This window comes from Sciurus vulgaris (genome assembly GCF_902686455.1).
Source record: "Sciurus vulgaris genome assembly, chromosome: 6".
Classification (NCBI taxonomy): domain Eukaryota; kingdom Metazoa; phylum Chordata; class Mammalia; order Rodentia; family Sciuridae; genus Sciurus; species Sciurus vulgaris.
Genome location: NC_136466.1, coordinates 172,318,803 through 172,449,806, shown reverse-complemented (window position 1 = coordinate 172,449,806; position 131,004 = coordinate 172,318,803). Strand labels below are relative to the sequence as shown.

Here is a 131,004-nt window from a genome sequence, read left to right as displayed (position 1 = left end):
GTCTCAGAACTGACTACTTCCCAGTTCACATTCATGCACCTGCTGTAAGAATAGATTGCTTCCAGGTCTCAAGTCACTCATGAGGTGTCAGAACAAGATTCTTCCACGTCTCACAGTCACACACGAGCTCTCAGAGGAGGCTAGTCCTGCTCTCACAGTCACACACCAAGGGTCAGAACTGGCTCCTACCATGTATCACAGTCACACACCAGCTGTCAGAACAGGCTGCTTTCAGGTCTAACAGTCACAAACCAGCTGTCAGAACAGGCTGCTTCCAGTCCACACAGTCACACATGAGGTGTCAGAACAGGCTGCTTCCAAGTCTCACAGTTACAAACATGGTGTCAAACATGCTGCTTCCAGGTCTCACTGTTATATAGGAGCTCAAGAACAGACTGCTTCCAGGTCTCACAGTCACAAACCTGCTGTAAAAATAGGCTGCTTCCAGGTCTCAAGTCACACACGAGGTGTCAGAACAGGATTCTTCCATGTCTCACAGTCACACAGGAGCTCTCAGAAGAGGCTAATTCTAGGTCTCACAGTCACACACGATCTGTCAGCACAACCTGCCTCCAGGTCTCACAGTCACACACCAGGTGTCAGAACAGGCTGCTTCAAGAACTCACAGTCACAGGAGCTCTCAGAACCGGTTGCTTCCAGTTCTCACAGTCACACAGGAACTATCAGAAAAGGCTGCTTCCAGGCCTCAGAGTCACACATGAGCTGTCAGAACAGGCTGCTTCCAGGTCTCACAGTCACACATGAGCTGTCAGAATAGGATACTTCCAGGTATCAAGTCACACAGAGGCTGTGAGAACAGGCTGTTTCCAGGTCTCACAGTCACACACGAGCTTTCAGAAAAGGCTTCTTCTAGGTCTCACACACACACACAAGCTGTCAGAACACGCTACTTCCATGTCTAACAGTCACACATGATCTGTCAGAACAGGCTTCAATTAGGTGTCACAGTCACACTCAAGGTGTCAGAACAGGCTGCTTCCAGGTGTCACAGTCACAAATGTGCTGTCAGATCATGCTGCTTTCAAGTCTCAAAGTCATACATGAGCTGTAAGGTCAGGCTGCTTCCAGGCCTCACAGTCAGAAACCAGCCGTCAAAACAAGGCTACTTCCATGTCTCAGAGTCACACACGAGCTCTCAGAAGAGGCTTCTTACAGGTCTCACAGTCAAACATGAGGTGTCAGAACAGGCTGCTTCCAGGACTCACAGTCACACACGAGCTGTCACATAGGCTGCTTCCTGGTCTCACAGTCACACAGAGCTGTCAGGACAGGCTGCTTCCAGGTATCAGTCACACACGAGGTGTCAGAACAGCCTATTTCCAGGTCTCATAGTCACCCAAGCTGTCACAACAGGCTTCTCCAGGTCTCACAGTCACAAGAGCTCTCAGAATAGGCTGGTTCCAGGTTCACAGTCACACACGATGTGTCAGAGCAGGCTACTTCCAGACCTCACAGTCACACATGAGCTGTCAGAATAGGCTGCTTCCAGGCCTCAGAGTCACACAGCACCTCTCAGACCAGGCGCTTTCCAGGTCTCACAGTCACACATGAGCTCTCAGACCAGGCGCTTTCCAGGTCTCACAGTCACACAGGAGCTGCCAAAAGGGGATGCTTCCACATCTCACAGTCACACAGGGTTTCTCAGAAGATGCTGCTTCCAGGTCTCACAGTCACACACGAGGTGTCAGAACAGCCTATTTCCAGGTCTCATAGTCACCCAAGCTGTCACAACAGGCTTCTCCAGGTCTCACAGTCACAAGAGCTCTCAGAATAGGCTGGTTCCAAGTCTCACAGTCACACACGAGCTGTCAGAATAGACTGCTTCAAGGTCTCACAGTCACACTCGAGGTGTCAGAACAGGCTACTTCCAGGGGTCACAGTCACACTCGTGCTGTCACAACATGCTGCTTTCAGGTCTCACAGTCATTCACGAGCTGTAAGATCAGGCTGCTTCCAGGTCTCACAGTCACACACCAGGTGTCAGAGCACGCTGCCTCCAGACCTCACAGTCACACAAGAGCTGTCAGAACATGCTGCTTTCATGTCTCACAGTCACACATATTCTGTCACAACAGGCTGCTTCCAGGACTCACCATCAAAGGAGGTATCAGATCTGGCTGCCTCCAGGTCTCACAGTTACACATGAGCTGTCAAAACAGGCTGCTTCCAGGTCTGAGAGTCACACATGAGCTGTCAGAACACATTGCTATGAGGCCTCACAGTCATACACAACCTTTCCGAGCATGCTTCTTCCAGGTCTCACACTCACACACGACCTCTCAGACCAGGTTGTTTCCAGGTCTCACAGTCACACACAAGCTCTCAGAACAGGCTGCTTTTAGGTCTTACAGTCATACATGAGCTGTCAGAATAGGCTGCTTCCACGTCTCACAGTCACACAGAGGCTCTCAGGACAGGGTGTTTCCAGGTCTCACAGTCACATACGTGCTGTCAGAACAGGTTGCTTCCAGGCCTCAGAGTCACACACGAGCTGTCAGAAAAGGATGCTTCCAGGTATCACTGTCACACCCATGTTGTCAGAACAGGCTTTTTCCAGGTCTCACAGTCACAAACGAGGTGTCAGTGCAGGCTGCATTCATAGCTCCCAGTCACACATGAGCATTCAGAACAGGCTGCTTCCAGGTCTCACAGTCACAAAAGGTGTCAGATCATGCTGCTACCAGGTCTCACAGTCACACAGAGGCTGTCAGAACAAGCTGCTTCCAGGTCTCACAGTCACACAACTGGTGACAGGGCAGGCTGCTTCCAGGCATCACAGTCACACACATGTTGTCAGAACAGGCTGCATCCAGGTCTCACAGTCATACACGAGCTGTCAGAATAGGCTGCTTCCAGGTCTCAAGTCACACAGAGGCTGTGAGAACAGGCTGCTTCCACATCTCACATTCACACATGAGCTCTCAGAAGAGGCTTCTTCCAGGTCTCAGAGTCACACATGAGCTATCAGGACATGCTGCTTCCAGGTCTCACACTCACACACGAGCTGTCAGAACACGCAGCTTCCTGGTCTAACAGTCACACATGATCTGTCAGAACAGGCCTCGTTTAGGTCTCACAGTCACACTCGATGTGTCAGAACAGGCTACTTCCAGGTGTCACCATCACACACGTGCTGTCAGAACATACTGCTTCCAGGTCTCACAGTCATACACCAGGTGTTAGAAGAGGCTGCTTCCAGGTCTCAGAGTCACACAGCAGCCACCAAAACAGGCTGCTTCCATGTCTCACAGTCACATATGACCTGTCAGTACAGACTGCTTCCAGGCCTCAGAGTCACAAATGAGCTGTCAATACAGGCTGCTTCCAGGTCTCACAGTCACAAATGAGGTGTCAGAACAGGCTGCTTCCAGGCCTCACAGTCACACAAGTTGTCAGAACAGCCTGATTCCAGGTCTCACAGTCACAAAAGCTGCCAGAACAGGCTGCATCCAGGTCTCACAGTCACAAAGGAGCTCACACAACAGGCTTCTTCTAGGCCTCACAGTCCCACACCAGCCGTCAGAACAGCCTGCTTCCAGATTTCACAGTCACAAACGAGTTGTAAGGACAGGCTGATTCCACGAATCACAGTCCCATGAGCTGTCAGAACAGGCTGCATCCAGGTCTCACAGTCACACAGGAGCTCACAGAACAGGCTTCTTCCAGGCCTCACAGTCCCACACCAGCCGTCAGAACAGCCTGTTTCCAGATTTCAAAGTCACACGCGAGCTCTCAGAAGATGCTGCTTACAGGCCTCAGTGTCACATATGAGGTGTCAGAACAGGCTGCTTCCAGGTCTCACAGTCACACAGGACCTCTCAGTAAACCTGCTTCCAGGTCTCACTGTCACAAAACCAGGTGTCGTAACACACTGCCTCAATGGCTCACAGTCCCATGAGCTGTCAGAATCGCTTTTTTTAGGTCTCACAGTCACACTCGAGGTGTCAGAACAGGCTGCTTCCAGGTGTCACAGTGACACACGTGCTGTGAAAACAGGCTCCTTCCAGGCCCACAGTCACACACAAGATGTAAGAACAGGTTGCCTCCAGACTTCACAGTCACACACGAGCTCTCAGAACATGTTGCTTTCATATCTCACAGTCACGCACGAGCTGTCACAACAGGCTGCTTCCAGGACTCACAGTCAAAGCAGGTGTCAGTTCTGGCTGCCTCCATGTCTCACAGTCACACGTGAGCTGTCAGAACAGGCTGCTTCCAGGTCTCAGGGCCACACATGAGCTGTCAGAACACGTTGCTATGAGGCCTCACAGTCACACATGACCTTTCCGAGCACGCTTCTTCCAGGTCTCACAGTCACACATGAGCTCTCAGAGGAGACCGCTTCCAGGTCTCGCAGTCACACACGAGGTGTCAGAAAAGACTGCTCCAGTTCTCTCAGTCACATACGAGCTGTGAGAACAGGAAGCCTCCACATCTCACAGTCACACAGGAGTTCTCAGAGCAGTCTGCTTCCAGGTCTCACAGTCACTCACATGCTCTCAGGAGATGCTGTTTTTAGGTCTCACAGTCACACACGAGCTGTCAGCACAGGATGCTTCCACATCTCACAGTGACACACAACCTCTCAGAAAGCGCTGCTTACAGGCCTCACACTCACACAGGAGTTGTCAGAACAGGCTGCTTCCAGGTCTCACAGTCACACACGAGGTGTCAGAACAGCCTATTTCCAGGTCTCATAGTCACGTGAGCTGTCAGAACAGGCTTCTCCAGGTCTCATAGTCACAAGAGCTCTCAGAATAGACTGCTTCCAGGTCTCACAGTCACACACAATGTGTCAGAACAGGATGCTTCCAGGTCTCACAGTCACACAAGTGGTGAGAGGGAAGGCTGCTTCCAGGTCTCACACTCACAACGAGGTGTCAGAACCGGCTGTTTCCAGGTCTCACAGTCACACACGAGCTGTCAGAACAGGCTGCTTCCAGGAATCACAGTCACACATGAGCTGTCAGGACAGGCTACTTCTGGGTCTCACAGTCACACACGAGTTGTCAGATCAGGCTGCTTCCAGGTCTCACAGACACACACAAGTTGTCAGATCAGGCTTCTCCAGGTCTCACAGTCACAAGAGCCCTCAGAATAGGCTGGTTCCAGGTCTCACAGTCACACATGAGGTTTCAGAACAGGCTGCTTCCAGGACTCACCGTCTCCCAGGAGCTGTCAGAACAGGCTGCTACCAGGTCTCACAGTCACACAAGGTGTCAGGACATGCTGTTTCCAGATCTCACAGTCACACACCAGCTGTCACAACAGGCTGCTTCCAGGGCTCACATTCTAAGGAGGTGTCTGATCTGCTGCCTCCAGGTCTCACAGTCACATATGAGCTGTCAGAACAGGCTGCTTCCAGGTCTCATAGTCACACATAAGCTGTCAGAACACGTTGCTATGAGGCCTCACAGTCACACACGACCTTTCTGAGCACGCTTCTTCCAGGTCTCACAGTCACACATGAGCTCTCAGAGCAGTCTGCATCCAGGTCTCACAGTCACACACATGCTCTCAGAACATGCTGCTTTTAGGTCTCATAGTCACACACGTGATGTCAGAACATGCTGCTTCCAGATCTCACACAAGCTGTTAGAACAGGATTCTTCCACGTCTCACAGTCACACATGAGCTCTCAGTGGAGGCTGCTTCCAGGTCTCATAGTCACACACGAGGTGTCAGAACAGGCTGCTTCCAGGACACACAGTCATACATGAGGTGTCAGAACAGGCTGCTTCCAGGTGTCACAGTCACACACGTTCTGTCAGATCATGCTGCTTTCAGGACTCACAGTCATACACTAAGTCAGAACAGGCTGCTTCCAGGTCTCATAGTCACATACCAGCCATCAAATCAGGCTGCTTCCATGTCTCACAGTCACACATGAGCTGTCAGAACAGGCTGCTTCCAGGCCTCAGAGTCACATGAGCTGTCAGAACAGGCTGCTTCCATGTTTCACCATCAGAAAAGCTGACAGAACAGGCTGCTCCCAGGTCTCACAGTCACACACCAGCCTTCAGAACAGGCTGCATTCAGGTCTCAAGTCACACATGAGCTGTCAGTACAGGCTGCTTCCAGGTATCACAGTCACCCAGGAGCTGTTAGAACAGGCTGCTACCAGGTCTCACAGTCACACAAGGTGTCAGGACATGCTGTTTCCAGATCTCACAGTCACACACCAGCTGTCACAACAGGCTGCTTCCAGGGCTCACATTCTAAGGAGGTGTCTGATCTGCTGCCTCCAGGTCTCACAGTCACATATGAGCTGTCAGAACAGGCTGCTTCCAGGTCTCATAGTCACACATAAGCTGTCAGAACACGTTGCTATGAGGCCTCACAGTCACACACGACCTTTCTGAGCACGCTTCTTCCAGGTCTCACAGTCACACATGAGCTCTCAGAGCAGTCTGCATCCAGGTCTCACAGTCACACACATGCTCTCAGAACATGCTGCTTTTAGGTCTCATAGTCACACACGTGATGTCAGAACATGCTGCTTCCAGATCTCACACAAGCTGTTAGAACAGGATTCTTCCACGTCTCACAGTCACACATGAGCTCTCAGTGGAGGCTGCTTCCAGGTCTCATAGTCACACACGAGGTGTCAGAACAGGCTGCTTCCAGGACACACAGTCATACATGAGGTGTCAGAACAGGCTGCTTCCAGGTGTCACAGTCACACACGTTCTGTCAGATCATGCTGCTTTCAGGACTCACAGTCATACACTAAGTCAGAACAGGCTGCTTCCAGGTCTCATAGTCACATACCAGCCATCAAATCAGGCTGCTTCCATGTCTCACAGTCACACATGAGCTGTCAGAACAGGCTGCTTCCAGGCCTCAGAGTCACATGAGCTGTCAGAACAGGCTGCTTCCATGTTTCACCATCAGAAAAGCTGACAGAACAGGCTGCTCCCAGGTCTCACAGTCACACACCAGCCTTCAGAACAGGCTGCATTCAGGTCTCAAGTCACACATGAGCTGTCAGTACAGGCTGCTTCCAGGTATCACAGTCACCCAGGAGCTGTTAGAACAGGCTGCTACCAGGTCTCACAGTAATACAAGGTGTCAGGTCACACTGCCTCCAGGTCTCACAGTCACACAGAGGCTGTCAGGACAGGCTGCTTCCAGATCTCACAGTCAGACACATGCTGTCAGAACAAGCTGCTTTCTGGCCTCACAGTCACACACGAGCTGTCAAAATATGCTACTTCCAGGTCTCAATTCACACAAAGGCTGTGAGAACAGGCTGCTACCAGGTCTCACAGTAATACAAGGTGTCAGGTCACACTGCCTCCAGGTCTCACAGTCACACATGAGCTGTCAGAATAGGCTTCTTCCAGGTATCACAGTCACACACGAGCTGTCAGAAAAGGCTTCTTCCAGCTCTCACACTCACACACAAGCTGTCAGAACATGCTGCTTCCAGGTCTAACAGTCACACATGATCTGTTAGAACAGGCTTCTTTTAGGTCTCACAGTCACACAAGAGCTGTCAGAACATGCTGCTTTCATGTCTCACAGTCACATGAGCTGTCACAACAGGCTGCTTCCAGGACTCACCATCAAAGGAGGTGTCAGATCTGGCTGCCTCCAGGTCTCACACTCACACATGAGCTGTAAGAACAGGCTTCTTCCAGGTCTCAGAGTCACACATGAGCTGTCAGAAAAGGCTGCTTCCAGGACTCACAGTCACACACGAGCTGTCAGATAGGCTGCTTCCAGGTCTCACAGTAACACACGATCTCTCAGAACAGGCTGTTTCTAGGTCTCAGAGTCACACACCAGCTGTCACAACAGGCTTCTTCCAGGTCTCACAGTCACACAGGTGGTGTCAGAATATGCTGCTTCCAGGTCTCTCAGTCACACACCATCTGTCAGAACAGGCTGGTTCCAGGTCTCACAGTCACACAAGCTGTCAGAACACACTGCCTCTAGGCCTCACAGTCACACATGGGCTTTCAGTACAGGCTGCTCTCATGCCTCACAGTCACACAGGAGCTATCAGAACAGCCTGCTTACAGGTCTCACAGTCTCACACAAGCTGTCAAAACAGGCAGTTTCCAGGTCTCACAGTCACACAGGAGGTGTCAGAATAGGCTGCTTCCAAATCTCACAGTCACACGGGAGCTGTCATTACAACCTGCTTCCAGGTCTTACAGTCATACCCAGGTGTCAGCACAGGCTGCATCCAGGTCTCAGTCACACACGAGATCGCAGTACAAGCTCCTTCCAGGTCTCACAGTCACACAAGAGGTGACAGACAGGCTGCTTCCAGGTCTCACAGTCACACAGGATTTCTCGGAACGGGTTGCTTCTAGGTCTCAGAGTCACACACGTGCTCACAGAACAGGCTGCTTCCAAGTTTCACAGTCAAACACGAGCTATCAGATCAGGCTGCTTCCAGGTCTCACAGTCCCACACACTCTCAAAACAGGCTGCTTCCAGTTGAGACAGGGCAGCCAGTGAACCAGACAAGAGAAGACGTGATCCTGATAGGTAGTTAGTATGTGGTGTGGGCCCAAAGCCCCCCCTCTCTGCTGTGTATTACCAGGTTCCAGTGTAGGGTGTGGAGCCTTGGCAGGTCCTCTAATTTTCTGGAGTCGAGGGCACACCTCAGGGAGCAGGGAACCGGGAAGACAGTACTCAAAGAGTGCCACCGAGCACCTGCTTGGCCTTTTTTTGAGCATCCAGGGAGCACGGTCTGCTCAGGCATGTTGGCTGGAAAGGCCCCCTCGACACATGGGAGGAAGCAGGCCCGGCAGCACGCGTGCCAACGCCAGGCCTCAGGCACAGTCAGCAGGCTGCTCCAAGGGCTGTTGCTCCACCCTCACGGGAGATCTACTCCATTTGGCCCATGAACTCAGCACCAAGGCACAAAATGACCAAGCTTTTTGTTTTTAAGTAGAATATTTTTATTTTTACCGACACATTTTTATGCACTTACACAAATGTGGTAAAACTTCTTATTTCTATGATTGTACACAATGTATATTCACGCCATTCATCTAATCACACGTGTACATAGTGTAATGCTGTCTGTTTCACTCTACTGTCTTTCTATCCCCACCCCCTCCCTCCCCATTTTCCTCTACACCATCCAAAGTTCCCTCATTCTTCTCTTCCCCCGCCACCCCCCATGGGTGTATATCGTCATGCACTTATCAGAGAAAACATTTGGCCTTTGGTTTTTGGTCTTGGCCTATTTCACTTAGCATGATATTTTCCAACTTCATCCATTTACCAGCAAATGCCATAATTTATTCTTCTTTATGGCTGAGTAATATTCCATTGTGTATATATACCACAGTTTCTTTATCCATTCATCAATTGAAGGGCATCTAGGTTGGTTCCACAGTCTGGCTATTGTGAATTGAGCAGCTATGAACACTGATGTGGCTGCATCACTGTAGTATGCTGATTTTAAGTCCTTTGGGTATAGGCCGAGGAGTGGGATAGCTGGGTCAAATGGTGGGTACTTTCCAAGTTTTCTGAGGAATCTCCATACTGCTTTCTAGAGTGACTGTACCAATTTGCAACTTCACCAGCAATGCACGAGTGTGCCTTTTTCCCATATCCATGTCAACACTTATTATTGCTTGTGTTCTTGATAATAGCCATTCTAATTGGAGTTAGATGAAATCTTAGGGTGGTTTCAATTTGCATTTCTCTAATTACTAGGGATGATAAGCACTTTTTCATATATTTGTTGATCACCTGTATATCTTCTTCTGTGAAGGGTCTGCCCAGTTCCTTAGCCCATTTATTGATTGGGTTCTTTGTAATTTGCGTGTAAAATTTTTTAACTTCTTTATAAGCTTTGGAGATGAGTGCTCTGTCTGAAATGATTGTGGAAAAGATTTTCTTGACTATGTAGGCTCTCTTTACACATTATTGATTGTTTCCTGTGCCAAGAAAAAACTTTTTAGTTTGAATCTATCCCATTTATTGATTCTTGCTTTTATTTCTTGTGCTATGGGGGTCTTGTTAAGGAAGTCTGGTCCTAAGCCAATGTGATGGAGATTCAGGCGTACTTCTTCTGTTTGGTGAAGGATCTCAGATCTAATTCCTAGATCCTGCATTCATTTTGAGTTGAGTTTTGTGCAGGGTGAGAGATAGGGATTTAGTTTCATTTTACTACATATGGATTTCCAGTTTTGCCAGCACCATTTGTTGAAGAGGCTATCTTTTCTCCATTATAAGTTTTTGGCACATTTGTCTAGTATGAGGTTACTATATTTATGTGGGTATGTCTCCGTGTCTTCTATTCTGTACCATTGATCTACCTGCCTATTTTGATGCCAATACCATGTTGTTTTTGTTACTATTGCTCCATAGTAGTGTTTAAGGTCTGGTATTGTGATACCTCCTGCATCGCTCTTCCTGCCCAGATTTGCTTTGGCTGTTCTGGGTCTTTTGTTCTTCCAGATGAATTTCATGATTGCTTTCTCTATTTCTATGAGAAATATTACAGGGATTTTAACTGGAATTGCATTGAATCTGTATAGCACCTTTGGAAGTGTGGCCATTTTGATAATATTAATTCTGCCTATCCAAGAACATGGGAGATCTTTCCATCTTCTAAGGTCTTCCTCAATTTCTTTCTTCAATGTTTTATAGTTTTCATTGTAGAGATCTTTTACCTCTTTGGTTAGATTGATGCCCAAATATTTTATTTTATTTTATTTTGAGGCTATTGAGAATGGAGTTGTTTTTCTCATTTCCCTTTCAGATGTTTCATTGCTCATGTATAAAAATGCTTAAATATATGTGTGTTGATTTTATAACCTGCTATTTTGCTGAATTCATTGATGAGGTCTAGAAGTTTTCTGGTGGAGTTTTTTGGATCCTCTAAATAGAGAATCATGTCATGAGTAAATAGTGACAGCTTGAGTTTCTCTTTTCCTATTTGTATCCCTTTAATTTCTTTACTCTGTCTAATTGCTCTGGCTAGTATTTCGAGTATGATATTGAATAGAAGTGGTGAAAGACGACATCCCTGTATTGTTCCTGTTTTTAAAGGGAATGCTTTCAGTTTTTCTCCATTAAGAATGATGTTGGCCATAGGCTTAGCATGAATAGCTTTTACAATTTTCAGGTATGTTCCTACTATCCCTGTTTTTTCTAGCGTTTTGAGCATGAAGGGGTGTTTTATTTTGTTGAACACTTTTTCTGCGTCAGTTGAAATAACCATATGATTCTTATCCTTAAGTCTATTGACATATGGATTATGTTTATTGATTTACAGATGTTAAACCATCCTTGCATTCCATGGTTGAACCCCACTTGATCATGGTGCACAATTTCCTTAATATGTTTTTGGATACAGTTTGACAGTATTTTGTTAAGGATCTTTGCATCTATATTCATCAAGGTTATTGGTCTAAAATTTTCTTTCCTTGATGTGTCTTTTCCTAGTTTGGGTATGTGGGTCATATTAGCTTCATAGAATGAGTTTCATAGGGTACCCTCCTTTTCTATTTCCTGGAATACTTTCAGAAGTATTAGAATGAGTTCTTCTTTGAAGGTCTTGTAGAACTCAGCTGAGAATCTGTCTGGTCCTGGGCTTTTCTTGGTTGGTAGACTTTTGATGGCTTCTTCTATTTCATTGCTTGATATTGATCTGTTTAAATTGTGTATGTCCTCTGGTTCAGTTTGGGAGGAGCATATGTCTCTAGAAATTTGTTGATGTCTTTGGTATTTTCTATTTTGTTGGAATATAGATTTTCAAAGTAGCTTCTCATTATGTTCTGTATCTCAGTGGTGTCTGTCATGATATTTCCTCTGTCGTCACAAATTTTAGTAATCTGAGTTTTCTCTATCCTTCTCTTTGTTAGTTTTGGTAAGGGTTTATCTGTTTGTTTACTTTTTCAAAGAACCAACTTTTTGTTTTGTCAATTCTTTGAATTGTTTCTTTTGTTTCAATTTCATTGAATTCAGCTCTGATTTTAATTATTTCCTGTCTTCTACTACTGTTGGTGTTGTTTTCTTCTTTTCCTAAGGCTTTGATATGTAATGTTAGGTCATTTAGTTGTTGACTTTTCATTCTCTTCTTGAATATGCTTCATGCAATGAACTTTCCTCTTAGTACTGCTTTCATAGTGTCCCAGAGATTTTGATATGTTGTATCGTCATTCTCATTGACCTGTAAGAATTTTTTTTATCTTCTCCCTGATGTTTTCTGTTGTCCATTTTTCATTTAATAGCATATTATTTAGTCTCCAGGTGTTGGAGTAAATTCTGTTTTTTATTTTGTCATTGATTTCTACTCTCAGTCCATTATGATCTGATAGAACACAAGGCAGTATCTCTATTTTTTCACATTTCCTAAGGGCTGCTTTGTGGCATAACATATGGTCTATTTTTGAGAAGTTTCCATGTGCTGCTGAGAAGAAAGTGAATCTGCTTGTTGATGGATGGAATATTCTATATATGTCTACTAAGTCTAGGTTATTGATTGTGTTATTGAGTTCTATGGTTTCTTTGTTTGGATTTTGTTTGGAAGATCTATCTAGTGGTGACAGCGGTGCATTAAAGTCACCCAGAATTATTGTGTTGTGTTCTATTTGATTCCTGAAATTGAGAAGGATTTGTTTGATGTACAGGGATACACTGTTGTTTGGGGCATAAATATTTACTATCGTTATGTCTTCCTGATTTATGGTTTCCTTAAGCAGTATGAAATATCCTTCTTTATCCCTTCTGACTAACTTTGGCTTAAAGTCCACTTTATCTAATATAAAGATGGAAACCCCGCTTTTTTTTACTGAGTCCATGTGCATGGTAGGTATTTTCCCATCCTTTCACCTTTAGTCTGTGGATGTCTTTTTCTATGAGATGAGTCTCTTGCAGGCAGCATATTGTTGGGTCTTTCTTTTTAATCCATTCTGCCAGTCTATGTCTTTTGATTGATGAGTTTAGGCCATTAACGTTCAGGGTTATTATTGAGATATGATTTGTATTCCCAGTCATTTGGCTTAATTTTGGTTTTTAACTTAACTTGGTTTCTCTTTTGATTGGTTTCCCTTTAAGGTAGTCACTCCCTTTGCTGACTTACTTGTTGCTTTTCATTTCCTCCTCATGGAATATTCTGTTGAGAACATTCTGTAGTGCAGGCTTTCTATTTGTAAATTCTTATAACTTTTGTTTATTGTGGAAGGATTTTATTTAGTCATCAAATCTGAAGGTTAGTTTTGCTGGGTATAGGATTCTTGGTTGGTAACCAGGTTCTTTCAGAGCTTGAAATATATTGTTCCAAACCCTTCTAGCTTTTAGAGTCATACTGAGAAATGTGCTGATATCCATATTGGTTTCTACCTCAATGTAATTTGATTATTTTCTCTCACAGTCTTTAAAATCCTATCTTTATTTTGAATGTTAGGCATTTTCATTATAATGTGCCTTGGTGTGGATCTGTTGTGATTCTGTGCATTTGGTGTTCTGTAAGCCTCTTGTATTTGATTTTCCATTTCATTCTTCAGGCTTAGGAAATTTTCTGATATTACTTCGTTGAATAGGTTGTTTATTCCTTTGGTTTGTATCTCTGTGCCCTCCTCCTTCCTGATAATTCTTAAATTTGGTCTTTTCATGACATCCCTAGTTCTTGGAGATTCTGCTCATGATTTCTTACCATCTTCTCTGTTTGGAAAACCTTATTTTCAAAATTAAATATTTTATCTTCATTGTCTGAGGTTCTGTCTTCCAAGTGGTCTAGTCTGTTGGTGATGCTTTCCATTAAGTTTTTTATTTGGTTTTTTGTTCCCTTCATTTCCAGGATTTTTTGTTTGTTTGTTTTGTTTTGTTTTGTTTTTAGAATCTCTCTCTCTTTGTTGAGATGATCTTCCTGCAGTTGCTCTTTCAGCTTATTGAAGTGATCATCCCTTATCTCATCCTTTGCTTTGCGAATCATCTTAATCATGTATAATCTGAAGTCCTTTTCTGACATTTCTTCTAACATACTGTCAGTGGATTCTATTAATATAGAATCTAGATTTGTTTGGATCATTTTCTTCCTTTGTTTTTTCATGTTGTTCATGTATCTTCCCCTGTAGCAGTGCAGATCTGTGGTATTGCAGTTTCTCCCCTATAGGCTTATAGTGACCCTATAGGTTTCCAAAACCTTTTCTTTAAGGGGGAGATCAATATTAGCAGTGCCCAGTCAGACACCATGCAATCCTAGACCAAATAGCCCCTATGAGGACATTAACAATATTGTCATGATAAACAGAATGAGTTTAATTATTATCTTCAGTATAACAAACAGATTTGCAATAAGGTCTGCACTTTCTAATGAAGGACAAAGAGAATGTGAAGGGGTGTAGGATGTAGCTGTTAATGGGATAAGAACAGAATATATAGAAGTTCTAGATCATAGAAAGAGTGGGAGTGTAATCAAAAGAAGTTCGTTGTTAGCATGTGAAAAGGTAGAAAGAGACTCTGAGGGATCAGGTAAACAAAAGGAAAAGAGAGTGTGAAAAGTAAAGAAATAAAAACTTAAAATTTTTCAAGAAGGAGAAAAAAGAAAATCTACACTCTAACAGTCACACAGTATTCAAACCTCCCAGTCTTCAGTAGCCTGATGCATGAGAGGTACCTGACAATGAGCTTCCAGTCTCCAGCATGGGATGGAATTTGCCCCACCTAAAGATGGAAGATCTGGCTTCCAGGATTATCCAAGATGGCCACTCAGCTTCCAAATGTGTTGGCAAATGGGGAGCTGCAGCTAGGGGTGTGGATGTGGTCAGCTGGAGGTCCTGGAGCCAGGGTGCAGTTGGTCAGGCAAGGGTCCTAGAGGTAGGGTGTGGTCAGTCTGGTTGCAGTATCCTGGAGGCAGGGTTCAATCAGTCAGTCTAGGGTCCCAGTGATAGGATGCAGTCAGTTGGTCTGGGGGTCCTGGCAGCAGGAAGAAGCATCAGTCAATGTGAGGGCCCCAGAGGCAGGGAGTGATTGGTCAGGCTGAGGGATCTTGAAGACAGGGCTCAGTCAGTCTGGCCAAGGGTCCTACGGGGCCTGGCTGCTGTCTCAAAATGGCAGTCACATGTAACCAAACCTGCACATACTATGACAGTGAATTTCCAGGCAACAGCAGGCAGCTGGCGCTCCACTGGTGGTCTATGGTCAGTTTGCTGGCTGCTATTGGATGATTGGGAGGTGAACCTCGGGTAGTGGGTGGTGGGTAGTTGAAAGGCAAGTGATGAACAGGCAAGAGGCAAGCAAATGGCGGATAATAGGCATCTGACAGTGAGCAATCTGCACTCAAAAAGGCGTCGATATGCTGGCTGACTGCAGGTGATCACAGCAGACAAATGGGGTAAACAGCAGGGGATCAATCCCAAACTTTTTAAACAACTGCATCACAAAGAAAATCTCAGGAATATAAGGGTGCAGACAAATCCAATGCCAAAAAAGGATAAACAGTTTATGGTGTCTGATCAGAAATACTGGGTGTGCAAACAGGAAAGTGAGGCTGATATCAAAAAGATGAACCAGTGGATTGAAACTGACCCAGACCTGTCCCAAGGACATCAGGACAGCATCACATCCACATTCCTGTTCTCTGAAGCTAACAGAGACAAGGAAGACACACTGGGGTCCACATCAAAATGCAGCATCAGGATGACAGATGCTGAATCAGTGGAGTGCAGACACTGAAGAAGGGCTTGTTCAGTGTGCACTGTAGCAATCAGCTGTCTGTGATCAGTGAGAAGAGCCAACACCATCACCCATGACGGTGGAACAGCTTCACACTGCTAAGTATGTGTGAGTGGAGGCCCTGAAGGAAAGAAGAAAATAGGTAGGAAAGAGTGTTTGACAAAACAGTGGCCATAATGTGTCCAAATTAGATGTGAACTGTAAACCCACACATTCAAGAAATTAAAGGCACCTCAAGCACAAAAGCCATGATCCAATTGCTCAATGCTGGTGGTAAACAGAAATTTTAAAAGCAGCCGCAGGGAACAGACAAAGAATGCAAGGGGAAAGGGAACAAAGATTGGGTTGACAGATACCTTCAGAGGTAGTTATTTGAGGCTTGTTGAGATTAGGAAGTGTTGACATTTTCTGATAAGTGAGTTCAGGGTTCTGCAGAAGTTCCATAAGATAAGTTTGATAAATGTGTTGTCAAAATCTATATTTGTATTATCTTTAGTGTACAGTTGACCAACAGTATGAGTTGTGTTAAAAATCTTCACGAGCAAAGGTGTATTTCTTGACTGCTCACCATGGGTTCTATCAATGCTGATGTTACACATGCAGATCTTCGTGGGTTCCACTGGTGTAAGTTGGTTGTTGGGGAACTCAGCTTTTACTTATCTAAGATTGTGATTATCCTTTTGTTTCCCCTTAAAGATGATGTTGCTGGCACAAGACTCCAGGGGGAAGGCATAATACTTCCCCATTGCTTGTTACAACCAGGACATCTGTACCTGTCCAACTGATCTTCTGTGGATGCCTTGTTTCTTTTGGTTTTGTTTAAGGTCTGATCATCTTTAGTGTTCTGCTTTTTCTTTCCTTTTATTTATGCAGGTTGTTGTAAATTATGCATGCTATCTCTGTGTCTTTGGGTCTTTTGTTATTTCTGGGGATACCTCAATACAGGAGCCTACAATCCTTTCCTTATGGCATTACATTTGTGAACTCCAATTAGACATATCTTAGACTTCACTCTGTCCTCTACCTGGAAACTTTTTCCCCATCTATTCCATCCCTCAGTCCCTCCTGTTGCATTCTAATTTCTTCAGATTATTTTCCATTCTGATGATTCTCTCTTCAGCTCTATCTAGTCTAATTCTTAATCTGTTAAATTTTAACAAGTATTTTCTTTACTTCTACAAATTCTATTTGGATATTTTATTTATCCTCCTGATTATTTAAAACATTCCCCAGTTGTTTATTTTCTTGTGACTCTACTACTGAATATTCTTGTGTTTATAATTCCAAATATGAAGTTTCTGGGGATCTAAATCCATCTGTTTTTGTTTCTGACTTTCACTCATGACAGCTGTTTTCTTGAGGATCTTCATGAGCACAATTTAGTTGTCTTTAAACTCTTAAAAATCTAGGTTCTTGATTTGGGCCACTTTATTTCAGTTTATTTCTGTGGGGGCCCTGAGTTCCACTGTCCTGAGACCATTAGACTCTCCAGAGTACCGGGACCAGTCTTAGAGTCGTGCATGCAGCTCCATCCCCTGACTTGTAACTCTTGGTCCAAAAATCCCCCCCTTGTACTGGCCATGCATCCTTAAGTTCTTTTCTTTCTCCAAACTCTTGAGGGTCTCCTCACTTTCTAGGAACCCAAATTGCAATTAAAAAAACATCAGAGAGAGCTGATGGTTTTGTAGAAAAAGTGTCACCATCAAGCCAAAGGTTCACCATAACATATAGCTGTGTTATACAGTTTTTCATCCCAGTGAACAAAATACCTGACAAGGACAACTAACAGGAGGAAAAGTTTATTTTAGGCTCATGAATTCAGACATTCAGTCCATGGTCAGCTGGCTGCTCTGGGTTCCTAAGGTGAGGCAGAACATTGTAGCAGAAGGGCATGGTAGAGGAAAGCTGCTCAGTTCATGACAGCCAGAGAGAGAGAAAAATAAATTAGAGACAAAATAGAATCCTCGAGGTCACATCCACAGTGACCTAGTGTCTCCAACCACGCCCCACCTCCCTATGGCTGCCAAGCAGTAATTCATCCAAATCATTAACTCATCAAATGCATCAATCCATCAATTAGGTCACAGCTCTCTTAATCTAATCATTTCACCTTGCTTACTCCCACACTAACTAAAACATGAGTTTGGGGGGACACTTTGTATCCAAACCATGATGCTCCCTCTTTTGAATCTCAGAAACATTGTTCCATGTTCCAGACCCAGATGTCTCAGTGGGCCCGGGTCTTCAGCTGCGTGCTGTGCATGCATGATGCCTGCCATTCTTTCTGACATTTCTCTGTAGCCACCCAACTCTGGATCTCTTCTCTATTTGGGAAACACCCTCATGAGCTTGGGTGTGCTGCTGACCAAGGAGTCTAGCAGAAGTCACAGGAGCAATAACAAAACACCACAGGGTTCCTGGGAATCCGTGAAGCCGTACCGAGGGGAGCCACATGGCTGCGAGCCTGCACAGAGGGAGGTCTCAGTCGGCGCCTGACTGTGCACTTGCAGAAGCAGAAAAAGAGCAGACTAAACTCAAACCTAGAAGAAGGGGCCAAACAATAAAGAATCAGGAAAGAGAAAACAATAGACAAATCCAACAAAACCAAAATTGGTTTTCTGAAAAGAAAACACAATCAACAACCCCACAAGCTTACTGACTTCAGTACAGAGAGAAGACTCACATCACTAGAGCCAGAAAAAGATGGGACTTTGCTCCTGATGCCACAAGAGTGAAAGGACCACAAGAGGAGACCTGGACGATTGCACACCCACAATGGTTTAGTGTAGATCATCAGGGTTTAGTGTGTAGACATGAGGTGTCCCACAGAAGCTCACATGACAGAGACTGCAAGCATGTTCGGAGGTGAGATGGCCAGGTCAGGAGAGCTGTGTCCTGATCCGTGCACTGGTCCACTTGAGTGCCTTGACCAGGTGGTCGCTGAGGGCAGCTGGGTGTGGCTGCAGGAGGAGGTGCACTGGGGCATGACTCTGGGTTTTATATTTTGTCCCTAGTGAGCGGAGCTCTCGCCACTTCCCATGTTCTGAGCTGCTTTCTTCCACCACAACCTTCTGCATGATGCTCTGCCTCACCTTGAGCCCAGAGCTAGGAACCAGCCAGCCATGGACTGAACCCCTGAGACCATGAACCAAAATAAGCTTTTCCTCCTCTAAGTTGTTCTTGTGGCCCACACACCTCAGTCAGCCTCTTCCACCCCAGGGAGGCAGACAGGCTCTGCTGTCTGGACATCGGGCACTTGGGGAGTGGACAGATGGGGGAAGGCTCCAGAAAGGAAGGGGTGGGACTGATGAGGGTCATCATGAATAACCAGGACCCTTCTTAGAAGACAAAAAAGAGAACTTGCTTGTCAGAACATAGGGACTGAGGGAAGAGCCCGGGAGGGTCAGAGCAGGACAGGTAGGTGAACAGGGGCGTGGACTGGAGAGACCAGGTGGGGCTCACCAGGTGGTCAGAGGAGGACTGTTCAGATATCACAGCTGAAAACAACAGAAAGTCACTGGCAGGGGCTGGGGGAAGTCAGATCCCTACCGCACAGCCTACACTCAAAAGAACCCAGCCATTCAGCTACCTGGAAGGAATGAGGATAAACATCTGCACATGCAGGAGAGGAGACAGATAAGGCAGGGCAGCACAGAGGCCACCCCAGTGCCCGTCCACAGCAGAGGGGTGAATAAGTATGGCATGGGACAAAACAGTCACATAAGAGAGTCACAGACTGCAGGGACAGGATGTGGGCAGGTCTTGACAATTTGGTGTTAAGTGAAAAATACGGTTTTCCGAAGATTCCAAACTCTTCACACACAAGGTATTTTTTCATAAACTGCCTGTGTGCATCCTTCTCAAGAATGCAGAGTGTGTCCTTCTTGTGCAGAGACCTGGGAAGCTAAAGTAAAGGAAGAGCCAAGGAACTGACCACAAGTGGACTGCAAGGTCTCTGACCAGGCCACAGAGCAGGCACAGACCACATGTGGCCTGCTTCTGTTCTGGATGACGTCTGGTGCTTCCAGATGAAAGTGCCAGAGATACTGGGCATGTTTAAAAAACAGGCCATTCACGGATCAGCAATGGGTCTGTATCCACATGAGCATTATGGTTAATGCACATCTGTGCACTCAAGGACCACAATTGGAGGGAGGAGGGACCGCCACTCACTGGGCTTCCCTGGGAGCCAGATGCTGGCAGCAAATTTCACAATTCCCTCTGATCTTCACACACTGCCCACTTTGTGAAGCAAACAGTAACACCCCCTCATTTCCTTCTGAGGGAAGAGGGACTCAGAGAGGAGTTGGAAACTTTCTGAGGCTACAGATCAGCAATGTCTCCAAACTAGTCTGGACCCAAGGTCTGTGTGATGCCAAAGCCAGGAGAACTCTAGGAAGATCACTAATCTCTAGTCCAAGAGCTGCAGCACTGGGACCTCTAGAGATGGAGGTTCTGATCTGCCCCAGGATGTGAACTATGAAGAGTGAGGCTTCAGGGTTCTGAACAGTACCCATTTGATCACCCGGATCCCAACTATTGGGTTATGCTAGAAACATTTCTGATGACCAAAAAGGCTAATGGTTGTCACCTCTTCCATCTAGATGATGAACAAGCTCAGACTGGCACAGCACTTTTCATACATCCCTTTCACTAAGCAAGCTGAGCTAACAAGACTGAATGGTGTGGGACTTGATGGAGCACACCCATAACCCAGCGACTCAAGAGGCTGAGGCAGGAGGATCACAAGTTCAAGGCTAGCCTCACCCACTTAGAAGGACCCTAAGCAGCTTAGGGAGAACATGCCTCAAAATTTTAAAAAGAGGATGTGGCTCAGTGGTAAAGTGCTGTTGGGTTCCATCCCAAGTACAAAAATGACTGGATTGAAAATTGAGAAGTCTTCCAACAAAGAGGAAAGTGAGGCCTCTCCAAGACAGAGCAGCTCACATCCATCAATATCATGTCATAGTTTTTAATAGAACAGTCTTCGAAATGTGTATCACCTAAAAGCAGCCTTCTAAAGAGGTGTAAAATGATGATTTTATAAAAGAAAAACTATGTACACACTCTACAGAAACATATTGAAAGGGAATATTCCCAAGAGCAATCAGTGGCTATTGGTGGACGGGGGGCTCTGAGTGAATACACTCCATGTTGGGAATTCTTGTAGCTCCACATTCACTTGTTCAGTGTGCTCACACACACACACACAATCCTGGTTCCAGTTGGGTAAGAAAGAAAATGTTGATTTTTGCCCAATATTAGGACATAGTCCATGCTAAAATTTAAAGTGGTTCGGATTTACCAAATCAAAGAAAATGAATTTAGAAGAAAAACTGGTTTTCTGGACAGAGCGCTATATCTTCATATTAAACTATATTTATATTTACTATTAAACTAAGCAAGAGTCTAAAGTGGCTCTCAGATTTGAGTGTGATAAATGGTGTACCTCTCCTGCCTTTGTGCTGATGGAGGAAGGCTGTAGAGTGTGTGTCACGAGCAGTGAGTAAGAGAGGTGTCAAGTCCGGTTCCAACAAGTGGATTTCATTCATGAAATGCACACTCAACTTAACATTCCTAATAACAGCAAGTCACAAATAGCAAGTCTCTTGTTCACCTAGAGTCCAATCCCCATGGACTTACTCCATGCAACGTCTCTTAGCCAAGAAGTCAGTCAATAAGACCCAGGGGATTCTTCTCAGCCGTAGCCTCTCTCAGCTCCTCGGATGTCTGTGGATGTCCTCGGGTGTCTGACAAGCCGGAGGCTGGGTGGCAGTCGCCACAGGAGAGGTGGTAAGTCATCTGGCCTTGGTGACAATGGTCAATCAGCGATCAGTGATGGAGTGGACAGCAGCCGGGACAGTCAAGAGACAGAGCGATGTGGAGTCCTCTGGTCACAGTGCTGCTGACGGTTTGCTCCAAAAGTCCAGGGGTTTAAGTAGTGATTTTCAGCCAAGTCAGGCTCTGGTCTTCATTGATAAAGACCAGGGCACGACTAGACTAGGAGCCCCCACTCAAATCATAGGTAAAGGTTCATATCGGCATTGTTGTGTCATCCACCACACAGCAAGTTTGTCACCAGGTACCTTTATTTTAGTTTTACAAGTTCAAGCAAAGACCAAATACAGCTTATTGTTACTACATAACACAACTATAGCAATTCCTCTTATTTCCTTGTCTCATTACAGTGTGACTCTCCCAAACCCCCCCCCCCACACACACACCAGACTCTGGAACCCTGGAGCTACACACAGGGCTCTTTTGTGTATGGTGGAGCTTCAGGAGCTACTCGGAAGGGTGTGGCCTGGAACTTCCGCCTGACCCACCAGGGGCATCTGACATCCCCGGTCTCCACACAGCTGTGATGCAGGGGAAGTCCAACTGGTCACAACCAAATTGAAGTTTGTGTTTGATGCAATTCTACTGGAAATTTTATAATCCTTGGGACTGGGCAAATTTCAAAATGTACATGGAAAAATTAAAATGTAAAAAGTTTTAAGATCGTCAACATTTTAAAAATTTCTTAAAAAGGTTTCTAAAACTGATGGGGGTTGCCTGTCATATTTTCAACAAAAGAAAATGGGGAAAAAAAGGTGAAAACCAGGAAATGGAAGAACTACACTAAAGGAATACAAGTCATATCTCAATAATAACCCTGAAGGCTAATGGCCTAAACTCATCAATCACAAGACATAGGCTGGCAGATTGAATTAAAAAATAAGACCCAACAATATCCTGTCTCCACGAGACTCACCTCACAGGCAGAGACGTCCACAGACAGAAGGTGAAAGGGTGGGAAAACCTTCCACGCACAAGGACTGTGGAAACAAGCAGGGGCTTCCATCCTCATCTCAGGTAAAGTGACTTCAAACCAAAGTTAGTCAGAAATGATGAAGAGGGACATTCCATACTGCTTAAGGGAACCATACACCAACAAGACATAACAATTGTAAATATATATGCCCCAAACAGTGGAGTATCTATGTATATCAACAAAACCCTTCTCAATTTCAAGAATCAAATAGACCACAGCACAATTAATACTGGGTGACTTTAACACACCTCCGTTTGGATAGGACTTCCAAACAAAAATTAAACAAAGAAACTATGGAACTAAATAATACAATGATTCAGACTTAACGGACATATATAGAGTATTTCATTCATCAATGAGCAAATACACTTTCTTCTCAACAGCACATGGATCCTTCTCTAAAATAGACCATATCTTATGCCACAAAGCTACATTCGGCAATACAAAAAAATAGGGATACTACCCTGTAGTCTATCGGATCATAATGGAATGAAATTAGAAATCAATGACACAATAAAAAGTACAAGGTACTTGAACACCTGGAGATGAAATAATACACTGTTGAATGACAAATGAATAGCAGAAGAAATCAGGAATGAAATGAAAATATAACTGGAGGTAAGTGAGAACACCAAGATAACATGAAATCTCTGGACACCGTGAAGGCAGTGCTAGGAGGAAAGTTCACTGCACTGAGCTCATTCTTAAAACAATGAAAAGTCAACCAATAAGTGACCTGACATTACATCTCAAAGCCCTAGAAAAAGAACCAATAACACCAACAGCAGTAGAAGACAGGAAATAATAAAAATCAGAGCAGAAATCAATGAAATTGAGAAAAAGAAATGATTAAAAAATTGACAAAACAAAAAGATGATTCTTTGAAAAAATAAACTGATACTCTTAGCCACGCTAATGAAGAGAGAAAACACACTAAAACTTACTAAGATTTGTGACAAAATGTCATGACACACACTATTGAAATACAGAATATAATCACAAAAAAATTTGAAAATTTATACTCTGATAAAATAGGAAATACTGAAGACATTGACAAATTTCTAGAGACATGTTCCTCCCAAACTGAACCAGGAGGATATGCACGATTTAGACAGATCAATATCAAGCAATGAAATAGAAGATGCCCTCAAAAGCCTCCCAACCAAGAAAAGCCCAGGACCAGACGGATTCTCAGCTGATTCTACAAGACTCCAAAGGAAAGCTGACAACACCCCTCAAATTAGTCCATGGAATAGAAGAGGAGGCAACCCTTCCAAACTCATTTCATGAGATTTATATCACCCTGATACCTAAACCAAAGACACATCAAGGAAAGAAAACTTCAGACCAATATCCCTGTTGAACAAAGATGCAAAAATTCTCAATAAAATTCTGGCAGATTGCATAAAAAGACACATTAAAAAGATAGTGCACCATGATCAAGTGGGTTCATCCCAGGGCTGCAGGGTTGGTTCAACAAATGGAAATCAACAAACATGATTCATCACATCAGTAGACTTAAGGACAAGAATCATATGATTATCTCAACAGAGAGAAAAATCATTTGACAAAATATAGCACCCATTCATGTTCAAAACCCTAGAAAAACTAGGGATAGTAGGAACACACCTCAACATCGTAAAGGCTGTCTACGCTAAGCCCACGCCAACATCATTCTAAACGGAGAAAAACTGAAAGCACTCCCTCTAAAAATGGGAACAAGACAGGGATGCCCCCTTTCACCACTTCTGTTCAACATAGTCCTGGAAACTCTAGCCAGAGCAATTAGACAAAAGAAATTAAAGGGATACAAATAGGAAAAGAAGAACTCAAACCATTACTATTTGCACATGACATGATTCTATATTTAGAAGATCAAAAAAATTCCATCAGAAAACTTCTAGAATAAACAAATTCAGCAAAGTAGCAGGATACAAAATCAACACCCATAAATCAAATGTGTTCCTACACATCAGTGATTAATCCACTGAAAAAGAAATCAGGAAAACTACCCCATTCACAATAGCCTCAAAAAAAAAAATAAAATAAAATGCATGGGGATCAATCTAACAAAAATGGTGAGAGTTTCTTCAATTAAAACTATAGAACACTAAAGAAAGAAATTTAATTTTAAATTTAATTAGAAGATGGAAAGACCTCCCATGCTCTTGGATAGGCAGAATTAATCTTGTCAAATGGCCACACCACCAACAGTGTTGTACAGATCCAATGCAATTCCTATAAAACCCCAAAGCATTCCTCATGGAGACAGAAAGGGCAATTATCAGGCACTGTATAAAGCTTCGTGCTTCTCCTGGCGAGTGAGCCTCATGCTCACTACAGGGTGGGAGGCCCGCACCCGCGACCAGAGGGCGAGGGAGGAAGATGGAGGTGGAATGGCACATTACCTGGGAGGAAATTAAGAACAGGCCAGAGAAGCCAACTGACCCCAAGAAGACTTGCCCACTGCTGTGCAAAGCTTTACCACCGATAAGGCTGCCACCACCGAGTAGATAAACCCTTTCATGGAAAAGTACCCTCCAACGAGCTGCAGATTTATACTTGGATGGATGCAATGCTGAAGAACTGACTAGGTTAGTAAAAGAAGTCTACCCAGAAGCTAGACAGACGGCAACACACTTTAACTTTGCAATTGTTTTTAATGGATCTTAAAAGACCTATCAAGTTAAGGAGATTGGCAGCACCATGTCTGGCAGAAAGGGTACTGAAGATTCCATGACCTTGCAGCTCCAAAAGTTCCAAATAGGTGATTATTTGGACATAGTGATTACCCCTCCAAATCAGGCACCACCTCCTTCAGGATGTATGAGACCATAGTAAGTTTTATTTACTATTTCTCAAATTTATTTTTCTGCCAGTTATGTAAACTTACACACTCTTTTTCCTCCCAGTTTTTGCCATTAAACCTTTAAATTCTAAGCAAAATGTGATGCATCTATTTAGAAATTAGATTTGAATGCACTATGGGTATGGATATTAATAGAAAGTTTGTATGTTTCACGCCTCTGTAAAATAGGAAGAAAATGGTCTTGACATTTTGTGTAAAACTATTGTTAAATATAAGTGTACAATTTTAAAAAAGGCAATCATGAAATTCATTTGGAAAAATTAGAGACCCAAAATAGCCAAAGCCATCCTTAGTAAGAAAAATGGAGCAGGAGACATCACAATACCAGACCTTAAATTATAATACGGAGCCATAGTAACAAAAACAGCATGGTATTGGCACCAAAACAGATATGTAGACCAATGGTACAGAATAGAAGACACAGAGACAAACCCACATAAACACAGGTATCTCACACTAGACAAAGGTACCAAAAACATTCATTGGAGAAAAGATAGCCTCTTCAACAAGCGGTGCTGGGGAAACCAGAAATACATATGTAACAAAGTGAAGTTAAACCCAAATCTCTCACCCTGCACACAACTCAACTCAAAGTGGATCAAAGACTCAGGCACTAGAACAGAGACTCTGCACCTAATAGAAGAAAAAGTAGGTCCAAATCTCCACCATGTCAGCTTAGGAACTGACTTCCTTAACAAGACCTCTAAAGCACAAGAAGTTAAATCAAAACTCAATAAATGGGATGGATTCAAAGTAAAAACTTTCAAACTTTCTTCAAAAATTCAAACTTTCTTCTCAGCAAAGGAAACAATTACATGAAAAGAGAGTCTACAGAAAGGGAGAAAATCTTTACCACATGCCCCTCAGATACAGCATTAATCTCCAGGATACGTAAAGAACTCAAAAAACTCAACACCAAAAAAACAAATAACCCAATCAATAAATGGGCTAAGGGACTGAACAGACACTTCACAGAATTAGAAATACAATCAATCAGCAAATACATGAAAAGATGTTCAACATCTCTAGCAATTAGAGAAATGCAAATTAAAACTACACTGAGATCCCATCTCACTCCAGTCGGAATGGCAGTTATCAAGAATACAAGCAAGAATCAATGTTGGTGAGGATGTGGGGAGGAAGGTTCACTCGTACATTGCTGTTGGGACTGCAAATTTGGGCAGCCATTATGGAAAGCAGTGTGGAGATTCCTCAGAAAACTTGGATTGAACCATTTGATTCAATCATACCACTCCTTCGTTTATACCCAAAGGACATAAAATCAACATACTGCGGTAATACAGTCACACTGACGTTTACAGCAGCTCAACTCACAATAGCCAAACTATGGAACCAACTCCAGTGTACTTCAACAGATGAATGGATAAAGAAAATGTGGTGAATATACACAGTGGAATATTAATGAGCCTTAAGAAAGAAACATATCACGGCATTTGCAGGTAAATAGTGGAATTAGCCAGTTCCAAAAAACCAAACACTCAATATTTTCTCTGATATGCAGATGCTGATTCACAAGCGGGGAGCCCAGGGAAGAGTAGAGGTACTTTGAATGACAGGGGAGTGAGGGAGGGAGGGGGCTCGGGGGTAGGAAGGGCTGTAGAGTGAAACAGACGTCGTTACCTTGTGTACACGTATGATTACATGACCTGTGTAACTACCTCACATACAACCAGAAGAAAGAGAAGCTATGTTCCGTTCATGTACAACGTGTCAAAATGCATTGTCATGTGTAACTGATTAGAGTGATTTTATGAAGAAACACACACACACACACACAAAGAAGGGACCTCTCCATGTGTTGAGGGAAAGTGTGTGATTTAACAAATGAGGTGGTGGCCAGTCCCGCCATTCTCAAAACTGAATGTGAGGCTTGAAAACCAAAATGTAATGAAGGGAAAAGTTATTAAAACAGCAAAGAGTGTTGGGAAATATTTTATAACCCTTGAGTAAGGACTTTTTAAAGCAAGATAGAAGGAAACTTGATATATTTAACTTCAGATTAATTTAAGACATTACAGAGGACATGATAAACAGAATTTTTTAAATGATAGACTGGAAAAATATTTTGAAACACTAAAATAAAATAATCATCTTTAATATACAAAGAACTCTTAAAATCGAAAATACAAACAAACCAATTTTAAAAGAGCAAAATATTCGAAAAGCAAATTTATGTAAGCACAATTGTAAAATGGTGAGTGAAAATGACAAGATATTCAGTCTCAATAAAAAGGAAAATATACATTGAAATGAATTTTAATTTGGATAAAACTAAATATACTGTTAATATCTAGTACTGAAAAGAAGAGGAGGCAGGATGTGTTGCTCTCACCATTTGTGAGAGCACCTGAGGACAGTGTGAGGATGTAAAATGCAGAGACCCTCTGACTTCTGGATCCTGCAGAGGCGGCCCGACAAGCAGTTGAATCATGGACTTTGTGTCTGTCAATGAGCAATGGTGGACCAGACCATAGAGGATTCCTTTCATGGAAGAGTATGAAGTTCCCATTAAGAATCATGTCCACAGGAAGTGTCATGGAAGTTATCCAGGATATTTTATTGGAGAAATAAAAAAGGAAGCTAAGGGTGAATGCCCGTGTGAGATCTTGCCTCTCAGTGAGGGACTGGGGTGTGGTGATCTGCACCAGTTCCTGATTGCATCGTGGCTGTGCTTCTCTGGGAACTTCCTGTGACAAGGTACAGGTCAAGATGGCCCAGTTGCTACAGTGACACCAGCCCAAGGAAACCCTGTGCAAAGCTCAGAGTTATCAGCTGGGACCTTGAGCTCAGGCACTGGCGCCTGAGGACAGAGAATTCTGAGCACAGGACGACCCCGTGTCTCCCCAGTCCTGCGTCCTGCAGACTGCCTGCTTTGCAGGAACCTCCCACAATGGCCTTTTGATGAACCTGCATAATAAATGTGCTGAGCTAGCTCTGGGTCAGTGCGACTCCATCAGGGCCCAGCTGCCCACCTGGCCCCGGCTTCTTCTACTTGTGTCTGTCTTTTCTATGTCCCCCATTGCCCCTCGCCAGTTTCTGAATTAACAGCTGTGCTGTTTGTGGCATGACTGTTACATACGTGGGGGTACCAGCTGCTGAGAGGGTGCTCAGAGATGCCGTTCAGGGAGGAGGTGGGACATTTGCATCTTATATAGTGCTACTCTGCCTGATGGATTCACGAGTGTGTGTTGTGGAGAGTTAGGAATGAGGCCCTGAATCCCCCCTTCCCCATGTAAATGTCATCTTGTGATCCAGGACAACTGGGTGGGAAGAAGGAACCCAGCTGGGTGCTCTGACTCATGGTGGGGAGACCTGAGATTCTGGGATGTGCTTCCATCACTCTGGCCTTGGGGCCTCCAGAAGGTCCTGGAGCAGTTCACAGAACCTGGTGTGCAGGTCTCCCTCTGCCGGGCAAGAGAGGACACCCTCCCTCACGTGGCCGCCCTCTCTGTCCCTGTCTCTGGGCTGCTGCCCCTTGGTCCCCCTCCCTGGCAAGGCCATGACTCCACCCTCAGCAGAAGAACCTTCTCTGGTTGTGGCAGAATCCCACCATGAGCTATGGCCAGCACGGCAATGGCTGGAGGGGGCTGCACAGCAGAGACAGGGCTGCTCTGTGCAAGGCGCTTCCCTGCAGGGACCAGAGCCAGTGCTCCCCGCCTGCTCAGCAGCTAGGGTTCCCTGCAGTGAGCTGGGGGAGGGCCTGAGGGAGGGTCAGAGGGGACCACAGCTGAGAGATGAGAGGGCTGTGAGGGGTGTGTGTGTGTGCGTGTGTGTATTTGGCTGGGAGGTTCAAGTAAATAACTTCTAGTTTTAAATTACATTTTTATTTTAAATTGTATAAATGGCTCTAGAATAAACTTCTTGAGATCAGAGAGCAGATATTTAAAATTTATAAAAAATGTCTCACAAAAGCAACTTTTTAAAGTGAAAGACGACTTCCCCGCGTGTTGAGGAAGCACAGAGGGAGCAGAGGGCCACTCTGACCCTCGCATGGTGGGTGTGCCGTCCTGCCCTCTGCTCTGAGACACACGGACTCTCCACCACACACACTCTGCCCTGTTTTGAAAAGACACATCAGGTTGTTTAAATGTGTGCTTGTTCTGGATCACAACCTTTGCGTGGTCCACGTCCCACTGTGTGACTTGGAAGGCTTCGGTTGGACGTGCTGCCTCCTGGTGTGGACACTTCCCTCAGCATTCCCTCGACCAGGAACCAGGAGAGATGGTGAGACCTGACTCTGAACTAGACTCAAGGCATCCAAGGGCATGAGGCTAACGCATGGCTGCACGTGTTCTCAGAAGGACAAGATGTCAGTTGGGGAGAAGAGAAGAAATTTCAGGGACATTTTTAAGTGAAGTAACCACAGTAAGTTACACGACTGGCTGTAAATGTTGAATGAAACCATTTTATTTCCTATTATGTCCCAACAGGAATTCACCCTGATATGGACAAAGATGATGCTTCCTGCTGATCACAGGGCAGAGCAGCCCTCCAGAGCCAGGAGAACAGCAAGCACCCTGCACAGGACGCAGCGTATCCAACTGTGCCAGCACCTGGGGTCAGCTGCACAGCCAGGTGACCAGGCCACAGACAGCAGTGGCGAGGCCTGAGATGCCACTCACACAGCTGGAGAGCTCTCTGCTCAAGCCCTGCAGGAGAGGGCTGCCTACCCACCGCACGGGGCTTCCCTACCCTGGGCCACTGTCAGCTGCACTCTTGTTTACCATTCTTAAGGACTCTGGGAAGCTGTGTCCCCCACACAGCAGGCCCTTCAAAGGAAGGCCTTTGGTCTGGCTCATGGCTGCCGAATCCGCCAGCTGTAGCCTGCGCCTGGGGCCGAGCTGCTGGTCCTCCAAGTGCTGGTTCTGTCTGCCTCTCCAAGACTGGATGGTACAGGATCCTCCTGACAGGTGGCCCCACAGCAGCAGATGGCTGGGACTGGCCATGGGCAGTGCCACAACCTGTTGGTCACTCATGTCTCCACTGCAGACCAGCCCTGGCCTCCCAGCACTGAGCTCTCATCTGGTCCCAGTTAGAGTGGCTCTGGGTAAGCTCACAGGATGGGCTGTCTTCCTGGATGGACTTGGTCCTCCCTAATGACCAGAGAGACTCGCAGAGAGGCCATTCCCCTGAGGCAGTAGGGCTCTTGAGGCCCTGGAGGGACGCATGAGGGACATGCAGGTCCAGGGCTACAGTGCTGGCCGGAAGGCGCTGGAGCCTCATGCAGCTCCCTGTGCAGGAGCCACTCCCAGCTGCAGGCCACTTCCTGCTGATGACCGTGCCCGGGAGCCGAGCGGGGGCTCCCCATGGAGCTGCGTTCTCAGCAGAGGGCGACCACGTGGGATTCCGGGCTCGGAGGACTGTTGCTCGCTCCAAACCCCTCCTCCTCCCGTGAAGCGTCCTGGCTGGCATCCCGGGAAAGCCGTGCGTGCCCGGCACAGCCTGCATGGTGGGGCTGGTGCTGGCCTGCTGTACCCCTCTGCTGCGGGCGCGCTCCTGGCGTGTGCAAGCTGGCGGAGTGAGGACTGCCCCTCCCTGGCACCTAGAGCCCTGAGGACTATGGCTGGGGCTGCCCAGGCTGTCAGGGCTGCTACCTGCCTCAGACCAGAGTCAGGTGGGCAGGAACCAGGGTGACACGGGGACACTTCTGAGAGACAGAGCTGGGGAGTCTCACCAGCACAGCGGCGTCGACGGGGACTTCCAACCTGGAACATGGACCTGTTGGCAGGCAGGAAGGAAGGCCCTGGCCACCTGCTGTGACACGGGGTGGCCCAGGGTCACTCTTGATGGCCAAGTCCAGCATGGGCAGCAGGATACCACGGAGCTTCCACTAGAGGTTCAGGAAACAGCAGGGAGAGCAACCCAGGGACACTCTGTCCCAGGGTCACTGCCGCTGGGCCCACCTTGCCCGCCTCTGCACACCCTGTGGCCCCCTTGAGCCCACCAACACTGTGGTGAGGCCACTGGACCCTTCAGGAGCCCCGGCTCCACCCGCTCAGCCACCACAAGGGACCCCTGGCAGCTGAGCCCCATGAGGAGCAGAGGCAGGTAGAAACCAGTCGGCCCACTGGCTTGTCAGGTGAAGCAGAGACACAGGCCCTCCTCCACATGGGGCACAGCACACACCACACTGCACACCACACGCCACGCTGCACACCACCTTCCATGCTGCATACCACACGCCATGCTGCACACCACATGCCACGCTGCACAGCACATGCCACACTGCACAGCACACACCATGCTGCACACCACATGCCATGCAGCACAGCACACACCACACTGCACAACACCCACCACGCTGCACAGCACATGCCACACTGCACACCACATGCCATGCTGCACACCACACGCCATGCTGCACAGCACACACCATAGTACATGTGCACCACACACCATGTTACACACCCCACACACCACGCTGCATGCCACTCACCACACTGCACAAAACACACCATGCTGCACACCACACACCATAACACATGTTCACCACAGGCCATGTTACACACCACATACCATAACATACCACATGCATGCTGCACACCACCCACCATAAAGTGTACACCCTACACCATGTTATACACCATACACACCATGCTGCACACCACACACACTACATACTACACCCCATGTTACACACTATACACCATAATACCCCACACACACCACACACATCACACACATACCATAGTACACCCCACACAGACACACACTATACACCACACACACACACATGCACACTTGCACACACCACGCATTCCACAGTAATGCAGTTTCACACATGTAGACACTCACACAATTGTCTAACACCAGAGTGCAAATCCATCAGAATACCGTCCTTGCCTCACTCCAGGGCAGCCTTGACCCTCCATGGGTGCTGACCCCAGGTTCAAAGCTCTGTGCCAGTCAGCTCACCTTTGGTGATGAGCTCCTCTGCAGGTGGATGGCAGCTTTGCAGAACAGAGCTGGGTGCACAGGTGTTGGCAGGACCACGTGTCTCTGTGAGGAAGAGGCAGGAAGGACACACACATTAGCACTGGGGAGGCAGACCATGACTGACCCTTGGAGGCTGCAGTGACCTTAAGCTCTGGTGTGGACTCTCTCATCTCGGCACCGGAAACCAGCATCCCCTGGAGGTGATCAAGGTGTGCCTGTGCTCACTGCACAGGGGAGTCACCAGAAGTGCAGAGGCAGGAGGTGGCCAGGAGCGCTGTGGCAAGATGGCCTCAGTAGGAAAGGTGAGGTCAGCTTCGGGGTCACACAGTGAGTTTTGACCTGGAGACAGGAGGGAGACAGTCAGACGGAGGGAGCAGCATGGGCAGGACTGTCTTCGTGCAGAGACTTGGCGTGCTCTGAAGGTTCACAGCGGGTGGGCAGGGCCAAGGGCCACAGGCCATCTCTGCACAGCCAGTCCTCCTAGGTGCCCCCCAGCATCTGCCTGTTCTCCACTGGCTAGCCACTAGCCTCTCAGTGCCAGAGTATGAACCCAGTGGCGTCCCTTCCTGCTCAAGGACTTTCAGTGACATCAAAAGTCCTCACTGGGCCCTCAGAGTTTAACCTTAGCATTTCCCAATTCAGACCCTGGATCCCAACACTCACCCCTGTTCTGAGCATCTTGGTAGAATCCTGGGACGCCTCGTTGAGACCCGTGCACTGGCTGCTCTGAGTCTTACGGTGAATGCCTCTTTACTCCACAGGAACCTCTACTCTAAGATACCCGCTCAGACCACCTCCCAGCACATTTTCTCCATTACTTCTTTGTGTTCAAAACACATTTCACAAGCTGATGTAATTACTGGGTGTTTGTTTCTTGATGGGATTTGTCTATGTAATTCACATTTCCATTGCTAAGATCAGTGCCTCCTACATAGGCCATCAAAAATGTGATTAAAATTCCAGGTGTATGCTTTGTATGTTGGGAAGTAGACAAACTATGTGGCAGGCAGAATGTAGCTCCCCTCCCCGAATCCTGGCCCATGGTGTCACACCTGAGAATGTGTCACATTATGTACCAACTGGACTTAACAGATGGAATCAAGGTTATGACTGATCAGTGACCTTAATGTAGGCAGTGGGGTGGCATGAAATATGTACCTGATTTGGAAATAGAGTGCTTAGGGAGGTAGCCTGTTAAGGATGATCTTAAGATGAAATCAAACTCAGATTAAGGTGGACCCTACATCCAATGCCTGGTGTTCTTACAAGAACCAGAGAGGACACAGATGGAATGGAGGCCAGATGACAGAGATCAGACTGGCACTTCCAAAAGTCACAGAATCCCAGGAGCCACCCAGCACTCAGGGAGGGAAATGCACACCCTCTTCCAGAGGTAGCATGGATCTACTGACACCTCGTTAGACTTCTGGTCTCCAGGACTGTGAGACAAACTCCTGCTGTCTTAAGCCACCAGGGTAGTAGAAAGTGCTGTCCCTAGGACTGTAAGTGAACAGTTATACTGCACGTGAGAATTTGGATATTTACAGACTTGAGAGGTTGAGAAGATGAGTGGGCACAGTCTGCCACTGCTGACTTAAAGGTTGAGAACGCAAGGAGAAGAGCATGGTAAAAACGGACTTGTCTGCATCCTGCAAGGCATTAAGAAGTAGAAGCTCTTGCTACATTTCCAGGACTGTGTTAAATGGAAGTGGTGACAGAGGGCATCCCTGTCTTGTTCCCGTTTTTAGAGGGAATGCTTTCAGTTTTTCTCCATTTGGAATGATGTTGGCGTGGGCTTAGCATAGACGGCTGTTACAATGTTGAGGTATGTTCCTACTATCCCTAGTTTCTCTAGTGTTTTGAACATGAAGGGGTGCTGTACTTTGTCAAATGTTTTCTCTTTTGAGATAATCATATGATTCTTGTCTTTAAGTCTATTTATGTGATGGGTTACTTTTATTGATTTCTGTGTGTTGAACCAACTCTGCATCCCTGGGATAAACCCAACTTGATTGTGGTGCACTATCTTTTTAGTGTGTTTGTGTATGTGATTTGCCAGAATTTTAAAAAAAATTTATTTTTTTATTTTTTACAGACTTCATTTTGATGCATTGTACACAAATGGGATACACCATTTCATTTCTATGGTTGTACATGATATAGATTCATATCATTCATGTACATAGGGTAATGATGACTGTCTCATTCCACCATTTTTCATACCCCCCTCCCTCTCATTTCCCTCCACATAATCTAAAGTTCCTCCATTCTTCTCTCAACCCCCACCCAGCTAACCCCATTATATGTCATCATCCACTTATCAGGGAAAACATTTGACCTTTGGTTTTTTTGGATTGGATTATCTCACTTAGCATGATATTCTCCAATTCCATCCATTTATCTGCAAATTCCATAATTTTATTCTTCTGTATGTCTGAATAATATTCCATTGTTTATATATACCACAGTTTCTTTATCCATTCACCTGCTGGAGGGCATCTAGGTTGGTTCCACAATCTAGCCAGAATTTTATTGAGAATTTTTGTATCTATATTCATCAGGGATATTGGTCTGAAGTTTTCTTTCCTTGATGTATCTTTGCCTGGTTTTGGTATCAGGGTAATATGAAAGATATTAAATGAATACAAATAGGAAAAGAAAAACTCAAACTATCACTATTTCCAGATGGCATGATTCTATATTTAGAAAATTACCATACTACCAAAAGCATTATACAGATCTAATGCAATTCTTATTAAAATCCCAATGACATTCTTCATAGAAATAGAAAAGGCAATCATAAAATTCATTTGGAAAAATTAGAGACCCAAAATAGCCAAAGCCATCCTTAGTAAGAAAAATGAAGCAGGAGACATCACAATACCAGACCTTAAATTATAATACGGAGCCATAGTAACAAAAACAGCATGGTATTGGCACCAAAACAGATATGTAGACCAATGGTACAGAATAGAAGACACAGAGACAAACCCACATAAACACAGGTATCTCACACTAGACAAAGGTACCAAAAACATTCATTGGAGAAAAGATAGCCTCTTCAACAAGCGGTGCTGGGGAAACCAGAAATACATATGTAACAAAGTGAAGTTAAACCCAAATCTCTCACCCTGCACACAACTCAACTCAAAGTGGATCAAAGACTCAGGCACTAGAACAGAGACTCTGCACCTAATAGAAGAAAAAAAGTAGGTCCAAATCTCCACCATGTCAGCTTAGGAACTGACTTCCTTAACAAGACCTCTAAAGCACAAGAAGTTAAATCAAAACTCAATAAATGGGATGGATTCAAAGTAAAAACTTTCAAACTTTCTTCAAAAATTCAAACTTTCTTCTCAGCAAAGGAAACAATTACATGAAAAGAGAGTCTACAGAAAGGGAGAAAATCTTTACCACATGCCCCTCAGATACAGCATTAATCTCCAGGATACGTAAAGAACTCAAAAAACTCAACACCAAAAAAACAAATAACCCAATCAATAAATGGGCTAAGGGACTGAACAGACACTTCACAGAATTAGAAATACAATCAATCAGCAAATACATGAAAAGATGTTCAACATCACTAGCAATTAGAGAAATGCAAATTAAAACTACACTGAGATTCCATCTCACTCCAGTCGGAATGGCAGTTATCAAGAATACAAGCAAGAATCAATGTTGGCGAGGATGTGGGGAGGAAGGTTCACTCGTACATTGCTGTTGGGACTGCAAATTTGGGCAGCCATTATGGAAAGCAGTATGGAGATTCCTCAGAAAACTTGGAATATGTATTAGTCAGGGTTCTCTAGAGGAACAGAATCAGCAGAAAGTATGATTATAAAAAGGAGATTTATTTGATTGGCTTACACAACCAGAAGCTGGATAGTCTACAGTGGTTGTATGTAGGCTGGAGTGCTGGAAGAACAAGTAGCTGTGCAGTCCAAGAGGAGGAAGCCCCAGAAAAAGAGTGATCAACAGTGCTACCCTAGACCAAGACCAAGGCTTCTATAAAGTACCTAGAGAATCACTGGCTGAGTCCACTTTGGAGGAGTGAAGAAACAAGAGTCTGATATCCTCAGATGATTGGAGCAGAGATCAAGAACCTGTTCAGGAAGAGCTGAGCTTGCATCTGCATCTGCTTCCTTGTTCTTCCAGCTTCTATTCCATCCTATTGGGCAGTGCTTCCCAGGCTTAGGGAGGGTCTCCACTTCAGTTCCTATCCCACATGCCAATCATTCCTAGACTTGTCCTCAGGGATACACCCAGAAAACTCTTAATCATCGGCATCTCTTAATCCAATCAAGTTGACAATTCAAATTAACCATTACAGATGAACCACCATTTGACCCAGCTATCCCATTCTTTGGTTTATAACCAAAGGACTTAAAATCAGCATACTACAGTGATGCAGTCACATCAATGTTTATAGTAGCTTAATTCACAATAGTCAAACTATGGAACCAACCTAGGTTCCCTTCAACAGATGAATGGATAAAGAAAATGTGGTGTATATATACAATGGAATATTTCTCAGTCTTAAAAAGAAACACATTATGGCATTTGCAGGTAAATGGATGGAGCTGGAGCATATCATGCTAAGTGAAATAAGCCAATCCCAGAAAACCAAACACTGAATATTTTCTCTGATATGTAGATGCTAATTCACAATGTAGGGGCACTATGGAAGAGTAGAAGTACTTTGGATTAAGCAGAGGGGAGTAAAGGAATGGGAAGGGGTAGGAATGGGGGTAGGAAGGACTGTAGAGTGAAACAGACATTTTTACCCTATGTACATATATGATTACAAGACCTGTGTAACTATATCACATACAACCAGAAGAAAGAGAAGTTATGTTCCATTTATGTGTGATGTGTCAAAATGCGTTGTCGTGTGTAACTAACTAGAGAAAAATTTTAAAAAAGGAGAAAGAAAACAAAATTAGAACAACAACAAAAAAGAAGTAGAAGCTGCCCCACAACCACCAATGTGGAATGAAATTCTGGCAATCTATCAATGTCTTGTGAGATGTAGTGTCCGGAGCCGGCAGGTCACGCCCCCTGCCTCGCCTCATGCTGAGCTAAGATGGCGCCTGCCAGATGCTGGCGTGGCGTGCCTCTACAATAACTGGGATAGATTCAAACTAAAAAGCTTTCTCTCAGCAAAGGAAACTATCGGCAATGCGAAGAAAGAGCCTATAGAGTGGGAGAATACCTTTGCCAATCATACTTCAGATAGAGCACTAATCTCCAGAATCTATAAAGAACTCAAAAAACTCTACTCCAAGAATACAAATAATCAAATCGACAAATGGGTCAAGGAACTGAACAGACACTTCACAGAAGATCTACAAGCAATCAACAAACATATGGAAAAATGTTCAACATCCTTAGTAATAAGAGAAATGCAAATCAAAACCACCCTAAGATTCCATCTCACCCCAATTAGAATGGCGATTATCAAGAATACGAGCAACAACAGGTGTTGGCGAGGATGTGGGGAGAAAGGTACACTCATACATTGCTGGTGGGGCTGCAAACTAGTGCAGCCACTCTGGAAAGCAGTGTGGAGATTCCTTAGAAAACTTGGAATGGAACCACCATTTGACCCAGCTATCCCACTCCTTGGCCTATACCCAAAGGACTTAAAATCAGCACACTACAGAGATACAGCCACATCAATGTTCATAGCGGCTCAATTCACAATAGCCAGACTGTGGAACCAACCTAGATGCCTTTCAGTTGATGAATGGATAAAGAAACTGTGATATATATATATATATATATATATACAATGGAATATTACTCAGCCATAAAGAATGATAAAATTATGGCATTTGCAGGTAAATGGATGAAATTGGAGAATACCATGCTAAGTGAGATAAGCCAATCTCAAAAAGCCAAAGGACAAATGATATCGCTAATAAGTGGATGATGAGGGGCGTTTCAAGATGGCGGCCTAGAGGGTGGCTGCATTTCATGTTGCTCCAGGACTCAGGATTCAAAAGAGGAGATATTGAGAGAATTGGGACCAACTCAAAGCAACCGGGTGAGTCTCTCCCGTTGGGGAGGCGTCCCGGATGGGACGGTAGTCCCGGAACCCGGGAACTTTGTGAAGTAGAGCTGCTGGCGAGACGCCCCTCCCCCCGCTGGAGCAGTGAATTCGGACAACTGGGAGCGACGTAGAGGAGGCCGCTCAGCACAGCGCTGGGACTCAGAGCAACCACTGGGGCTCCGGCGGCTGCCCAGGGGAGGAGCGGCAAGGAGAGCTGTGTGGACTCAAAACACCAGGGCCTGCCCTGAGGAGGAGGAGGAGCGTGGCCACTTGGATTTGAAGTGACTGCACCAGAGCTACAGGCGGTTGCCAGAGGAGGAGCTGCGTGGCGAGCTGTTTGGACTCAGACCACTTCTGAACACTGGGGCCTGCCCGGAGGAGTAGGAGGAGGAGGAGAAAGAGCGCGGCGGGTCATTTGGACTTGCAGTGACTGCATTAGAGCTCCAGGTGGCTGCTCAGAGGAGGAGGTGATTGGTGAGTTGTTTGGATTTAAAGAGACCGCTCCTGAACACAGGGGGGCAGCCTGGAGGAGGAGCGCAGTGGGTCGCTTGGTCTCGAGTGGCCACACCAGAGCTCCGGGCAGTTGCCCAGAGGATGCATGCAGCGGGTCACGTGGATTCAGAGCCACTCAGAGCGACTGCTTCCGAACACCCAGGGGGTTACCTGGAGGAAGAGGAGGAACAGGGAGGGTCACTTCAACTCGGAGTGATTGATTGCCCCGGGCTACAGGTGGTTGGTGGGAGGAGGAGGCACGCAGTGAGTTGCTCGGACTCCTAGTGACCGCACCGGAATACTGGGCGGCTGTCTGGAGGAAGAGGCGTGTGGTGGGTCTCTGGGACTCATAGCGATTGTATGGGGCCCCAGGTGGCTGCTCAGAGGAGAGGCCGCATAGCCAGGCGATTAGGTGCAGAGCAGGGTCCCAGGATCTAGGAGGCTTCTGGGTGGAAGAGCCGCACAGAGACAAGCTTAGGGGTGGAGTGAAGGTTCCAGGGCTGCGGGCAGATTCTCTGAGGAGGGGCAGCCTAAGGAGATTCATCTGTGAAGGGTGAGGCTCCCAGGCCCAGCAGGTAGGGCCGGGCCCCTGGGAACTTTGCAGAGGAAGGCAGCCCAGCTCAGGCAGTAGCTGTAAATTGAGGGGAACCTCTAGGAGGGAACTGACCAGCAAGACCTCCCCACCGGGTGAGTCTTCCCTGCAGGGTGAGGTTTCCCCACAAGGACGGTAAAACCAGAGACACAGGCCCAAACAGGCCTTGCCTCAGCCCACAGCCTAGTTCCCCTTTGGATGACCATTGGTCAACAGTGGAGGCACCTCTGCCCACTAGCAGGGAATATACCCCACCTGAAGGCCACCACTCCTAGAGAGGAAGCTTCCTTGTGGAGCACCGCGCTATCAACTTCCTCCAAGACTTCAGCCTACTGAAGGCTAAGAGGGGATATATATAGAAATCTTCAGGGACATTGTAAGTCAATAGAGGAAATCTGCAATATCTCAGTGGTCCACTGATACCTGAACAATATGAGAAACAAGGAAAGAAAATGCTGCAAACAAATCTAGATGTTACATCAATAAAACCCAATGACAGCATGGCAGAAGAAATGACAGAAAAGGAGTTCAGAATATACATAATTAAAATGATCAGGGAAGCAAATGATGAGATGAAAGAGCAAATGCAGGCATTGAATGATTGCACCAATCGACAGTTAAAGAGCAAATACAGGAAGCAAATATCATTTCAATAAAGAGTTAGAGATATTGAAAAAAAAACCAAACAGAAATCCTTGACATGAAGGAAACAATAACCAAATTAAGAACTCCATAGAAGCATATCCAGTAGGATAGAACATCTGGAAGACAGAACCTCAGATATTGAAGACAAAATATTTAACCTTGAAAACAAAGTGGACCAAACAGAGAAGATGGTAAGAAATCATGAACAGAATCTCCAAGAACTATGGGACATCATGAAAAGGCCAAATTTAAGAATTATTGGGATTGAGGAAGGCCTAGAGAAACAAACCAAAGGAATGAACAATCTATTCAATGAAATAATATCAGAAAATTTCCCAAATCTGAAGAATGAAATGGAAAATCAAGTTCAAGAGGCTTATAGGACTCCAAATACACAAAATTACAACAGACCCACACACCAAGGCACATTGTAATGAAAATACCTAACATACAAAATAAAGACAGAATTTAAAGGCTGTGAGAGAAAAGAACCAAATTACATTCAGGGGGAAACCAATACGGATATCAGCAGATTTTTCAATCCAGACCCTAAAAGCTAGAAGGGCCTGGAACAACATTTTTCAAGCCCTGAAAGAAAATGGATGCCAACCAAGAATCTTATACCCAGCAAAACTTACCTTCAAATTTGATGATGAAATAAAACCCTTCCATGATAAACAAAAGCTAAAGAATTTACAAAAAGAAAGCCAGCACTACAGAACATTTTCAGCAAAATATTCCATGAAGAAGAGATGAAAAACAAAGAAGCAAATCAGCAAAGGGAGGAATTATCCTAAAGGAATTGTCAAATAAAGGAGGAAACAAGTTGTGTCAAACAAATAAATAAATAATTTTTAAAAATGAACCAAATGACCGGGAAACCAAATCATATCTCAATAATAACCCTGAATGTTAATGGCCTGAATTCATCAATCAAAAGACATAGATGGCAGATTGGATTAAAAAGAAAGATCCAACAATATGTTGCCTACAAGAGACTCACCTCATAGAAAAAGATACCCATGGACTAAAGGTGAAAGGATGGGGAAAAACATACCATGCACATGGATTCAGCAAAAAAGCTGGAGTATCCATCCTCATTTCAGATAATGTGGACTTCAAGCCAAAGTTAGTCAGAAGGGATAAAGAAGGACATTTCATACTGCTTAAGGGAAGCATAAATCAGCAAGACATAACAATCATAAACATCTATGCCCCAAACAGTGGCTCATCCATGTATGTCAAACAAATCCTTCTCAATTTCAGAAACCAAATAGACCATAACACAATAATACTAGGTGATTTTAACATGCCTCTCTCACCACTGGACAGATCTTCCAGACAAAAATTGAACAAAGAAACCATAGATCTCAATAACACAATCAATAATTTAGACTTAACGGACATTTATAGAATATACCATCCAACCAAGAGTGAATACACTTTCTTCTCAGCAGCACATGGATCCTTCTCTAAAATAGACCATATATTATGCCACAAAGCTAATGTTAGCAAATACAAGAAGATAGAGACACTACCATGTATTCTATCAGATCATAATGGATTGAAGTTAGAAATAAATGAAAGAGTAAAACACAGAAACTATCCCAACATCTGGAGATTAAACAATATGCTATTATATGATGAATGGATAACAGAAGATATTAGGAAGAAAATTAAAAAATTCTTAGAGGTAAATGAGAACAAAGAAACATCATATCAAACTCTCTGGGACACTATGAAAGCAGTACTTAGAGGGAAATTTATTTCATGGAGCGCATTTAATAAAAGAAGTAAAACTCAACAAATAAATGACCTAACGCTACAGCTCAAAGCCCTAGAAAAAGATGAACAGACCAGGACCAAAAGTAGTAGAAGACAGGAAATAGTTAAACTCAGAGCTGAAATCAATGAAATTGAAACAAAAGAAACAATACAAAAAATTGACAAAATAAATAGTTGGTTCTTCGAAAAAATAAACAAAATTGATAAACCTTTAGCCACACTAACAAAGAGAAGACGAGAGAAAACCCAAATCACTAAAATTCGGAATGAACAAGGAAATATCACAGCAGACAGGATTGAAATACAAAACATAATTAGAAGCTATTTTGAAAATCTATACTCCAACAAAATAGAAAATTTCAAAGACATCAACAGGTTTCTAGAGACATATGAATTGCCTAAACTGAACCAGGAGGACATACACAATTTAAATAGACCAATTTCAAGTACTGAAATAGAAGAAGTCATCAAAAGCCTACCAACAAAGAAAAGTCCGGGACCAGATGGGTTCTCAGCCGAGTTCTACAAAACCTTTAAAGAAGAGCTCATTCCAATACTTCTCAAAGTATTCCGTGAAATAGAAGAGGAGGGAACCCTCCCAAACTCATTCTATGAAGCCAATATCACACTGATACCTAAACCAGACAGAGACTCATCAAGGAAAGAAAATTTCAGACCATATCCTTAATGAACATCGACACAAAAATTCTCAACAAAATTTTAGCAAATCACATACAAAAACATATTAAAAAGATAGTGTACCCTGATCAAGTGGGTTTCATCCCAGGGATGCAAGGTTGGTTCAACATCAGGAAATCAATAAATGTAATTCACCATATCAATAGACTTAAAGTCAAGGATCACATGATTATTTCAATAGATGCAGAAAAAGCATTTGATAAAATACAGCACCCCTTCATGCTCAAAACAGTAGAAAAAATAGGGATAGTGGGAACATTCCTTAACATTGTAAAGGCCATTTATGCTAAGCCCATGGCTAATATCATTCTAAATGGTGAAAAACTGAAAGCATTCCCCCTAAAACTGGAACAAGGCAGGGGATGCCCTCTTTCACCACTTCTATTCAACATCATTCTTGAGACTCTGGCCAGAGCAATTAGACAAACCAAAGAAATTAAAGGGATACGAATTGGAAAAGAAGAACTCAAACTATCCCTGTTCGCTGATGACATGATTATATATTTAGAGGAACCTGGAACTTCCACCAGAAAACTCTTAGAACTCATAAGTGAATTCAGTAAAGTAGCAGGTTACAAGATCAATGCTCATAAATCCAATGCATTTTTATACATAAGTGATGAATCTTCAGAAAGAGAAATTAGGAAAACTACCCCATTCACAATAGCCTCGAAAAAAATAAAATACTTGGGAATCAATCTCCCAAAAGAAGTGAAAGACCTCTACAATGAGAACTATACAACACTAAAGAAAGAAATTAAAGAACACCTTAGAAGATGGAAAGATCTTCCATGTTCTTGGATAGGAAGAATTAATATTGTCAAAATGGCCATACTAACTAAAGTGCTATACAAATTCAATGCAATTCCAATTAAAATCCCAATGACGTACCTTACAGAAATAGAGCAGGCAATTATGAAATTCATCTGGAAGAATAAGAAACCCAGAATAGCTAAAGCAATCCTTAGCAGGAAGAGTGAAACAGGGGGGTATTGCAATACCAGAACCTCATTATACTACAAAGCAATAGTAACAAAAACGGCATGGTATTGGTACCAAAATAGAAAGGTAGATCAATGGTACAGAATAGAGGACAACGGACACAAATCCAAATAAATACAATTTTCTCATATTAGACAAAGGGGCCAAAAATATGCAATGGAGAAAAGACAGCCTCTTCAACAAATGGTGCTGGGAGAATTGGAAATCCATATGCAACAGAATGAAACTAAACCCATATCTCTCACCATGCATGAAACTAAACTCAAAATGGATTAAAGACCTCAGAATCAGGCCAGAGACCCTGCAGATTATAGAAGAAAAAGTAGGTCCAGATCTTCAACATGTCAGCTTAGGACCAGACTACCTTAACAGGACTCCCATAGCACAAGAAATAAAAGCAAGAACCAATAACTGGGATAGATTCAAACTAAAAAGCTTTCTCTCAGCAAAGGAAACTATCAGCAATGCGAAGAAAGAGCCTACAGAGTGGGAGAATATCTTTGCCACTCATACTTCAGATAGAGCACTAATCTCCAGAATCTCTAAAGAACTCAAAAAACTATACACCAAGAATACAAATAACCCAATCAACAAATGGGCTAAGGATATGAACAGACACTTCACAGAAGAAGATCTACAAGCAATCAACAAACATATGGAAAAATGTTCAACATCCTTAGTAATAAGAGAAATGCAAATCAAAACCACCCTGATTCCATCTCACCCCAATTAGAATGGCGATTATCAAGAATACGAGCAACAACAGGTGTTGGCGAAGATGTGGGGAGAAAGGTACACTCATACATTGCTGGTGGGGCTGCAAACTAGTGCAGCCACTCTGGAAAGCAGTGTGCAGATTCCTTAGAAAACTTGGAATGGACCCTCCATTTGACCCAGCTATCCCACTCCTTGGCCTATACCCAAAGGACTTAAATCAGCACACTACAGAGATACAGCCACATCAATGTTCATAGCGGCTCAATTCACAATAGCCAGACTGTGGAACCAACCTAGATGCCCTTCAATTGATGAGTGGATAAAGAAACTGTGGTATATATATACAATGGAATATTACTCAGCCATAAAGAATGATAAAATTATGGCATTTGCAGGCAAATGGATGAAATTGGAGAATATCATGCTAAGTGAGATAAGCCAATCTCAAAAAGCCAAAGGACGAATGATATCGCTAATAAGTGGATGATGACACATAATGGGGGGGAGGGAAGGGTTAGTGTTAGGGTTAGAGTTAGGGTTAGGGAGGGGGGCAAGTATGAAGGAAGGAAGAACTGTATAGAGGGAAAAGAGAGGTGGGAGGGGTGGGGGGAAGGGAATGAATCAAACATCATTGCTGTATGTAAATTTATGATTACACAAATTGCATGCCTTTACGCCATGTACAAACAGAGAAACAACATGTATCCCATTTGTTTACAATAAAAAATATTTAAGAAAAAATAAGTGGATGATGACACATAATGGGGGGGGAGGGAAGGGTTAGTGTTAGGGTTAGAGTTAGGGTTAGGGAGGGGGCAAGAATGGTGGAAGGAAGTACTGTATAGAGGGAAAAGAGGGGTGGGAGGGGTGGGGGGAAGGGAAAAAATAACAGAATGAATGGAACAACATTACTCTCTGTAAATTATGATTACACAAATGGTACGCCTTTATGCCATTAAAAAAAAAGAAATAAACACGTGAAAATAAAATTCACTAAAGAACAAATCGTTTAGTACAGATGATAAGGAAAGGGCGTGTCTAAAAAACCAACCGCTTATTCATAATCCCTGATTTCAAAGGAGAAAGTTAAACTACTGTTACTTTTGAGATAAATCAGATGCTTATTAATTAAAGTGGTTTTTGTGATCACTAAAAAAATAAAAATAAAAGAAAAATAAAAGAAGCTTTAAAGACACGGGGAGTAAAGGTTAAGAGTAATGATCTTTTTAAGTTTTTGACCTTATTAAGGGACACCTGTCCATGGTTCTCACAAGAAGGAAGCATTAATATAAGAAGTTGGAATAGGGTGGGGAGATGCTTTGGGAGATTTTCACAGAACGTTTGGCCGCAGATAAAGTTCCTATTACAGCTTTTGCTTACTGGAATCTCATAAAGGAACTTTAGAACATACAACAAATGATTCTGATATAGCACAGCAGTTACTCAGACAGAGGAACATTTTAAAAGCAGCATCAAAACAGGATCTTCAGGGAGAGCCCTCCGAGGAAAAGGGGAGGTAGATCTTATTTCCTTGAGAGTGAAGATGAGGAAGGTACAAGCACTTTTCCAGATGCAGGCGGCACAGATGTTAAAAAGAAAACTCAACATCAGAAAGAAGCTCCACCTAAAATTTATCCTTCATTGACTCATTTTAAAGACCCTTCAAACGAGAATAAAATAGATGATGAGGAAGTTGATTTGGACCTCATAAATGAGGAAGCCTCAAAATATCATAATCCCGAGTGGCCCGCGTAAACAAGGACAGTCCGTTTTCTCATATCCATATCCCTATTGGCACACCCTCTGCTCCTATGGCAATGGTGGTGATAGATCCAAAGGAAGACCTTAAAGAAAAAATCAAACATTTGGAGGAACAAATAAATCTAGAGGAACAATACCAAGCTCTGATTACCAGGTTACAAAAATTAAAGACAGGCAATGATTCAGTGCCCAGTCCTGATGGATTTAAAAGGGATATTCGCCCTCAAATTCTATCTGGACAACAGTGTCCAAGAGGAGGAGTTCCCTTAATCAACAGGGATTTAAAACCCCCTTCTCTAAGTGCTTCCCCTGTTACTGAGACAAGGGATAACCAGGGACAACCCTGGAGGCACCACACTGGCTTTGATTTTACTATCATAAAAGAATTAAAAACTGCTGTTTCTCAGTACAGGGCTACAGCACCATACACCCTTGCTATTTTAGACTCCATAGCAGAAAATTGGTTAACACCACAGGATTGGAATACTTTAGTTAGAGCCACCCTGACTGGAGGTGACTTCTTGCTTTGGAAGTCTGAATATTTTGAAAATTGCAAAGAGACCGCTAAAAGAAATCAACAAGCAGGAAATGGGTGGACTTTGATATGCTCACTGGAACAGGTGATTATGAAACCACAGACAATCAGATGCAGAATGACCCTGGAGCATATGCTCAGATACAGGCGGCAGCCACTAAGGCCTGGAGAAAATTTCCTGTTAAGGGAGACATCAGCATGTCTCTTACAGGAGTCAAACAAGGCCCCGATGAGCCCTTTGCTGACTTTGTTCACAGACTTATAACAACGGCTGGTCATATTTTTGGCAGTTTCTGATGGCAGGTCTTGACTATGTCAAGCAACTTGCTTATGAAAATGCCAATCTGCATGCCCAGCCGCTATAAGACCATACAGAAAGAAGACAGATTTAACAGGATATATTTGTCTGTGCTCAGATATAGGACCTTCTTATCAGCAGGGCTTAGCAATGGCAGCTGCTTTTAGTGGACAGACAGTGAGGGAATTTCTTAATAATAAAGACAAAAACAAAAGGGCCTGTTTTAAATGTGGCAAGGGTGGGCACTTTGCCAAAGACTGCAGATCAGATTTACAAAAAACTCTTGAGGCCAAAATACCTGGTCTCTGCCCTAGGTGAAAGAGAGGAAAAACATTGGGCTAATGAATGCAAGTCTAAAAGAGACAATCAGGGAAATCCCCTTCCGCCACATCAGGGAAATGGGAGGAGGGACCAGCCTCAGGCCCCGAAACAAGCATATAGGGCAGTCAGTTTCATTCCAGCCAACAGCAGCAACAACAATCCATTTCAGACCTCAGTAGAGCAACCCCAGGGAGCACAGGATTTGACCTCAGTTCCACCTCCCATGTCGTATTAACACCTGACATGGCCCTCAAGCCTTGAATACTGGAATTTTTGGCCCACTGCCCTCAGGTTATTTTGGCTTAATTTTAGGAAGTAGTTCTACCATGAAAGGTTTACAAGTACTCCCAGGAGTTGTAGATCAAGATTTCTTGGGAGAAATTAAGATCATGGCTAAAACAGATAACAACATTATTATTGTTTCTCAGGGAGAAAGAATAGCACAGCTGATACTGTTACCATTAGTTCCAACCAAACACCCAGTTCAAAATCCTAGGAGAGGATATGGAAGTTTTGGATCCTCTAATGCATATTGGGTACAACACATAACTGATCAAAAACCTTCTTTGACCTTATGGCTAGATGGCAAGTCCTTTACAGGTCTAATAGATACAGGAGCAGATGTGACCATAATTAAACAAGAGGATTGACCTTCTTCTTGGCCTACCACAGAAACTATGACTAATCTTAGGGGTATTGGTCAAAGTACAAATCCAAGCAGGGTTCTAAATACCTCACTTGGAGAAACAAAGAAAACAACACAGGTCTCATTAAGCCTTATATCATACCTCATTTGCCTGTTAATTTGTGGGGAACAGACCTATTATCTCAGATGAAAGTAATCATGTGCAGCCCCAATGAAATGGTTGCTGCCCAAATGCTATCTCAGGGATATACACCAGGAAAGGGCTAGTAAAGGCCAAAAATGGTATTTTACATCCCATTCCAATGTAGGACAGATTGACAGAAAAGGCTTGGGAAATTTTTGATTTTGGCCATTGACATGCCTGCACCCCAACTGTGTGCAGATCCAATAACTTGGAAATCAGATGAACCAGTTTGGGTTGATCAATGGCCTCTAACTTCTGAAAAACTTGAAGCTGCTCGAATGTTAGTGCAGGAACAGCTAACAGCCGGACATATCATAGAGAGTAATTCTCCTTGGAATACTCCTATATTTATAATTAAGAAAAAATCTGGTAATGGAGAATTATTACAGGACTTAAGGGCGTCAATGTCACTATGGTGCTCATGGGAGCCCTGCAACCAGGGCTGCCATCTCCTGTAGCCATCCCTCAAGGATATTTTACCTCAAGGTAATTATTGACCTCAAAGACTGTTTTTTTACTATCCCTCTACATGCAGATGATCAAAAAAGATTTGCTTTTAGTCTACCATCAATAAATTTTAGAGAACCTATGAAAAGATATCAGTGGAAGGTATTGCCACAAGGAATGGCTAATAGTCCAACTTTATGCCAAAAGTTGTCACTCGTGCCTTACAGCCTATTAGAGATTCTTGGAAACAAATGTATATTATTCATTATATGGATGATATACTCATAGCAGGACAGTCAGGATAACAGGTATTACTATGTCTCACACAGCTTAAATAGCAGCTGACTGCAGTAGGATTACAAATTGCTCCAGAAAAAGTTCAGCTACAAGACCCTTACACTTACCTAGGTTTCCTGCTCAATGGGCCTAGGATTATTATCAAAAGGCAACAATCAGGAGAGATCATTTAAATACACTTAATGACTTCCAGAAGCTTCTAGGTGATATAAATTGGCTTCGACCATACCTTAAATTAACCACAGGGGAGTTAAAACCATTGTTTGAGATATTAAAGGAGACCCTAATCCACAATCATCCAGGACTGTATCTCCTGATGCATTAGCTGCTCTTAAAAAGGTGGAGGATGCTATTGCATGTCAATTTGTTACCAATATTGATTATTCTCGCCCCTTAACACTCATTATATTTAATACTTCCATCAGTCCAACGGGTCTTTTCTGGCAAGATAATCCTATTATGTGGATTCATCTTCCTTTCTCACCCAAAAAAGTACTATTGCCTTATTGTGATGCAGTAGCTGATCTGATTATCATGGGGAGAGAAGATTCTAGAAAATATTTTGGAATAGAACCATATAAGATTATTCAACCTTACGCCCGATCTCAGGTCAATTGGCTGTTACAAAATACTGACACCTGGCCTATAGCTTGTGCCTCATTCACAGGTGATATAGATAATCATTATCCACCAAATAAATTGGTTCAGTTTTGCAAACTACATCCTTTTGTGTTCCCTCGTATTATTAGAAGGGAGCCCTTACACAACGCTCTTGTTGTCTTTACCAATGGGTCATCCACAGGAACAGCTGCTTACACCTTCCTTGATAGAACTGTCACTTTCCAGATGAAATGTACATCTGCCCAACTTGTTGAATTACAGGCTCTTATTGCAGTTTTATCTACCTTTCCCAATCAACCCCTTAATATCTACACAGACAGTGCATACTTAGCGCCACTCCTTGAAACTGTCTCTCAGATCAGACATGTTTCTAAAACAGCATCACTGTTCCTTCAATGTCAGACATTCATCCATAATAGAGGGGAGCCTTTGTTTATTGGACACATCAGAGCTCACTCTGGCCTTCCAGGGCCATTGGTAAAGGGCAATAGAATTGCTGACACAGCTACCAAAATGGTTGCAGTTCTAGGGAACAAGCAAGGCAAATAGTAAAAGGCTGTACCACATGTGCTACTCATCTACCTATTCCACATCTAGGAGTTAATCCTAAAGGCCTTGTTCCTAACATGGTTTGGCAAATTGATGTTACCCATTTTTTAGAGTTTGGTAATCTAAAATATATTCATGTTTGCATAGATACATTTAGTGGATTTATATTGGCTACACTTCAGGCTGGAGAAGCAACGAAACACATAATTGCCCCATCTATTACATTGCTTCTTAGTCTTGGGCATACCTAAACAAATTAAAACAGATAACAGACCTGATATACAGCAAAAACCCTCCAAAATTTTTTGAAAATTACAAATTCACATGTCACCGGAATTCCTTATAATCCTCAAGGCCAGGGAATGGTCGAGAGAGCACATCTCTCTCTTAAAACTACTATTGATAAATAAAACAGGGGGAATGGTACCCAATCATGGGTTCTCCCTATAATGTACTCAACCATGCTTTACTCATTCTCAATTTTTTAAAAATGGATGATCATGGGAAATCTGCCGCTGATCATTTCTGGCACCCAGAATCTCAAAAGCATTTTGCCATGGTAAAATGGAAAGATCCACTGGATGGTTCATGGCATGGTCCAGACCCAGTCTTGATCTGGGGTCCAGATTCAGTCTGCATCTTCTCTCAAAAAGCTGATGCAGCCAGATGGCTGCCAGAGCGCCTTGTACGCCAAGTTAATGAAGTTACCTCCTCCAGGGATAAAAATCATCCCCAAGAGTCCTTTCTTTTCCTTCCACAGGAATGAACAAAACATTGCTTCTCTGGATGATGGCTGCCTGTTCACTGCTCTCCTACAGCCATGCAGGGTTTGAGGACCCTGCTAAGGCTTGAGAAGTGCTGTTTCTATGCCAACAAGTCAGGAATCATTAAGGACAAGATCAAACAGCTGCAAGAAGACCTAGAAAAATGCCAACAAGCACTGGCTGATAATCCACTATGGACTGGATTCAGTGGACTCCTTCCCTATCTCCTTCCCTTCTTAGGTCCCCTCCTTTGCTTGCTGCTAGTCGTATCTATAGGTCCTTTGATATTCAACAAGATTATGGCTTTCATCAAAGCTCAAATTTGAGGCTCTACAGGCAAAACCTATTCAGGTTCATTACCATCGGCTGGAGATGATGGATTGTGATGGTGCAACATTTGATCAATATTAGATCGTAATAGACTATCACCCCTGTGCGCTGAACTGGTCAGCCAATGATGGGTAAGATTCGTGGGAGTGCATACCAACCTAAGACAGGAATGAGGGCTAGAGTCTCATTATCCAATGACGGGTAAAGATGCTACTCTAGCACAGACAACCTAAGACAGGCGCAGTTCCCGAGGGATTGTCACTTCAGCTCTATAAAATACAAAAGGGGGACCTGTGCGGAGCCGGCAGGTCATGCCCCCTGCCTCGCCTCATGCTGAGCTAAGATGGCGCCTGCCGGATGCTGGCGGGGCGTGCCTCTATCTGCACACACAACTGTCAGACTATACCAGGTGCATCAGACTAGATTGCGTGGTGCTTCACGACTGGCCAGCTACATTTCCTTATTCGAGTTCTGGTGCGAGGACTAGTCTTGCCTTCGCGCACTTTCCCCTGATTGGTTTTTGTACTTTATATTAACTGTGTTTATTCCCCTAATAAGCGAGACTTGATCAGGCTTTTGTCTTGTCTCCATTTCCCATGTCTCTTGTCTCTCCCAATCCCCACTACCCCCTCCAGGTTCCCGTTGAAGTCCTGTGGGTCGGGACAATGTAGACTAAGTGTCCCAGCTGCACTCATTGTGATTTTGACCCATGCACACTTTGAGATAATGAATGTCACCTTATGCCATCAAGTTTTTGGTTATTCATTTTGCAGCAATGGAAAACCAATTCAAACCACATAATGGACAGCAGCTGACTGGGAAGTGTTCAAAATTAGACAAGAAGCCTCTAAATAAATATCATCTCCTTGTTTACATTTCCCTCTGATCTGGTCAAATTCTATACATCCATTCCATGTAATATTTCATAACAGACAAAGCGGTGGGAAGGAATACTCCCACCGAATAATCCAACTACCACTAGAAAGCCACACTTAAAAAGCCTGACCTGAGGTTTTCCATGTGCACTGCTTGTGGCCAACAGCCTCATAGTCCACAGGCACTCACAGTTGTCACTGCATAATGTCATGTCTAGGACTTGAGGCTGTGATATGTTCCTGCAGGTGTGGCTGTCCACCACATCAAGCCATGACATTTATGTCACAGGTTATGCATCATTAATGCTTTTATAAATTTTAGATGATTTCCTGTTGGAGACACAAAGACCATATTGAACATGAAAAAAATTTCAACAATGATGAAATATTTTAAACCCATTAACATCTTGCTTTTTTAACAGAATAAATTACAGAATACATGAGGTATAAATAGTAAACAACCGAGGCACTGTACATTTATGATTGTCACTGTATAAAAGAATTCATTATTGCACAGAAAAATTATGAGAATGGAAGACTTGAAAATACCAATCAAAATTGCAGCAAGGCAGACTGCCAGTGGAGAACCAGTTGCTTGCTGCTGCCTGTAAGTTCACTGTCACAGTACCTGCAGGTTTGATTACACGTAGCTGCCACCATTTTGAGACAACAGCCAGGCCCTGTAGGACCCCTGGCTGGACTGACTGAGTCCCGTCTCCAGGATCCCTCAGCCCAACCAATCACTCCCTGCCTCTGGGGCCCTCACATCAACTGACTGCTCCCTGCTGCCAGGACCCCCAGACTAACTGACTGTGCCCTATCACCAGGAACCCAGACCAACTGATTGCACCCGGCCTCCTGGATCCCACAACCACACCAAACACACCCGACCTCCAGGACCACTGCTGGACCAACTGCATCCTGTCTTCAGGACCTCCAGCTGACCACGTCCACCCCTGAGCTGCAGCTCCTCATTTGCCAACACATTTGCAAGCTAGAGCAGCCATCTTGGATAATCCTGGAAGCCGTAGCTCCGATCTCTGGGTGGGGCAAATCCCATCCTGAGACGCCTGCTGGAGGCTTGAAGCTCCTTGTCAGGTACCTCTCATACATCAGGCTACCGAACACTGGAGGTTTCATTAGTATATGACTATTATACAGTAGATTTTCTTTTTTCTCCTTTTAAAAAAAAATATTTGTTTTTATTTCTTTACGTTTCTTGCTTTCTTTTCCTTCTGTATACCTGTTCCCTCAGAGTCGCTTTCTCCCTTATTTACATGATGTTATTGTCCCCATAGGGGCCTATTCGGTCTAGGATTGCATAGTGTTTGATTTGGGCACTGCTAATATTGATCTCCCCTTAAAAAAGGGTTTGGAAACCTATAGGCCACTATAAGCCTAGAGGGGGAAATCTGCAATACCTTAGATCTGCAGCGCTAGAGGTGAAGATACATGAACAACATGAAAAACAAGGGAAGAACATGATCCAAACAAATCTAGATTCTATAGTAATAGAATCCAATGACAGTATGTTAGAAGAAATGTCAGAAAAAGGACTTCAGATTATACATGATTAAGATGATTCGCGAAGAGCAAAGGATGAGATAAGAGAGCAAATGCAGGCAATGAATGATATACCAATAAGCTGAAAGAGCACCTGCAGGAAGCAAAAGATCATTTCAAACAAAGAGATAGAGATTCTCAAAAAAAAAAACGGAAAGACTTGAAATGAAGGAGACCAATAAACCAAATAAAAAACTCAATGGAAAGCATCACCAACAGACTAGACCACTTGGAAGACAGAACCTCAGACAATGAAGACAAATATTTAATCATGAAAATAAAGTCGCCCAAACAGAGAAGATGGTAAGAAATCATGAACAGAATCTCCAAGAACTATGGGACATCATGAAAAGACCAAATTTAAGAATTACTGGGATTGAGGAAGGCACAGAGATACAAACCAAAGGAATGAACAACCTATTAAATGAAATAATATCAGAAAATTTCCCAAACCTGAAGAATGAAATGGAAAATCAAATACAAGAGGCTTACAGAACACCAAATGCACAAAATCACAACAGATCCACACCAAGGCACATTATAATGAAAATGCCTAACATTCAAAATAAAGATAGGATTTTGAAAGCCGCGAGAGAAAAGCATCAGATTACATATAGGGGGATTCCAATACGGATAGCAGCCGACTTCTCAACCCAGACTCTAAAAGCTAGAAGGGCCTGGACCAACATATTTCAAGCTCTGAAAGAACATGGTTGCCAACCAAGAATCCTATACCCAGCAAAACTAACCTTCAGATTTGATGACTAAATAAAATCCTTCCACAATAAACAAAAGTTATAAGAATTTACAAATAGAAAGCCTGCACTACAGAATGTTCTCAACAAAATATTCCATGAGGAGGAAATGAAAAACAACAATGGAGGTCAGCAAAGGGAGGAACTGCCTGAGAGAAAAAACACTCAAAGGAGAAACCAAGCCAACTTAAAAACCAAAAATAAGCCAAATGACTGGGAATACAAATCATTTTTCAATAATAACCCTGAATGTTAATGGCCTAAACTCATCAATGAAAAGACATAGACTGGCAGAATGGATTAAAAAGAAAGACCCAACAATATGCTGCCTGCAAGAGACTCATCTCATAGAAAAAAGACATCCACAGACTAAAGGTGAAAGGATGGGGAAAAAACCTACCACGCACATGGACCCAGTAAGAGCGGAGGTTCCATCCTTATATCAGATAAAGTGGACTTCAAGCCAAAGTTAGTCAGAAGGGATAAAGAAGGACATTTCATACTGCTTAAGGTAACCATAAATCAGGAAGACATAAATTTACTAAATATTTATGCCCCAAACAATGGTGCATCCCTGTACAGCAAACAAATCCTTCTCAATTTCAAGAATCACATAGACCACAACACAATAATTCTGGGTGACTTTAACGCACCACTGTCACCACTAGATAGATCTTCCAAACAAAATCCAACCAAAGAAACCATAGAACTCAGTAACACAATCAATAACCTAGACTTAATAGACATATATAGAATATTCCATCCATCAATGAGCGGATACACTTTCTTCTCAGCAGCACATGGAAACTTCTCAAAAATAGACCATATGTTTATGCCACAAAGCAGCCCTTAGGAAATGCAAAAAAATAGAGATACTGCCTTGTGTTTCTATCAGATCATATGGACTGAGAGTAGAAATCAATGACCAAGTAAAAAAAAAGGAAATTACTCCAACACTGGAGACTAAATAATATGCTATTGAATGAAACATGGATAACAAAAAACATCAGGGAGGAGATTAAAAAATTCTTAGCGGTCAATGAGAATGATGATACTACATATCAAAATCTCTGGGACACTATGAAAGCGGTACTAAGAGGAAAATGCATTGCATGGAGCACATTCCAGAAAAGAATGAAAAGTCAACAATTAAATGACCTAACATTACATCTCAAAGCCCTAGAAAAAGAAGAACAGAATAACAGCAAAAGTAGAAGACAGTAAATAATTAAAATCAGAGCTGAAATCAATGAAATTGAAACAAAAGAAACTATTCAAAAAATTGACATAACAAAAAGTTGGCTCTTTGAGAAAGTAAACAAAATAGATAAACCCTTAGCCACACTAACAAAGAGGAGAGAGAAAACTCACTAAAATACATAATGCAAAAGGAAATATCACGACAGACACAACTGAGATACAGAACATGAGAAACTACTTTGAAAATCTGTATTCCAACAAAATAGAAACTACCGAAGACATTGACAAATTTCTAGAGACATATGCTCCTCCCAAACTGAACCAGGAGGACATACACGATTTAAACAGATCAATATCAAGCAATGAAATACAAGAAGCCATTAAAAATCTACCATCCAAGAAAAGCCCAGGACCAGACGGATTCTCAGCCGAGTTCTACAAGACCTTCAAAGAAGAACTCATTCCAATACTTCTCAAAGTATTCCAGGAAATAGAAAAGGAGGGTACCCTACCGAACTCATTCTATGAAGCTAATATCACCCTCATACCCAAACCAGGAAAAGACACATCAAGGAAAGAAAATTTTAGTCCAATATCCTTGATGAATATAGATGCTAAGATCCTTAACAAAATATTGGCAAACCGTATCCAAAAACATATTAAGAAAATTGTGCACCATGATCAAGTGGGGTTCATTCCTGGAATGCAAGGATGGTTTAACATCTGTAAATCAATAAATGTATCCATCATGTCAATAGACTTAAGGATAAGAATCATATGGTTATTTCAATTGACGCAGAAAAAGCATTTGACAATATACAACACCCCTTCACGCTGAAAACACTAGAAAAAATAGGGATAGTAGGAAGATACCTGAACATTGTAAAGGCTATTCATGCTAAGCCCATGGCCAACATCATTCTTAATGGAGAAAAACTGAAACCATTCCCTTTAAAAATGGGAACAAGACAGGGATGTCCTCTTTCACCACTTCTATTCAACATTGTCCTCGAAACTCTAGCCAGAGCAATTAGGCAGACTAAAGTAATTAAAGGGATATGAATAGGAAAAGAGGAACTTAAGCTGTCACTATTTGCAGATGACATGATTCTATATTTAGAGGATCCAAAAAACCTCCTCCAGAAAATTTCTAGACCTCATCAATGAATTCAGCAAAATAGAGGCTATAAAATCAACACGCATAAATCTACAGCATTTTTATATGTAAGCGATGTAACAGCTGAAAGGGAAATGAGGAAAACAACTCCATTTGCAATAGCCTCAAAAAAAAAATACTTGGGTATCAATCTAATCAAAGAGGTAAAAGATGTCTACAATGAAAACTACAAAACACTGAAGAAAGAAATTAAGGAAGACCTTAGAAGATGGAAAGATCTCCCATGTTCTTGGATAGGCAGAATTAATATTGTCAAAATGGCCATACTAACTAAAGTGCTATACAGATTCAATGCAATTCCAATTAAAATCCCAATGACGTACCTCACAGAAATAGAGCAAGCAATCATGAAATTCGTCTGGAAGAATAAGAACCCAGAACAGCTAAAAAAATCCTTAGCGGGAAGAATGAAGCAGGGGGTATCACAATACCAGAACTTCAACTATACTACAAAGCAATAGTAACAAAAACAGCATGGTATTGGCACCAAAATATATAGGTAGATCAATGGTACAGAATAGAGGACACGGACACAAACCCAAATAGATACAATTTTCTAATACTAGACAAAGGTGCCAAAAATATGCAATGGAGAAAAGATAGCCTCTTCAACAAATGGTGCTGGAAAAACTGGAAATCCATATGCAACAGAATGAAACTAAACCCCTATCTCTCACCCTGCACAAAACTCAACTCACAATGGATCAAGGACCTTGAAATTCAGACCAGAGACCCTACATCTTATAGAAGAAAAAGTAGGTACAAATCTTCATCTTGTTGGCTTAGGATCAGACTTCCTTAACAGGACTCCCATAGCACAAGAAATAAAAGCAAGAATCAATAACTGGGATAGATTTAAACTAAATAGCTTTCTCTCAGCAAAGGAAACTATCAGGAATGCAAAGAGAGAGCCTACAGAATGGGAGAATATCTTTGCCACACATGTTTCAGATAGAGCACTAATTTCCAGAATATATAAAGAACTCAAAAAACTCTACACCAAGAATACAAATAACCCAGTCAACAAATGGGCTAAGGAAATGAACAGACACTTCACAGAAGATCTACAAGCAATCAACAAACATATGAAAAAATGTTCAACATCCTTAGTAACAAGAGAAATGCAAATCAAAACCACCCTAGGATTCCATCTCACGCCAATTAGAATGGGGATTATCAAGAACACAAGCAACAATAGGTGTTGGAGAGGATGTGGGGGAAAAGGTAGACTCATACATTGTGGGTGGGGATGCAAATTAGTGCAGCCACTCTGGAAAGCAGTGTGGAGATTCCTTAGAAAACTTGGAATGGACCTACCATTTGATCCAGCTATCCCACTCCTTGGTTTATACCCAAAGGACTTAAAATCAGCACACTACAGAGATACAGCCACATCAATGTTCATAGTGGCTCAATTCACAATAGCCAGACTATGGAACCAACCTAGATGCCCTTCAATTGATGAATGGATAAAGAAACTGTGGTATATATATATACAATGGAATATTACTCAGCTATAAAGAATAAAATTATGGCATTTGCAGGCAAATGGATGAAATTGGAGAATATCATGTTAAGTGAGATAAGCCAATCTCAAAAATCCCAAAGGTGAATGATCTCACTGATAAGCGGATGATGACACTTAATGGGGGGTGGGAGTGGGACAAGAATGGAGGAAGGAGGAACTGTATAGAGGGAAAAGAGAGGTGGGGGGGTGGAGGGGAAGGAAAAAATAATGGAATGATTCAAACATCATTACTCTATGTAAATTTATGAATATGCAAATGGTATGCTGTTACTCCATGTACAAGCTGAAACAACATGTATCCCATTTGTTTACAATAAAAATAAATTTTAAAAAAAAATTGCAGCAATAGCTTCTTGTGGCAGTGGGCTCCAAGTTATTTTCTTTTCATTTGGGAATTTTCTATTTTCAACATTTCTGTAATAAATATTTATTGATTTAGCAGTCATGAAGAAAATTAAGTTGGAAGTTTGCAATGGTTATAACAACAGTCTTCTGTCATTTCTGCCAAACATGGAAGCAAAAATGCTCCTAGATTCTACTTAAAGTGCTACAGATGCATTTGGAACCCAGGATCAAGATGATTAGAATCCACCCAACAGTACTTCTGTCATGGAGCGCAACTTAAGAACAGACTGATTACCACTGAGAATTCCATATTTGAGACTTTATTAGCCAGTCAACTGACTGTCTCACACACAGCCGCAAAAATGGCTTTTGGGAGAACAGCCGCAACCATAGGTTGTAGGGCTTTTTAGAGCATAAGTCAGTACATCAATCATAAATGTCTGTTGCTAAGATTTACAACTACAAACTAACAACATGAGATCTAAAATCATTAGCAGAAGGGGGAAGTGGGTCAAAATGACCTTACTTATGTACAAATTGAAGAATGGCTACTAACATCTAAACAATCACTGTTGACATCACTGTTAACATGGTACAGCTTGTTTAGGAAAAATAGGAATCAAAAAGATTATATAAGAATTGTCATTTTGTGTTGCCAAGCATGTCATGCTAAGCAACTGGTGATGGGTACAGAGGCAGGGTGTTCCCATGGGAGAAGTATTTCCTACATGACATGGAGTCTGTTTAGTCACTGACCATATAGCCTGGCCTATAACATTTCCATAGCATCAAATATGTCAACCTGTCACACTGCCCATCTGCTAAGGAAACCAGACAGTTAGGGCCCACTGGACTTCACTGCCCTCTGCTGAGGAAACCAGACGGTAGGGGCCCACTGGACCGCACTGCCCTCTGCTGAGGAAACCAGACGGTTGGGGCCCACTGGATCGCACTGCCCTCTGCTAAGGAAACCAGACGGTTGGGGCCCCACTGGACCGCACTGCCCTCTGCTAAGGAAACCAGACGGTTGGGGCCCCACTGGACCGCACTGCCCTCTGCTAAGGAAACCAGACGATTAGGGCCCACTGGAGGGCACTGCCCTCTGCTAAGGAAACCAGACGATTAGGGCCCACTGAACGGCACTGCCCTCTGCTAAGGAAACCAGACACTGCGGGTCAGCTAAGGAAACCAGCCAAAGGGACGTGGCTGGGCTCTGGGGAGGCCGCCTCTTCACACTGCGCTGCTGAACGAAGCCAAGGACCTACAGGCGCCTCAGCCCACGAGAAAATCCCAAGGTGACCCCAGGCTGCGCCGGGATGAGCGCCTCCGCACGAACCCGACGGTCTCCGCGGCCCCTTACTTGCGCGCGCGACCTGGAGTTCCGGAAAAGAGTGGGACTTCCGGTGCGTGCCGGGAGGATGTGAGTGGTACTTCCGGTGGTTCTCAGCAGAGGGATACTCACTTCCGGGGACTCTGCCGAGTACGGAAACGCGAGGCAGGGAGTCACCTGGTCTGTGCAACGCGAGGGCGATTATCGCCACTCTCCGTGCGTGGCTCTGGGAAAGTGCCTCAAGCTTCTCACGGAAAGGAAAGGCGTGTTGAGACATCTTTAAAAGTGGGGAAACCTCGGAGTGAGGTCTGTGCAGCAGGCGGTGAAAAGTGACTGATGGAAAAGAGTGGTGACTGCAGCGTCGGCTGCTGAGGTCAGCAGGTGGGAGGCCGAGCTAAGTTTAATTTGGTGGTGAACATGTATTAGTTAACAAATTAGGTAGTGCCAAGAGTTATTCGGCAGGGATAGAATAACTTTGCTCCTATGACATTGCATACTAAAGCAAATTTAAAATGGGTTTAAAGTGAAAATACAAAGAAATAATACGTTTCATAAACAATATTAGCAGAGTATGGGGGACATTTTATGTAACCTTAAAGTAAGAAAGGCTTTAAAGAAGACCAAAGGAAATTTTAACAGATGTAGCTCCAGAAAAGGTTGTTATTCCTATGTTGCAAAAGACACCAGGAACACATTTTTTAAATGAAAGACTGGCCAGGGACGGTGGCATGTTCCTGTAGTTCCTGCACTTAGAAAGGCTGAGGTAGAAGGATCGATTCAGCCAAAGAGTCTGAGGCCACCCGAGGCAACATAGGGAGACCCTGTCTCAAAAAAAAATTTTAATATATATATTAAAAGTTTATTCTGGAAGAAACCTATTTTAAACTACAAAATTAGAATTCATATGCTTCACATGCCTTGACGTCTAAGAATTGATGAGAAATACACACATCTCCCACTAAAATAGGCAAAATATTTTAAAACCTAATGCACATTTTAAAATATTGCACAATGATCAAAACAGGTAAAAAGATATACATTACACAGTAAGAGAAATACACACAATACAGTTCTTTTTTATGTGGATAAAACAATGTTTTTGGTATTTGTGCTGAGAAGTGTGAAGCAGCGGCTGGACTTATGAAATGCTTTGGCCATTTTGGAAAGTAATCAGAAGGACCCTGCGGAGATTGAGAATGCACAGGCCTGGACTGGATCGATGCTTGGCAGAGTGCTTGGGCGCAAGGCTCTGGGTCTTGTTCACAACACCACAAAAATCAAAATGCACTTGACTTTTAGATATCCTACTGAAATCAAGCCACCAGTCCTGGCAACCTAGACTCAAAGATGTCTCTGCAAACTCTCTTCTCAAACGCCAAGCATGGCCATCATCTCAGTGTGCATCAGAAGAGAATGGGTGATTGAATAATACCATATCCATTCCATGGAAGTTTATGATGTTCCCAATGACAAGGAATTTTGTCCATAGGTAACTTGTGAAAGTTGTCTGTGTTATATTTTGCAGGAAACAAAAAAGAAAGATACAGATGAATGTATTTGTATAATTTAATCTCTCAGTGTGAGTGGCTGTATGTGTTACATATGTATAAGAAGAAAACATGTGGGGGTACCAGCTGCTGAGAGGCTGCTCAGAGATGCCATTCAGGGAGGGAGGTGGGGACATTTGCATCTTATATAGTGCTACTCTGTCTGATGGATTCACGAGTGTGTGTTGTGGAGACAGTTAGGAATGAGACCCTGAATACCCTCCTTCCCCATGTAAATGTCATCTTGTGATCCAGAACAACTGGGTGGGAAGAAGGAACCCAGCTGGGTGCTCTGACTCATGGTGGGGAGACCTGAGATGCTGGGATGTGCTTCCATCACTCTGGCCTTGGGGCCTCCAGAAGGTCCTGGAGCAGTTCACAGAACCTGGTGTGCAGGTCTCCCTCTGCCGGGCAAGAGAGGACACCCTCCCTCACGTGGCCGCCCTCTCTGTCCCTGTCTCTGGGCTGCTGCCCCTTGGTCCCCCTCCCTGGCAAGGCCATGACTCCACCCTCAGCAGAAGAACCTTCTCTGGTTGTGGCAGAATCCCACCATGAGCTATGGCCAGCACGGCAATGGCTGGAGGGGGCTGCACAGCAGAGACAGGGCTGCTCTGTGCAAGGCGCTTCCCTGCAGGGACCAGAGCCAGTGCTCCCCGCCTGCTCAGCAGCTAGGGTTCCCTGCAGTGAGCTGGGGGAGGGCCTGAGGGAGGGTCAGAGGGGACCACAGCTGAGAGATGAGAGGGCTGTGAGGGGTGTGTGTGTGTGCGTGTGTGTGCACGCGCGCGCATGTGCACACATGCATTTACTTCTCTGTGAGGATTTGAATAAATTATTTAAAATTTTATTAACTAGTTCTAGATGAAAAATATTTAATGTTGTTACAGGTTAGGAATGCCATATCCAAACACTTAAATGTTTTAAACATATGAAAAATATTTTAGCATAGCTTTTTAAAAAATTATAAACATAATACATACATACTTGTGTCCTCAGGGGAAGACATCAGGAAGCCAGGAGCACATGACATATTTGCTGTTATGGGCTGATTGTGCCTTCTCTGAAATGGTGTGTTAGAGAGTAACCCCCAGTATCCCAAATGTGACATTATTTGGAGATGGTTTGAACAAAGGTATCAAGATGAAATGAGGTCATTAGGGTTGGCACAAATCCAGTATGACTGGTGGCCTATGAAAGGGTCAATTTGACACAGAGGCATACATGTATAGAGAGAAGATAGCATGAAGAAAAACCTACATGTATAGAGAGAAGATAGCATGAGAAGATGGTCCTCCAGCAGCCACCAAGGGGCAGGGGCAGATCCTCCTCAGAGCCTCAGAAGGAACAATCCCTGATGAAGACTTGATGTTGAGCTTCTGGTCTCCAGAATGTTAAGACAGTGTCTACTGTTTAAAGCCACCCAATGGGTGGGACTTTGTTACCACAAACCTAGCAATGTAAAACATTTTGACAAGAGGAGGTGGGCAAGTGGGAACTGCTCTGACAACCACCTGGGAATGTGGGAACAGCTTTGGAATTGGGTAAAGGATAGATGCTGGAAGAGCTGAGAACTGTGGCAGATAAAGCCCAAAGACACTGTTCATAAGACATTAAGGGAGGACCCAGAGAGAACTGAGACAGAAAAGCATAGCCCTGAGGGGAAGATGCCTGCCTTAGAGAGTACGTGGAGCCCTGTAAATACACCATGCTGGACAGGAAGGTGGATATTGCTTCAGGTAAGACATCATATAAGAGGAAATGAAGGAAGGCAGCAGAACACCATATTGTACTGAGGAAATGAGCCTACAGAATTATACACCTTCAGGATATTAACCAGGAAGAAGCAAAAGAAGACCCAAGGAGGAATAAATTGCAGGAGGGATAGAGGTGTAGGAGCAGTCCTGAGATGGTGTTTCTGTGTCCATAAAGTAGTTTAAAGGTAGACTGCAGGAGGACCTGAGATGTCATATTGTTAGTAAGCAGGTGTGTCTGTGTCAATCCCATAGTCTACAGGGGGCTGCAGGAGGACCTGTGGTGTCAGTGTGAGTGAGCAGGGAAATCTGTGTCCATAGTCTACAGATGGCTGCAGGAGGACTTGTGCTGTCACAGTGCAAGTGAGCAGGTGTCTATGTCCATCCCATAGGCTACGGGTGGCTGCAGAGGGACCTGTGGGGTCACAGTGTGAGGGAGCAGGTGTCTGTGTCCATAGTCTACAGGGGGCTGCAAGCGACATGTGCTGTCACAGTGTGAGTGAGCAGGTGTCTGTGTCCGTAGTCTACAGGTGGCTGCAGGGGGACCTCCTTGGCACAGTATTTTGTGCACGTCTCTCACCTGCCCTCACTTCCTCCCCTCGTGTGGAGCTCTGTCCACTCTGCAGCAGGTCCCTTCCTTCTGATTGAGCTCCTACTCGGGAAGCTCAGACTTACCCCAGGGCCGTGGTGGAGGAACTGGAGGCGCTGTCCTTCTCCTGTGAGGGCAAATGGCCTGGTGAGTGAGTGCCTGGCACTATGTCTCTGCCCAGCCATCAAGGGTACCCTTCCTCGTGGGTGGCAGCAGAGCCTCGGGAAGGACTGCACTTCAGGAGGGCACCTTCCTAAGCAGGTTACTGTGCCCACGTTTTCAATTTTTTTGGGTGGACGCTGGTGTGTAGAGCTGGCCGTGGGACAGGTACTCATGGAACCTTTTTCTTTTTTCCAGATCTTGCTGTTTTTGCCCAGGCTGTCCTTGAACTCGCAGTCTTTGTGCCCCGTCCTGAGTGTGTGCCACCATGTCCTGCGGTATTGGTGTATTTCGTGAACAATGCCAGCTGCTTTCTTGGGGTATACCCACTCCCCGGCCTCCGCTGGCCATGCTGACTTCCAGCCTGCCCGCTGGTGTGGCCTCTCTGTGGCGTGCGGTTCTGTTTCCCACCTGCTGAGTGACTTCAGGCTGCTTTCCAACTCATCTGCCTTCACTGGGTGAGGAACTTGCTCTGCTCTTTAGCCCATTTTATAACCTGGATCTTTCTTCTCATAGTTGAGCTGTGTAGTTCTTAGTGATTCCTGGATACAACGTGTGCTATGGAAATACTTTGTGCATGTCTTGTATTTCATTTTCTCTAAGGGAGCCCTTGAGATCAAGTATTTTAAGTTTTTATTACGTCCAATTTGTCACTTTTTCTCAGTGGACCTGGACTTTGGTGTTACATCGATGGAAGTTTTGCTGAACTCACGTCAGAGATAATCTCACGTTTTCTTCTAGGAGTGTCACAGCTTGACTGTGGGGTAGGCGTGACTGTTCTGGAGTAGGTTCTGTGTAGGCATGAAGAACTAGGTGTTCATGACCACAGGTCTGCCCGGTTGTTCCAGGACCACTTGGCAAACTCACCCCTTCTCCCCTCACCTCCCTTGTAAGGGTGAGCTGATGGGGAGTGAGAGGTTGGGCGGGGTCTTCCATCCTTTCTGTGTGTTCTGTCTGTCTTCCTGTCAGGGCCATGTTGTCCTGGCTGCCTGTGGCCAGGTCCCCAACTTCCACACATGGTGGGAGAAGTCACTATTCCACCAAGGCCCTGGCAGCGAGGGTCACGGGGAGAAGGTGAGGCTGCGGATCACTGAGGTGACACGGCTCAGCTCAGTGTAACAGGCTGTGTCCCTGTGCTCAGCCCAGCAGCTCCCAGCAGCGGACACGCACCAGGACACTCTGACCATGTGGTGCGTGGAATGGTTTTAAAACAGCTCAGGTTTCTCACTGCTGGCAGGAGGGGACAAGGGTGCCGTGCCTGCCACACGCCTATGTCCCTGGTGAGCTACGCGGTCATCTCTACCAGTCCACGTGTTTTTGGCTCCATGTTGCCTGAGGAAAGGGTGCCCCTGGGTTCTGCATGCCCATTTCCCCATGGCTGTGTCTGGGACTTCAGCAAACGCCCGTGCTGGTCTCAGGGATCATGAGAGTTTTGCCCAGGCGGTCTTCGCTGTACTCCCAGGCTGTGGAGGTCTCTAAAGGACCCTTAACAGGAGGAGCTCGGCGCCACCCAGCCTGGTCTCTGTGCTGCCCGACGTGATCACAGCCTCCGCCCTTCGCTCCGGCAGTACCTCTGGCTGCAGTCACTGGCTTTCAGATGTTGACCCAGGCTGTGTTCCCAGGGTGCACAGCACTTCATCCCAGTGTGCAAGGCTGTGCAGGTGCTGCTGGGCCTCTCTGAAGGCTCTGTGTGGCTGATCTTTCAGGAGCCCCGGCTCCACCTGCTCAGCCACCACCAGGGACCCCTGGCAGCTGAGCCCCATGAGGAGCAGAGGCAGGTGGAAACCAGTCGGCCCACTGGCTTGTCAGGTGAAGCAGAAACGCAGTCGCTCCTCCACACGAGGCACAGCACACGTGCTGTGCTGCACACCACCCGCCATGCTGCACACCACACACTGTAGTCCACATGCACCACACGCCATGGTACACAGCACAGACCATGATACACAGCACACGTTGCATGCACATGCATGTTACATGCCACACCACAGTAACACAAAACACACCCTCCCACACCACTACTCTGCACTCGCCACCGAGCCCCAGGGTGGTGGGGCAGAGCAGCATGGCCACCAGGTCCCTGCTGCACAGCAAACTTGGTCTCACCCAGCCTTGGGTGAGGGTGCCACTGGACAGGCCTACCTGTGGACGCCCCTTCTCCGTAGGCAGAGGCAGCCCTTCCCGCCTGGTGGGCGCTTGGTTCTGCTGGAAGCGAGCCTGCATCATGTACTCGAATGTGCTCAAGTGCTTGGCCACTGCAAGGGAGGGCAGAGTCACCGGCAGCAGTGCCCTCCCCGCCCCACAGAGCCTGCCCGGGAGCAGCCCAGGCGGCCAGCAGGGGCATGGCTGGCTGTGCCATGGGACCTCCGCACCTCCTCTGGAGGGCCCGGCCCTACAGGGGCTCTGCCGCCCCAGGCCAGCCCCCACCCCCACCCCGTCCTGCATTTTGTGGGATGTCAGCAAGGAACTGCCTGCAGCTTGTGGCGCCCTTCTGGAACCTCCCGTGAGCCTTGTGGCAGCCTGAGGGCAGTGCAGGAGGGCCCCTCTCTGAGGGGCTTGGCAGTGCCAAGCCCACTGGCAGGGGTGCCAGCTGGGTAGGCTGCTCGCAGCAGGTGCAGGCACGAGCTCGCTGGGTCTGTGTCCCTGAGACCCTGGCTGTCATCCGGGAGCTGAGGGAAAGCTGCAGGGTGCTACCAGTGGAGGGCGCCGTGGGCCAGGGCTCTGCACAGCCTCCGGCCTGCGCCTCCTCGAAGCCTAGCCTGTTCTCCTTCCCTGACACCCAACCAGCGCAGGCGCTCAGGGCTGTGTGGCCTCTGGGACGGTGCAAGGCCCTGCCTGCAGCTCAGGCCCCGGGGCCTCTGCCTGCACGGTGCTGCAGGGGACACTCCTCCCATTCCACCTGCTCTCAGCGCCTCCCTGGCCTCAGAACCTGGGCCACAGGCAGAGTGTCTGACCCGGCTCGCTGCTGCTCCAGGGCTGCACACACGCCCTCCAGACCTGACTGCACAGCACGTGTCCCAGGGCCACGGCTGGCTGCTGAGCTCCCCGTGAGCGTCCATCTGGTGGCTGAGGTGGGGCAGGGCGCATCGAGCCCCCTGAGGACCCAAGGCAGAGCCCTGTGAGGCAGATGAGCATCCTGTGTGTCCTCCAGTGTGTCCGGGTGCCAGCGGTCAGCTCAGACAGTCTGTGGACCTGCCCTTGGCCTCCTCGATGTGTTCTCCCCCTTGTTTGCCTGGGACGCCACGGCCTTCATGGAGCCTCCACGTGGCCACTTGGGCTTCCGCCCACTCCCTGGGCACTGAGCTTCGCCTGCCTGCTTCCTGCTGGAGCCCAGGGCCCCCGGCCTTCTGTGCTCCCACCTTGAGCCGGCCCCTGGATGGGGGCTGGGCCTGGAGGCCTATGCCATGCAGGGCCACGGGCAGGCACAGGCCTCTGTCCTGCCTTCCTGATGGCTTGCTCTGGTGAAGCCACACTACCATGTGATGGTGCAGGAGCACCGCAGCCACATTGCGGGCAAAGGAACCAGCCTGGTCAGCCGTGGAAACAGGAGCCCCCAGCTATGGCCATTCTCACGCATAGCCATGTGCAGGCCTCTGGGTCCAGAGCAGCTGGCCAGCAGAGTTGTCCTGGCCACAACCACATCTCTGTGGCACAGTTGAATACCAGGTTCAGGTTTCTGGGGTGGACAGCAGGAAGGCAAGTCCTGGTCAGTCCTGGAGTGGAGGAGCCCCTTGTGGCTCTTTGCCATAGCTCTCCACACCAGCCAGGGCCAGGCAGCCTGGCAGCGCTCTCCAGCCTCTGCTCCCAGCCCCACGCTGGGATGCCCTGGATATTCCTTCCCTAGGGGCTTTCCCAGGCCCTGGCCAGGCCTGGTGACCTGAGTACTGTCATTGAGGAGGGTTCAGCACCAAGGCGGTCAGTCAGAAGAACCTGGGCAGGGACCAGCTCCTGCAGCCCGGTGTCTGGTAGTTCCGGGCCCCTCAGGCTGCGGGCCCTGCCCACGTGCTTGGCCTTCCTGACAGCCTGGGCCCAGGTGGACATGCAGGCGTGGGTCACAGGGCTGGGAACCCAGGTCCGGGCCCTCTGCCAGGCCTTCCTGACAGCCTGTGTTCACAGACCATGGTGAAAGACTCAGGTCTGGCGGAGAACAGACCCAGCCAGCACTGAGGCCTCTGCTAGGCTCGAGGCAGGTGACGCCTCCTCGCCTTGTCCAGCAGATGGAGGACTGTGGGCTCTGAATCTGGGAGGGCAGGCACCACGCGTGATACAGGAGAGGCAGGTCAGCACCTGGCACTGCAAAGGCCAGCTCTGTTGGGACGAGCCGGTGAATGTGCTCACTCAGGAACCCCTGGGGGTGGGCGTTCCTGGGGATTAGTGGCCAGCTCCCTTGGCATGGAGGTACCCAGGGCTGCACACCCAGGCCCTGGAGGTCCTCGGCGAGGCCTTGAGCTCCAGGAGGCGAGTCGGAGCTACTGAGCCCGTGTGCCGAGCTCCTCATCAGCCTGGCACCAGCCCCAGGGGCTTTCTTGTCCCCAGAGTCTGTTTGGCCTCCTGGACACGTTGAGATGAAGCAGAGAGAAGGGTGTTGTGCCTGGGCTGCTTCCTGTGGGCTGGTGTGCAGGGCCTGGGCCTCTGAATCTCTGTGGTTCCATGGGGAGGGAGCACAGTGCTCTGCAGAGCCCTGGCTGTGTCCTCACACAGCGTGCTGGCCCTTGGTGGGCCACAGAGTCCATCATGTTCCCAGGTCCTGCTCCCTTGACAAACAGAAGTCAGCATCCTACAGTGCCCACCAGGCTGGGCCCATCACCCTGACCCTCACTGCCTTCCAAAGGTGGCCCGATGCCCACCAGGCATGCCCACCTCAGGTGGTCCCATCCACACGTCTGTGTCTCCTGGGCTCTGGCCTTATCACCATGGCACAGGTGACCCCACGCCTCCTCCACAGCAGTACCTGCTGGTGCTGGCACACAGTGGGCCTCACTCACCCTCACAGTGGGGGCTGAATGTCTGTCACAAAGCTGAAGGAAGAGCCACAGCACCCAGCACCTACCACTGGACATCTGGGGCCTGCTGTCCTGCACACGTGGACACAACCTCGGGCCCGTGTGAACTCTGCGTGCAGCTCCTGCTGCAGGACCTGATCTGAAAGTCTGGAGTAAGAGGTGTTGGTCAGGAGTGGGATAAATCCTGGATGGGGCAGACTCCAGGAAAGACGCACAGCCAATGGATCTGAGGACTGAACCGTGAGGCGCTCCAGACGGTCTGGAAAGGAGTATCTTAGAAACCGTTCCTGAGCACAGGCAGCCGCAAGCTCCAAGGCGGCCGAGGGACTGCACTTTCTCCAGAGCTCATGGTGCGGAGGTGGCGAGGTCCCCCGGGGGCTCCATGTAGAAAATGAGGTACCATCCCAGGATGGACCTGCCCAGTCCAGCTGGGCTGAGGGTCACCTCTTCCTGAGCACAGGCCCTCTATCCACAGCCCTGACCTGGCTGTGCCCAGTTAAAGCTCTGAATGCACCTGTGGCCCCCACAAGATGTGGTCAAAGGTCAACACCGTAGGCAAGACAGCAGTGCCCACTCCTGGGGGAGCCGAAACCAGCATTCTCCTGTGTGGGGACGCTAGGCCACCCGGGGTGACTCCCATCTGCCAGGCGTGGGCAGGCTGCAGGCGCAACATGGTCCAGGTGAGGCCCAGGCCCTGCTCTGGCCCCTCCTTGGAGCAGGCATCCATCAGAGGGCCCCACGACCCCTCCCTGTGGCACCTGCCAACACCTCCACCCCAGTCTGTTACTGCCCAGAGAACAGGCGGCTCTGTGACGGGCCACCCCTGCAGGGACATGAGCTGGGGCAGGCAGCTTCTGGCGGCCGCTGGACAGAGTGTGGGCGTGTGCACAGTGGCCCGTTCTGCGGCTCGGGCTCCTTCAGCTGTGCCAGGGCAGGGGACTGTCCCTCCCGGGCTTCTCCTTGTCCCAGCTTCTGCATGGGGCTGTTCTCACCCACCCTCTCCTCTTGTGCTCCTCTTGCAGATGTCCTGTCCCTCGTCTTGGCACATCTTGACCTTGTCTTGAAGCCACTGTGTCTCCTGCAGGCCTCTCCAGAGGGCAGTTCCCAGCCAGGCCTGCCGAGCCTCCCCTGCCCCCCTTCCTTCCAGGCAAGGCTGCCTAATGCTCTGCCCACCTCGGGTCAGGGAAGGTGAGGGGCAGGGCGGGGCGGTACGTACTCAGGTACAGGTGGAACACAAGCAGGTGCCCGAGCAGGACCAGGCTGGTGGAGCCCAGCAGCAGCACTGCTGTCAGTATGAGGAAGACCACGGGGGTCTTCACAGGCACAGGCCACAGCGGGAGGAACAGCAGCCACGTGTTGGAAGACCTGACATCTGTGGGGACAAGGGAGGCACCTGCAGCCAGCAGGGCTGACCCGCTGCCTGCCCGACCCAGGCAGGCCCACCCAGGCTGCGGCCTGCTCCTGGAGGCCCCTGCAGGGGTCTGCAGGGTGAGGCTCAGAGAGGAGGCAGCTGCCTGTCTACCTACCACCTGCCCTTCCCATAGGTCCTGGCCCCTCCGTCCCGGGTCAGTCTCCTGGGGGCATTTCCCAGGTAGAGCCTTCTGTGCCCAAGGGCTGCCAATGCTTAGAACCACACTGCTTCTAAACTTAGGTGTCAGAGAGTCCTCGAGGCCTGTGGGCAGAGGCAGGCCAGCTGGGGTGCCTGCAGTGACCTTCGTTCCATGGCATATTCTAGAACAGTGCTGGACTCTTCCTAGACCAGCTCAGTGTGCCATCTGGTGGGGAAAGCCACTCGCTGCCTGTTGGGCTGGGCTGGGACCCGCCATGCCAGCCCCTGTGTCTGGCACTGCTGTGATGAAGTCCATCCTGTGGGAGGCCAAGCCCCACACAGCCTTCTGGAGCAACAAGCCAAGAAGTCGCCTCAGCCACAGGCGAGGGGCCGCGTGGAGGCACCATGGCTCTGCCCCACAGGGTCCCTCACAGCCCCCTTGTGCCCCACCAGAGCAAGGATGATCCATGTGGTCTGGGGGGACCTCTGTCACAGGAAGAGAGCATCGTGGTAACTCTGGGTCTGTGGGGTCGGCCACCAGGGGAAACAGATTTGGAAGTCCTGGTGGGATGTGGGGACCCAGGGACCGAGGGCCTTCCGTGCACCTAGAGGCTCACTCCTGGAAGCTGCTCCAACACGTCTCCAGGAATATTCCGGAACAAGCGACAAGCAGATTTCACCCTCTCCTGACATAGAACTGGGTGTTGCCTCTGACACCGGGGGCAGAGGGGCCAGCTGTGCTCTGGCCCCTTAGTGCTCCTGGTCAGCGTGCTGGGCTACTGTGACAATGTCCATGAGGCTGGTGACACTTGGTGGCCGACACTGCTCCTCACACTTTGGAAGCAAGTCTGGAGCCAGGGTGTTTTGGGCTGTGCTCCCCCCACAGGCTCCTGGCAGGGCCTGTTCTTCCAGCTCTGGGGGCTCTGTGTCCCTGGGCTAGTGGCCACTTGCTCCAGCCCATGCCGCAACGTCTGCCTGACGGGGCCCCTGTCTGTCTTCTCTTCTGTCTCCCCAGGACCTGTCACTGGGTGGGGCCAGCCTGGTCCCGAGGCAAGCTCCTCATGCACAGACCCTGACCATTCTGCAAACCTGTCTCTCCACATACGAGGACGCTGTATTGTCTCGGCCCTGGGTCAGGAGGGGGACGCGCATCAGAGGCCACCTTTGGTCTGCACATCTCCTCTTCCTCAGGGCAGACTTCTGGGCCCAGCCTGGGCAGCCAAACCCATTCAGTAGGAGGGCCTGCAGCTCTGCCTCCTGGTCACTTCCTGCTCTCTGCAAGAGGGGCGCCCGAGGCTCTGCCCCCTGTGTCAGAGTCCAGCTTGTCTGGGGGCTCAGGACAGACCATGAGGTGCTGGGGGGCCGGGTGCACCCCACTCACCCACCACTGCCTGGAAACTGGACCTCGGGGCAGCATGCCTGCCTCCTGGGCATGGGGACACAGCTGGCTGGAGGGCAGACACTGGGCTGCTGCCTTGACCAGGGAAAGCCTGGCAGGAACGTCCTTCAGCCCCAGGGTAAGATGGAGGCACCCCTCGGACGGAAGACTTCCAGAAGCAGGCTGGAGAGCGGGCTGTGAGCTCGGCCCACGGGACTGGGGAGCCCCAGGTGGCCCCAAGATGGGGCGCCTACCTTTGTACAGGGGGTCTGTGCGGAGCCTGTCGGGGCTGACGAAGTGCTGGACAACTATGTACAGCAAGAGGACCATCAGGCAGAGCAGTCCACCCAGGGCGGAGGCCACCGAGGCAAAGAAGAACCTGAGGGAGGTGCAGGCAGGGCTCGCAGGGCAGCGCCAGGACCCGCCAGACCCGCAGGCACCCTCTGTCCACCCGCCCCACGCCCTTCGCACCAATTCACGCCTGCAGGTCGATATCACTGGCTGATGGCGACACTGGTCACGTGCCACATCCCACGCCCTCCGCCTGAGCCTCCGGGTCCAACTCATTGCCTGGATGGGACTCAGCTCCCCGTCCAGCAAGAGACTGGTCCCAGGACTGTAGAGCTGTTGCCCTCCACAGCGCATCCGCACTCCCCACGGCCTGTCCGCAGGCGCCATCCCCTATCCCTTCCTGGCCTCGTGGCCCTGACTGGCCCGGCTCATCCTCTACCTGCTCTTCCCTGGGCCGGTGTGTTGGCTCTGCTCACTGCTGAGGCAGGCGACCATCTCCCAGAGCCCTGCCCGGGCTTTGTCCTCCTTGGGGGCCAGGTGACATCCTAAGTGCCACCGCTCTCTTGCTTTCCTGGCCTCCAGCGGACGGAGGGACAGAGCAGCTTTGCCAGCACGGGGCCTGGTGCCTCCCTAGTCTCTTGTCCACGTGCCCTTGAGCTTCTGAAGAGCAGAGCCTCCCAGGCCCGGGCGCAGGCCATGCCCTCACTGCCCCCATGGGCACCCCAAGGCCTCTGGCAGGCTGAGAAGCCGCACCTGTGTACCAGGCTGCCAGGCACCAAGGGTGCAGCCCAGGCCCCTGTCCGGTCACGCAGCCCCTCACTGCTATAGCAGGGCCTCGCAGCCCTCCTCTGGGCCTCGCGTGCTTGCCCCCTGGTGCCTTGCAGGACAGCGAAAGCAGAGCTGAACCCGCGGCTCCACTGCAGCCGGTGTCCTGCCACAAGGCCGTGCTGACCTGGAGCATGCTCCCCTAATTAGTCCAGGGTGGCAGGGCCCCTGTTTCTTCCTGGTGACCTTCATGGCCCACAGAGCGGATGCCCACCCTGGGTCCAGGCACAGGGGATGGAGAGTGCCATGGATCCTCTATCCAGTGACCCAGGGACACCTCATCTGCACCTGGGTGCTCATTTGCATGCTTCAGGGTCTGGCCACTGCTCCTGGGGTTGATTCCTTGGTGTGGAGAGGTGGGTGGGCCCAGGAAAGCAGGTCCAAGGGGCTCAGCCTGGCTGCAACCTGGGAAAGCTGCTTCCTCACTATCCATGATAGGTCTCCAGCAAATGACCTATGGCATGAGCTGACCCAGCCTGTCCAGGACACTCCATCTAACATGTTTCAGAAGCATGAGACCCAGGCGCTGAGCTCCGCCACACCGGGGCCGGGACGTGGCCCACGCCGGCCCCCTCCCGCATGCCCAGTCCGGCCCCCTGGCAGCCTCACCCGTAGTTCCTGCTCCCCACGCAGTTGTTGAGCCACTTGCAATGGTGGTCGAAGCCGGCGACACACTTGTTGCAGGAGCTGCAGTGCTTGGCTCTCTCGCTCCTAAGGGAAGCGGGAGGGGTGCCTGCTGGCCCAAGGTGCAGGCCCACGGATAGCGCCCACCTCCTCAGGCCAGGCAGACCCCGGGGCGCTGGCCCCATGCCCCCGGGAACTGGGCATCCAGCAGGGAGGGGAGTCTGAGGCCTCCACCTGGGGTCAGGAAGAGCACAGGAGGCCTGTCGGGGACAGAGCCCCAGTTGCAGAGGAACCCACACTCCATGGGAAGATGGTGGGCTTGGCCTTCCTGCAGCCATGCGGGGCTGCTGGGCGAGTGCCTGGCAGAGGCTACACCTGCCACGCAGTTCCTGGAGCTGAGGCTGGGGCCCAGGTCCCAGCCATCCTGAGCTGCCCCGCACCCCACACAGCTGTGCCACCCGCCGACCAGTGCCAAGCATTGAGACCTGGGACCCTGACAGGCACAGTTCTGACAGCTCCCTCCTCCCCAAGGGCAGCGGCTCCTCCAGGAAGCCTACTGTGGAGGGGAGGACGGCCTGAGTGAGGGCACATGCAGTCTGAGGCCTCGGCCAGGGACAAGCCCCCACTCCAGAGGCCCAGGCCCTGCTCTGGAAGCGGACAGCAGGGTCAGCCCCTGAGTGAGCTGCGAGGACTTAAGTGCAGCCGTCAGGGAGTGCAGCACGGGGCTTATGCTGAGCCCCAGCCCAACTGGACCAGCAACTGTCTCTGAGCCCAAGCCCCAGGAGGCAGCCCCTGCTCGCAGGGGCCTGGCAGGGCACTCACACGGTGACCTCACACAGGTGGCAGTACTGGTTCTGGATCACATGTGCGTGTTTGGACCGGTCAAAGGTGGGCACAGGCTGGGCGTAGCTCTTAAGCCGGACGTTGACTTCGGCTGGGTCGATGCTAACGGCAATCAGGTGGACCAGCAGGTGGAACAGGAACACGGATCCGGTCACCTGGGCTGTCAAGGAATCCTCAGGCTGGCCTGGGTGGGGGTGGCGTGGGGTGTCCCCTGCAGCATGGCTGGTGACAGGGGCAGAGGATGGCCCCTTGGACCCTCAGCCTGCACCCCAGGCGGATCCGCAGAGCACAGCCTAACCTCCAGGGGCTCAGCTGGGCTGCAACTGACCATAGTGCACACATGCCCAGCAGCAGTAGGGCAGCAGCAAAGAGGTGCTCTGCACCCGGCAGTGGCAGCCCAGAGGGCCCGGCCTCCTCCTGGAGTTCAGGGCCTGTGGGCCTGGCCCATGACACCCAGCCCTGCCATGGAGCCCCATGGCTCTGGGGTGGGCTTCGTGCCGGGGCCCCTCCCCAGCAGGGTTCTGAGAGCAGCGCTTAGTGGTGGGAGACAAGATGCTTGGGAAGCTGGTCCTGCCCAGACCCCAGCAGGTCAGGTGCCGCTTGGCCCCAAAGCTGGGGAAGACTCGGCACAGACGCCCCTGAGGAGGGCGGGGCAGGAGCCAGCAAGACACCAAGAGGGGCAGAGCGGGAACCTGGGCCAGGGTCAGGGCCAGGTCGCTGTGCCCAGGAGGAGCTGGACAGCAGGCTGGGGAGATGGTGAGTTCCAGCTAGGCCAAGAGACACATCCAGGGAAAGAACTGAGCAGTCACCCTGGGCCATATCAGAGAAGGCCTTCCCACGGCCACTCTGACCCCACAGTGCTGGGGTGAGGCCAGCACCACCCTGCTCTGGGAGGAAGAGGCTGAGGCCTCGGCTCCCACAGGGTGAGGGTCAGCGGGGCTGCGTGTCAGTGGACCAGGCGGCAGGCAGGCTTTCATGTGAAGCCTGGACAGAGTGTACAGCCCAGTACATCCCTGCAGGCCAAGCTGAGGTGGGGGTGCTGCTGCAGGGCCCTGGTGGGTGAGGGCCAGGGACAGACCAGGCTGGACATCACACTACATGGAGTACAGCAGTCTCTCTGGCTGCCCCATGGACAGGAGGGGCCTGGCAGGTCCCTGCCACTGTGCCCCAGTGCACGTGCCCCCCTCCAGACCCGCAGCCTTCTCTGCTCACACACAGGACCACTGGGAGGAGACAGGACACTGGTCCTTGGGACCCTTGGCCTCCAAGTGGAGGTGCTCACAGCCAAGCCTGCAGCAGCTGTGGCCAGAGGCCACCCTGGCAGTGTCATCTGGGAGAGAAGGGGTCCTGTTTCCACGGGGACCCTGAGCTGCCAGGACAGAAGCTGCCCTGGACACACCCCCCGGGCACGAAGCCACTTCACAGGAGAAGAGAGCTTAGGCACACGTCCCCTGACCTTGTGTGCTCTGCTTGTCCAGCATCAGGCTTTGGAGTGAATCCAGAAAAGCGCATGTTTTGGGGTTGTCCTCCTGTGACATCCAAGTTCAGCCCAGGAGTGCTGTGGGTGACCTTAATGGATCAAGATGACCTGGCTGGCCACTCTCGGCCAGGAGCTGGGGAACCGCCCCTGGGTGAGCTGGGATGGGAAGAGCTTCCAGGCGCACAGCCTGCCTCTGCTCCTGCCCTTGCACCGCCCACCCCAGCGGCCTCAGGTGGAGTGAGAGGAGAAGGGAAAGAGCCGGAGCCCCCCTCCCGCCCAGGGCCTCCCTGCGAGTTTCGGTCTGAAGCTGTGCGAGCCGCAGCTGGCGCTGGAACATTCCCTAGCAACAATCTGTGTTTGGTAAACAGCAGCGGAAGGCGCCCGCCCAGCACACGCCCTTCGCCCTCGCCTGGCTGACCTCCCCTGTCCTGTTCTGCAGCAGGAAGAGCAACATTCCCAGCACCCCGGCCACGGACTGCCAGCCTCCAGCCCCCGCAGCGGCGCTCCCAGCAGGGGCTGCAGGGTCGAGGAGCCCCCACCACCACCTCACACTGCGTGCCGCAAGGCGGGCTTGCAGAGGTTTCTCCAGATTAAATACAGTCCCAGCTGCTCCCTGTAGTGGCCACTGGGCCAGCCGTGCAACCCTGGGGCCCTGCAGGTCAGCTGGCCTCAGCCAGGCCCTCTGCTGCTTCCTGGAAGAGCCCGCGGATCCACTGGCTCTTGACCCTGGACCTGACCTCCAGCTCCAGCCCCACCTGCAGCCACAAACAACTCTGGCGCCCCCGTGTGGCCACAGCACAGAGCCAAGCCCTGCGGTCTGGGAACTGGGTCTAAAGGCAGCCAGGCCTGGACAGAGGGCAAGCCACCCTGAAGCCAGCCCTGAGGACAGGAAGGCAGCAGGACAGGGGCCTGCGCCACCAAAGGGCGAGGCCCAGGCTCCCTGAAGAGACAGATCCAGGCGAGGAGCCTGTCCTGCAGGTGAACCCCAGTGTGGCGCCTGCAGCTGCCCAGCATGACCCAAGGGCCACAGCAGGGTGGACCACAAGAGGACCACAGGGGAAGGTCGAGTCCTGTCCCTCCTACACTCAGCCCTGACTCCCAACTCCTGAGGACAGGCCCTGCCTGCAAACAGGGTCTCAGCAGATGGCCAAAACAAGGTCTCCAGGGCAGCCCTGTGGGCCTGGCAAGAAGGGGACAGGCCAGACAGACCCACAGATGGCCCCACGACCTGCAGACACAGGGAGAGGCCAGCAGTCCTCCCACTGGGCCTCGGGAAGAGCTCAGCCTTCCGGCACCCGTCGGCCTTGGGTTCCCAGGACGGAGGGAGACTTCTGCTGTGGTGTGGACCCCGCCCAGCTGCGGCTCTCATGTGTTGGACCCTGGAAGAGCTGGGGCAGAGGCCCAGAAGGCAGCAAGCCGTGAACAGGGGGAGGCCTCCCTGGCAGGGTGAGAGCTGGTGGAGGTGGACAGCCCCAGGACTGTGACCAGAGGGGCCTTGGGTGCAGAGCAGCACCCCGTCCTAGGGCCGACCTGGCCCGCCCTCCCCAGCAGCAGTGTGTCCCCACTAAGGGCTGGTCCTGCATGCCCAGCTGCACCCCACCCTGCTACCTTCTCAGGAGCCGCTCGGCCATGACCATGCAGGCCACCAGCTGTGCGGCCAGCCTGGATGCCCCAAGACCCAGGGTTAGGGCAAGGCCAGCAATTGCCAGCAAAAGGCAGCAGGGCACTGTACTGAACTCAAGAGACCAAGAGGCGCCGTGGCCATGCTCAGGCCTGAACCCTGGCCAGATTCTGGGTTAGAAGTCCAGCAAAGGACATAGGGACACTTGCAGAATTTTGAGATGGTCTGCAGAGGGCCAAGGGGCACTGCCTGCTTTTCCTCCCATGGGGAGGCATGGTTCTGTGGGACTCCCAAATGTGGGGTGTCATGTGTGGAAGCAGGGAGGTGAGCCGGGTGGTGGTGTGGCATGGGAAGCACCCCACCCTCAGCGTGGACAGGAGGCCCAGAGGACATGGGGACTGACGGTGCAGTGTTCAGTGCTGTGGGACTCTGGGCAGGGGAGGCTGCCCAGGACCTGCTTTCAGGGTCTGAGGAATAGGGGCAAAAGACCGGGACATCAGGCCACAGAGGGGGTTCTCCAGGCCAAAGACCAGAGTCTGGGGATCCAGGGTCTGCAGAACACACAGGGACTGACCCGTCCCCGAGGCTCAGGAGCACCCTGCATCTGCAGAGCAGGACACGGGCAGCCACACTTTCCAGACTCTTCCACAGTGATGCCTGAGCCCCACGCACATGTCCAGACGTGGGGGGAACCCCCAGGATGAAGGTCTCCAGGAAGGGCTCCCTGGGAGGTGGGTGCTGCTGCCGCCTCCCTGAGGTCCTGGGAGTGGGGACGGCAAGGGACATGCAGCCGCCCACCGTGACCAGCCTTTATTCAAATAGGGGTTGAAATCGTAAGACAGGCCAGAGGAGAGTGCTGGACGCACACCTGACCTAGTGCCTGTGCTGGGGTGCAGCCTCCAACCTCTGGGAGGACTGACAGCCCACTGACCTGCCCCATTCAGATGTGCTCAGGGCACCCCAGACCCCGGCAGAGCGCCAAGGCCCTGGGCAGCAGTGTCAGGACCGGAAGGGGCACAGGAGACGGGAAGACTGCGCGCTGCGTGGGGAGTGCACGTGCCTGCCAGGGCGCGTGAGCACCGTGTGCGGGAGCACTGTGTGCTTACGGAGCCGCGGCTTGAATACACGAACAGGAAACGTCCACCTCAGTGCCCGAGTTCCCGCCGTACAGTGTGGGGCGGGGCACAGCAAACCAGGGGCTCGCTGAAGAAAGGGCAGCCACCAGCGAGAACAGGCAGGAACAGACAAGAGCCACGGCAGCACCGGGGCACCAGCCCTGGGGCAGTGGGTGAAGACGGGAAGAAGCCACCGCCAGCAGGAGGAAGGAACCATCCCGGGCCCACAGGCTTGGCAGCACCGCCCACTGCTGAGTCCTGGCCACCTGACAATTTAGATGAGCAGCTAGAATTTCTTGAAGAATGCTACGTACCAATATGGACACAAGGTGAAACGGAAAAGCTGAACGGCACTTCATCTATTAGAGAAACTGCATTTGTTATTAAAAAAAAAAAACTCCCACAAAGAAATTCCTCCTACTGAGAGGAAAAGGCACAGCCACAGCGGTCCCAGGGGCCCAGCTGCCCAGTCTCTCCAGCCAGGCAGAGGAGGGGGAACGCCCCAGGGCACAAACCCAGGCGGCAACTACGTTGCCCAGAACAGATCCTCAGCCCACCACCCGGATGTCGAGGAATGTGCATCAGGAGACTCGTGGCTTTGGCAGCATGAGCCACAGTGAGCAGAAGCAAAGGCTCTCAGCTGCCGAAACAGCTGCCCCAGGCACCATGAGCCCCTGGGGGCAGAGAGGAGCCAGACGCAGACCCCACGGCGCTGCAGGCGTCTGGACGGGTCCACCCTGCGCGCTCTCCCTGATTTGGAAACAGGGTTGTACCACAGTAAGGGGCTTCTGGAAAGGACACCTGCCTTGCAGGGAGCCGAGGCCCCAGCGGCAGAGCAGACCTACAGGGCGCCTTTGCCCTGCATCTCTCACCCAGCAGGCCTGCAGCAGGGCAGCCAACTCAGAGGGCACATGGGTCCTTGGCGGCTCAGCACCCAGCCGTCAGGTGACCCACTCTGCCCCAGACCACCAGTGACTTGGGTCCCTGGGGTTCCTGACCAATGCCAGGGTCAGCTGGCCTGACAGAGGCCGTTCCCATTCTGACACTGCAGGGAGATCAGCTCAGATGAGGGCCCTCTGTGACTTCGCCAGGAGACAGCCACAGGTGCCTGGCGTTCTGCAGAGCTAGCTGTGAGGCGCTGGTACTGCAGAGACGCCTGCAGAGCTGCCTGGAGGAGGCTCAGAGTCCCGGAGTCCCTTCCTGCTGACCTTGCTGTCTTTGAGGGACAACCAAGTGGGTCTCGCGGTGCACTGGGGGTGAGGTGGCCCAGCCTGCAGCCCCTCCCTCTCCTGCGGTCACCACTCAGTGCCTGCCTGTCACATTAGGCCAGCAGACGCTCACCAGCCTGAGTGTGAGCTACACAGGGAACAGCTGCCCTAGTGGCACAGCGGCAGGGCAGGTGGCCTGGCCTGGGCAGGGACGGAGCCATGGGCAGGCCTGCTGGAGCCTGGGGCCCGCCTGGTGGAGACTGCGACCCCCCACCTCTGAAGGCAGGCAGCCATGGGCGCGGGGGCAAGGATACAACGTAGGCAGCGTGCTTCCAGTCCTGGGGCAGGAAGGGGATGAAGATCCCGAAGGCGACGACAGACATGACCAGGAAGATGGTCCAGCATATCACCTGGAAGGAGTGCAGGGGCGGCGACCAGCCGTTCACCCTGGACAGGGGGTGCAGGGAGGCCTTCCTCGCAGAGTTGCCCAGGTTTTCGGGGATGACCTGTCTCTGGCTCTTGCAACAGATGCCCATCTGCAAGATGGAGAAGGGCAGGGGGCTCAGGGCCCTAGACAGGGGCAGGGGGACGGCAAGGAGACGCCCCAGTGTAGCCCAGGGCACCTTCAGCAGACAGGTCGGGGAGGTCCAGCCCAGAGAGGAATCTGTGACAGGCCTCAGCCAGCATGGCTCTGGGAATAGCTGTGGGTGGTCCACAGGCTGAGCAACCAGAGGGCACCGCCCGCCCACCTGGCCAGGACCCTGGTCACCAGACACTATTGCGAGCTCTGGAGAAGCCCTGGTCAACCACCACTCGGCTGTGGGCCCTGGGGCTCACTTATGAACAGACAGAACCCTGCTTCCTCAGTGAGAAGAGGGGAAGGAGCCACCCAGGGCTTCGCATCCTCAGACATCCTCCCGGAGCTGCAGGGGAGGAAGCGCCTGGGTGGGAGGAAGGAGGCGGGTGGTCCACAGCTGCCAGCGCCACCCCCAGAGGGGCTCCCGGAACCTGGCCGCACCACAGCGGGGCACGGCCCTCTGGGGCCCTCGGGGAAGCCCTGTTCACAGAGTGGCAGATGCCGTGTGTCACCGGGAAGACCCTCCCTGAGTGAGCCGCCCTGCTCTGCGTTCCAAGTGTAACCAGTGGACACGGCCCAGGGCCAGCCATGGGCGACAGAGGGACAGCACAGGCAGGGAGTGAGACCAGGCTGCGGCAGCCCCGGAAGGCAGCCCTGGGTGCTGGAGACCCAGCCCACTGTGGCCACAGAAAGCGGCTGGCCAGAGTCACACCACCTGGAACCAGACAGTCCTGCGCGGACTCCTCACAGATCTCAGGGCAGCAGTGGGAGGAGACGGGGTGCACATGTCCGAGCCTGGGGCTGCCCCGAGTCCCCGGAGAGCAGCAGGGACAGACCAAGGGGAGAGTGCCCCTGCTCTGCCGGGAGGCTGAGACCACCCCCCTGTGTGCCAGGGACAGCGGGGATGCCAGAACACAGCCCAGCTCGGGCGCAGGCAGGGCCACCTCCCAGTGCCCGAGGCCCTGGCTCCACCCCAGCACTGCAGAGACAGGACTCAACCAGAGCAGCCTCCACAGCCAGGCGTGTTGAGAGCCACACAGCTGGTCTAGTGGTGGAGTGGGCGGAGGGGACGCGCCCCAGCTGGTGTGGCTCCTGAGGAGCAGCACACTCCCTCTGGGCCTCCCTACTCTCCCAGCTACCAGGCAGGGTGGCTCCTGGGAGCAAGGGGGGCAGGCGCAGGCCACGCCCAGAGCAGTGTGCCCACGTTCCTCTTGTGAGGTCCAGAGGCCCTCCGCTGCTTCGGAGTGTTTACAGGGGAAATGTGGGTTTCTACTTCAAATTCATATCTCTTAGCAGTCAGAACAGTTAGGAAAAGCCAGGACCAGCCCCGGGCCACCATGAGGGGGCCCTTCCTCATCCCACTTCAGAGTGGACACACCGCCCCAATGGGCAGAACAGGCTTGTTGGAAGTAGGACCCAGTGGAGAGCGCAGGCAGTGCTGGCTGGCAGTCACCTCGTGTGCCTGTGGGAGAGGCCGGACAGGCACGGTCCCCATGAGTACACGTGGGCCTACAGGGTGACCAGCGCAGTGCCCGGCACGGCCCTCCACCTCTGCGGGCCAGCCAACCAGGCGAGGAACCGCACCTGGGCCCAGGCCTGCCAGGCGTCCACCTCCTCAAGCCCAAACTGTCCCACCACTCCAGGTCCCAGGTGACCCTCACCAGAAAGCAGAGGAGGACCAGGAGGCCTTCCCATCCCAGGGGCCAAACAACCTGGGGATGAGGTGTGGGCAGAGGAGGCCCGGTCCACAGCACCCGCAGGAGTCTGGGGGAGTGCTGCCCAGTGGCCAGCCCCAGGGCTCCACACTGATACTGCTGGGCATAGGCACACACGCACACTCTAATCTAGCACACACCACCTGCAACACAACCCACAGCACACAGTGACACACAGCACACACCACCTGCAACACAACACGCACAGCACACAGTGACACACACAGCACACACCACCTGCAACACAACACGCACAGCACACAGTGACACACAGCACACACCACCTGCAACACAACACGCACAGCACACAGTGACACACACAGCACACACCACCTGCAACACAACACGCACAGCACACAGTGACACACACAGCACACACCACCTGCAACACAACACGCACAGCACACAGTGACACACACAGCACACACCATCTGCAACACAACACACACAGCACACAGTGACACAGCACACACCACCTGCAACACAACATGCACAGCACACAGTGACACACACAGCACACACCACCTGCAACACAACACGCACAGCACACAGTGACACACACAGCACACACCATCTGCAACACAACACGCACAGCACACAGTGACACACAGCACACACCACCTGCAACACAACACATGATGCACAATCACACACAGCACACAGCAGCACAGCTCTCCTGGCTTGGGCACCTCCTCTGCTTCCTGACCTGGCAGAGGTCACCCACCCAGCCTCCACTGCCTTCTGCCTCCCTCTCAGGCAGGCTTCTGCAAGAGCTGGGCCCTCCTTCCTTCACTGGCGCTTTGAGGGAGGCGGGGGTGGGGGCGCCCTGCTGTGCCTCCTGACCTCGGGTCCCCTCTATGGCCGCTGTGGTTTGGCCTGGTTGTGGCCTGAATGTGAGGCGTCCCCCAAAAGCTCACACGTGAGACAGTGCAGAAGGTTCAGAGGAGGGGTGACCAGGTTACAAGCACTCAGCCCAGGCAGTGGTTGATCCCTGGTGGGATGGACTGAGGGGTCCTGAAACGGTGGGCGTGGCTGCAGGAGGCGGGCCTGGGCGGGGCTTGGAGTGGGCGCGCTCTGCTTCCTGGTCATCACCGAGCTGCTTCCCTCTGCCGCGCTCGTCCACCCTGATGTCCTGCCTCGCCTGGAGCCCCGAGGCATGGAGTGGCCTTCCATGGACTAGGACCTCTGAAACCGGGAGCCCTCAGACTAACGGTCCTCCTCCACAGTGGTGCCGGTCAGGTTTTTCAGTTGCAGCAGTGGAAAGCTGACTGAAGCAGGCTTCCCGTCCCCGAGAAGCTGTATTCTGCTCCAGGGCCAGAGCCGCCAGTGCCCCAGTCGCAGTCTGCCATGGCCACCGTGCACCAGGACCAGCCCTGGCGTCGGGGGCCTGCAGGGCCTGCCTCCCGTTCCACTCCTGTACAGTGGCCCAGCACTTCCCCAGGTTCCCTCTGCCCGCCCCTCCTGCTGTCCTGCACAGCACCCGAGAACAGCCCTCCAGATGGCCCGTCCCCACCTGCGAGCCCTCCGTTCTCGTAGCAGTCCTGTGCCCGCCCGCCCTCGGGACGCTGGCCTGCTGTGTCCCACCCGAGACCCGCTTCCTGAGCCTCACCAGACAGAAGCCTGCAGCTCCCGGGGAACCACCACAGGCAAACTGGCCCGCACTGTGTGTGGCCACAGCCGAGTCCAGAGGATCGGTGTCCCCAGCCTGGGGAAGCGAGAAGCTCAACTCTGTGGCAGAGTCCCTGCTGCCTGCCTGCCCGTCACACCAGGCTGAGCAGCAAAGGCACGCCTCGCACTCGGCGCTGGCCAACTGAGCAGTGGAGGAACCTCTCCAGGCCACACGGCAGCCACGGAACCCAAGTGCCTCATAAAGCCTCACCCAGCAACGGCGGAAGCCACCTGCTGCTGGCCGGTGGGGGCAGGGCATGTGACAGACCCAGCTCAGACTTGCTGTGGGTCCTCAGGGGCGGGGCCTCAAGCAGCACCTGCAAGACTCTGCAGCCCACTAAACAGTTCCAAGTTGCCCCAGGAAGCTCACCCACTCCTGAGGGAAGAACCTCAGCACGCGGGCTGAGGTTGGAGCCCCTTGGCTGTTTACTCCAGAAGCCAAGGTGCCCGCGCTGCATGCAGAGTATTCCAGGCAGATGTGCCACCCTGAGCCGCCCAGCAGGCTGGCCTTCCAAGGTGGCCACACGTCTGGACGGCTTGACGTGTCTCAACATGTGAACACTGCATGGTTTGCTGGAGAAGGCCCTGTGTTCCCCAGGGACCAGTCATGGTGTCCTGTCCCTCTCCTCTGTGCCCTTCTCTGAGACTCAGGCCTTAAGCTCAAAAGATGTTTATTTCCTATTTGTGGGTCCAACAACTATCTGAAGGCCCCTGTGTGGACCAGCGAATGTGAGCCTTTAGGGCTGGACAGGAAGGCAAATCACTTCCCTTCATTCCTTGCGCAGTGACCCTTCTGGTGCCACCCAGCATCCCAAAGAAGCCATCTGCAGACAGACCTATCTTGCCAGCCCAAAGCTGTCCGACTGCTGCCCAAGAGCACGCTAGGTAGTGTCCACCATCTGACAGGGAACCAATGGAGTCAGGTTGTATGGGAGGTATGTGACCAAGAACAGAGGAATCAAGGTCACTAGACAACAGGTGCAGGTGTACTTGGAAGAGAGAGGGAAGCAGGCGAGGCAAGAGGTGAGCAGTCATGGACTCTGGATCCCCAGAACCTGTGCCCTGCTCTGGACGACCAGGCATATAGTCACCTCCCAAACTGCTGCCGGCTCTGAGGGCTCCTCCTTTCCTCTGCTCACAGCCTGCACGCAGGTGGAAGTGAAGCAGGCCCAGTCCAAACCTACCTACCCCTAACCCAACCCTAACCCTAACCCAACCCCAACCCTAACCCAACCCCTAATCCTGTGATAAAAACAGGCACTGCCAGACATGGTCACCAGACGTGGTCACCAAGTTATGCAGCGAGTGTCACTGACAACTGCTTTCCCCATTCTGTCTGAATACATTGAGGTAGACTCAACACCTACACACATAACATACCTACACACGCTCCAACAGCACAACCCACACACCTGACAACTGCACACGCCAACACACCTGCTCAAATCGACATGCATCTAACACACACACACCCACACACCTGCTCATGCCCACATGCACCTGCACACGCCCACACACCTGCTCACGCCCACATGCACCTGCACATGCCCACAGTTTCACACCCACATGCACCTGCTCACACCCACACACCCGCACATGCTCACACCTGCTCACACCCACACACCAGCTCACACCCACATGCACCTGCACAAGCCCACAAGCCTGCTCACACCCACACATCGGCTCACACCCAAATGCACCTGCACACACCTGCTCCACCCACATATGCCCACACACCTGCACACACTCCCACATGCCCACACTTACACAACTACTCACAGATGGCACTGCACACACTACTGCACACTCCTGCACCTGGTATACCCACAAGAGCTGCACACATCCACACACCTGCTCACACCCACACACTCCTCACAACAGCAAACCCACACAACTGACATCCGCACATGCCCACACACCTACAAACACCTGCACACTCATTCCTGCTCACACCCACACCTGACATGCCAACACACCTGCACATGCCCACACCTGCACATGCCAACACACCTGCACACACTCACACATGCCCTCACCCACACACCTATTCACAGATAGCACTGCACACACTACTGCACACTCCGGCCCCTGGTATAGCCACAACAGTTGCACACGCCCACACACATGCAGACACTTGCACCCACATACACCTGCACACACTCATGTGCCTGCACACACCTGCACATGCCTACACACCTGCACACTCATGCACCTGCATACATCTGCACACACCTACACCCCTGCACAGACACTTGCACCCACATGGACCTGCACACACCTACCCACCTGCACACTCACACACCTGCACACACCTGCAGACACTTGCACCCACATGGACCTGCACATACTTAATGCACCCACACACCTGCATAAGACGCACCCGCCTTCCCTGTGGTACACACTTCTTATACCTGCACACCTGCTCGCAGACACCCCAAATCCACAATGGCACACGCTCTCCGATAGCCAAAGGCAACTCTGCTTCTCCTGGGCTCCCGGTATGGAGGGCCCTGTGGGAACTGCACAGCAAGGAGAGGGTGCTGCTCTACCTCCCTGGCTGGGGAGCCGGCGCTCAGCGGGATGCAGCAGCCAGCCACAGGGAGACTTGGCCACACACCAGAAGATGGGCACCTGCCTCAGTTTCCCCATCTGCAACAAATCCCTGGGGTCCCTTAGGGAGTGGGTGACAGGGTCACAGGTTCCACAGACCCCAGGGTGGCCGGGGGTTCAGAGGTGTGGCGCTGAGGCAGGGTGAGGGCTGGTCCTCACAGGCCCTGTCCTATGGACAGCAGGTCCTACGGCTCTGTTCTCTTCTACGAGACCCAATGCAGCCTTGGCCTGTGGTGCAGCTATGGGCACGTGACTGGCAGCCAGTGGTCACTATAGAGGCTGAGGGTGAGGCTGGTGGCCGCATTCCAAGCCCAGCAGGCTAGTGTGGTGGCTGCTGTAACCCCAGCCCTTGTCCCAGCCCTGAGGAGCAGTGGCCACCTCAACAGCAGCTACCTTGAGGCCACGGGAGGTTTGGGGCCACAGCGAGGGGCTGGGCAGCATCAGCAGCCACATGCCACCCTCCACAGCAGCTCCTTTGAGGCCCAGGAGCCTGGCCACAGGCCCACACAAGCAGGAAGCAGAGGCCCCTGAGTTGGCCAGAAACCCCACCAGGGGGTGACCCCATGCTGCAGACTGTGCCTGCCCAGGGCCCTCTGATCACAGCAGGACCCAGCCGGCCAGGCTGGAGCTGGGCAGTGCCTGGGGTGTGGGCGTGGCCATGGCAGGGTGTCCCTGCCCCCCAGAAGGCTCGCTGTTCCTGGACAGATGGGCATGGGGCTTCTGAGGGCCCTAACATTCAGGAGCCCAAGGGAAGAGGTAGCCATGCAGGCCACGAGCACGTCCAGCACCACAGCTGTGGACCCTGATGTGGTCAGCAGCAGCTCTACGCTGGGGATTCTACTGCAGTAAGGGTGAAGGCTGTGAGCAGGAGGGTCAAGGTGGTTGGGTGCTGGCTGCTGGGGAGCCGGGTGCCCCACTCCATCTGTGGCTTGGGTTGGGGCTGAGGGGGCACCAGCTCAGCCTGAGGGCCTCCAGGCACCGCCCAGGTGCCCCAACCAGGTCACATGTGCCAACTGCAGGACTCAGGGCTGCACACCTGGATGCCCAGGGAGGGTCCCCACCCCGTGAAGTCACGCTGTGGCACACCATGGGACACCAAAGGGTCCGGCCCAAGGGCTGAGGGGAGGACTCGGCAGGAGTCCCACCCGAGGCTGCGGGTGCCACCCCGCCTCTGCCAGTCTTCCTGTGGCAGCCATGCCAATGCAGGGATGGGGCTGTGGGGGCCCCAGGCATGGGACAGCCTGGGGCAGGTGGCAGTGCGGAGGCTGGGGCAGCAGGCTAAGGAGTGCTGTGGGCTGGTGTTCTGCCCACCAGGAGGACACACCCCTGGTCCCGGTGGCACCTCAGGGCCGCTCGCCTCGGGAGCCACATGTGTTCCTGGGCACTGCGCACTGCCCACAGGCCTCTCCAGTCACAGTCCTGCTCCCCAGGACCCAGCGTCCTCTGTGCCCAGTCCCTGGAGCTGACAGAGGCCCACAAGGGGCCAGGCCCAGCAGAGGACGCCCCCAGCAGGGTGGGTCTCCTTCTTGGCATCCTAGAAGTCTCTTTATTGGGTTTGTATGCAGCACTCTGCAATCGAACAGCCTCCAGGAAAGGCCCATTCCGGACGGCCCCCGGCTGACCTTCCTGCCCCCAGACAGCTCGCCCTCCCCCCGGGGCTGCACTGCTCAGGCCCAGCAGTCACACGGCAGGGTCCAGCTGAGGCGGCCCTGCGCGGCCCTCGGGGTGCAGGGGTGGGCTCGCCAGGCGTGCAGGTGGGGCAGGCCCCTCGGCTCAGCACCCACTGCAACCCCCAGTGCCCGTGGCCACTTGGGACTCTCAGGGCTGCGCCAGGTGCTGCCGGGTCTCTGCCGCCCACTGATGGCACAGAGGGGCGTCCTGCCCCAGCCACCCCTGCACGCGAAGGGGACGAGATCGACGCCTGTCTCACGGCAGGAATGCAGATGCAGATGGCACGGAGCCAGACCCTGGGGCCACCGGCAGCTAGTTCTTCACAGGCGCCGCAGGCTCTGGAGACTGCAGGAACTCGTAAGGGTCATGCGCCGCGTCCGGCGGCTCCCCGACGCTGAGGTGGGGACTGCCTGCAGGGGTGAGAGCACAGGGTCCACTTGCCAAGGGAACCCATCTGCTGCAGGACTGCCATCTGCCCGCTGCAGCCTGATCGCGAGGTGGACAGGACTGGACATGCTGGTCTTCTCAGCCGGCCCTGGGAGGCCGACACGTTTTCTGCCCACAGATGCTCAGCACTCGCAGGAGCCAAGAGGAGCAGCATGGGTGGGGTGCTGCCCACGGGGGAGGCTGGCCCAGCACAGTGAGGCCTGGGCTGCAGCCCCTGCCCAGGGTGAGTGTCAGACAGGACAGACGTGCCCGCGCCAACCTCGTCCTTTGCAGGGACATCCCACCCAGAGGGCACCCAACAGAAGGGCGACCTGGGTCCACGGGAACAGCACCGTGGCCAACAGTGGAGGACACGCAAGGACCAGCCACACCCGCCCGGCAGCACCGTGCACCCCTCGGCTCTGCACGGGAGGCACACCCACAGGGCCGGCCCCTACCTGGGGGGTGCGGCTCCCTCTCGGAGGCGTTGGACAGGGAGCTGAGGTTGGAGGAGGGCCGGGAGCCGCCCCGCTCCACCTGCGCCTCCTGCAGGTCCTGCAGCAGCTTTGCCGCCTCGTCCAGGGTCAGGTGGCTGCTGTCGTGCTCCAGCTCCTTCTTCACCTTCCCTGAGTGCGGAGATGGCCGGGCGCCTTTGCTCAGCTGAGCCAGCCGGCCCACAGGAGCAGGACGGTCAGGCTGCAGAGGCCGGGCAGCTCCCCAAAGGGCACCCGGCAGAGGACACTGCCGAGCTCCCTGTGGGCCAGGCGCATGGCCCACACCGAGGACAGGAGTGCCGGGCTGCTGTGTGGACCCCAGAAAGGTCAGCAGGCACACTGGGGCGGAGAGGGCACCACTGGCCAGGGAAGAAAGCCCGGGCCCACTGCTGGGCACGCCAGGACCCTGTGTAGGTCTGAGATGGCCTGCGTCCCGTGGCCAGGCCTGAAGGGGCCTCCTCTGCCCGAGGTCAAGTGGGCGACACGTGCTGCGCCCCGCCTCGCAGCACTGGTGCCTCTGACACGCAGGCCACAGGAAGCTGTGCGCCCGTGAGCCTCTGTGGACCCCAGACGCAGGAGGACGCCTGGACCTGCCCACCCGGACCGCAAGGGAAAGCAGCCGCTCCGGCAGGCGTCGGGACAGGGTCCCGGGAGGCAGGGACAACTTCAGCGTGCCACAGCTCCCACTGCAACCAGAGGTGCACCCAAGGTCCAGGCAGGCTAGGGGAGCCTGGGCAGTGCCAGGACAGCAAGGCCCACCCTCTGCAGTACCAGCCAGGCCAACCTTGGGGCCAGCGGCAGAAGCTGCCCTCCCCAGGAGCCAGAGGAGCTGCCCGAGGGGCTCAGGAGAGCCCCGCTGGCCGCCCACGGGGCCCTGACACCAGGGCATGGGAGCCTCAGCCCAGTGCCACAGTGGACACCAGTGGGGTCTCCGTCCAGCTCAGGGCTGACTTGGCCCTGGAGCCGCAGCAGACTCCACAGCTGAGGGCCCATCCTCAGCACTGACCCCAGGCCCACTGGCAAGCCCAGGCTGTGCTGCTGCCCAACCGGAGCCCCCTGCTAGGGCAGGGCACCCGTGTCCCATCATGCCTCTGTATCACAGGGGCGGCCACGCAAGAGGCCACTGGGACATGCCCAGCACAACTCACCCAGAGAGCTGAGCACGGACATGTCCAGAGAGGCCTCGGAGTACGACTTCACCGACATGAAGTCCAAGACAGAGCTGCTGTCCCCCAGGGGGTCCCCCGCCTGTGGAGGAGAGGCCCACACTCACCTGAGGTACCCTGTGCGCCAGGGCCAAAGTCAGCATGGTCATGCCCCTTCTGGGATGTCAAGGGGCAGTCTGGCTCTGGAGCTGCAGTGGAGGAACTCTGGGCTGCAGCACACGGGGGACACACAAGTCCACGCCCAGGGACAACTGCCAGACGGCCCAATGACTGCCACCACTCAGAGCCAGTGACCCGTCTTCCAGGGACCAGAAGCATGCTGGGGCACATCCCAGGTCCTGTGGCCGCCCCCCAGCCTAGGGCCTCCTGGGGAGAGCCTGTGCCAGCCAGGGCACAGCCAGCCCCCTGCTGCCCAGCTGCTGCCCTCACACCCAGGCCAAGGGAACCCCAGGCCCAACCCACAGCCTTTAGCCTGAGATGCAAGTCTGCAGCAGTGGTCCTGCTGGCCAGTGGCAGGCTCCGCAGCGAGGGCCCAAGGCACCACCAGCCCCCGTAGAGCTGCACAGACACCAGAGACCCTCGCCCGCCCTAGATAGCAGCACAGTTTGCTCAGAAACCCTGGGTTCTGGACTTGGAAGGTGCGCCTGGCCTCACAGTCTCCCCTGGAGCCACCTGTGCCGCCCAGACCTCCTCAGAGGACCTGCCCGAGAGCAGCAGGCGCTGTCCTGCGGTCCAGGGGTCACATCCAGCACCGCCACACGAACCCCATCGGCTCCCATGCGCTCGAGAAACCCACCTTCACTTCGTCTGGGGGTCTTGGGGGAGCGTTTCTCCTCTGCAAAGGAACACAGCGGACACAGGTTTTTCCAAGGCTGCCAACCACACAACGAGGGCCGCGCTGCCCTAGAGCTCCGCCCACCAGCGTCAAGCCATCCCTGTGCAAGCTGGGGTCTCACAGGGCTTGGCTGGCGGAGGAGGCGGCCCCCGCGGCCCTGCACCCCTGCCCGCCGAGCCCGGTGCTGGTGCTGGGGGGTGGTGCCTGCAGGGTGGGTGACGCGGAGGCAGAGGTCCCAAGGCTGAGCCTGCAGCCAAGGACACTTAGAACAAGCCAGGGACAACAGCCACGCAGGCCAGGCAGTCTGCCCGAGACACTGGGTGCCAATGGGGTACGCGCACAGGAGGGGCAGAGCCGGGCCTGCGCATCCCGTCCACTGTCCAGTGCTTGTGCAGGAGGTTCCCTTGGGATCCTCCTGGTCTTGCACACGTTCTTCAGACACGGTCATTTAGAGTGCGTGTCCATGCCTGTCACAAAACGCTCCTGAGGGTCGGTCTTGCACACGTTCTTCAGACACGGTTATTTAGAGTGTGTGTCCATGCCTGTCACAAAACGCTCCTGAGGGTCGGTCTTGCACACGTTTTTCAGACACGGTCATTTAGAGTGTGTGTCCATGCCTGTCACAAAACGCTCCTGAGGGTCGGTCCTGTTCTTTTTGTTTTGGGGGTCTCAGAAGCAACGCCTTCCCTGCTGGGCACCCACCTGCAGCAGTGCCACCTGCTAAGGGGCTGGTCTCCCACCAGAGGGACCCGCAGCCCGAGGGCTGCGACCAAGCAGGACACGGGGCTGAGGAGTCCGCAGGACCTGCATGGCAGGTGACACGGCAGGCCCAGGAAGCCCTCCTTGGGGCCAGGGCCCAGATGCCCTCGGAGTCCAGGGTGCAGATGCATCCCAACGCCACCCATGCCACCAGAACAGCTGAGCAGTGCCACTCTGTGCCCAACTGACTAAGCTCCCCGCCATACGTGAGCCTTCTGCCAAGAGGAAAGCCAGCACTCCCCAGGAAGACGGCAGAAGCCACCAGCTCTGGGTGCCAGCACCATCCACTGCCAGGACGTCTCGCAGCCACGTCACTCTCAGAACGTGTGGAAAACACTTTTATCCTAATGTGAGCTCCACATGAAATGACCCACGAGGACTGGAGTGGCTAGTGGTCAAGTGCTTGCCTAGCAGTTCCTGGGTTCCATCTCCGGCCCCCAAACGAGGGTCCACGTAGAACCTTCCATACCCTCTTGCGACCCTCTCTGGGTTCCAGAGTGCGGCTGAGACAGGCCACAGCTACACCCAGACTAGCTGCAGGCACACCTCCGGGCAGCCACGTGTGGCTAGTCGCCCAGGCTGTGGACGTCCTGTGTCCAGCCAGCATGACTGTGGTGGCCGATGACCCTCCTCCAGGAGCCTGTGGTGGCATCACAGGCACAGCGAGAGCAAGACGGGAAGAAGAACTGGCTGGAGTCCATGAGACCACCCGACCTCGGGAGCTTCGCAGGCTGGGCAACCAGAACGGTTTGGTGAACTTGAACTTGAAGCCATAGCAACAGAAAGTAGTCAGAGCAAAACTGACAACACACCCACACAAAAACCCAGAGGGAAGGAAGTGTGAGCAGCAGCTGAGCTAACCCCAGGCATCCGAGTCGGGCCACGACCCCGGGAGAAGGCACCAGCAGGAAGCGCCAGAGAGCAGGCAGCGTCCACCACACGGGCACCAGCTGGTGCGGCAGGCCCGCAGGAGAAGCGGATGGTGGGCGGCACCAGGCAGCCTGCGGCCAGAGGGGCCGGCCGGGAGCTGCCCGCTGCACCCCTCCTCCTGCTTTACAAGGCACGGGAGCCCTTGGCCCGGGCAGCTGGGCAAGCTCCAGGAGCGGCCGCCTGCAGACCCCAAGCTGGAGAACAACACTCAGCGAACAAAACCCTACGCAGCCCCAGGAGGCCCGGCGGTGTCAGGACAAGGCCAGGGCGAGACCAACGCAGGCTGCGGGGCGCCCCATGCTGTGAGAGCAGCACAGGGCACTCCAGGGCAGGGCCAGGAGGCTTGTGTCCTCAGGGGAGCCCTCCCAGGCCAGAGCTCACTGTCGCCCTAAGGACCAGCAGGCAGGGCGCAGCCCACCTGCTTCAGCTGGAAGAGCACCCTCGAGTGGTCTCCGCCGGTGATCTGGTCCAGAAGGTCGTCCACCATCCTCCTGCTGTAGCTCCCAGCGTCCTTCACAAACTCCTGCAGGCTGAAGGGATGGGTGACACCTGGGGGAAAGGCCCCAAGCACCCCCCAGACCTGACCGTCCTCCAGGGCTGTCCACGGGGCCCCGACACGGGAGCACCTGACGGCATCCACTGGATTCTCGAAATGGCTGAAAGACCACCAGGGGCAGACCAAGCAGGGGAATGGAAGCCACGGGAACAGCCACAGGCAGCTCAGCCTGGAGGAGGCCCACGCACACAGATTGGGGTAAGAGCAAAGCCAGCCAGAGGGACACGGGGCACAGCCTGTGGCCACGCTCAGTCACCAACTGCTGCCAGGCTGAAATCTGGGCCGTAAGGAGTGCACCAGCTTGAAAAGACAAGATTTAAGAGGTAGGCAGCAGGCCACAGCCAGAGGCCAGGAAAAGACAGCAGCAACACAGACCCCCAGGGCCGTCCCAGAGACCAGAGGAGGGCTATCTGCCCTAGCCAACCAGCACACAGGGAGCAAGCACAGGGACAGGGCTCCGTCCAGAAGTAGGCCTCCCCCTCAACACAGGGCCTCCACCAGAAGACAGCCTCCACGAGAACAGCAGGACAAGGACCTGGGGAGGACGGGCCTCCGGTCAGGCCACCGTGGGGCAACCCTGCAGCCATGTCCTGCACCCTCCGGGGCGGCTCGCTCGGAGTCAGGTGGAGCGGGGCCAGCTCTCCCTGAGGCAGTTGGATCATGTCCTGGGGACAGTTGGGCAGGCCCTCGGGGACACGCCACACAGTCAGCAGGCATTGCGTCCCTGGCAGAGTCCGAGCACAGGAGGAGCTGGGGCCTCCTGCCCAGCACAGGGAGCGGCCCTTCCCCTTGCGCGTCACTTTTTTCCGGCCACAAGGCCAGGTTCGGTGTCCATCAGCCTCCCCAGTGCTAATCGTCCCACTTCCTGGAGGCTGCAGCACAGCCACGTTGCCACGTGAACGTTGCTGAGGTCCCACTGGGGTGAACGCTCACGTCTGGCCACAGAGAACACAGACCCGAGGAAGCTGCACAGAAGCCCGGTGGCTTCGGCTGTACTCTGCCCGTCTCTGCCCGGGCTCCTCAGTCGAGGCCCGCCCGGCACCTCAGACCACGACTGTTGGAGGAGGGCTCCGGCGAGGTGCTGAGGTGCTGAAGGTGAAGCAGGGTCAGGGGGCTGACCCAGATGGCTGGCGTCCTACACAGAGACCAGGACACAGGTGTGCAGAAGACACTGGGACGAGACCGGCTTCTGGACCTCAGGCCTCAACCTCCAGCCCTGGCCTCCAGCTGCCAGAGTGGCCAGCAGATGGGCCGCTCTGGAAACACGTCCCATGCAGCAGGAACGCAGGGTCCCAAGCAAGCAGTCCCCACCCAGCCAGCTGGGTCCCCTGCCCGTCGTGGTGACAGGTCCTCTCTGGGACGGCCTGCGGAGGGCTGGGGCACCGCTGAGGGTAAGGGGAGCCCGCCACGCCTACCTCAGTGCACACTGCACACCCGTCTCATCCCCATAGGCCGAGTACAGCAGCTCGGTCTCATCCGACTTTAAGTCGCCAAATACAGAGTTATTCTGCATGGAGAGCGCGGTGCTGGCACTGGAGAGGAACGTGACTGGAGAGGGGACAGCAATGGCATCAGAGCCAGCCCGCGGCGCCTCAGGGTCTCCTGTGGCAACCGTCCCCAGGCCCAAGTGAGCCTCCCTGGGCCAGCTCACCCCCACGAGGACTCTGCCCAGATGCCAGCCCCCTCCCGCCATGTGGCCATCAGAACAGCCCTGGACACGGGAAGCCTCCACAGCTGAGGACTGTACTGGAAGGAGGCACGAGCAACGTCTGCTGTGCGGGGCAGGGGGAGGCGGCAGGCTGCTCAGCATGGCCAGCGCCCAGGGCCCAAGCACAGGGGGCCTGGACGTGGAGCTGGAGAAGGGCACTGCAGAATGCCACCGTGAGGGCAGGGGGCACCGTGAGGCTGCGGGGCGGGAGTTCTCCCTGGGGAGACCGGGTAAGCCCAGGGCCCTGCCGACAGCACTGGCCCCAGGAGTGGGAGGCAGACAGGGACGTACCCTGACCCCAGAAAGGCCGCTTCTGAAAAGCCACAGGGGCAGAGAACAGGAGGAAGCCCACACCCGGGGCTGCGACCACCGAGCTCGCTGCACGCTTCTGAACACCCGTGCACCTAGACAGGCCAGGGACGCCGACGTCGCCCGGCGAGAACAGGCAGCCAGCTGCGCACCTTTGCTTCTTCTTTCGTCCTTGAAGCCCAGCGTCGTGAAGCCTGGGAGCAGCTTGCTGGAGAGCGAGCTCAGGTCCACAGGGTGCGTCTCCTCTTCTGCGGGAAGACGAGAACTGTGGGCAGGCGCCCAGAACCTGGGCCCCGGCAAAAGGGCTCACAGTGGCCCTGGGTTCTCAGCTGCGTCTCAGGTCCCCCTCTCCAGCCACTCCCAGGCAATGCCATCGGCGTCACAGGGCCCTCAGGCTTTTGACATTCCCATGCCCAGGCAGGGCCTCGCCCACCTGCCGACAGCCAAGCGGAGGCAGCCCGCCACGTCTGCTGGGCCACCTCACTCACGCCACGCCGCGGCTCCGCACAAATCCCTGCATTTCCCATAGCAACCTGTCCTGGGGCGGTCTGACCTGAGTACTGACGCCTCACCTGTTCTAGAGGACACCGCGTTCACTCGGCTAAGCCGTTCACTTGGGTCAAGGTGACTCCTGCACACGCAGGGGAACACTGGCCAACCTGCGACCAGGGCTGGACGAGGCAGTGCCGCCAGGGCGTGGGCAGCTGGGCCGGCGTGCCACATGCCAGTCTCCCCGCGTGCAGTGGGTGTCCCATCCCAGTGAGCCAGGTGGGGGGCAGAGGCTCACTTTCTGCTTTCTGGGGCCAGTGCGCCCACAGGCAGGCCCCAGTCCTCCCACCCTGCTGTGATCAGCCCTGTGCTTCTCTGCTGAAGCTCGGCAGGCAAGCCCTGGTGACACTGCCGGAGACAGCCTCCAGCAGGCTGCCACCACCCAGAGTCCCCACCGCAGGTTCGACCGGCCCTCCTGCACGTGTGGTGCCCAGGGTGTGTGCGGGGCAAAAAGCCAGGCAGCTGTGCCATCCCTTCAGCAGGGACATGTGACCCAGCGACATGGGCTTTGTATCACTGAGCCTGCACAGGGGTCAAGGGGCAGAGGTTAGACCTGGGTGAGACACCCACCATCGGCATCTGGCTCAGCTGCATTCACCACGCTGTAGAGCAGGCTCCCGTCTCCAAGCTTCTTCAGGTAGCCCATCTGCAAGGAAGCAGCACCTGAGCGTGCCCTGGGACAGCACCCCACAACAGAGCCCAGGTGGGCCTGGCCTGGGTGGACCCCAGCCGCAGCGACCAGCTCCTCCAGGAGCCAGGGCCAGAGGTGCCCTCCACAGGTCCCTGGGGCAAAGGCACTCACGGCCATGCAGCTTCCCAGGCCCTTCAGAAAGGGGCCCTCCTGAAACAGACACCTTTGCTCTGAGCAGACGTTAACGTTCACAGGTCTGAACTAAGCGGGGCCAAGCCAGCTTGCTGACAAGGCCCCCGTCTGGAGGGCCTGGGCTACCTTGAGGCCACAGGACACACAGCTCCATTAGAACCCACCACCGAGCATCCAACCCCGTCGAGGGTCACCCAGAAGACCCAAGAGGTAGCGCTGGGTGCTGGTATGGGGGCAGGCAGTGGGTGGAGAGCAGGCACAACAGGGTCCTAACCAAGGGCTCTGTTGAGGGCAGCAGGCGCTGGCTTCGCCATGTGGTCAGAGGGAAGTGGCCTCTGTGTGGGGTGGACTCGGAGGTTTCAGTCAAGGGTGTGGCTGAGTAGAGGCCAACCAGGGGGCATGCAGATCTATCAGGAGCCTCATGGCCACGTGTCTCCACTCTGCCAGAGGCTTCACCCAGCACCTGGTGCCCCACATGCATGCAGACCTGCCTGGCCAACAGGACTGAACCTGGCCACATGGGCAACCCTGACTCTCGAGGTCCCCGAGCCGCCACAGGTGTGACCATATCGCCTCCTGTTTCTGTCTTTTTTGGTGCTGGGGGCTGAACCCAGGGGCGCTCGAGGACTGAGCTACATCCCAGCCTGTTGCTTTTCACACTGAGACAGGGTCTTGCTAAGTTGCTGAGGATCTCTAAGTTCTCAGGCTGGCCTTGACTGGCCATCCTGCCCCAGCCTCTCAGTCACCGACTCACAGGTGTGCGCTGCACCTGTGTGCTTAACTTCCTCACATACGACCTGTGTGTGTTCTGGGACTTGCTACAGCAACGAGTGGTAGGTCTTCACAAAGACCAGGCGAGGCATGGCAGACCTGGGCGCAGGTGGGCAGAGCAGGGGCGTGGCACCACACGCTCCCACTGGGGTCACGGGGCTCGGGAGCAGCTCCTGCTCCACCCCGTGCACGTGCAGGGCCAGCACACAGGCAGACAAGGAGCACTGCCAGGCACCAAGCGGTGAGGATGCGTGCTGGTTACTGGCCCAAGCGGACACAGCCAGCAGGGCCAAAGAGCTGGCTTGGCCCGACCTGGACCCTCCCCAGGGTGAAGGCAGGGCTGTGACCCGGGAGTCGGGCCCCACAGGGCCCCAGCGGAAACCTCCAGATTCTGCGGGCTGTGCCTGGGCCGAGTGGCCAGGTGGAGGGCCCTGGGTGCTACCTTGCCGCCCGGGAGGAGCCGGCTGATCCTGTCCCGGGCCTCGTCGGCCGCGTGCTCCACCAGGGCCAGCACGTGCTCCTCTGCGGTGCTGTCCGTCAGGCTGCAGGCGTTCCCTTCAGGCTCGAACACGCAGCTGCGAGGCAGGGACACCAGGCATCAGTCCTGCGCCCAGCAGGCCTGCGCCGGGACTGTGGCCCAAGCGTGCCTCCTGGTCTACCCAAAGCAGTAGTGGCAGGTGCAGGCCAGCAGGTGGGGCCCCTGCTCCCAGTCCAGCTGAAGGAGAGCTCGCAAAACCCCAAGGAGGGAGGGACAGAAATGACAGCGTTCTCCTCCGAGGCTCCCAGGAGCCACACCAGCCCAGGGGATGAGTATCTGCACGGGGGCAGACCTGGGTGCTGTGGCCAGCAGGTCGGGGCCAGTGCAGTGTGGCCGGGCTACTGTGGAGGGTGTGTGGCCATGCGGCCACGGGCGCTGGCACAGCATGCAGAGCGGCCTCCCCCCTGCAGAAGGTGGAAGCAGGTGCGAGGGCCCTGCCCCGTGCCGGCCAGGGTCCAAACAGCTAAGGGACACTTGCAGCAGGGGGTGTCCCACCTAGCCACTGCCACGCAGCACCTGGACACCCAGCTCGGGAAGGATGGAGAGCCACAGCACAGGGCTGACTTTCAGGCATGGCCTGCGACACCTGCCCGTGCCAGTGAGCGTCTGCACGAGGCCCAGCCTGGGATCTGGACATTCCGAGACTTTCTGCAGGTCTGAGGCCAGGTGCCTGCAAGGCCACTGGCGCCCCGCAGGGGGACGGCAGAGGCACTGCAGCGTGCCTGCATGCGGAAACGCACCCTCCCGTCCTCTCCACCTGTGACCCAGGCCACTGTAGGAGGCACGCAGCACAGACGTGCGGCCCCATCACTCTGTGCAACTCCGTGGGTCCTGCCCCTGTGGCTTAAAGCAGAGCCACGAGGTCACGGGCCAGATGTGCCTTGGGGAGGAGACAGTGGAGGGCCACGCTCACTGGGAGTCTCACGAGCTGCTGCAGGGGACTGCACTGGCCAGCCTCCACGCTCAGCCTTCCTGAGACCAACGGCACCAAGGGGAGGGTTCCCTGGAGGACTTCCAGACAGCCTGCAGTGCCCACCTGCTTCCTGACCACCAGGCTGTGTCACTGCCCGTGGCGACAATTGCACGGGTATTTATCGGGACTGAAAATAAACTACTTCTATTCCTGTGCTGCTTCCTTGCTTGTTTGCTTATTCTCTAGCCCATAGAGGAAAAGAGGCTTGCTTAATTTTAGAGGAAGAGAAGCTTTGAAAGAAAGATAGGCTTTACTTATAGAAAGAGAGACTTTGCTTTTAGAGGAAGTTTTAGAGAAAGACAGGCTCCTACGCTTACCAGAGATCTATTTCTCCTGAGAGTTCTGCTGCTTCTCCTTAGAGGTGCGTCCTGCCTCCTGTGAACTAGGTGCTATCTATGATCTACAACCTAGAGGTGTGTTTTCAGTCCTCCGCTCTATGATCTGCCTTCTGCCACTGCCTGCTGCTATCTGCTGCATCTTTCTTCTCTCTGCTAGCTGCTTCTTCTTTCTGCTTCTTTTTACTGCTACTTCTGCTTACTGCTACTTCTTCTCTCTACTAGCTGCTGCTTTTTGCCTTCTGCCTACTGCCCGCTTATATTCCCTCCAGGAGGCGGAGGGCGGGGCCACACCAGTTGAGATCAGGCAAGGAGCCAGCTGCCCAATCACGGCAAGGTCAAAACAAGCAGGCCGGAGCAGGAACATTCGGGAACACCTGTGCATGCGTTGTGTGTGTGGATTTAATTGAATATGGCCAATGATAAACTGAGTGTACTTATGTTAATTAACCTCCTCACTGCCGATGTGATCAAAACAACCTCCGGCTGGCCACCAGGCGCCATCCCAGCGCAGCCCACATGACACAGCCACCAACAAGGCTGCCGTTCTCTCTGGGATCTATGAAGCCATGGAGGAAGCTCGGGGAGCCTGTCTTGTGACAAGACACTAGTTGCCATCAGTGCTGGTCGTCCAGAGCAGGCCACTTAGCCTCCCGTGCTCAGGACAGGCACAGCAGAGGCCATCAGAAAGGGCCTGCCAAGGGGACACACCAGGAGTGACTAAGGAATGTCACCAGCAGCACTGGCAGCCAGGCACTGTGATGACCAGTTGGTGCAGGTGCTGCAAGCCTGGCCAGAGGGCCCCATGCACACCTGGGCCAGCGCCAGATGGCCAGCCTCAACATGGCCTGCTGCCTCCTGAGTCCACCAGAGGCAGGCATTGCTGTGATGGCAGGACTGTGGACAGTGTGTGCTGGGTGACCACAGCACACCACAGAGGTGCCCTGAGGACCCGGGTCTGCAGACTCTGAGCTGAGGCCAAGGCCAAGGCCACGGCCACCCACACGGGGCCCCTCATCCTCCTTGAGCTCCAGGCCAGCAGGGAAGGCCCTGGGGCCATGCAGCGTCCACCCAGTGCCCGGCAGGACCCAAAGGCTTGGAGCAGCTGCCTCCCTCCAAAAGCACCTGCCACGGTCTCCGTCTGGCCACCGACGGCCTCTCTGCTCTCGTGGTGCCCACCCACGGAGCCTCACCTGATGACTTCTCTACTCGGCTTTTTGGACTTCTTGGCAGTTTCTACTTGCACAGGCACAGCCTCAGGAACGGGCTCCTCAACGGCCGTGTCCTCGCTGCCCAAGAGAGCTGCCTGCTGAGAGAAATCCATGTCCTGCATAAACGACATGCTGCGCTTCAAAGCTAACAGCCGCTCCTAGAATCAGAAAGGAGAGCGCGGACTTTACCTCTCCCTCACAGCCAGGGGGCCATGACAATGGGATGGGATGGTGCCCCGCCTCACCTGGCCCGCAGCTAGCTCCCAGCGCCAGCAGGTGCGTGCTCAGCACCAAGGGATGCGGCCCAGAGCCCAGGGGGTGACCAGGACCAACCCGTGGCCCCCGCAGGCAGGGAGGCACAGCGGGCAGCCCTGGGAAGCCTCTTGGCACAGCCGAGGGCAAGCCCGTCCTGCGTGGGTTCAGCACCCGGCCAGGTGCACACCCGTGGGCAGCACTCCAGGGTCCATGCCAGCCCAGGGCCTCCCACCACCCCAGGAGCCCTCAGAGCTGTGCGGCATGGGTGAGGGAGCCCAGCAGAGGCGCGGGGCAGGGTGGTGGGTGAGGCAGATGGATGGTGTCGTTCACCGTGCTGCACGGAAGCCACGGCGGCCTGGCCCCAGCCGCGGTGTGGGCCCCTTACTTTGCTCATCATCTTAAAGCCCGCGTGCAGGATCTTCTTTGCCAGCTTGTAGTACACCGTGTCGGGCCGGTTGTAGGTCATGGCGTTGTCGCACATCAGCTTGAAGTCTGCCTGGAGAGAGGCAGCGGGTCAGGGGCTCATTGGGCTGAGGCACCGCCACATGGACAGGAGCCCGGGGGAGGGTGGGCGACCAGTGGGAGTGCAGTCCACTCCACTCTGAGCCAGATGGCCTTCTTCAGGGCTCAGGATGCTGTGCACCTGCCATGGGTCTGTGCGTGCCTGAGAAGTTCCCAGTGAAGCGTGGGCCACCGTCTGTGACCTCCCTGGGCAGCTGCAGAGCTTCCCTCTCCCAGCCCGCCTCTCCCTGCAGCAGGGATCTGGAGGGAGACAGGACCTGGCAGCAACAAGTCCGGTTCTTCTGGGTGGAACTGGGGACAAGGTGAAGCTGGGCACCATGATTCTAACGTGCTGGGGTCTCTCCAAGCAGAGACTTGAAATGCCATCTACAGCTGGTTGTCCAGGACTATCAGGAAGACTCCCCCGGACCAGGAAGCCTTGCTAAGCAGCTCCAACATCTGGAAACGCTGGCACTCCTGTCACTCAGATCCCTTGGCACCTGTCTCCCTCAGTGAGGAGCACTGGAACCACCCTGCTGGTGGAAAGCATGCCACCTGTGCCCTCGACAGAGCCGTCCTAGAACTGCTCCCAGCACTACGCCAGTATCCCCAGGGCAGGTGAGGCCGTGCAGCCCGAGCACCTCTGGGCCAACAGCGCCAGAGGACAGGTGATGGAGTGCTGCCCCCTTGTGGCTCTGTCACTCAGCAAGCGACTCACAGGATCACAGCTGGGGTGGGGGGGCATGTGGGGAGGACCTGGGAGGGCAGTGGTTCACGCCTGCCCCCTGGTCTTGCCAGTCTCTCCCAGGAAGGTCCTCCGGCCCACCCTCCCTGCACTGCCATGGTGAGTCACCAAGCCAGCCATCTCTGCAACTCTCCAGAGCCACCACCCTCAGGTGCAGCCCAGCACCAGCATGACCTGCTTTCCTCCTGCCCCCACGCCAGAAGCAAGTTCTGACTCACAAGGAGTGAAGAGCACAGCGTTCAGGAGAAATAGGCATTCCCAAAATAATAGAACCAAACATCCAATTAGCACAGGACAAAACTGGAATTAAGGAAATCACACTTCTCCTGACACCCAGTCGGCCAGGCCACCAGACACATCACAACCTGCAGGGACGAGCCCTATCTGCACCAGTACGATAGCTTAAGGTCTCCAACACCTGCAGCATGCAACTCAGCTTCCAGACCAACGAGGGAAGGCCTACAGCCAACCCACTTCCTTCCTGCTGCCTGTGGACACATCCAGCTGCAACGAGCTGAGGCAAGCAACAGGTTTGAGACACACACAGAGCTATGCTACATCCAGAAAGTAGCATCGACTTACCTTAAACTCTGTGACTGACTTGTATTCATTGGCTACAATCTTGTCTTTCATTGTGCCGAAGTCCATTGGGTGTTTTATTATCATCGAATATCCAGGAGCGATTGCGTCCGTGACAGGAAAAGCAAAGAACCCGTGAGGGTCTTTTCTGAAAGCAAAGACATCTTTAAAGAGAGCAAACCTTAAAACTTAGATTTCTAAGCCACACAAAGATCCTTGGGACCCTAACACATGGTACGATTAACCGAGTTTAACTTTGCTTCTCAACCCGGGCATCCAGGTTGCATCGGGCATCTCGAGCATGGCACTTCCACCTCCAGGGCCTGCCCCAGGTCTCTGGGTCCTGCCCCATGCCACCCTCCGGCTGCCCTCCCCTTGCGGTCTGCCCATCCGGGTTGGACTGCGAGGGGCCTGGGGAACACACGACGGGGCTGGGCTGAGGCTGCGGACGAAGACAGGCACTCACCTCTGCAGCTGGCGGAGGAAGTGCTGCAGGAGCTGCTGGATGGGCGTACTCTCAGTCTCGGCTGTCCGTCCAGAAAGAGAGCAGAGACAAGCCACATGAGACTGGGTCCGGTCTTGCGGCATTTCAAGTTCAAGCAAGAACTGCAACACAGAGACGGTGGGACTCCGCGCTCCCATCACTTAGCTGGGTGGGAGAGGCACCCACAGCGCCAGCCTTAGACCCTTACATTCGTCAGGACACAGATCTGTCACTCAAGCCTTTTCCAGCTCAGCTCAGGCCACGACTGGGCCCAGGCAAGGTACAGCATAAAGGAAGGCTGGACGCAGGCTGACCCTGGAGTCCCTGGTCACTACTCCACCTTGTAGCGTTTGACCTTGGGTCCTCACCTGCTGCGTGGGCGTGGATCGTGCCACACAGTTCTCCTGAGGGTGCAGTGGTGCCTACAGCTCTGACCACGATGCTCCTGACTGACCAGGGTGCATGCACATAGCACCGTCGCTAACCCGGTGGCACCAGGGCTGCACTGGGTGCAGGTCCTCCAACAGGAGTGACGTGCCTTGGGCTACAGTGTTTGACAGCTATGCTAACATTCACATGGCCACCCGACTGCTGCTTCATGCCTAACCACCTGTGGCTGCTGCAAATTGGAAAATGTCAAGGAAGAAGACCCCTGAGAGATGGCCAGCCAGGCAAGTCACAAGTTCTGCAAAATTCGCCTCTGGGCAGCCAGGCCACGTGGCTCCTAATGGTCTGGAAAACTCAGCACTAACCTCCCTGTCATGTCCCTAATGTCTCACACCCAGCTGCCTTGGTCTCCCTGTCATCTGGGAAGCACAGGACGCCTGCCCCAGGTGCTGACTCCAGCAGGACACCTGGGAATGAACTGGTGCCAAGGAAAGAACATCAGCTGGGACTCCAGGCAGTCCTGGCACGCAGAGCCCATGGCAGAAGCTCCCTGAGGACCACCTCCAGCCTCTCTCCCTCCAGCCTGCAGGCACCAGAGGGGAGTCCAGGCCCAGCTGGGGCCTTGGCTGCCCTCTCCCAGGGGACCACCCGATTCCACAGACATGCCCATCTCTAGAGGGAGACCAACCAGGGGTCGCTCAGCTAACACCGCTGCATCTGGAGCAAAAAGGCAGGTAAAAATACGTTTAGACTTGTGATTGGCACTTCTCCCGTAAAGGCCAGATAAGAAACAGTCTAGGCAGTGAGCCACATGGTAGGTCTTTTTCTTTTTATACGTCTTTAAAAGCATATAACGCATGCTTAGCTTGTGGGCTGAAGAGGCTTTTAAAGGCCACAAGCAGTCCCTGGCCAACTGCTCTGGAAGAGGGCGGGAACCCCAGCTCCAAGCACGCTGGCATGGGCCCCAGAAAGAGAGCACAGCTCTCTTCCTCCCAAGAGGCCCCTGCGTGGAGGGATGCAGGGCCACCGTCTTGCCTGGCTGTGTCCGGCAAGCGCGCACGGGCCGGTCGGGGGGCGGCTCCACCTCCACCTTCCTCCCGGGGTCGAAGTCGTCGGCCTCTCCCTCTGTATCACAGTGCTCCTTCTCCCGCTTGCGCTTCTTCTCCTCCTGCCAGGCAGGCAGGTGTCAGCTGCAGGCGCTGCCCCCGTCCAGGGGACAGGAGCCCACAGTGAGCCCTGCAGCACTGCAGAGCCCAGCCACAACCCCCACCTTGCGCTTCCTCCGCTCTTCGCCATCTGGATGCTTCTCCTTCTCCGACTTCTTCTTCTTCTTCTTCTTCTTCTCTCTGTGTCTCTCCCTCTCATGATCTGACCGGTCCTCGTAGTAGCTGGAGTCGTGGCCTGAGCCTGAGAGCTCCGTCACCTCGCTCCCGCCCACCTTGAGCACTAGCTTCAAAGGCTTCTCCAGTGGTGCATCTGCGTAATCTGCACACAGGCCAAGGGCCACTGAGTGCTCGGCAGTGCAGCTGTGCAGAACACCCAGGTTCCAGAAGGCGGTGGCCCTGAGGTGAGGTCGAGGAGCTGCCAGAACCCTGGGCAAGGTGCTTGGCAATGCTCCTCCCTCCCCTCCAAACCCCACCAACCTGCATGGAAGGAACAAGACCCTGCTCCCTCCCCAGAAGCCCCTCCACTTACTGCAGCTGCAGGTCATACCCTCACCAGTCAGAGGGAGGGGAAGGCAGGGAGGATCTCTCCCTGAGAACCCCAGGCAAGGCAGCAAGGGTGCTCTAGGGCAGGTGGCCTGGGACCAGCCAGTCCCTGGCACAACAATCTGGAGCCCCCACCCCTGGCCTAGGTCCTTCTCCCTGCCCTCTCCCCAGAGCCTAGGACCCTGCCCAGGCCCCTCTGCCCAAACCTGCCACCTGGCTGAGAACCCTAGGACCCTTCTTCAACCAATCCTGAACCCCCCACCTGCTCTGCCCAGGATCTCTCTCTGTCTAATCCTGTGACCCCCAGCCCAGGCTCCCAGCACCCACCCCGCCCAGGCCCCCAGGCCCCTCCCCACCCAGGGCCCCAGGCCCCCAGGCCCCCAGGCCCCTCCCCGCCCAGGACCCTAGGCTTCCAGCACTCTCCCTGCCCAGGTCCCCAGGCCCCTCCCCGCCCAGGACCCCAGGCTTCCAGCACCCTCCCTGCCCAGGCCCCCAGGCCCCTCCCTGCCCAGGACCCCAGGCCCCTCCCCGCCCAGGACCCCAGGACCCTCCCCGCCCAGGGCCCCAGGCCCCCAGGTCCCTCCCCGCCCAGGACCCCAGGACCCCAGGCCCCCAGGCCCCTCCCCATCCAGGACCCCAGGCTCCCAGCACCCTCCCTGCCCAGGACCCCAGGCCCCCAGGCCCCTCCCCGCCCAGGCCCCCAGGCCCCTCCCTGCCCAGGGCCCCAGGACCCCAGGACCCCAGGCCCCTCCCCATCCAGGACCCCAGGCTTCCAGCACCCTCCCTGCCCAGGACCCCAGGCCCCCAGGCCCCTCCCCGCCCAGGCCCCCAGGCCCCTCCCTGCCCAGGGCCCCAGGACCCCAGGACCCCAGGCCCCTCCCCATCCAGGACCCCAGGCTCCCAGCACCCTCCCTGCCCAGGCCCCCAGGCCCCTCCCCATCCAGGACCCCAGGCTCCCAGCACCCTCCCTGCCCAGGCCCCCAGGCCCCTCCCCATCCAGGACCCCAGGCTCCCAGCACCCTCCCTGCCCAGGACCCCAGGCCCCCAGGCCCCTCCCCGCCCAGGGCCCCAGGCCCCCAGGCCCCTCCCCGCCCAGGCCCCCAGGCCCCCAGGCCCCTCCCCGCCCAGGCCCCCAGGCCCCCAGGCCCCTCCCCGCGCACCCTCGTAGGACGAGCGCCACTCGGCCTTGTGCTTCTTGTGCTTCTTGCCCATGACAGCGGCGGCGGCGGACCCGCGGGAGCGCGGCCGCCCGAGGCCCGGCCCGCACCCGCCGGAAGTGGCCCCGCCGCTGCCGAGCGCTTCCGGGTCAGGGAGCGGCGCTCTGTGCGCGGCAGATTCGAAGCGGACGGGCGGGCAGCGGCCGGCGGCATGGACGAGGCGGTGGGCGACCTGAAGCAGGCGCTGCCCTGCGTGGCCGAGGCGCCCGCCGTGCACGTGGAGGTGCTGCAGCGCGGCGGCAGGTGCGCGGCCAGGCGGGGCGCGGGACCCCGGGGCGGGGCGCGGGACCCCGGGGCGGGGCGCGGGACCCCGGGACCTGCCCGGGACCCCGGGGCGGGAGCGGAACCCCAGGAACTGGGCGCCGGGATTCCCAGGACCTGCACAGGACCCCCAGCGAGGCGCGGGACCCCAGTACCTGCACAGGACTCCAGAGTGGGGCGCCAGGACCCCCAGTACTGCACGGGACCCGAGGGCAGGGCACTGGGACCCCCAGTACCTCCAGCGGGTTCCCCAGTGTGGTGAGGCAGTGCCCAGGGAGGTGCAGAGGCAGGTTGGGGGCCAGAATGCAGGAGAGGAGAGGACACAGATGGTGGCAAGGGAAACTGGGAGCTGGTGAGCACCTCAGCCACAGGTATTAACCTCTTGCTGCACCAGAATAAGCCATGGCCACTGTGTGCCGTGTTTTTGTGAAAAGATGCTTCATTTTAAAAGCCCTGGGGCTCAGGTCCTGCGTGTGTTTGTTTTCCCAGCACTGCAAAGAAAGAAGACATTAAGCTGAGCGTCCGGAAGCTGCTCAACAGGCACAACATTGTGTTTGGTGACTACACGTGGACTGAGTTCGATGAACCTTTTCTGACCAGAAATGTGCAGTCTGTGTCTATTGTTGACACAGAGCTGAAGGCTAAAGACCCTCAGGTAACTTACTGGTCCAGAGTGTCATGAACAGTTAACCTTCAGCTGAATGCGGAATCGGTGTCATGAACATCTGTTGCTGTTGATAGCGTCTCACTCGCTTATCTATTGGTTTGCGCCCCGGGTGCTGGGATACAACGTGGCCTGGTGTCAGGAGGCCGTGGGTACAGTGGGCATGTGGGAATCCAGGCGCTGGAATGCCGTACTGCTGGCTGGGAGACCTGCTGGTGAGGCCCTGTGTGTAAGTGCTGGTAAACGCATCAGGACCACAGGAGGCTTGGAGGCTACAGGCTGGGGAGATGGGCCTGCCTGTGGCGGCTGTTCCTGGCATCCTTCTTGCCAGCTGGTGCACCCAGCAGCTTGCTAAGGTCACGTGTGGGAGTTGGGGTGCACTGGGCAGTTCTGTTACCGATAAAAACCAGAAACACGTCCCTGATGAAACAGCACGGCTCAGCACTGTGCAACGCTGGCCTCGTGAAGAGCGGCTGTTGTGGGCTTGGAACTGGAACTGTGCGCGTGATGTGGACCTCCTCACTCACCTGCTGCACTGGTGTGAGGGACGTGGTCAGAGCTGAGGAGAGGGCTGAGCTCTCCAGCACCACTGTAGACGCCCTGGCCCAGCCTCTCGGGGGCAGCAGAACTGTCCATGGGAAGTCTCGGGATCTCTGTGTACAGGTCCACCTGTGGCATTTGTCTTACTGACACTGTGCGGTCCCGTAGGCCCGTCTGAGCAGACATCACTCGTGTTATTAATAGCTAGCCATTGAAGCAGTTTAACTGCCCACCCCTCAGAGTCTGGTTAAACACACTGGATATGTCTCGCCCAGATGCGATAGACCCTTTAAAAAGGAGTAGCTCTCTACTGGGAAAAGTGCCTTTGAGCTCTGTGGCGGGGCAAGGGCAAATCAGGCTGCCAGTCTAACTGGACACCTGCAACTCTTAGCAGTGGTGCTGGACCACGGTCAGGGAGAGTCTGCCCAGCGTACTGTCCATGGCATCGCAGACCCCCCGGAAGCCTTCGATGTCATTCAGGGAACCTCACTGCTGCGTGACACGCAGAGGCCACCTCTCCTTTCTGCATGCTCCTGCCACGTGGCTCACCCAATAGAAACCAAACCCTGTGGTGAGATGCGCGCCTCCCCCGTGTGCCCAGTGTCAGCCAACAGCCTCGGGCTGTCTTCCTCTGCCCTTCTCCTTCACACCAGCCTTGAGGGCGTCTTGGCCACATTTGAGAAGCCCCAAGCACACAGCCATTCTCCACTGCTAAAACCTCAAGACCAGAGGGAAGAAGTGCAAGGTTATTGGAACATGAGATAGCCCACTGATCCTCCCGTCGTGGAGGCCCGGGTAGTGAGCATTGGCGGCACAGGAGGCCCGAACTGTGAGGACTGCATAGTGACCGCAGGCGCATTGCATCCACTCTGCGACCTCGGTCCAGCTCAGGGTTGGTGTCCATTCGCTCGCTGGGTCCTTTCCTCGTTCATGGTGTTGTTTTCCTGGTTCTTGGTGTGACACAGGGCTCTTCTGTTAGACTAGGGCACCGGGGTGTTCCCTTGAGACACGTATCCTGTTAGATACTATTCTTCAGCACATGGCCCCTCCCTCGAGGGCCAGCGGGTGTGTGTTCCACTCCCCTGCGTCTCCTGCCCTCTCTTCAGCTCCAGAGATGTCCCCACCCAAGTGGGGCGCACTGACGTGGCCTGGTCTCCGAGCAGGAGTGTGAACTGGCCCCCATCGGGCCACGTGCACCGGTATAGAGGGAGGGGGCGGTGTACTGCTCTCAGTGAGGTAGAAGCTCAGCGGCTCACTGGCCATTGCCCAGGGGTGGGAGCACTTGGTGTGGTCTCCCCTGGGTCCCTCGGTACACTCCAGTAGGACGGACCTGGGTTCCTTGGGGGACATGGTTAAAGCTAGGGCCAGCCAAGCAAGTTGCAGGACAAGACTTGGTCGCCCTGTAGTGCAGAGTATGGTGCTCACAACAGCACCGAGACCCTCACAGGAGCCAGCCTCAGTCCCTCCAGTGGCCAGCTCTGCGCAGGGGGCAACCATGTGGTGCTCGGTGTGGCTGCATGCAGAGGGATGTGCCAGGTCCCTGGAGGCAGCCTGACCTCCTCTCCACCCTGCAGGGGGTCTTACTTGGTGTCCAGATGACAGAGTGCAGAGAGGCAGAGTCATATCCCAGGGGAGACGCCTGGCTCTGCCCTGACCAGGTGACCAGGCTGGGCGTGTTGGGTACCCGCATCCCTTCATGAGGACCAGCACCTCCTTGGTGCTTTTCTAAGGCTCAGTGACCTCATCCAACCCTGAGAGAAATCATTTGACCTTTCCACATTGGAGGACATTCAGGAGGAAACTTGGGCTGGGGCCGTGGCTTAGTGGTAAAACACTTGTCCAGTTTGCGTGACACCCTGGGTTCAATCCTCAGCACCACATAAAATAAAGGTATCATGGCTTCCCTGGGCCGAGGCGCTTGGCAGTGATAAAAAACAGCAGAACTGCCTTTAAAATAGGGCCTGGAGGGGGGACAAGTGTGTCCTAGAGCCAAGTAAAGCCACAGCCTCTCTGCCCAGCCTGTGGGCCTTGGCCGTGCCGCGCGTGGCTGGAGTTGATGGCTGCTGACCCTGTGGCTGACCTGCTCTCTCCCTGCAGCCCATTGACTTGAGCGCCTGCACGGTCGCACTCCACATCTTCCAGCTGAATGAGGACGGCCCCAGCAGCGAGAACCTGGAGGAGGAGACGGAGAACATCATCGCAGCAAGCCACTGGGTGCTGCCTGCAGGTATAGGTGCAGGGCGGGCTGGGGGCTCTCTGGCCACTTCGCCAGGGTCGGGGTCAGCGTGGTAGATGGTGGGAAGGTCTGTGTCCTGTGGCATGGGAGTGTGGCGCTGGCGGCTTCCCGTCCCTGCAGCTAACACCTGAAGCAGCGCACTCAGAGGGCGTTTGAGCTCAGGCCTCGACAGGCAGCCCCTCAGCTTGGGCCTGGGGTGAGGCAGCATGCTGTGGCTGGGAGCCTGTGGCAGGCAGCCACTCACTTCATGGCTGGCTGCAGAAGACAGCAGGAGACCCAGGGTCCACAGTCCCTTCCCTAGCACACCTCCCCCAGGCCCGTGTCCTAAAGGCCCCGCCACCTCCCAGGAGCACCAAGCTGAGGACCAAGCCTTCGGTGTGGCCTTTGAGGGACAGGGGGAAGCGGCACTCCCCACGTGAGCTGCCTTGTCCTCGGGGTGGCAGCTAATAGGCCAGCCGCCTGCTCTTCCCTCCCCCGGGGTCTCCCCTCTGAGAGTTCCTCCCACTCTGTGCGTGTTTTGCTGGTGAGCTTCGGAGTGGAGTCCAGGGGTTGGCTTCCCGGTGGCACCCGGTCCTGTGGCGTGCGTTGAAGCACAGGTCCACAGAAGAGATGAGACGGTGACTGTGTCAAGCACGGGACACCCTTCTTCATTAGGTCCCTGTCAGAAGCCATCTCACTGGCACTTGCTTTGGATCTTTAACCAGGAAATGTGGCTTCAAAGGAAAGCGTGGGCGCTGCCCTGGCCTTACAGCACGCTGGTCTGCCCAGGAGCGGCCTGGAGGTCCTCAGGCTCCCGCTCGGTCTGGGCTGACTGGCCGGCGTGCTCACTGTCCTGATCTCCTGTTTGCTTGTGTCTTGCAGCTGAATTCCACGGGCTCTGGGACAGCCTGGTGTACGACGTGGAAGTCAAGTCGCATGTGAGTCGCCTCTGAGGAGGCGTGGCCGCTGCCTGCAGCACCTCTCTCCAGCACCACCCAGCACACAGCTGATCTCGGGCAGCTCCCCAAGGAGCAGCGGGGAAGGAAGCGTCCCCCGAGGAGGCAGGCGCCAGCCTGGCCCTGCGCGGCCCTGCGACGGGGCTCCTCGGGGCACGCCCACCCTGCTTGCGCCTTCTGGGCACTGATTGGAGGGAGGTGCTGGCTTGTGGCCTGGCGACCCTTCGTGGCTTGCTTTCCGTGGCACTTCCAGTGAGAGCAGGTGTTTTGTGGGCAGTAGTGGCAGCCATGTCTGTCCTACCCCGTGGCACTGCCTGTCTGGAGAGCCAGGCGGCTGCTGCATGGGGGTGGAGTCCCTGCCAGGTGGCGGCGCACCCGCCCTGGCTGGGGACTGCTGCGGGGGCCTCACCTGCGCTCTCTGTGTCAGCTCCTGGATTACGTGACGACGACCTTGCTGTTCTCGGACAGGAACGTGGACAGCAACCTCATCACCTGGAACCGCGTGGTGCTGCTGCATGGTAAGTCCACGTGACACCACCACCCACCCCGAGCCGCCCTGGCATTGGCGGCTGGGCTCTCGCCGGGCCTTGTCCGTGGCGTTTGGGTTTTTTGGACCCGTTTCCCCACTGGAGGAGCTGCCATGTCTTTCTCGTCCGTGTCCCAGAGCGTAGACGGGAAGCCCGCTTATTTAAAGATGGTTCATCAGGTTCTTTAGAGAAAGCTTTGGCACGTGCGTTCCTCCCAGCGTCCTGGTAGAAAAGGACAAAGTGGCCAAGGGAAGTGGCGCTCATTCGTGGCGAGGTGCAGGCTCAGGGCTGCAGCACCCGAGCAGTGGGCGCAGGGCTGCCCAAGGCCTCCGAGCGCCCTGAACCGACAGGCTTCCCTGCCGTCCTAGTGTGCCAGGGAGGCCAGTTCACAGGTGCCTCCACCAGGGCAGGAGCCTCCTGCCAGCCTCTGGCCCAGCCACTGTGGGCTGACAGGCAGGCTGGCCTCAGGCCCCCAGAAGTCTGCTTGGGGGAATGCCCTTACCCTTCCGAGCCCCTCAGAGCTGCCTCTGTGTGGTGTGGTGCAGTGCAGGGGGCTCACAAGGAGGGGCACTTCCTGGCTATGGCTGTCATTGTTGTCCCGGGACAATCACCAAAACCCAAGGAAAGCAGTTTCTCAAGAGGAAAGGCTTGTTTTTGACCAGACAAGGGCACTATCTGCTGTGGGAGCAGAGGCCAGAGAAGCGTCAGCTATCTACTGGCACCGGAGAAGGGTACCTAGGCTGTGAAAGGTGCCCCCTAGTCTGGAGAGCACAGGGCAGGGTGGCTGAGCTCCATACCTCAGGCTGGTGCAGGCCTCTGGGTAGACTAAGCAGTGTCTGCAGCAGGAGCACAGCTGGGCTGGTGCAGGCCTCTGGGTGGACTAGGCAGTGTCTGCAGCAGGAGCACAGCTGGGCTGGTGCAGGCCTCTGGGTGGACTAGGCAGTGTCTCAGCAGGAGCACAGCTGGGCTGGAGCAGGCCTCTGGGTGGACTAGGCAGTGTCTGTAGCAGGAGCACAGCTGGGCTGGTGCAGGCTTCTGGGTGGACTAGACAGTGTCTCAGCAGGAGCACAGCTGGACTGATGCAGGCCTCTGGGTGGACTAGGCAGTGTCTGCAGCAGGAGCACAGCTAGGCTGGTGCAGGCTTCTGGGTGGACTAGGCAGTGTCTGCAGCAGGAGCACAGCTGGGCTGGTGCAGGCCTCTGGGTGGACTAGACAGTGTCTCAGCAGGAGCACAGCTGGGCTGGTGCAGGCCTCTGGGTGGACTAGGCAGTATCTCAGCAGGAGCACAGCTGGGCTGGTGCAGGCCTCTGGGTAGACTAGGCAGTGTCTACAGCAGGAGCACAGCTGGGCTGGTGCAGGCCTCTGGGTAGACTAGGCAGTTCTGCAGCAGGAGCACAGCTGGGCTGGTGCAGGCCTCTGGGTAGACTAGGCAGTTCTGCAGCAGGAGCACAGCTGGGCTGGTGCAGGCTTCTGGGTGGACTAGGCAGTGTCTGCAGCAGGAGCACAGCTGGGCTGGTGCAGGCCTCTGGGTGGACTAGGCAGTGTCTCAGCAGGAGCACAGCTGGGCTGGAGCAGGCTTCTGGGTGGACTAGACAGTGTCTCAGCAGGAGCACAGCTGGACTGATGCAGGCCTCTGGGTGGACTAGGCAGTGTCTGCAGCAGGAGCACAGCTAGGCTGGTGCAGGCTTCTGGGTGGACTAGGCAGTGTCTGCAGCAGGAGCACAGCTGGGCTGGTGCAGGCCTCTGGGTGGACTAGACAGTGTCTCAGCAGGAGCACAGCTGGGCTGGTGCAGGCCTCTGGGTGGACTAGGCAGTATCTCAGCAGGAGCACAGCTGGGCTGGTGCAGGCCTCTGGGTAGACTAGGCAGTGTCTACAGCAGGAGCACAGCTGGGCTGGTGCAGGCCTCTGGGTAGACTAGGCAGTTCTGCAGCAGGAGCACAGCTGGGCTGGTGCAGGCCTCTGGGTAGACTAGGCAGTTCTGCAGCAGGAGCACAGCTGGGCTGGTGCAGGCTTCTGGGTGGACTAGGCAGTGTCTGCAGCAGGAGCACAGCTGGGCTGGTGCAGGCCTCTGGGTGGACTAGGCAGTGTCTCAGCAGGAGCACAGCTGGGCTGGAGCAGGCCTCTGGGTGGACTAGGCAGTGTCTGTAGCAGGAGCACAGCTGGGCTGGTGCAGGCTTCTGGGTGGACTAGACAGTGTCTCAGCAGGAGCACAGCTGGACTGATGCAGGCCTCTGGGTGGACTAGGCAGTGTCTGCAGCAGGAGCACAGCTAGGCTGGTGCAGGCTTCTGGGTGGACTAGGCAGTGTCTGCAGCAGGAGCACAGCTGGGCTGGTGCAGGCCTCTGGGTAAACTAGACAGTGTCCCAGCAGGAGCACAGCTGGGCTGGTGCAGGCTTCTGGGTGGACTGGCAGTGTCTCAGCAGGAGCACAGCTGGGCTGGTGCAGGCCTCTGGGTGGACTAGGCAGTGTCTACAGTAGGAGCACAGCTAGGCTGGTGCAGGCCTCTGGGTGGACTAGGCAGTGTCTACAGTAGGAGCACAGCTAGGCTGGTGCAGGCCTCTGGGTAAACTAGACAGTGTCCCAGCAGGAGCACAGCTGGGCTGGTGCAGGCTTCTGGGTGGACTGGCAGTGTCTCAGCAGGAGCACAGCTGGGCTGGTGCAGGCTTCTGGGTAGACCAGACAGTGTCTCAGCAGGAGCACAGCTAGGCTGGTGCAGGCCTCTGGGTGGACTAGACAGTGTCTCAGCAGGAGCACAGCTAGGCTGGTGCAGGCCTCTGGGTGGACTAGGCAGTATCTCAGCAGGAGCACAGCTGGGCTGGTGCAGGCCTCTGGGTAGACCAGACAGTGTCTCAGCAGGAGCACAGCTGGGCTGGTGCAGGCCTCTGGGTAAACTAGACAGTGTCCCAGCAGGAGCACAGCTGGGCACGTGCAGGCCTCTGGGTGGGCTAGGCAGTATCTCAGCAGGAGCACAGCTGGGCTGGTGCAGGCCTCTGGGTAGACCAGACAGTGTCTCAGCAGGAGCACAGCTGGGCTGGTGCAGGCCTCTGGGTAAACTAGACAGTGTCCCAGCAGGAGCACAGCTGGGCACGTGCAGGCCTCTGGGTATTCAGTGTCTTTAGCAGGAGGGGGCAGCTATGAGGAACCCTGTGGTTGGGAGAAGCTTCCTACACTGCTGCTTAGAGATGTTTCCTTGACTCTTGCAGGTCCTCCAGGAACAGGGAAGACGTCTCTTTGTAAGGCCTTAGCCCAGAAACTCACCATCAGACTGTCGAGCAGGTAACTGGGACTGGGCAGAGCAGGAGAGGGACCCGAGTGCAGGATCACTGGGGTTTCCTTGTTCTCTCTGTGGGCCTTGGAACTGGCCGTACTGCGGACTTGCCCGGGTGCTGCACCCAGCCGTCTTGATTCTGCATGTTTTGAGACAGGGCCTTGCCAGGCCGGCCTTGGGCTACAAGCTCCTCCCTCAGTCTCCCCAGTCCCTGGATTGGGGTGTGGCCACACCTGGCTTCAGACCTTATTTTCAGTACCTCCCATGAGCACTGGGCTCCTCTCCTTCAAGCAGTGGTTCATCCTCTGTTCCGGCATCCTCTTCTCCCTCCTGACCCGCCTGGTGGGTGCCTTGGTGCTCTGGGCAGAGCCGTGGGGCCTGCAGCCTGAGCTAGGCAGCCCTGCTGACCTCTTCTGCTGTCCCTCCTTACCAGGAGAGCGTCGCAGACGCTGGGCCTGCTCCCCTTGCCTATGGGGTGGGGTCTTGGTCCTGTGCGAGAGGGATTGCTGCTCTCAGCCACCTCCCTGGCTCCCCCAGGAGTCCTCTCCTGGATGTTGGGCGGTTCCACTGCCGTGTACCCGTCTGCTGAGCCAAGTGGCTCTCCGGCTTCTGTCCACCAGTGTTTCTCCCTGAGGAGCCGGTTGGTGGCCATGGTCTGTCCCGTGCCCTCTGTCCTGTGGCCATCCTGGCCAGGGCACAGCTGCTGCTTGCTGTCCATTCACTGTGACTGCCTCTCATGGTGGCCACACTGTTACCGAGCCCTGCATCCTGGCAGAGCCTCCCTTGGGCCCCTCCCGGCTCTGCTGGGTGATTCTGCTGCTTGTGGCCGGGGCCGGCCTTGCGGGCCTCTTTTTAGGGAGGCCCCGGGAGGCACTCTCTGGGGTCTGTGGAACGCCTGGTATTGGTCACTCTCCACAGCCCTCGGACTCCATCCCCAACGTGGGGGACCCCCACTCTCAGGCCTGCATGTTCCACAGGGACTGGGACCACGCTGGTTCCTAGGGTTGTTTCCCCGCGTCTCCTTCCTCTGGAACTCTGCCCTATACCCTCCTTCCCACCCAGACACCCGACCTCTGACCCTTATCCTGTTCAGCAGGGTGAGTGCTCTGACCCAGCACCTCCCAGGGATGTGAATTGGGTGCCCTATGACCCTGCGGCTCAGGACCCTGGGTCACTGTCCAATGCTCGTGGCCTGACTGGCAACTCTGCTTATGTTTTCCAACTTCCTTATTGAGGCTGGTGTACCAGGAGGAGCAGGGCTCTGGAGACGGACTGTGTGTCCTGTACCAGTGTGAGCAGGGCTCTAGAGACTGACTGTGTGTCCTGTGCAGTGTGCGCAGGGCTCTAGAGACTGTGCTGTGTGTCCTGTACCAGTGTGAGCAGGGCTCTAGAGACTGCTGTGAGTCCTGTGCAGTGTGCGCAGGGCTCTAGAGACTGACTGTGCTGTGTGTCCTGTGCAGTGTGAGCAGGGCTCTAGAGACTGATTGTGTGTCCTGTGCAGTGTGCGCAGGGCTCTAGAGACTGATTGTGTGTCCTGTGCAGTGTGCGCAGGGCTCTAGAGACTGTGCTGTGTGTCCTGTGCAGTGTGAGCAGGGCTCTAGAGACTGATTGTGTGTCCTGTGCAGTGTGAGCAGGGCTCTAGAGACTGATTGTGTGTCCTGTGCAGTGTGCGCAGGGCTCTAGAGACTGTGCTGTGTGTCCTGTGCAGTGTGAGCAGGGCTCTAGAGACTGCTGTGTGTCCTGTACCAGTGTGCGCAGGGCTCTAGAGACTGACTGTGTGTCCTGTGCAGTGTGCGCAGGGCTCTAGAGACTGTGCTGTGTGTCCTGTACCAGTGTGAGCAGGGCTCTAGAGACTGACTATGTGTCCTGTGCAGTGTGAGCAGGGCTCTAGAGACTGACTGTGTGTCCTGTACCAGTGTGAGCAGGGCTCTAGAGACTGTGCTGTGTGTCCTGTACCAGTGTGCGCAGGGCTCTAGAGACTGACTATGTGTCCTGTGCAGTGTGCGCAGGGCTCTAGAGACTGTGCTATGTGTCCTGTACAGTGTGAGCAGGGCTCTAGAGACTGACTGTGCTGTGTGTCCTGTGCAGTGTGAGCAGGGCTCTAGAGACTGACTGTGCTGTGTGTCCTGTGCAGTGTGAGCAGGGCTTTAGAGACTGTGCTGTGTGTCCTGTGCAGTGTGCGCAGGGCTCTAGAGACTGCTGTGTGCCCTGTACCAGTGTGAGCAGGGCTCTAGAGACTGACTGTGTGTCCTGTACCAGTGTGAGCAGGGCTCTAGAGACTGACTGTGTGTCCTGTGCAGTGTGCGCAGGGCTCTAGAGACTGTGCTGTGTGTCCTGTGCAGTGTGCGCAGGGCTCTAGAGACTGCTGTGTGTCCTGTACCAGTATGAGCAGGGCTCTAGAGACTGACTGTGTGTCCTGTACCAGTGTGCGCAGGGCTCTAGAGACTGTGCTGTGTGTCCTGTGCAGTGTGTGCAGGGCTCTAGAGACTGTGCTGTGTGTCCTGTGCAGTGTGAGCAGGGCTCTAGAGACTGCTGTGTGTCCTGTACCAGTGTGCGCAGGGCTCTAGAGACTGACTGTGCTGTGTGTCCTGTGCAGTGTGCGCAGGGCTCTAGAGACTGTGCTGTGTGTCCTGTACCAGTGTGAGCAGGGCTCTAGAGACTGCTGTGAGTCCTGTGCAGTGTGAACAGGGCTCTAGAGACTGTGCTGTGTGTCCTGTAGCAGTGTGCACAGGGCTCTAGAGACTGACTGTGCTGTGTGTCCTGTACCAGTGTGAGCAGGGCTCTAGAGACTGTGCTGTGTGTCCTGTGCAGTGTGAGCAGGGCTTAGAGACTGACTGTGTGTCCTGTACCAGTGTGCGCAGGGCTCTAGAGACTGACTGTGTGTCCTGTGCAGTGTGAGCAGGGCTCTAGAGACTGTGCTGTGTGTCCTGTACCACTGTGTGCAGGGCTCTAGAGACTGTGCTGTGTGTCCTGTACCAGTGTGAGCAGGGCTCTAGAGACTGACTGTGTGTCCTGTGCAGTGTGCGCAGGGCTCTAGAGACTGTGCTGTGTGTCCTGTACCAGTGTGAGCAGGGCTCTAGAGCTGACTGTGTGTCCTGTGCAGTGTGCGCAGGGCTCTAGAGACTGTGCTGTGTGTCCTGTACCAGTGTGAGCAGGGCTCTAGAGCTGACTGTGTGTCCTGTGCAGTGTGAGTAGGGCTCTAGAGACTGTGCTGTGTGTCCTGTACCAGTGTGAGCAGGACTCTAGAGACTGACTTGTGTCCTGTACCAGTGTGAGCAGGGCTCTAGAGACTGACTGTGTGTCCTGTGCAGTGTGCGCAGGGCTCTAGAGACTGTGTTGTGTGTCCTGTACCAGTGTGAGCAGGGCTCTAGAGACTGTGTGTCCTGTACCAGTGTGAGCAGGGCTCTAGAGACTGACTGTGTGTCCTGTGCAGTGTGAGCAGGGCTCTAGAGACTGTGCTGTGTGTCCTGTACCAGTGTGAGCAGGGCTCTAGAGCTGACTGTGTGTCCTGTGCAGTGTGAGCAGGGCTCTAGAGACTGTGCTGTGTGTCCTGTACCAGTGTGAGCAGGGCTCTAGAGACTGACTGTGTGTCCTGTACCAGTGTGAGCAGGACTCTAGAGACTGACTTGTGTCCTGTACCAGTGTGAGCAGGGCTCTAGAGACTGACTGTGTGTCCTGTGCAGTGTGCGCAGGGCTCTAGAGACTGTGTTGTGTGTCCTGTACCAGTGTGAGCAGGGCTCTAGAGACTGTGTGTCCTGTACCAGTGTGAGCAGGGCTCTAGAGACTGACTGTGTGTCCTGTGCAGTGTGAGCAGGGCTCTAGAGACTGTGCTGTGTGTCCTGTGCAGTGTGAGCAGGGCTCTAGAAAAGAACATGCTCTGCTCTGGAACCACTGATTGTCCCGTGGCTCCTTAGCACCAGAGCTGGGTCCTGAGTGCCCGCTGGCAGCTGTGGTGCCTTGCTGAGCAGACCGGACCGTGGGTGGCTGTGCTGAAGTCACTGCCCTCCTCATCCTGTTGTCCTAGGTACCGGTACGGCCAGCTGATCGAAATAAACAGCCACAGCCTCTTTTCTAAGTGGTTTTCAGAAGTGAGTGCTGACCATCCTCCTTGTCTGCATGTCTGTCCCCGTGGCCGAGAAGCAGCGTTTCCAGGACAGTGGGAAGCAAGCCTGCATTGGCTGGAGGAGGACTGGATGGCAGGCCTGGCCACCCCTGCCTGGGTGGGGCATGAGACGCTCAGGGTCCCCTGGGGACCGCACCCTCTGCTGAGCAACCAATGGGTGACCCTTGCCTCTAAAGGGCAGTGCCCAGGGCCCCCAGTCAGTGTGGCTGGTGGGGGGTGCGCCCTGGGCAGAAGCAGGTGCAGGTCACGCCCAGCGCCGTGGCTCAGGGGCAGGGAGGCTGCAGGGGCGCCCTCAGAGAGGGTTGTGTTGTGGTTCCAGAGTGGCAAGCTGGTGACCAGGATGTTCCAGAAGATTCAGGACTTGATTGATGATAAGGAAGCATTGGTGTTTGTGTTGATTGACGAGGTAGGTACTTGCGGGCAGCCACCTGGGACTGGGGTGCCCCTTGCCCTTGCTGGCATGCAGCCTGTCCCACCTGCTAGGCGGCCAGCTCTAGGCTTGCCGCTGGGGTACATGGTGCTACAGGACCCTCTCCCCAGCACACCCGGTCCCAGGCAGTACCCACTGGCCTATTTGGCTGCCCGGGGTGCCAGTTCCCTGCAGCTGCCTGGGCGGCACCAGGTGTCTTCCCTCCGAGCCGTCTCTGTCCCCGCAGGTGGAGAGTCTCACGGCGGCCCGCAGTGCCTGCAGGGCTGGTGCCGAGCCCTCGGATGCTATCCGCGTGGTCAACGCCGTCTTGACCCAGATCGATCAGATCAAAAGGTGACGCTGGGCCCGCTGTGCCGTGAGCAGCCAGGGCATGGTGGCCTCCTGGCTCCTGCCACCCCCAGTCTCTCGGCCATACAGGCACTCGGTGTCGAGCACTGGCCTTGCCTACTTGGATGCAGTGTATACAGAAGGCACAACTTTTATCAAGTGTTTTTGATTCACTTGAGTATTAAAAACAAAACAGAATTTGTGTGTGGAAGGCTATGTGCGTTGGAGTGCAGACAGCTGACGCCTGCCCGTCACACCTGCTTGTCCTCAGTGTGCCCGAGGGTGGGTGGGCCTCCCAGCTGGTAGGCGGGCATGGCGGGTGGTGCAGGACCTGCAGAGCCGAGGGCCTCACCCACCCAACGGCGAGAGGCGGATCAGGCGGGCTCCTGGTGCGGGCATCCAAGCAGGAGCCTGCAGGGCACTGGGGTGCCTGGGTCTCGGCTTGGGGTGACGTGGTCCCTGGCTCCAGCTGCGCCAGGCACCCCAACGTGGTGGTCCTGACCACCTCCACCGTGGAGTCACCCAGTCCCTGGCTCCGGCCACCACAGGCACCCCAACGTGGTGATCCTGACCACCTCCAACCTCACTGGGAAGATCGACGCCGCCTTCGTGGACAGGGCTGACATCAAGCAGTACGTTGGGCTGCCCTCCGCTGCTGCCATCTTCAGGATCTACCTCTCCTGTTTGGAAGAGCTGATGAAGGTGCCTGGTCACTTGCACACGCCCTTAGCAGGTCACAGCTTAGGCCAAGTGCTTCTAGCGTGGAGCGAGGCATCAGCCATCTTCCTAAACGCAAGGCTGTGGTTTTGCTGGTCTCGCAGGTGGAGTCCATGGCCCTTCTCTTCCTGACCCAGTGAGGCTCACGTCAGTGGGCGGGAGGTGGGGTGTGCAGCTCTGGGCAACTTCCTCCCGGCCGGTTTCCTTACATGAGCAGAGGAGGGAAGGTGGGGTTTGGCCCGCAGGGCCCCATCTGAGGGTCACACAGGCGAAGGCCACGTCATGGCCATCTCTGCCTGCCCAGGGGCTCATGGGCTGCCCTGTACCCCATATGCAAGAGCGTGCTTTGAGCCTTGAGCAGGGACCTGGTCGCCCCCAGGAAGCCAGCGAGTGGGGCCCTGCCCAGGGCTCATGTGCTGGGTCCTCGCCACCCACTGGCATCACAGAAGTTTTCCCACGTGCAGCCCCTCCTGGACAGCACAGGGCAGGGCCCTCACGGCCCACCAGGGAGAGTGTGGCCTTTCTAGAAGCTGGTCCAGTGTGACCCCCTGAGGTCACTGGTCAGCGCTGCCTGGGTGTGGGCGCTGGTCCTGCCTCTGTGCAGCAGGGTGCTCCGAGGCCATGGTGGGAGCATGCCTGTTCTGAGGAGAGGGTCTGGCCCGGCCTTGCTGCAAGGAGCTCACACACAGGGCCCTGTGAGCAGGCTGGTGTCCCTGGGGCCTCCGGCCTCACTGTGTGACCTTGGCTTGTGCAGTGAGCGTGGGGTGGTCCAGCGTGGCCCAGAGTGCTGGCTTTCCCTGGGACTGAGAGCAGGGTTGGGTCCAGTTCAGACAGCGAGACGCATGGCCTCCAGGTGGTGCTGGCTGAGTCCTGAGGCCGTGGGGGAGTCACCAGGTGCCACTCCCTGGGACCCCTGTGCCTGCGGCGGGTGAGTGTCACAGGAGGCAGATCAGGCTGGCACACAGTGCCCAGGGTTCCTGGGAGGTCAGCCAGGATCCTCGAGGGCCCTCGCCAGGCCTGTGGGGTGCAGGGCGGAAGCTGTCTGCTGTCACTGCTCACGGCACAGAGGTTCCCTGTTGGAGTCCCTGTAACGCTCAGGTGCCTGACCCCGCAGCAAGAGGGCCAGGCAGCTGCTCCGAGGTAGGCTCAGGTGCCACCTCCGGGTCTGTCCTGGGCTAAACAGGTAATGTCCAGAAACAGCAGACCCTTCCTTGAAAAGACTGGCTCCTAGCTCTCTTCCCCCATTTGATAGTCCGTGGAGCTAAAGGGACAGACACTTGAGGCTGCTCACACCCAGCACTGGTGTGGAGAGGGGCTGTCCTGGCCCAGCACTAGAGGAAGGGCATCCCTTCTGCCCGAGGGTGTGGCCCAGAGGACTGAGGACAGCGTGGGGGCCAAGGGCATTGAGGCAACTACTTCCTGGGTCCCTCCAGTGAGGCTTGTTCTTTGGAGGCTGACCTGATCTGCGTGTGGCCTCTGTCTTGCCCTTGTACCCCGTGTAACCGTGTGCCTCTGTCCCCAGTGCCAGATCATATACCCCCGCCAGCAGCTGCTGACCCTTCGAGAGCTGGAGATGATTGGCTTCATCGAAAACAACGTGTCCAAGTTGAGCCTCCTCCTGAGTGAGATTTCAAGGTGCAGACTGAGTTGGCTTTGCAGCCAAGAGAAACCCGTTTGCTGAAGTAGCTGGGGAGGTGTGGTTCCTCCGGAGGTGGGGAGGGTCTGGAGCTGAGGTCCACAGGCACCAGGGAGGACACACATGCACGCGTGTTGGGCACGCAGAGCACCACCCACTCCCAGCGGCCGCCTGGCACGTCCCTGAGCCCTGCGGGGGGCCCTTGGTAGGAGCCAGAGGCAGAACCTGGAGGGAGCCATGGAGCTGGTACAGAGGCCCACCTCACGTGGGCTGCACGGAGGCCAGGGCTGGGCTGGGAGGTGGGGCCCCAGGGGCAGAGGCTCCTCATCAGCAGCTGGGAGGCTTTGGGAGGGTCCAGAGGGTTGACTTGAAGGGCGCAGCTGGAGACACGTAGCTGGCTGAAAGGCGGGCAGTTCAGAGATTGCTGCACGACTGGTCACTGGGTAGTGGGCGGGCAGCGGCTGCCTGGAGCAGGGGTGAGGACAGGGCTGCGCCCGCGACACCACAATTGTGCTCTGAGGTCACCTCACTACCTGCGGGCTCTGGTTTTGGAGTAAGGAGGGAAACTTGTCCGGAAACTGGTCCTGGAGCCTGTTGTTCTCATGCAGGAAGAGCGAGGGCCTGAGCGGCCGGGCCCTGCGGAAGCTCCCTTTCCTGGCTCATGCACTGTACATCCAGGTGAGGCTCCCGACCTTCCCCAGGAGGGGCTGGGCCTGACCTGGGCCTGGGTGGGCCGTCTGGAGCCTGGGAGCTGGTGGCCATGACGTGTCTGTTTGGGGAACACACCGTGCACACGCCCAGGCACCCAGAGCCCGTGCCAGTCACACCCGCAGGCCTGCCCGGGGCCTGTTCAGCCCACTGGCTGCCGAGCCCTGTCTGCACTGGGCGGGCTGGTTGCTGCCAGTGGCCACAGCAGCACATGGGACCACCAGTGACACCCCACTGTGTCCTTGCAGGCACCCACCGTCACCATCGAGGGCTTCCTCCAGGCACTGTCCCTGGCGGTGGACAAGCAGTTTGAGGAGAAGAAGAAGCTCTCTGTGTGCGTTTGACCTTGGGCGTTCCTGACGGAGCCCCAGGCTAGAGCTGGGTGGCACCGACCGACTCAGCTGCCTCTGGAACCCTCGGACACTCCTGGGTCCCCAGGCCAGAATGCAGCACCTTATTTAAAATGTGCATCAGAAGGCAAGCAACCGACCTTTTCCGTTTTTAAAAGATAGTTTGAATTCTGTTGGCCTCTTTGTAAAGAACTGTCTAAATGTGCTTGTTTCCATCCTGCCCGGCTGGTCAGACACAGGTATTGACCAGAGCTGTTTAGAGAAGGGAAATAGAGGGGCAGGCCTGACCAAAGCCAGCAAAGCGGGGAGGGGCCGCCTGCCTTCTGCCTGCGTCACGTAACAGGTCAAGGAAACCCTTCCCACGTAGCAGAGGTCGAGACTCCAGGCAAGGAGCCTCATGGTGGCCAGACTCAGCCTGTGGGCGTGGTGCTGGGCGGCAGGGGTGGACGCCGCCAGGCTGGGTACACCATTTGCTTCTCAGAGGATGACTCACCTCACAGGTGAAGGAGCGGCCGGTGACGGTGTGTTCCATGAGTGCGTTTTGCTCTTACCTGGTGCCAGAACTTCTCATGGCGTCTGCTTCAAAGGACTTGTCACCTGTTGTGGGACTGCTGCAGTACTGTTTGTCATAGTTTTATTTTGATCCCAAGGGTCGCAGACACTGCTAAAGCTTGCTCACATCAGCCTTGTGCTCCGAGGACCTTGTGGGTGGAGGGCGGGGTGGAGTGAGCACCCAGGCTGACCTGGGCCTGCAGATCCTGGTCTCCACCTTCTGCTGGGCCTCGACTCCTGGCACCGCCTGCCCTGGAAGCTGAGCCCAGCTGTGGTCCCCCGACATCCATGGAAGGCCACAGACAGGGCTGTAGAGATCTTTGCACAGTGAGCTGCCTGGCTGCCACTCCAGGAGGCCGTGGGGCCCAGTGAGCAAGGAGGCTCTCGTGCCCCTGTTCTCGTAAGACACAGTCAGCATTCTAAGACAGCTGGGTCCAGGAAGGCAAAGCAGCCCTCTGCAGTGGACCCAGGTGTGAGTCCAGCAGGTGTGTCGTCAGCAGGCATCACCCCTGCGACCTCTCTGCGAGGCTGCCCAGTGCGGGATCCCACCCTCTGAAGGGCAGCTGCCTCCCGGCAGCCACTCTGGGCCCTGTGGTGATGCTCTCAGAGCCCGTCCAAGCTTCAGGGTGGGTGGGGCAGCCCTTCTGTGGAGCCGGTTTGGTGCAATCCCAGAGGGGACCCTGCGTGTCCCCTGCTTGCTGCCCACTTTGCAGAGTCCTTCACTCTGCTGGTGACTGGGTGTTCTCCCACGTGACCCCAGCTAGGCTCCTTCCCTGGGCGTTTTCTCAGTGGCACCCAGGAGCCTCTGCGAGCTCCCCACTGTCCCGTGCTGCGCCCCAGACTCCAGCCCCCTCCTGCCACAGAGATGGCTGGCCGAGTGTGGCCTGCTCAGGGCCCTCTGTGCCTCATGGAGCCGCCTGTGGCTCTGGAGTGGCAGTGTGGCAGCCGCAGTGTCTGCAAGGACCTGCTCCTGCCTCTGTCCGTCTCCAGCTGCGTCGGAGGTCGGCTGCACTCGGCCTGATGGCGTCTGGCTGGGCTGCCGCCACACGGCAAGCCTGTCCACAGCCCCAGGCTCTGGCTTCCTCCTTCCTCCCTCGGATGGGAGGAATGCTGCTGGACCCCTCAAGTTAGAGGGGTCGCCTGGGAGCTGAGGAACCTGGGGGTCACTCAGACAGGGTTTTCCTGCATGGCTGGGCCACGGCTGTTGTAGTCGGCGTTTCCTGCTGTGGCCAGAAGACCCGAGGAGAACAGGGTAGAGGAGGAAGAGTTATTTGGGGCTCCTGGTTTCAGAGGTCGTAGTCACAGCCAGCTCCATTGCTCTGGGCCCGAGCAAGGCAGCATGTCATGGAGGAAAGCAGCTCAGGGCACAACGTAAGCCCCAGAGTCAAGCCCAGGACCACCTCCTCTAGCCACACCCCCACCTTCTGTCCGTCACTCCCCAGCAGGGGTCCATGCGCCCGCCAGGCCAAGACGCCCTCCACCCAGTCTCCTCACCTCTGAACTCACTTGCATGGTTACACGTGAGATTTTATGGATACCTCCTGTCTAAACATAACAGGGTCAGCACATGTGGACCCTTGGACCACCCAGGATGCCCAGTAACCCCAAGATAGAGCCTGATTCCATGAGGTTCCTGGAGGTGGCTGGGCGGTCATCTGCAGGTGCTTCTGCACCAAGCAGGGTGGAGGAGCAGGGACACTTGGAGTCTGGCTGTTTCAGAGAACATTTGCCTGAATCCTTGGCTGTGCATGGCCACCACGGGGACGGGCTCACGCTGTGGGGCAGGACCCAACTCCCAGCCACCAGAGGTGTCAGGGTGACCCTGTGCAGGCAGTTCCGGGTGCACATGGCGCCACCAGCTCTGCCTTTCTTGGCATTGGTGCTGGGCTGGCGGGTGCCTGGGGAGGGGCCATCTCCTATCCTGTGCTGCCAGGGCCCAGGTTGGCACAGAGGGCCCCATCACAGTTCTGTGCCTCAGCCTAGACACGCCGCTCCTTTGGATGGTGTTCCTCCTGCAGAGCCTTCTCTGCTAGGCTCCTGCGGTCTTTGCTGCCTGACCCTCCCTCGCTGGCCCTGCACACGTGGGGTGGTGCACACTCGGGGCTGTATTCCCATGTGACCACCTGCAAGACTAGGGTGGCGGTCCAGCTGAGGTCCTGGGACCCTCCTGTGCCCGTGGGCTGCTATTTGCCGTGGTGGTGGAAGGCTGGTAGGTCTGGGTCCCGGTGGAGGGAGACCAGCTCCAAGAGATGCCCACCTGGGGTCCCAGGGCCAGGTCGCTCTGTGCAGAACCAGCAGGAATCCTAGAAGCAACTTCAGTGTGTGCGCGCCTGGACCAGTGTACTGTGACCGGGGTGCCATGGGTGCTCCTCCTCAGCTGCCTGAGACCCTCCCAGGCCGCTCCACCTCCCACCAGCCAGGCCCCGTCCTGTGCCAGCACCAGGGGATGCCAAGGCCTGTGGCCACACCTTTTCCATCTTCCGTGGTGGCTGGTTGGGGTGAAGGACACGTCCTCTAACCCCTGGACCAGAGTTGCTAAGAACCCCTGGCACCACACAGTAGCCTTGACGATGCCCCAGCCATTCCAGAGGCAGCTGAAGCAGCTGCCAGGGGATGCTGCACAGAGCTGGCCCCAGGTATCCACACATGGCCTGTGAGCAGAGTAAACTTGAAGGAGGACACCCATGGCTCAGGCCACACCCAGCCAGGGGACTGGCCGCGGGCTGGGAGCTTCCCCAGCGGCTCATCCAGACCCCGTCAGCACCTGACCAGAGTACCAGCGCCGTGAGCAAGACCAGCAGCGCCCCCGGCCAGAGAGCAGATGCCTGGAGAACAGGTCCCACAGCCCACAAGGGAACCAGAGGGTCCCAGGTCCCTGGGGTCAGCACGGGGTGAGGGGGCGCTGTACACTGCAGGACTCAGCTGGAGTGGGTGAGGAGGTGGGTCTGCACTGAGGTGCCTGACGTCCAGGATAGAGGGTGGGAGAGGCCGGGCACGGGGTCAGGAGGCAGGCGCGAGGCAGAGTGGGGCAGCTGTCAGAGCCCAGGCCCTGCAGACTGAGGACCACCAGAGGAAGTGCACTTTCCAGGAAGTGCATTTTGGCATTTGGGCCTGTCGGGCAGGTCTGCCTCAGGCCACTAGGGGTCAGCCCCATCCCACAGGCAGGACGGGCCCTGTGGGGCTGAAACCCAGAGTCCCAGGCTCCTTGTGCAGGGGCTGTGCAGCACTCCCCACAGCTGTGTGTCCAAGAGCACGTGTGCAGTGTGAGTGGATGTGTGGGGGAGGCTGGAAACCAGAGGAGACAGGCCTGAGGGCCACAGCTGCTGGCCCCTCTGCAGGGACGCAGCTCCTCACTGAATTTGGCACCATCATGGCTCAGAAGTTCGGGAGTGGCACTGGGAAGAGGTGGCTTGGAGTGGGCAGCCCAACGCCTGTCCCCAGCAGGGCCCTCTGGAAGGTGGCTGGCCCAGGAGACACCCCGGGCAGCGGCTGTGAAGGGGAGCAGGCGCCCCTCCTCATCTGTGGCCGTCTCTCCAACTGCCGGGGCCCCAGCACGCCTGGGGAGGGCAGTGACCTCAGCAGGCGCCTCCTGCCACCACTCAGGAGCTGCATGGAACATGCTCATCCCAAGGGCTCTGGCCAGAGGCCAGCCTGGCGTGGACATGCAGGCAGGGCTGGCCCAACAGTCTGCAGCCCCCTTCTGCAGAGCCAGGCCCCTCCAGCCAGAAGCACTTAGTGAACCCAGCTGCCCCTCGAAGGCTGGTCTGGCGTAGCACAGAAGGCAGAGCTGTGGTTCCCCCTGGGATGGCAGTGACCCAACATTGGGGTCAGCCAATCCCAATTCCACACTCAGCAGCAAGCGCCTCCAGTCTCTGAACTCTGCTGCCCCCCTTGCTGCACCCCTGCCACCTGCCCAGCCCCAGGCCACACCAACGTGCTGAAGTGTGCTGGTGCCGGCTGCTCCTGTGGGCGGGGTCATCATGTCCCCAGAGGGATGGCGCTGGCATTAACCCTAGTCTTGGGCAGAGTTGGGACACTTCTACTGTAGGCCCAGAACAAGCCTGGGAATTTGGACAAGGCCGGGAGCTCAGGGCCACCCATGCAGACACCCATGGCATGTCACAGGCAGACCACCAGCCCTGTGGGCACAGGGACCATTTAAGGATCAAGGCTGGAGAAGCTCAGCCCCACTCTAGATCCCTATGTGGGAAACTTGAGGCTGCAGGAAGAGGCCAGGAGATTCCAGGCCACCAGTGGATGGAACCTCAGCGGTGGGCAGGTGCCAGCCAGTGTGGGGTGCTGCAGGGCTCCAGGGTGGCCGTGCTTAAGGGGCAGCAGAAGAATCAGGAACTGGATCTGGAGAAGAGACATCTGCAGTTCTCAGCAGGTCAAGGAGGACCAGCAGCCCTGGTCACGCCGACTTCCCGATTGGTCTGGAGGCATGAGCATCCTCCCGGTGCCCAGAGGGTAGCTAGTCTTCAGCTGGGAGAGTCGACAGACACCCTGCCTCCAAGGTGGGTCCTCCCTCTGCAGACAGGCCAGAGTCAGAGTCCTTCCAAAGGGTGAGCCTGGCTCCACTGGCCCTTGCGGCACCCTGGGGAGGGCAGTGGAGCAGGTTAAGGCAGTGGTCCTGCAGGCTGTCTGCTTCCGGAGTGACTTTATTTCCCTCCGTAGACTCAGAGGAAACCGGGGTCTCTAAGGGCCTCCCATGTCCGTGCTGGGTCTGCAGTGAGGTAGGGGAGCCAACGATGCCTTGGAGCCTGCTCGCCCAAGCCTGGGTTCTGCGTCTCTGGCATGCCCTGCACTGCCAGGCACCTTTCCCTCCATAGAGGTGAGGGTGGCTTCCAGCCATGCAGAGGGGCCACTACCCAGGGTCCAAGCTGCTCCCGCTAGCCATTCCTAAGCCCTGGGAAGGAGACGGGGGACAGGAGCAGGAAGGCATGGGAGTCATACCGGCATCTGCCCTCCTGCAAGAACGCCTGTCCCGAGGCCAAAGGTGGCAGGCAGGGCGACCCCACAGCCCTCACCCCTGTGCCTCCAGCTGCTCACACAAGCTTCGTCCAGCCAGGTGGGGCCAGCGCACACGGCCTTGCTGTTATGTCTGGGCAGGTAAGGGAACTTGCACCAGAGCTCAGACGGCAAGAGACGAGCACCCACAACGATGCCCGTCCACGCGGCTCCTCCGGGGACCTATGCACCTCCCGCCTCTGTGAGCATGGCCTCCAGCTGCCATGCTGGGCCCCAGTTGGACCACGGCTGTGGGCAGCTCTTGGTTTTGGCTGACCAGGGCTGAAAGCTTTTGTGTCAGGCAGAACCAGAAGCACGCAGGGCCAAGGGCCCACAGGAAGGCCAAGTCCAGCCCGCCAGCAGCTCATAACAGGTTTCTGCGTTCTCTGCTGAGATAAAAGACTTCTCGTGTTTCCTTTTTGGAGAACAATCACCAAATGTTCTGGGCAGTCTTCATCTGGCTTGAATTTTGGAAAGAAAGGAAAGTACAACCCGTTCCTGAAGTTGGCTCTGTGGAGGAGAAGCTGAAGGTGGGGTGCCCGATAAGAGGCAGGACTTTCTGCAGAGAGCCAGGCCTGAACGCCTCAGGTCGGGCCTCCACACTTCCCAGGCTGCCCTGTGAGGTGAAGGGCGCCAGTCCACACGCTGTGAGAGTCCACATGGCGAGAAGTAAGTGTGATTCCTGGGACTTCAGCTTCTCCCAGTGGGTGACAAGCTGCCAGCTCAGAGTGATCAGAGCCTTTGGTCTTTGATGGTGCGTGTGAGAGCCAGGCAGACCCTCCTGTCAGCTGCCAGAGCTGGAGCTGGTCCTGGTTACACATTCAAATCCTTGTCGTTGGGACCCTCAGAACCAGGTGCCCCTGAGTGCAGGCACCAGTCCCTCTGCTGCAGAGGGTGGTGGGCATCACACATGGTCTTTTGGGGCCCAGTCCCCAGACCCAACATGCCTGGACCTCCACAGGCCAGGCCAGTGCCCTGCCCTTGGCTCTGCAAAGTGACTCTTCTGAGTGACAGAAGGCCTCCTCCATGTCCTCACCACCCAGGCCATGGGCACCTGAGGGGCCGTGGCCAGAGCTCACTCCTGGCCCGGTGGTGAGGCCAGCCACAGCCCTGCCAAGTTCTGCCTCCCCTCCTGAGTCTCCTCTTGGCCCATGATAATGAGCAGTCCTGCCAGGAGCCTGCCCAGGTCCTGGTGGGGCTGAGAGGGTGGCCGGAGGTGGCATGCGTGGCAGGCAGGAGGATGCAGGGCAGCTGGTGCCTCCAGGACCTGGCAGGAGGCAGGACCCAGCACAGCGCCCTGGAAACCCCGTTCCTGCCACGTGCCTTGCACTAGTGGCTGGAAGGTGCTTCCTGCATCCCGTCCCTGGGCAGAGCATCCAGAGCCCCCACCAACTCCTGTGGACCCCGAGCAGGACTGTGCCTCTGTGGTCTGCTTGGCCATGTCTCCTGCCCCGCTCAGCCATGCTTCCTCTAGCCGCTCTGGTTCTGCCACGGTCTCTGGGCCACCTGAGGCTGCTCCTAGTCAAGTCTTGGCTCCTGGCCCTGCATGCTCTTTGCAGGGCCTCTGTGCCTGGCCTCCCAGGGCTCGCACCCCGGGGATGCCATTTGCACCTGTGCCCCGTCTCCGGGGCGGCCTCCCGCCTCTGAGGGCTGGCTGTCCGGCAGGCGGCTTCTCCCCGTCTGCTGGAGACCACGTACCCTGCCCATCTGTCTTGGTTTTCTTTAATTGTGAAGATGTGTCAGTCGCTGGTTTTGTGTCTGTTTCCATTTTCACCTGTTTTCCTGTGCCCCGCGACCTGACCCCCGGCCCTTGGCCTTCCGCTGCCCGTGTGCCCCCGGCTGCGCGTGGCGTGCAGGAGGCCCTCTGCCTGCCTCACCGCGGCATCAGGCTGGGTGCTGGAGGAGCTGTGGCTCTCCTATCCTCTGCCCCGCCGCACGCCCTGTCCTCTCCACCACTCACCCTTCTGGCTTCTGCAGGGGCCATGCTGGCGGCACACTGAGGTGCAGGGCAGCAGGATGCCCCTCTGGGCTGTTCCGCTGCCCGCTGCTCCCTCGCCTGCTGCCACCCTCTGCCTCCCCCATGCTGCTTGCCACTTTCCATCATCCAGGAAGGAGCAGCTGTCCCTCCTGGTGGGGACTGGTCTGCTGGGCAGGGAGCTGGCAGCTTGCCCACTCTGGGGGCGCTGGGTCACCTTCTGGGGCTCCTGACGCCACCCCATCTCCCTGAGCGCCACCCTCAGGCTGCCCTCTCCAGCCCTGGGGCAGGTCCCTTCCAGCCTGTGAGCCTGGGTCCAGCCTGGATCCCTGCCCAGCAGCTGGCTCTCCCGTTGTTCCTTGCTGCATTTCCTGAACTCTGTCTTCATGGGGTCCTCCGGCTCCTCACGGTTTCAGCCTCTTGCTGTCTTTGCCTGCCC

At 53.4% G+C, this 131,004-nt stretch overlaps 3 protein-coding genes across 13 annotated transcripts; 1 reads left to right on the top strand and 2 right to left on the bottom strand.

The window, feature by feature from the left end:
* Positions 1-30,102: 30,102 nt before the first annotated feature.
* On the bottom strand, positions 30,103-80,886 carry ZDHHC11 (zDHHC palmitoyltransferase 11). 6 transcript variants are annotated; one of them, XR_013764585.1, is made up of 9 exons: positions 80,123-80,886; positions 74,364-74,539; positions 73,527-73,775; positions 72,056-72,180; positions 70,091-70,246; positions 66,014-66,126; positions 32,459-32,654; positions 32,295-32,378; positions 31,035-31,084 (listed from the first exon to the last, which is right to left on the bottom strand). XR_013764585.1 is itself a non-coding variant. In XM_079144542.1 (8 exons), the coding sequence occupies exons 1-8, from the start codon at positions 80,342-80,344 to the stop codon at positions 30,599-30,601; spliced, it is 1,611 nt and encodes a 536-aa protein (XP_079000668.1). In that variant the 5' UTR covers positions 80,345-80,886; the 3' UTR covers positions 30,103-30,598. The 6 variants fall into 6 exon arrangements, 4 of the variants coding, with proteins under 4 accessions (XP_079000668.1, XP_079000669.1, XP_079000670.1 ...); XM_079144542.1 differs by lacking the exon at positions 32,459-32,654 and having other exon boundaries at positions 30,103-31,084; XM_079144543.1 differs by lacking the exon at positions 32,459-32,654 and having other exon boundaries at positions 30,103-31,084; positions 73,527-73,628.
* A 6,863-nt stretch (positions 80,887-87,749) lies between these two features.
* On the bottom strand, positions 87,750-106,396 carry BRD9 (bromodomain containing 9). Of its 6 annotated transcripts, none has more exons than XM_079144549.1 (16): positions 106,253-106,396; positions 104,654-104,868; positions 104,419-104,551; positions 102,979-103,039; positions 102,516-102,660; positions 101,073-101,183; positions 100,415-100,590; positions 97,818-97,950; positions 96,352-96,427; positions 95,385-95,480; positions 94,631-94,763; positions 93,078-93,189; positions 90,932-90,970; positions 90,118-90,217; positions 88,934-89,101; positions 87,750-88,459 (listed from the first exon to the last, which is right to left on the bottom strand). In XM_079144549.1, exons 1-16 carry the CDS (start codon positions 106,302-106,304, stop codon positions 88,362-88,364), a joined length of 1,848 nt encoding a protein of 615 aa, XP_079000675.1. In that variant the 5' UTR covers positions 106,305-106,396; the 3' UTR covers positions 87,750-88,361. The 6 variants fall into 6 exon arrangements, with proteins under 6 accessions (XP_079000675.1, XP_079000676.1, XP_079000677.1 ...); XM_079144550.1 differs by having other exon boundaries at positions 87,751-88,459; positions 100,415-100,530; XM_079144551.1 differs by having other exon boundaries at positions 87,751-88,459; positions 100,415-100,527.
* Positions 106,397-106,420: 24 nt separating this feature from the next.
* TRIP13 (thyroid hormone receptor interactor 13) lies at positions 106,421-123,123 on the top strand. Its single transcript, XM_079144558.1, has 13 exons — positions 106,421-106,552; positions 107,060-107,225; positions 109,872-110,001; positions 110,872-110,927; positions 111,373-111,463; positions 114,676-114,748; positions 118,765-118,828; positions 119,183-119,269; positions 119,520-119,626; positions 120,169-120,322; positions 121,860-121,972; positions 122,582-122,651; positions 122,930-123,123. The coding sequence occupies exons 1-13, from the start codon at positions 106,461-106,463 to the stop codon at positions 123,023-123,025; spliced, it is 1,299 nt and encodes a 432-aa protein (XP_079000684.1). The 5' UTR covers positions 106,421-106,460; the 3' UTR covers positions 123,026-123,123.
* The last annotated feature ends 7,881 nt before the right edge of the window (positions 123,124-131,004 follow it).

Coding starts and splice junctions, on each gene's coding strand:
- ZDHHC11 (XM_079144542.1), bottom strand. CDS start 80,344: ATGGGCATCTGTTGCAAGAGCCAGAGACAGGTCATCCCCGAAAACCTG. Junction 74,540..80,122: donor GGAAGCACGCTGCCTACGTT/GTATCCTTGCCC, acceptor TTGACAGCCCAG/GTGACCGGATCCGTGTTCCT. Junction 70,247..72,055: donor CACAGACCCCCTGTACAAAG/GTAGGCGCCCCA, acceptor TTGTCCCCACAG/ATGTCAGGTCTTCCAACACG.
- BRD9 (XM_079144549.1), bottom strand. CDS start 106,304: ATGGGCAAGAAGCACAAGAAGCACAAGGCCGAGTGGCGCTCGTCCTAC. Junction 96,428..97,817: donor GGCTCCTCCCGGGCGGCAAG/GTAGCACCCAGG, acceptor GCTTCCTTGCAG/ATGGGCTACCTGAAGAAGCT. Junction 89,102..90,117: donor GTCCGTGCTCAGCTCTCTGG/GTGAGTTGTGCT, acceptor CTCCGCACTCAG/GGAAGGTGAAGAAGGAGCTG.
- TRIP13 (XM_079144558.1), top strand. CDS start 106,461: ATGGACGAGGCGGTGGGCGACCTGAAGCAGGCGCTGCCCTGCGTGGCC. Junction 120,323..121,859: donor GTTTGGAAGAGCTGATGAAG/GTGCCTGGTCAC, acceptor CTCTGTCCCCAG/TGCCAGATCATATACCCCCG. Junction 122,652..122,929: donor CTCATGCACTGTACATCCAG/GTGAGGCTCCCG, acceptor GTGTCCTTGCAG/GCACCCACCGTCACCATCGA.